Source organism: Numida meleagris, chromosome 19 (genome assembly GCF_002078875.1).
Source record: "Numida meleagris isolate 19003 breed g44 Domestic line chromosome 19, NumMel1.0, whole genome shotgun sequence".
Taxonomy (NCBI): domain Eukaryota; kingdom Metazoa; phylum Chordata; class Aves; order Galliformes; family Numididae; genus Numida; species Numida meleagris.
In genome coordinates, this window is record NC_034427.1 from 8,609,366 (window position 1) to 8,729,719 (window position 120,354).

Genomic DNA, 120,354 nt, shown 5'->3' on the forward strand with positions numbered 1-120,354 from the left:
TTGGGAAAACTGGGAGACCAACTGGGAAAACACAGGAGGGGAGAGCAAGACCAAAAAACCTCCTAAGGCAACAAAAAAGGCATCTTCAGCTGATGATAAGTGGGATGACTGGTAGAACTGTTAGCCCTGTTTTGTGCAGCTAGGAAAGGGAGACTATGCTGGCTGACTGAGAGGAGAAGGTTTTACATGCATCTTGGTTGACCTTACTGATGTGTTACTATTTGTGCTTTTTCCATTTGTTTTCCTTCTGTCCCAATTTAGGAAGAAAAAAAAAAAAAAGTAGTGTCTGAATCTTTCATGACGTGAAGATGGTTCTCTCATTTTTATGGATAGTGAGAAATGTACGTTCTCCTTGCACTATTGGAGCTGGGTACACTGACTTTAAGAGCAATCTTCGAAAGAAAAAGAAAAAAAAATCAGCGCAAGCACATTGTAATGCCACAGTCTTGCATGTGTAAAGCTCATAGGTATTCACCCAGCCTTCATATAATTTGAGATGACCAGAGATGTTTAACACAAATAAAGAACAGGCTGTATCTTGAAAAGGCAGCCTTTAAACGAGCAAGCTGCAGTTGAGTAGATCCAGCTGAAATGCCTTACGGATTGCTGTGACAATACTGGGTCTGGCAATTCAAACCGGTCTTTAAGATACTTTTTATTGGAGCTTTGTTTTTAATCTTTGTGAGATTTTTAGACTTTCCAAGTTACTTTCTCCCCTTAGAATTAATAAGGAGTCGAGAGTTAGATAATTATTTGTTCCCACTCTTCAGTTTGGCAGCCTGAGCTATCAAGGGATATTCAGAATGGCTCCGTGTGCACTGTAAATTCTTAACCCATCGAGCAAGAAGAGCAGCTCTGCTACACAGATGTGATGCAGTGCTGTGTGTCCTCCTTCCTTGCTTACACCTTTCTCCCAGTTGGAGTATTTTGTAGGGTCTGTTCTTCTTTGTCTTTTTTTTTTCCTTCTACCTATCTATGTTATCTATACTGATAAAAAATGAAATCTTCCTGCTGCTTATGGCCTTGTGGACATCTGGTTGGCAACTCAGCAGTGAAATGAGTTAGGAAAAAAAAAAAAAAAGGAAAGATTCCAGTAAGAGAAAATGCATGGAAAATATGAGTACATTGAGGAGAGAGTCTGGCAGTGAGCGTCTTTTGAGACGAGTAGATGTCTATGTTTAATAGTAAAACTTAGATGAAGCAGATGTTTTCCACATTCATCTTTAATACGTCAAACTGTATCTCTCTGTGTCATGTACTTCTCCACATTTTCTTCCTGGATCTTGTTACAGGAACACAATTTTGGAAGCTTCAGGAACTCCTTGTCAGCATTAAGGAATGGGATAGAAGATTCAGTTCCGTCTCAATTTGGCCCCAAAAAGTGCTTCTCATGACACAAACCATAACGTAGACAGAGGATCTGTGATCTTTTAACAGTCGAGGTGTTTGTATTTTTGGGGGTGGTTCATAAATGTACAAGGCCTGAAAATAATCAAACTTTAATTAATGACATCTTTACGTAGTTTGCTTTGGAAGCAGCATGGAGTTCTTTACTGTGGACCCTGTGGATCTTAATCCCTACCCAAAAAGCCTTTCACTTTTTAAAATCAGTTTATCTGAGCAATTGACTGACCCAAGTTGCTGAAGTTACCTCAAATGATGTTATTTTTTTTTCCTTATCAAGGAGGAAAAAAACTCGTCACAGAGTTTTTCCAGATTGTAGTAATAGCAGGAAGCCAAGAAATTATATTCAACAGCTAAAAAAGAAAGGGGAGAGAGGAAGGGGCCTACAGATCGCTCCCAAATGTGGCTGACATGAAAGGCTTACAATCTTTGCAAATACCATACAGGTATTTGTGGCCTGATTCTGTATTTTTCTTAGCATGACCTTTCCGATAATGGACAAAATATTTTCCTAGCCTTCTCTAGCCCTGTCCTGCAGCAGCTGGATTTCTTCTTTCTTTTTCCCCCTTCGCTTCTGCTGAGGCAATGCTCTGAAGCTCATGCAGCGTGTGGTGCTGCTCAGCACCCGTGTCCATACTGAGCCGTGCCTGCTTCCCATTGGGGAATGGTCCAAGCAGGAGAGATCCCTGTTTACAGCCCTGCTGCTGGTGCCATTGGCGGATGGTTACAGCCTTGCCTGTAGGATTTTGTTCTACTACTTCTACTTGTTCCCCTGTTCCAAATACGCCTTCGTTATCGCTTAGTTGCATGTCAAATGGAACTCTGTCTCTTCATGCATACACCTCCGTTGCCTACTTGTCAGCTGTGTGCTGCAGTACGTAGCTGTGATGCATGCCCTCGAGGGCTGCACGCTGCAGTGCATGCAAAGGAGCCCTGCCGGGTCCCCGGCTGGCGGTCAGTCCTTGTGACATCGTGCAGCAGGAAAATGCATCCGCTGGGTTGCATTGCCCGGCTGCTGGCATCTGCCTGGAGCGATGCGAAGCTGAGTCAGCCTCCTCCGGGCAAATTTAGTACGGTTTCTTTTTGTAAAGCTCCTGAAATAGCTGGTGGTGGGACAAGCTTTATTTCAGTCCATTCAGTCGGTGGCGGTGTGACGTGTTTGCATACATTCTCAGCTGTGTGCTTTGCCTTGGAGAAAACCGGTTTATTTATATCTCACTTGCAGCTGTGATTGGTATGAGCCTCTTGTTTGCTTTTCTGGTTTTACTTCTGGATTTTTGAGACTTTATCTTCTACATTAAAGTAAATAGCCAGAGGCTAAGGCTTTGGGGCATTAATTTTTCTTCCGGTTCAGGAGACAACAACGGAGCAGTGTCTTCTATGATACAGCACCCAGAAAGGTGTTACTGGAAGAAACTAAAAACCAACGTCATGGCGGAAAGTGGAACAGCAACCACGAATCTCACGTAGTGATTGGCTTCGGTTTGATGGACAGATTGGTGTTTTTTAGTGACTTGTCTGAATCTGAACGTTTCATCACGTCTTCCAAAGGAGAGGATGAAATGAGGGCACTTTCTATTGCACAGCTCCAGTTTTATTGGACTTTTTGTTTAAGAGCGTATGGTTCAGAAGCTTGTGCTGTTTGAAGTTATTGGGCGTAGAGGGAATGTTTATTAACATCTCCCCTCCTTCCCTCGATTCCTCTTTTTCTTTTCTTTTTTTCTCCTCCTGGTCATGAGCCTTTTCAGTAGGTGAACTTCGCTTTCCTTTCAATCCCACGCCAGTTATTAACAGTTCTAAGTCATGCAAGCAAATTGCCAGGAATGAGTGCAGTGGGTGAGATTGCTACTGGAACAACCAAACATTGCAATGGTGGGTAGCAGTTTCCTGAAGTTTGAAGCTGTTTTATTCCTTTGTACAGCTTTAGCTTTGGAAAACACAGAGCGGTTGGATTCCTGCAGGTAGCCTGAAATCAGAGCAACACGAAGATGTTCACACTGAGTGCTGCTTGCCAATGGGAGCGTTCCCAGGCAGTAGGGAAGGCTAATCCTAGGAGTTAGGGAGTACTTTAAAATGTTTCACTTGTGTTTTGGTGCCTCCTGATAATCACTGTGTTCTGAGAAGTGCTGGGCCTGCTCTTCCTGGTGGCTGAGACCTGAAGGACAATGCTGCTTTTGTTTTCCCAGCCAGACATGTAACATTCCGTGGGTTCATCATGTATTTATGAGTGTAACGATCTGTGCAATAATTTAACAAGTGTAGGTAAAACGTTTCTTGTTTAATTCAGGATACATTTAAAGATACAGTGGTCTTTGCAAATAGCTCTCAACCAACCAAGGTATTTCAGTTCTCACCTACTTTGGCAACTTAAATTCCAGTCATGCTCTCAAGGCAGGATTGAGCCATCAATGACTTAAACAGAAATCAAGAGACATGATGATGCACGTTATTAGAGTTTGATTGTAACGGTTCGCAGAGATCTCCAATTGTAGAGCCCTTCATTTTTCAGGCCAGCAGAAACCTGGTCAGTATGGAATGCTGTATCTTTAATTTTCCTGATGTGTTTCATGTGAAGTTCACAGGAATGGCAATTTCAGTGAACGCTATTCATTGTTCTGTAGAGTGATACCAGACTTGAACTGCAGTGTCATCTTTTAAAGAACATCATAATAAAGCCAAGAGCTATGGAGCAGAGTGGTGTTAAGCCCTTTGTCAGGAAACTTCCCTTACTTCTGAAAAGTCATCGCTTTGCATTAGTGTCACTGCGTGGCTTTTGAATGAAGCAGGTCTCAGTGTGCTTAGCAACACAGAATAAACTCAAAGCAGGGCACTTCGTAATTAACAAACGAGCAAAGTACTGTGTCAGTGCCTGTATGTAAGTGTCTTTTTGGTGGAGGATGTCTCCCATTAGCAGTGTAAGTGTATGTCCTGACGTGCTGGTGTTCTGCACGTTCTCTGCTGCGGGTGATGAAGGAGAAAGGAAGCTGCCCACGTTGGTGCCAGAGACCACAGCAGGTGTTTGCCTCTGTGTTTTGTAGGGGTTTCATAGTCTCACTGGTGCATCCTTCTGCTGGTGGCGATGCTTCACATTCAGATTCCAGTCCCCTCCATTATCCAGACAGCCACAGGAGTGCTCCCGTGCTTTGTGCCTGCCCTGAGCTTTATGTAAATAGCAGTAGGATTCAATCCTGAGCTGTGGGAGTAATTGCATTGACTTTCCCCCAGAAAAGTGGGCGCTGGGTTGGGTGGCTGTGCTAGCACCCTCCCAGTGATGTGCTGCATCTGTTCCTGCCGCGATGCTCTGTGTGTGTGGGATGCAGAGCTTCCTGCTGTGATTGCTGCAAGTAGTGGGATGTGCTGGCTCCAGAGGAGCTTGGGGGCCTCCCTTCTAGGTAACTGGCCTCCATCTGCTTTCAGAAATGTACAAAATACCCCGAAAAGCAAGAATACTTGCTCTGAGCAGGATGAGGCCCGGGAGTGAAAACCACAAGTCCTGTATAAAGAGAAGTGGAGCTGAGCTGTCCCATTTGAAAGCAGTAAAACCCAAAGCTCCAACCTAAGTGCTGCACCTTCGTCTGTTATCTGTAAGTCACTGACTCACACGCAGGGCAGCACACGTTGCTCGGCTGGTTTGGCTCCAGCTGCTCTGCAGGAGGCTGCATCTATCAGCAGTGCAGGGGAGGAAAGGTCACCTCCTCTGAGCGAGTCACTGGTGCTCTGTTTAGGTGCTGGATCGAAGCATGTATCTCAGTGTCGTGGCTGCTGCTTGAAATGGAAGGGAAATGTGGTGCTATCAGCTCCTTGCAGTTTGCAAACCCCCTCATCTTCCCCTTGAAGCGCTACCAAGTCGTGCTCCCTTGGAGAGCTGCTCGGCTCTGCTGAGGCTGCAGGATGTCACAGCAGGTAAAGAAAGAAACCAGCTCCTGCCAGGAAACGCGGGGAGGCTGGAGTGTGTCTCCAGGGAAAAAATACAGATTATATTGGTCCACTTCTGATTGAAGTGCCGCTGCTTAATAGCAGCGGGATTGCTCGAGTTACCTCCAGTAACACGTTCCGTTGTGACTGTGTGAGCCCAAATACTCTTGTGTGTACGGTATTTTCTGCACTCCTGCTATGAATGTCTGATGTATGTGTAAATCAGTGTGCCAGGCTATATAGGGGGTGTTGGGATCAATGCTGAAATAGAAATTCACTTCTTGACAGCAGCCTCTGCTTATTGCGGAGTATTGCTTGTTGTGCTTCCAAAGGGAATATTGCAATATTGCAATTGCCTGCACACTTGAATGCCAAATTTAGTCCTCCTCGCCAGGACTTCGCCACTCAATCTGGGCTCCTCAGTGCAGGCAAGAATAGAGGCTGAACCTAAAACCACTGGTGAGAATGGAACTCGTTGCCCACGCTGCAGAGCATCTCTGGGTTGGTCTCAGAGCTTGTGGCTGAGCAGAAGGGCAATGGCCTCAGCTGCTCTGACAGCACAGTGCAGGTAGGAGGGATGCTGCGGGGAGGGCTCACTTCTCCTTCCTTCCTCTAGAGGGGATTGTGTCCCTGTGCCTGGCTCTAAGGGAGCGCTGAGCAGCTGGATGCAGGGTGACGTTTGGTTCTGCTCAGGTGTCTGCTTATCCGCGCTCCCATCCTGTCTCACTTCTGACTTCCATGCTGTGCTAAGCCTTCATGGCGTGCATCCCTCTGACCCCAAGGAGAGACCGCGTGGGTTCGTGTCCCTGTCATGGGGCTCTGCAGCTCCCAGCTGAGCACAACGGTGACAGCCTCACCCATAGGTGAACCAGGGAGTCAAACCTGTCAGACCTGCTCCGAAGCCTCACACCCAGCACTGGTGCTGGAGGTTGAAAGCAAAGGGCTATGGGAAGTTTTAATGTTCCTTCTAGCAGCTGGTGAGGAATGGGGAAGCGGAGAGGACGCGGGTTCCCTGTTGTGCTGCCTAAGAGTGTTTTTTTTCCATTGTTCTTTGTTTGAATTTGTGTGTTTTTGGGGGTTTTGTTTGGGTTTGTTGTTTTTACTTTTAATGAGAACATTCATCAGTTTGCTACACAGGTCGGTGTTTGGCATTTTCATTAAAGCTGTGGATCCATGAAGCAATGCAATTGTGGGATAATTCTGTTTTTTTTTTCATTGCTTTCTTGGGTTTGGTGGTTTGTTGGTTCATTGGTTTATTGGATTTTGTTACTTGTTTTCTTTCTTGCAAGGTAGGGTTCAATTCTTTGTACTTTTTGGAGAGCCCTGAGCTGCGATTGTTCAAAATTTTAAAGGAAAGAACATCCATCCATTGGCTATTTTGAAGCCAAGCAAACTGTCTTTTCTTTCCTTAGTTTCATTGCTTGGGCTTAGCAGTCTTCCCATTGCAAAGAAGCATTATCTCCTGCCCTAACATCCTCCTTTGTTTTCTGGAAGCAAATGAAGGACACTCAATGATGTGAAAGCTCCAGCATAGATTTACAGCTGCCTAATGAGAAGCTGTTGACCAGCAGGCTCATGTTCCACCAGCAGAAAGCAATCCATCTGCCCAAACCTCTCGGCCTCTGTCGGACCTGCTGGCTGTGAACCCCCCTGTTGCTAAACTGAATCAAAATCAGTGGGGATAAATGCAGTGGGTTTAACAGCCCACTCCTCCTGAGTCGGTGACCCTTGGGGCTGTGAAATCAGAAGGATGTGACATTCCAACTGCTGTGCTGATGGGCAGCAGCTGCTCCTCCAGGCCCGGCTGTTTGCACGCTGGCAGCAGTGTGTCGGTGTGGCACCGGGCTGCGGGCTGAGCCTGCACAAGGGCAGCCTGTGTTCCCCACACATGGGAGAGGGGATGCCTGAGAGAGCCAGGATAGAAGCAGCGTTGTTGGTGCAGCTCTGGCTGCTGCTGTTTGCCTTGGACAGGAGCACTGCGGCTGGGGGTTGTTCTGCTCCTTGGTCAGTGCAGAGCTGGGGGAACACAGCTGCAGGTGCCTGCACCCCGTGTCAGATCTTCCTTCCTCGCTCTGCCTCCACCTCTATGTGCAGAAGCATCTTCCTCCGCCTTCTCCCTGTCTGCTTGGAGAGGTGGAGATCATAGAATCACAGAATCACTGAGGATGGAAAAGACCTCTAAGATCCCCAAGTCCAACCCCAGCCCACCACCTCCCTCAGTGCCACATCTCCAGGGATAGTGACCACCCCAACCCCTGGGAGCCTGTGCCAGTGCATCACTGCTCTTCAGAGAAGAAATGTTTCCTAATTTCCAACCTGACCCTCCCCTGAAATGGGCAATGTGCACACAGGGCTGGTGTAGGGGCACTGCTGGTGGTGGGACCCTCTGACAGCGCTCACATCTCGCTCAGAGGGAAGGATGCGTGCGGTGTGAGGTGGTGAAAACCTGACAGAGGGCTGTGCTGGGGGGCAGCTCACCTGCCGCCATCTGAAACCTCTCTTCATAGGACTCAGTGACCAAAGGGAAATGTCTCACGGATTTGCTCCTGGGAGAGGGGTCAGGAAAGGTAAGGAAGACACTGTGGGCACAGAGCAGGGCCAGTGTAACCAGAACACAGCCCGGTGACTGCAGACAACAAGCAGTGTTTTGTGGCACTGAGCTTATTCAGGATCATATGGTCCCACGTGTCATCTCGTTGCTGTTTCCAAGCAGGAGCCACGCAGTTCTCCCTTTGATTTCAGCCTCTGCTGCATGCTGTGCTTCCTGCAGTGCTAACCCAAGCTTGTTTGTTTCAGCAATGCTTTGGTGTGGGGAGGGATGTAAGCCTGGAAACGGCTACATGTCCTAATAGGACGTGAGCACTGCTGCAGAATAAGGATATGTATCCTTCTGGTACTACAAACAAGAGCCAGGTGGGCCCTTAAGGAAAGGGTGGTGGGCAGAGTTTACTGATGCTTTATTAAGCTTTGAGTTGGAGTGTCCTTAGCTGATACGATTTCCATCCCTTTTCACCCCTCCTTTGCATTTCTGAGTTTTGCTCTCTCTCCCAGCTAGTGGCTTGCACTCTGGGTCTAACTAATGGAAATACAATTGCACATGCATCTAATGGCAGTGATTGATAGCTGTAATTAACCACTTCCACATCCCAGTTTCTCTGCATATTTCTTTACTCAGTGTTATCAATGCAAGGCCTGCAGAAGAAAATTTGGGGTAATGGAAATGGCTGTGGGAGCTGAGGCAGAAATCATTGCCTGGGGCAGATGTAATGGCCAAAGCCAGGAGCATCACACACACAGCTTGGCCTTGGTACAGTCCCAGACTGGTCAGTGCCAGCTCTTCTGTTCATAGAATTGCAGAACGGTTGGGTTGGAAGGGACCTTAAAGACTTGTCATCCATTCCCCCTTGCCTTATCACTATCTGCCCATGTAAAAAGTCGTTCTCCTCCTGTTTATGAACTCCTTTTGAATATGAAAGGCCGCGATGAGGTCCCTCCAGCTCTCAGCCTGTCCTCATAGCAGAGCTGTTGCAGCCCTTTGAGCATCCCTATGCCCTCCTCTGGCCTCACTCCATCAGCAATGAATCCTTCTTGTGCTCAAGGCCCCAGGCCTGGGTGCAGTCCTCCCATCCAACCCCTGTGATGACTGCTACAAAGAGGAAGGAACCACGCTGCTCAGAGCCCATTTTCCAGCAGGTAAGGAGGAACAACGTAGGGAAGGGGCTGGGAGCCGGATCCCGGAGCGTGGTGTGAGATATGCTGGGGGATGCCCCATCTCGAGCCCCCTACAGGAAAGGTGCAGCGCAGGGAAGGGCCCGCTGCTGCTTGGCTTTGTCCGTCCTGCCGCAAACCGAAGCGTGCAGAGCTCCCTGCCCGCCGCACCGCGGGGCAGCAGCAAACAGGCAGCGGATTGCGGCACGCTCCTCCTCCGGCCTCGGAAGGGCGGGGATAGGGACCTGGCAGCCTCCCCGCATCCCCCCGGCATCCATCCCGGCCGCCGCACCGCGGGCAACCCCCGCCCGCACCCCATGGGCTGCGCGGTGCCCCCGGCCCGCAGCCGCCCGCAGCCCGGCATGGAGCCGCTGAGCGGAGCGCTGAAGAAGAGAGCCACGGAGCAGCACTACCGCGCCGAGGTGATGATCGCCGGAGAGCAGCTGAGGTAGGGCTGAGCCTGGGCTCGGCTTCTGGGCTCCGCGCTAGCACGGCTTCCAAGCTTGGTCCTTGAGCAAGAACTTCCCCCAAGCCCAGAGCCTGCAGCAGGGCTGGGGAATGCTTGGAGCAGGGATGGGGACGGCCCTGCAGGAGTGTCCCGTGGGTGCCACACATGCCTGAAGCGGGGCAGCACGAAGGGTCTTCATTTTGAAAGCTACCTTGGGGCACTTCTGCTGTTTTGTGCTCCTGGTTCTCAAACAACTTCTGAGTTTTCTTCTTTTGAAGGCAGAAACACATCCTGCTGTGCAACAAAACCCATGTTCCTTGTGTGTATGGGGTCAGAATACCAGCACTGCTCCCAAGTGTGTGGCTGAAGGCTTTTGCAGCTCTCGAGCTGTTTGCTTGTTTGTATCTCGAGCCATTCTGTTGTGTTATGAAATGTGGGTGGGAGCTAGGAAATACATCCTCGAGTAACATGAAGAGCCCAGAGCCCACGTTTGCTAGCACCAGATTCCCAGAGTTAGCTCAGTGTCATTATGTTGTCTGGCCTCAGGGAGTCACATCAACCTCTGCATCATATCAAGGACTGGTAATTTCCAGCTAAGTATTAGGGCTGTGTACTGAAAACACAGCCATGGCCAAAGAGGCTGGAATTTAATTGTGCTGTCGTGGTCAGCCCCATCTCTGCTGTCTTTCCCAATCGTTGCTCTCCTGGCTCCAGAAATTAGATCTGTTTGGTAGTGAATGGGAGAGCTGCTGCTGGGGGTGGGCTGCATCAAACCTTCACACCATTCACGTTGTAAGTGAGGCTTAGGAAGCTGAGCTTTCTTGCAGGGAAGAGCAGCAGCAGCTCTAAGGGTGAGTTGCTTCGTTTCAGTATCTCAGTGCAAGAGACACAAAGTTACAGCTTCTTCCATGTCGTGGGCAGGGCTGGCATATTCACATTTGTATTTTCAGTGCTGTACTCATCCAGAGTGACTGAGGTTTACGATGGGTTCTGTAGCTTGGGCCAAAGAAGGTGCCGGGTATGCAGAGGGAAAGTAAAATAACTGAGCCACGCGTTAAAACTGTAAAGAGCGAGTGTGCAAGGGCAACGACGTGGCCTCCAGTGAGGAGCTGGGGTTGGCAAACTCGTGCTGTTTTGCAAACACAGCAATGTGAGGAGCAGAGTTGAGCGGCCTCGGCTGCTTTGTGCCCCAGAGCTGCTCTCCAAGCACTTCTGCTCTGTGTTAGAGGGAAGCAGGTGGCCTTCATCCATTGCTCTTCACCTGTGCTTTGCAGCTGATGGGTTGAAATGTCAGCAAAAAGCTCCAGAATGCCCAGGGATGGAGGCATGCAATTTTTTTGCTGGTGGCGCGGCACAGAGCAGCAACATCCTTCTGCTTTGGGCTGGGGCAGGAGCTCATTCCCAGCACAGAAAGGCTGCGAATTGCTGCTGGGGAGGAAGGTGGAGAGCTGAGTTCCACCAAGTTTGGCCAACTGAAAGGGGAATGAGGGATGGCTGAGCACAGCGCTGGGTGCTCCAGTCCCTTGCCTGTGGTCTGGGGACTCTCCAGCCTGGCAGTTAGAGAGGAGGCAGTGATGTGAGCCTTCCCAAGGTCGGTTGGGTCAGTAGTGACGGGGAAACGGGGGCAGGGAGCTGGATGACCTTGCCCGAGGGAAGGATTGAACAGGACTAAGTGCATTGTGCTTCTCTGCTTGCTCAAGGATAAGGAATCAAGGTGCTGCGTAAGACAGCCTCGTAGCCTTCTCCCACACACGCTCTGTAAGCCTTGCACAGCTCTTGCATCTACAGAAAATCTCGACCATTTGTTTTCCCTGTTCTCTGCTTCCTGCCCTGCCTCCTTCTCGCTATTGTATCCAGCCAAACAAACCTTTGCTCCGTCTTTATGGTTCTTTGGCTTGCCAGCAAGTTTGCAAATCCCTCTCGGTTTGTTTTGGCCGCAGCACTGAAGCCTGTTCAGTGTCAGGACTCATTTCCCAGCCAGAAATAGCTGCGCAAGTGAGGGGCGAGGAAATGCTTCTTGGGGGCTGCCAGGAACAAACACAGCCCAAAGAAATCGGTGGGAGAGGAGTTTGGGTCTTGAGCCTCTCCCCAGAAAGATGGAAATATTAATTTCCACTATAGTCACTGCTGCGTTTGCAGGGCTGCTGCGTCAGGCATTCCTTGCATCTTCTGCTGCTGGTCTTTTTGTTTCAGTTGTAAAATCTAGCATGAAAGCTGTGCCAGTTTTACTGGGTGTTGAGTGTTCCTGGGTGGCATTCTGTAAGAGAGGCCCAATTAGTTGTTTCTAATTGCAACAAGTGGCTGATGCGCACACAAGTGTTCTGCAGCAGCTACTGCACTTTGAATTCACACTCTTCTGTAACCCGTGTTTCTCAAGTATAGACAGGTCCTTGGGCACAGTTTGGGGATTCATCACTCTCAGGTGAACCAGGTGTTTGCCAGTAACTCTGCTAAGCTGGATTATACACTCTGAGAAAGGAAATATACTCAGTAAAGCTGGCCAAAAAAAGGGAGGGAAGGAAGGTTTTCTCCTATGAAGAACAAAACTTTGCTTTCAACTGGACTTTGCAAGGTGGTGAGTGCTTTATTTGGATGCTCAGATTGTAACGCTCTTAAACAGAACGTGAATACTTTGATGCTTTGGGCTCACTTTGAGGTGCAGGGCTGAATGTGTCCTGGTTTGTACCCCTGTCTGGAACTGTGGGTACCTGATGTGGTGGTCTGCAGGGAACTTGTCTGGGCTGATGTCCAGAAGATCACACTATGTGGTCAGAATGGTCTTAGGAAGCCTGCTGCTCTGTTGTTTAGCACTGGTGAGAGAGAGGGCTGGGATGTAGAGTTGTTCACGCTGGAACTGCTTTTTGAGGTTTAAGCACTGTTTTCCTACTTGTGCTTTTTAAATAGAAAAGGGAAAATAAGGCATCTCTGTATTACTTTGGGTGGGCTGCCTTGTGCCTTCAGGGCTCTCCCCTTCCCAGCGCCTTAGTGCTCTTGTAGACATGGGAGAGCAGCGAGCTGAGTTTTGCAGCAGTTGTTTTGCATCAGTGTTCCTCTCTAGCAGCTATTTTGCAGAGGTGTTTTGTGACTGTTGCTGCCTTTCACTGAGCACTCAGCTTTTTGATTTTTTTTTTATCTTCCTCTAAAGATAGGAAAAGATCATTTGGATGATGTACCTTCAGGGTCATTCATTTGTATTTAAGGGCCATGGGAATGCAGCCTTGAGTTCACATCCTTGAGAGCTCCATCATTTTGGGAGGCTCCAAGGACTGTGGCTCCAGCTGCTGTGCAGGAAACCCAGCTCCTTTTCCAGCACGAGGAAGCTGTTGCCTTTCACCAAGGTTAAGCAGGATGAATGGGGATGTCTTCTTAGTGACCTTGACGTAGAAACAAATTGGTTCCTCAATGCAGCCTATCCAAAGCAAGAGCATGTGCAAGCAGAGAGCTGGTTTGCCAGGCGAGGAGTGTTTCACAACAGCTGATTGTCGTGTTCCAGCAAGCATTCTATATTTTTTGTCCTTTTGAAGAAGTAATATGTACATGGGAATGGTTTTGGCACATGGAGAAGTTGTAATATTGCATTACACACGCTTCCTTAATATATATATTTTTTAATTTGGAAGCATGGTTATGAAACAGTCATCATTTTACTGGCTTTGTTGTCCCAGCATGGTTACAGGCTGCATGATGGGGGTGTCAGTGAGCTGTTCAGAGACACAGTTGACGTTCTGCCCTTCTGGGGCTGCAGGACACCATTTGTCTCCTCTTAGTTAATGGCAAACAGTGAACGTGAGGCAAATGAGCACGACCTCAAGGGCACCTGAGCTGTGGAGGCAAACTGCTCAGACCTGGAGCTGCACCAAAGGTCTGAGGCACTGCTGCTCCAGAGATGGTTCAGCACCATTTAATCCCTTTCCTGACCACTGTTCACAACAGGATAATTTCAAAATAAGAACATATATGTATAAAAATCCTCCATTTTAGCAGCGCTTGTTTTCTGATTTTTATTTATTTTCTCTTCAAAATCTCTGTGTTTTCTGCAATCCAATAAAAGCATGCAGAGGAGGCAGTATTTTTCCAACCAGTTTCTTTTCATGCCTCGTGTGATTATGGCCTATGTGTCATTAAGTGTCAAGATACGTGTGTGTATATAAATATATACACATGTGGTCCTTACAGACTTCTGCAAACTCTTAACAGCAGTGGAGCACCCTTGCTTAAACATTTCCTATCTCCAACAAACATCCCTCTAAAGTAGCATCCCACTTGCTGGTTCCTAAGGAAATAAAACATATCAGAAAGGCCTGCTTGTCTCTTCTGGCACTGGGGGATGCTGTCTGGGTGGAGGGAAGGAGCCTCTCTGCTTGTGGTCGCTGCTGCCCGTGTGTGATTGCGTTGGATGGTGTACGGTAAAATAATGGAAGGAAAAATAGCTCAAAACTCTAAAAATAGCAGGCAGCTGTCTGCAGCAGGGTGGGCTGTTCTCTTCAGGTAAAATCAATACGCAGAATAACTGCTGGCTACTTGTGGGAATGAATCTTCCCGGTAAGGAGAGTAAAATACCATTATAGAGCTCGGTGTTTGGGGGAGGCCAGGCAAGGGGGAACCAGGAGCTGGCTCTGCATGGCATTTTTGGTTTGGTCATTTGCATTGCTTTCTTTGTGTCTCTGCTTTGTCATATCCTGCCACGTTTCTTGGGGAGTTACCAGGAAGGTCTGAACCTATCCCTGCTAAGAACTGTGTTGGCTTGGAGGAGTTGCAGCCATCGCTTACTATGTTTTCAGCCAACAAAGGTTTTATCTTAACGCTTTTGAGACCCTACCATTCGTTAATCCTGGAGGTTAATTAAATGGAGGATAACCCATTACTATCCAATAGATTTCAGTACATTTGTTATTTCTCATATGGTACCTAAAGCTACTGTCCAACACGCAATGCCATGTATGCTGTGCTGTATGCAGAACTTCTTCAAAAAGAACAAAAGGAGTAGAGGAATTAAAGAAATGCTGCCGTGATTAGTACCTTTGTAAAATACACCAGCCTGGGGCAAAACTATGAGCTGGAATGAATAATTGGAAACCAGAAATGTCCTGGAGTTACAGAGAAGATATTAATTAAACATCTGTCTGGGTCTGCTGCGTGCACTGGGGAATTTGCAGGGCTGGCATTCTGAGAACAGCAAAGACTACAGGGCAGGAGTTTGTCTCCTGGTCAGGTGTCCTGCCAGGCTGCGTTGGCTTTGGCCGGGACACAGAAGATCTCTGTGCTCTGTGGCTTCGTTGGCTGTGAAAGCCCTTTGAAAAGAAGCCAAAGCTGTACCCACCTGAGCAGCCTTCCTTCCTATGTATCTTTCCATCAGAGCTGTAGACGAGCCATAACATCAGGGTGCTCAGGACAGGACACTTGTAGTTCTGTCCAATTCTGTCCCAGTCTATCCCGTTTGAACCAGAAAATCCCAGGACTGCCGACAGACTGTAGGCAGTGCTGTCTCGGGGTGAGCTAGAACTAATGTGTGTGATTTGGATCAGTGTGCTCACATGTGCTGGGGGTTAGTGTGTACAGGAGCACAGCAGAGCACGAATCTGCCTGGCATTCATCCTTGTTGGAAGGGACAAGCGCTCTCATCCAGCCTTTGTCCTGGGGGCACTGATGATCCTACTTCCACAGTCATGGGGAAGGAAAACCAGGCACAGAGCCATGGTGAGACGACAGGTACACGTACAATTATTATTTCCTGTGGTTTGGCTCTTTGGTTAGCTGCTGCGTACCTTTTAGAGGCTTGTTTAGAGCACAAAGACATGTATGGTTCAAAGTGAGTGTGGTGCAGACAATTACAAAATGCACACAATGGAAGTGGGAGAAGAAGAGATGCTGAAAAGAGGCTTCTGGGGATGGACTGACGCAGTTTGTCAAAGTGAAGAGGTTTCACATAACTTTTAAGTCACGAGGTGCTTTCCAGAAATCCCAGCCCATAGGTGGGCTCTCCAGGCTGGGTTGGGCTATAAAACCTAGACCTCCCTGCCGTGCCAGCTGTGCTCTGTGTCCATTTCTCTCTCCAGGCTTCGCCTGCACGATGGGAAGCTCATTAAGGACAGGCGTTACCACCTCCGAACTTACCCCAACTGCTTTGTGGCGAAGGAGCTCACGGACTGGTTGATCGACCACAAGGAAGCCCCAGACCGAGAGACGGGCATCCGCCTGATGCAGAAGCTGATGGACCACTACATCATCCACCATGGTGTGTGGCATTCTCTGTGCATCCCCAGGGGATGACTGCTGGTCTTGTCACTGCTTGTGCCCAGCAGAGGTGCAGTCAGGTCCCTCTCCATGGCTTTCCCTTGGCTCGTGGAGGAACTGGGAGGAATGGGCGGGTTGTGTGGGGCTGGATCTGGGTGTAGCTGCAGTGATTTGGGGCACAGAGCAGGGACTAGGGCTGTGTGTTGGTAGAACAGCATTGGAGGTGGCAAGTTCAGTAATCTGCCCCACCGCTGGAGGTGCTGAAGGCCAGGTTGGACAGGGCCCTGGGCAACACGATCTGGTGCCTGACTGAGTGGTTGGAACTAGATGGTCTGAGAGGGCCCTTTCAACCCAACCATTCTGTGATTCTCTGAATTCCTGACTTGTATTCCCCTGCAGCAAACGCACCAGCAGGGTGGTGGTGATTTTTACAGAAACTAGTCAGAAGTGGAAGCTGAATAATAACACATGCTTCCCATCTGCAGGAAAATTCACTTTTTACCCTAAGAGCCCGGTGTTCCTCAACTTTCCCTTTTATACTTGGGTTGGATAAGAAGGGGTGTGGAGTTCGCTCCAGCATAAAGCCTGTTAGCCTGGGGCCAAAGCAATCCTGTGGGAATAGCTACCCTGGAAATGAGGTGTGCTGTGCCTTTTCAAAGGCTTTTTTTTTTAATTATTTTCAGGCTTTGTTTTTTTTTTTTTGCTGCAGAGCAACCCCTGAGACCCAGCTCTGGCACATGAACTGCCTGCCCCTTGGCCTTAACATTGCTCCCCAGAAATGTGTATAGCACATCCTTGCAGCTAGGCTCCACGTTCAGCCTTCAGCCAAGCACTCGGGAAGATGCACAGATGTTCAGCCACAGCTGGGGCTGCTTCTCCCTGCCCTGCCCTTGCCTTTGGCAGTGCATCTCCTACTTGGACAAGCAAGGGCAGAGGTGCTTTAATAGAGATGCTTTCAGTTGCAGTGAAGATTTCTTCAGATATGTCTAAATTAAGGTTTTGCAAAGAGATCTTAGAGCTTTGGTCCAAAATATTTTTGGGTTTGGTTTTTAGTATTTTTTTGCTGCCAAAAGAATAAAGCAATGTTTTCACATTGCCCTTGGTGGGAAGGGTTGGGGCTGAGCTGCCACCCTTGGCTGCTATCTCTTGCAAACCTGAACCCAGGTCTTTGGGACATGGAGGCAATCTGGATGGAGCCGAGGAGACAGAAGCAGGTGACAGTCACAGAATTCTGCCCCTTCTTCTGCAGAGATCAGCAGAAGCTGCCTCCAACCACAGCAGCGCACTCTGTTGCCATCTGCTCCTTGCTGGATTTCAAGCCCTTTGCATTAAGCTGCCTTGAACAAGAATCAGCTCCGCTGCTGTGATTTATCACAAAAGCATAGTACTGAAGCAACGAGTTCTCGGTTAACCATTAACACTTCAGTCTGATTATTTTTCCATCTCTCCAGCCAACAACTTCCAATCAGCCCGTTAGTTGGCTAAACCTGCATGGCCGTGGCTGCTGGTGCTGGTTGGATTGCTCATCGTGGGCACGTCCTTCCTGCTCCTGCAGAACTCACAACTGGATTTTTCAGCTTGCTGTGGGACCAGTAGTTGTTGCTGGTCCTACGGAAACAGGGCTGTCTGCTGAATGCCTTGCAGTCGGCTGCCTAAACTGTTTGCTGTCCTCTCCACTGGGATCCAGAAGGAGACCATAATTATTCCATGCAGATGCTCTGTGCTGATTTAAGGGGCTGATGTGATTTGAGCTGCTGCTCAGCTACATGCTGGAAGTGCATTGAAATTGGTCTCCATGAAGCAAAATGTTTTGATTTCTTACAGGTGCTGTCTGGCAAGGCTTTGTGCTTATTTCCCAGCTACCACCCCATACCATGCTATCTGAATTACTGCTCCTTTCAGTTAAGAGGATCCAAACTTTCTCTTCTAAAACAACCAGCCAAGTCTATCTCAAAAAAGCATCCCCAGTATTTGCCTGCTGAATGCTGCAGGCATTTAATGACCATGCCTTTATAGACTGCTCTCATCCCCAAGGTAAATATCAAGCTGGGGCTTTTCATCCCATTCCCACCTAGCTGCGGGAAAAACTCTCTCTCTTGAGGTCTGCAAAGTGAATTGGCACAAAATGGCAGGGAAAAGTTTGTTGTTACATCATTACATGTTGTAATTAACAAGTGTTTTTGGCAGGGATGGAGATGATTTGGTGGGATTCTGGGGCCGGTGGTGTAGAGTTGTTTTCCCCCTCTTCCAAGCCTGCTTACACATGGAAGTAGCTTTCTTTTAAAAAAAGAAAAAGAAAGCTTGCTGAGACAATTCTGTTTGTTTTCTTTTTGTCTAAACCTATACATCAATGTTTAAATGGAAAGACATAAAATTCCCTTTCTAATGAAGCAATTTAGAGACCGGGTCAGAGTGTAGACTTGAAGTCAAGCTGTCCCAAGGGCTCTCCCATAGGGCTGACCTCTCCCAGTAACTGCATGGGTCTCATGTGGGGACTGAGGGCTCACATACTGGTTCAGCAGCGTGGTCCGAGAGGCACAGAGAGGGACACAGCACGTTTCCCATAGCAGGACCTAAGGATACCGCGCTGCTGAGCCTGGGTGCGGTGCCGCTGCCTGTCTGTCCCGCGTACGCTGACCTCCTGCTCTCCTCATTCCAGTTTGTGACGAGCACTCGGACTACAAGGACGCCAAGCTGCTGTACCGCTTCCGCAAGGACGACGGGACCTTCCCCCTCAGCAAGGACGTGAAGGTGTTCATGCGGGGACAGAGCCTTTACGAGAAGTGCGTGAGTCCCTTCCCAAGGCCTCGGGTCTGCCAGCTGCGCTCGCTGTGCTGCTTCACGGCTGGAACCACGGCAAGCTTGTCTCTTTCTATTCTGTATTCTATAGCCCTGGGAAATGCTGTTTCCTGAGCTGTGTCACAGCGACGGGACAGCCTGGGCTTGGAGAGGAGCTGGGCTCTGAACTAATGGATGCTTTGCTGCACCTTCTCCATGCCTGCTCCCCTTCCAAGCCCACCAGTTGAGCATATCCACAGACCCCCTAATGCTCCCTGCAAGCTTCCTAACTCAAAGTTAACCCTGCAACCACAGCGTCACCTACACTGTGCTTCAGCTCAAGTGCTGATGGCTGTGGTACGTGGTGTTCTGCCTCTCCACTCTACAGCAGTGAGAAGTTGATTGGCCCTAAAACTTTCGGAACCAATTTAACATCCTCAAAGCTTTTCCCTCCCTGATAGAGGAGCAGTGGTGACTGGGGTCATCAATCACATGCACCACCCCCGCTAAGACTTGGGTCGCAGCAAAACCAGCAGGTATAGGGCCAGCAGGGCCCTTCTGCTCTGTGATCCCAAGCCATGGAATGGTTGGGTTGAAAGGGACCTCAGAGATCATCCAGTTCCAACCCCCTGCTGTGGGAGGGTTGCTAACCACCAAATCAGGCCCCAGATCAGGCTGCCCAGGGCCCTGTCCATTGTGGCCTTGAACACCTCCAGGGATGCACGGGGGTGTCGTTCAGACAGATGTGATTTCTGTCCTCCATACAGGTGTAATTTCTGCTTCCCCGTGTCCTCTGCATTGCTTTCACTTTGCTTTTGCTCAGCAGCGGATGGGAGAGCATCGAGATTCTTACAGCTGAGGCTGCTGCACCCTCTCGTGGAGGCACTGCGTTCCACCACGCCGCAGAATGAACACGGGCTTACTGCAATGCACCTTCCCCATCCATCTGGACCAGCTGGGCACGCATTTGGTAGCTTGCTTAGCTTTCCCCTGTAGCCTTTAGCTGAGGTTGCAGCTGAACTGATTTCTCTGCATCTGCTTCTACCGCTGGGATGAAGATTTACAAACCTGTAAATGCAGCTGTGCCTTTCGCCCTCCCTTCCCACCGCTCGCAGGCAGTGATGATTTGGCTTTGCCCGCTCTTCTCGTCCTTCCTTTGGGCCACACGGCGTCACGGGCGCTTGTCCCACCTCTGCCAGGCTGGTGAGCGTGGAGGGCTCCATCCTGAAGGTGAGGGAGGAGAACTCGGTGAAGTACCAGCGAGCGTTCCTGGGCTGCGAGATGGTGGAATGGTTGGTGCAGGAGGGAGAAGCCGAGAGCCGGAGGGAAGCGGTGGAGCTGGGCCGGGCGCTGCTGGAGCACGGGATCATTCAGCACGGTGAGAGGAAGGGAAGCGAGCGCTGAGCATAGCTGTCATGCCAAGAACAAATCCCCATTCACGGCATGCAACAAGTGCTGGTCAAGTGCCCACTCGGAGATAGCAACGGGGCCTTTTAGTGCTATGTTTGGAGCCGGTGACCTTTGAAGCCAGAGCAATCCGCCGCCCGCAGAGGCTTTGAGCCGCAATCTGAGCTGTTGCTCTGCGGTCCTTCAAAGCCCTGGGCTGCAGGGCTGGGCCCCACCCTGAGTTTCCAGGGCTGGTTGTGAGGGTGCAGTCCTCAGCTTGGCTGCAGATCACACCCACCTGCAGGACTTCAGCTTTCTGTCCGTGAGGAAGGGAACCCTCTGAGCTCCTGGGGCTCGGTAATGTATTGGTAGGAGATGGCATCACCAGGAGAGGTGGCCCTGCCGTTCCTCCTTCCTTGCACAGAGCATTCCCCAACAGTCAGAAAAACTGAAATATAATGCAGAAGCATTAAAAGCAATTCATCCAGGTCCCTCGGTATGTTTGCTATACATCTTTCACACTCCCTCAGCCTCTCCCTCCTCCCTTGTCCTATCCAGTCTCCAACAGGCACCACTTCCTTGACGCTGACATCCTCTATCAGTTCTGGATCAACTTCCGACGGCGGAGGCGTCTCACCGAGCTGCTCAGCGAGAACTCCTCCCGTGCACTGTCCGAGAGCCCCGACAGCCCCTTCTGCCTCCGCAAGCTCAACCCAGAGCCAGGCAACACCAGCTTTCTCTCTGGTAACCGTCTCTGTGTTTGTGAGGGGTGTAAAACCAAGGCTTATGTTGCCAGAGCATCTCAGGGCCAAGGTATAGCTGCAGCATACACCATAGGGTGCTCCTCCAGACATCCTATGAAGTGACCACACATCCCATGGGCTGGTGGATGTCACGGTGCGGTGGCAGTCTCTATCACAATTCCCCATGCCAGGAAACAGCTCATCAGCTCAGCTCCAGGTCCTTCTGTAAGGCTAGTTTTATTCTGCCTAAACTCAAATGCACTTGGTACATGCACATCCTTCAGATGTGGGTCATGCTGGTGTGGGAAGTTTACTAAACTGCTCTGTTCCTTCCTTGGGTAACTGTTATTTCTGATTTTTGCAGTCCAACCCAACAAGGAGATCAAAGTTGTCTCAGCGGTTCGGAGGAGCAGCATCACTTCCCTCGCTGGAAACTCCAACCCCTATTTCAGCGTTACTCCCACACTGGTTTTCCCTCCTGTGGCTGAGTGCAACCCCAAATCAGGTCTGGGCTCCTGCACTGTCCGTGTTGTAACACAGGACACAACTGTTCCCTTGGGCACGAACTGCCTCATTATATGCTTTAGTGTATGAAACTCTCAGTTCTGATCGAATCTGTCACCTTCTGCCCTAGTGTTAAAGAGACCTGTCACCAACGAAGAGCTCCTGTCCCCTGGGGCCCCCTACGTCAAGAAAACGCTAACTGTAAGTGACCGTGGTGAGCGGTGTCACTGCTCTGATGGCACTGAGCTCTCTGGCCGTTCTTTGATGGCTTTCTGTCTGCTGCTCTGACCTCTGTGCATTGAAACTTTGATTGCATGTCACCTCATCCCAGCTCCTTCGTGGTGTGTCTCGGTGGGTCAATGTCTTCAGATGTCCTTGTGGCTGAAAAGAGCGGTGACCGCTGTGGCCTCTGCTTTAATTTATTGTATATCAAAGGGATATTCAGGAAAGAGAATGTTTCCAGGACAGGAAAAATCCAATTTTTGTATCACCCAGCTCCACACAAACTGTAGATTCGATCAGGTCTTGTGGCAGCTGAGACTTTGACACTCATCTTGCGTGTCACAGAGATGTCACCTTTGCACTGCTTTGTTCAGCTTCTGATTTCCTGTTGCAGAAAAGATATATTAATATGCTCCATCAGCTTCTGATGGAGTAGAATTGAGGAGGGAACATTCCAGGGCTGCTCTTCCCTTATTATGATGGGCTTTCTTTCATGAATAAAATAAGCCCCTTAGTTTGGGGCTTTTGCTTTTCACATTATTTCTAGAGCTGCAGGACCAGATTAAGGCAGCTCTGCCTGGGGTGGGGGCTGTGAATGTCACAGGACAGATCTTGCCCTGAGGATCCTGTTGTGCTTGGCTATTTCTGACTCTCTTGCTATACTGGTTTGACTTAAGTGGGTTTGGATCTGGTCCCCAAGTTAACTATGCTGCACAATTTGGAGGGAAAGAATGAGAAAAAGAAAGCAGGTGGTTGGTGTGGCATGCACGAAGATGTGCCACTCGTTCTCCTCCTGAATGCTCTTGCCCTGCCCTTCAACTCTGCCAGCTGGGGCCTTTCACGGCTCATTGCCTTCTGCTTGGCTGTACACTTGCTGTTATTTATTTATATGGCTAATGTGCAAAGTCCTTCGAGAATTCCTTTTCTCCTTTAGTCACATCATATGGCCGCAGCGTTAGAGCAAGCTGCTTTGACAAGCTGAGATCAAATTGGAAAAGCTGCAGTAAGGCACAGTTTTCAGGTGATGCCTGTTCAAAACCCTTCCACAAACGCTGAGTGGAACTATGAAGTCAATCTGTACCCATGGCTGAGCATGGAGGAGGAAACAGGGAGAATGGGTGTGTCATAGCCAAGGATACTGTGAGAGTCACTGGCACAGGCAAATGAAAAAACCCTCCAGAGTAAAAGAGAGACAGAGACTGTCCTTGAATCCAATATTTGCAAGAGCAGTTGGTCCCCAGCTGCCGTGCAGGGAGCTGGCAGAAGTGTTCAACTGCTATGGAAAGTTTCCTGGTGCCCAAGGATGCTCTCTTCCCATCTGGGAGACTGAGAAAGCCACAGAGTAACAACAACTATTGCTAACGCAACTGGAAACAGAGCATGAAGTTCCTTTTGCCTTCTCTCCCACGCAAGATGGAAATTAGGATCGCGAGCAGAGTTCACGCATCAGTAGGAATTGCAGCATCTCCCCTATCCAGCCCGTTCCTTTGTTTTAAGTCTTTTTGTTCTGCTTGCAGATCGTGGGGGATGCTGTGGGCTGGGGGTTTGTGGTCCGAGGAGGCAGACCGTGCCACATCCAGGCAGTGGACCCAGGAGGACCCGCTGCTGCTGCAGGCATGAAGGTACTCTGCTCGTGGTGATGTAGCACGGGGCAGGATTTGTGTCCTGTTGGAGCTTTTCAGGCTGAACACATCCTCCATGGTAATCCCACCTCCTGCAGCGGAGGTGGAGTCAGTGCACGGAGCTCTGGGTGTGGTTGTCTGCTGTTAACAACACAGTTCTGCATGGAACTCTTTCCTTTGTTAATGAGAGCAGAATAAACTCAGACTGATGCCTTGATTTGGTTCCCCAGGTAATGCCCAATATTCCTGGCTCAGGTGAGAGGAAGGGAGGTCTTGAGCATCACTTTAGACCTGCCATCCAAGCGTGAATGGGTTTTGTGTGTAGAGCTGCAGGCCTGGAGTGAATGAAAGAAGTGGAGTTTCAGTTACCCTGTAAGAAACGCAGCAGTGAGTGAGTAATTTCCACAAGCTGACACAACCCTGCAGCCACGTGGATATCTGAAATAATGGGGTTCTTCAGAGGCAGTGTGACTCGTTTGCTTCAGGCAGGGTTGGGAGGAGATGTGTGAATTCATTTCATTTGCTCCAGAGCCCAGTTTGTTTCTCCTCACCTAATCTAATTTGCTACCAAATTGCTAAATGTTATTATTGTGCCTCATTTCCATCTGTGAAATGAACCACTGCTCATAAGTGAGTCTTTTCTCTCTCTGTTAGCTCAGTCTAAATCCCTTTGGTCTCTTTTTTTATGATACAGTGATTATAGCACAGCGATTATTAGTGTAGCTTATAGAGTGGCAATGCTTTGGGCTTTGCAGGGTTTTGCAGCACGTTATTTGCAGTGCAGCCTCTGGCTGCAGTCAGCCCTGAGCAGCAGTTGTGTGAAGGCATCAGCTGAAGGTAACCAGCCCTTCCTCTCCCTGCAGGTGTGCCAATTTGTTTTCTCAGTGAATGGCATGTATGTTTTGCATCTGGACTATCAGACCATCAGCAGCCTCATCATGACGGGACCACGGACTCTCATCATGGAGGTCATGGAAGCCATTGAATGAATGGAGGAGCCTCATCCCACCACCATGTGGAAGAGCAGGATGCTGCAAAGCAGGGATGGACTGTGGGGAGGGACCAAGCTCGACCTTTCACTCTGAAGTGTTAGGCATTTTAACATGTTTTCAAATAAACACGTTCTAATGGACAAGTCTTGGATTTTGATGATGTTGAAATCTTCTGCTCTAGCTGACCTTGAGCTCTCACCGCCCCTTTCTAACGCTGGTGGGAGAGTTCAGCACATGATGAAACCAAGTCTTGGAGCAAGCCAGCCACCCAGCCAGGCTGTGGGACAGGTGGTGCAAGCTGCTGAGCAGCAAGAAGCTTGATACCAAGCAAGTGAGCATGTCTGAGCTCCCCTGAGCTCTCTGTGCAGTCTACCAAGAGCTCAGTGTGCTTCCCAGATGGCTCCATAAGCTGTGCCATCAGCAGTGATGAATATGCTTCCTCGTAAAGAAAGACTAAGAGCCCTGCTGCTCTTTGGGCTGGTTGCTCTTCCTAACTGGGTTTCTTGAAAGGTAAGACTTCTCTGGTAGCTCTTTTTGTGCCTCCAGTTTCAAATAATGCTTAAATTAATTAGCCGGTGTCATCTCTAACATTTTCATAAATGTCTCGGATACAGGACTTGAAGGCATACTAAATAAGTTTGCAAGACAACAGGAAACTGGGAGGAGCTGTTGACTCCCTCAGGGGCAGAGAGGAGTTGCAGAGAGATCTTGACAAATTAGAGGGCTGGCAACCGCCAACCGCATGAAGTTATGCAAGAGCAACTGAGGATTCTGTAGCTGGAATTGGGCAACCATGGCTCTATGCACAGATTGGGGCACAAGAGGCTGGACAGCACTGGGACAGGCTCTGAGGGCAATGGTCACACTGCAGGCTGTGTGGGACACCCACATGCAGCCTACTTTGCAAGTGTGCTGAATGTAGAGTACATGCACTAACAAGAATGCGGGGAGCTTTCTTGCTTTCCAGTTCGCGGAGAGCCCTGCTTGTCACTTTGACACTCTGGTCACTTTGATTTGCCTTGAAACAGGAGCTGACTCCCTTGGAAGATGCGGCGCCAGCTGGGTGTGAGGCACTGCAGTGCTGCTGGGTGCTTTATTTCTCCGTGGTATAGAGAGAGATGTGCTTCCCTCGTGCTGGTGCAGAGGGGTAGCACTGCTGGAGCACAGACTTCCTAGAGCATGGTGCAAGCAAGATGTTTGCACTGATAACCCGCTGGGGTCTTTCCAGACCCTAAGTGAAAGCAGACAGCCTTCTGAACAACGCAAGCATAAGCACTGGAAGCGGCTTGTCATTTTTTTTGCTGTCATCAAACAGCACGAGCTGTGGCTCTGGGTTTGAATTTCCTAGAAAGTGAAGCACAGGAGATCCATGCTCTTTCTCACCTTCTCGTTTCGCAGTAAACTGCCGCAAATCTGAGCAACCACTGAACTCCAGTGGGCACTACAGGAGAGGCAATCTGTGGTATTTAAATGCAGGGCAGTGCCAATCCTGTCTCCACAGGTGCTCGATGCTTCATTTCAACAAGGTTCACGTGTTTTCTTTTCGTGTTACCCTTTGGTTTGTATATTCCGACGCTTTGAAGCATTTACTAGATTATAAAGAAAAACTTCAGTGAAGTACTAAATGTTTGTTTCTTGTGCAAAAATATTTAAAACCTTTGATTTTCTACCTTCCAACACTTCAAAAGTTGCCCATTTCCTGGAGAATGAGCGCTGCATGTTTCAAGGAGCTCACTTGCTGCCATGCAAGGCCGATGCCAGCAGTTGCCAGAGATCTAGCCACAAATCCAGTCTGCAGGTGGAAGGAGAAACGTCACTGGTGGTTGCTCCATTTGTGGCAGCGAGGACAAAAGCTTTCGGATGGAGCCTTGGCTCTCCTGGGGTGTGCAGCCGGAGGTCAGGGCTGCAGGCACTGCTTGCTCTCCAGCTCATGAATCAGCTCCTGGCCTCGCAGAGCCTCCAGATGTGCTTAATTCCTTCATCCAAATGCAATACAATTGGCCTTCAACGCAAGGCTGGGCTCTCAGAAATACTTAATGGGATGTGAATGTGGCTGGACTGAGTTCATCCCTGGGAGCATGACAGTGGGCGGGAGGCATGGCTCCTTGCTGCACTCTAGGAAATCAGCGAGTAGCTTCCTAGATGGAGGTTTAGCACTGAGTTAACACAAGCACTCTGCGCCGGTTGCTGAGATTTGCAGACGCAGGCTCGTGCTTTCCGTGCACGCTTTATTGAGCCACGTGTCCGGGCCACTGCTCCGCTGCGTGGTGCAGGGAGGTGGGGGAATCACTGTCCCTCTCCCCCTTCCTTCCTCCCTCCCTCCCCTCCCTTAGCTACACTGACTCCGGGACTGAGCTCTCTCTGTTGAGATCTCTCCAAGCACGCCGACACACGGCAAGGCACTGGGGGCTCCTTCCCCAACATCTGAGAATGTAGCAGGATCCGAACTGCCTCCCGGACAGCTGCTCCAACAGGTCTGTGCTTTGCTCCTTGCTGGTGCTCGGGGTGCATGGGGGGCTCGGAGGGGCTGCGTTGTTTTGTGGCATGCGTGGGTATCGGTGCAGCAGGGAGCTCTGAGAGCGTTCCCAGCTGTGGGACACTCGAGGCAGCGCTGGCTGTGCTGCAGAGGGGTGGCCTCAGGTCTCGTGTTTGCTGCAACCCAGGTGTGAATGTCACTGGGACTGCCTTACACAGAGCAATCAGGTTTTTTTTTTGCAGCGATGGCTGTCGGAGATGTGGTTTGTTTTTCCTTCCCTTTTGTGGTTCGCTGTGTAAAACTCGCAGGGAACTTTTGCCAAAGGGGATGGTGCTGGCAGTGGCAGCTCGGGGTGCATTTCTTCCACCTGTAGGCATGGTGCGGGTCTGCAGCAAGCCAAAGTTCCTAAACCTGCCTGGTCCATGCCTCAGAGCAGATCTTACCCCTTATTTTTTTTAAGACTGGTGTGGAGAGAACTGAAGATTTTTATTCGATAGTGAAAGAAACACAGAAGATTCGCAGGCAAGAACGATCAGGGGTTGATGAATGCGGGTTTTCTTCACCTGTTTTAGATTCTTTAGCTAGGAAAGTGCTCAGGGACAATGGGCTCCTGCAGCGGGCAGGTGGCACCTCGGGCAGGTCCCTGCCACCGCCCACGTGCAGGGCCACGAGGGGACATCACTCTGCCAGCGCTTCTGTGCGGGGCTGGTGACATCCTCTGGGATATCGATGGGAACATCCCCAAACTATCAGCTGGCTGCTGGGGCTGTGGAGGGCAGAAAGAATTCACACTGCTCCCGCATCCTCACCGGCTTAAAAATACAGCAGGGATATTTCTGCTTCAAATTTATTGTTTTCTCTTTAATTGAAGTGGGTGTTTTTATAATTTCCTGCACAAATAAGGGGATCTCAGACGGCCTTAACCTCCAAATCCCCTCTGAGCACACAGCTGGGACAAACGGGAAGTGGTGCGTGTCCCGCTCCCATTTTCCAGGCCCTGGAAATACTCACCACTTGCTCCATGTGTTGCTGTCTCCAAATTCTTTCCCCAAACGAGTAATGGGAGAGAGCCCTGCGCTCCGCCGGGCTGATGTCATCGTGGTCCCCTGGTGCGGGGGTCCACAGCTCAGCCTGGCCATGGTGCCACCAACAGGGGCAGAAGCGGATGGAAAGGGTGGGAGATGGATGGGAAAAGCAGAAATGGGTGGGAATGGGGTCCAGCAAGTAACCCTATGGCTCAAGGAAGCAATAGATCCTCCAGCTCTCATCTTCCGCCATTTCAAACCGGTGCATTTGTTCTTCTTGATTTATGGATGGGAGAATGAAATTTGGAGAAGAAGCAAAATGCTGATGGTTTTGCCTCTGAGGTAGGAAGAAGAGGTGAGGTGCTCGCTCCTTGCTTCAGCCACTGTGCTGTGACAGCGAGGATCTACACTGTTGTGACTTACTGTGCGCAGCCTGGGTTAATATTGAATTATTCCTTACTGGCACATCCAGGTGGAAGCTCCTTGCTGGGTCTGATTTTGCAGCTCGGCGAACTTTTGCAGGTTGCAGAAGCCCATGTGCTTATTTCATCGGACTTTGGATCCCATATAACCCTGGTTAACATAAAAGACCCTACCCAACACAGTGCTGGGGCTGGGAGCTGGCCTCCTGTTTGCCAGCAGAGCCGTAGGGAAGCAGTAAGGAAATGCAGCAGCACTGCAGAATGGGATAAATGAGACCTCGAGTCAGGGAATACTTTCAGAAATGCAAATTCTGCTCTTCCCATTGTCGCATGTGCTCCTGCAGGAAGAGCAGGCTTTGCTCGTCTTGAGAACACAGCTTTGCGAAGCCCACCTGTAATGTGCTTCTGTTTATGAGCGATGACTTCATCTTGTTAGCTGGAAAAAAAAAGGCAAGTGTTTCCCATGGCCTGGGGCTTCAGTTACACCGCAGTTGTTCAGTATAACTTGATCTTCAATCAAAAAAAAAAAATAAAAAAAAATGGCAGGCTGAGTATCATGCATGAGTGTGTGTGCGGGGGGAGAATGGTTAACATCTATCTGTTATAACTTGTAGTATATTTTTTCCATTCGTTCTTACAGCAATTTTGAACTGATTTTAAACCCAGGAGATCATGGCTAGGTCACTCCTGCATATTTATTTTTCCTTGAAATCGCTTGAAAGCTGACATATCGGAGGGGAAGCAGGCATTTGCCAGGAGCCTGTAAATACCTGTCCATCAGAATGAAGGGAAGCGAAATGTCACCGCAGAGGAGGAAACTTGCGTACAGTCTGGTTCTGCCAAAAGCAATGGTGTAGCGTAAAAAATGACAGATGCCAATGATGCAAAGAACCATCAGCATATGTTTTAAACCTGGTATGCTGAGGCTGAGGCCTGGGGGAGGCTGTGCGTCCATCTGTTAGGGGGGTTTTATGCTGACCTGATTTTCTGTCCCAAACAAATGAAACCTAAATCCAGGCCAGCAAAGATGACAATAGGTCCTCAAGGTCCGTGAGCCACAGGGTGAGTTCTGAGGGGTGGCTGTCCTTAGCCACCAGCTCTGGGGGTGTCACAGAGGTTGTTTCTAAGTCAAACTGATCTTCCGTCATTATAAAGTCCATAACTGCATTTCAGTCTCATTCAGGTGAGCAAGTCAAGACAAGACCGTCCCAACACGCCCTGGATGTAACTGCTCAGGAACTCCACCGCAGACAGCAAATGGAAATCTTGTTCTTAAGCTGATGACATATAAATTCAGTGGCACCCCTTCCGCGACAGAATTGCTTTATTGTGATCATTGGAAACCCAGCGAGATGAGAGGAGCACTGGATTGAAGCCTCCTCCCCATCAGGTGTACACACTCAGTTTGGTCCTGGTTCGAGGAGCTGAACAGCTGTATTGAAGAGACCAAGAATGTAAAATAATATCTAAGAACTACAGAAAAGTTGAACATGTGCTTCTCCACCTGCCCTCTTAGTGCTGTCAGTGATGGAAAGAGCTCTATATCTCAGCTAGTGGCCCTTAGCAGGGGGCTGGAAATGAAAATTAAACAGAAACAAAAATAATAATAATAATAAAAAACCCAAAAATAATAACAAAGTCCATTACAGCAACAGGCTTCAGTTCCCAGCACCATAGGGAAGCCCAGATGGCCACGACTGACATCCCTGTGGAGAGCAGCGGGGCTTGCAGGGCGGCAGAACTAGCCAACGCGGGTGGGTTTTGGCATGGTCAAAAGTAACCTGAGCTCCTTCCTCCTGGTGTTTGCTCTCACAGGTCCTGCTCACCATGCTGATTCGCACCTGCTTCTTTTTTGCCTGCCTGCCTGTGGCGAGCCATGTCTGGGGACGAGGAGGGCAAGGTAAGGAACTCATCTGCCTTGCTCTGGGCAGGCTCTGGGCTGGCACCTGGACTGAGCTGCCAGCCCCAGCCCTTCTGGTGGGAAAGCTCCAAGCAGCACATTCCCATATGTAAAGAGCAATAGGAGATCAGGGGCCCATGCTGGGAGAGCGTCTCCATCCCACCCCACTCTGCAATGCCTGTTCTCATCCCTGGCGGCAGCTCAGCGTGCCGCTCCCTTGCACCAGGGATGCATTTCAGCCTGTGTAAGCAGTGAAGGATGCTTATGGGGTCTGCTAACACAGCTTGAGAAACAGAAAGAAAAAGTGTTGTTGCTTCTGTTCATTGCCACATTTGTCCCGCACTGCCAAACTGTGGAGCTACGTGGTGATGTGTGGTGCAGCAGCTGGGTAAGAGAGTACATGACGTGCATCCTCCTGTAATGTGCACTGCTCCTGCAGTGTCACGTATGAACAGAAAATACCTATAGCATCTCACTGTCTCCTTTCCATCTCTATTCCCTATGAACCTTCTGTGGGAGGGATCACCACAAGGTTTTCCTGAGAGGTGACAGCACGTCAAATTCAGGACAGACTTATCTCTGTGCCATGCATCTTCTACACAGTGTGTCTGGGCTTTGCTCCCCATCAGCTGGAGAGCAAGGTTACAGCATCAGAGAGCACGCATCCAACACAGGGCAGAGAAACAGTGGGGCTTTCATGGCACCGGGCTTCATTTGCATCCAGCACATAATGGAGCTTCAGAAGATGCTGTCCTTTCTGATCTCTTTGGGGACATTCTTGCCTTTTTAACTTCTGGGCTCCTAGAGCGATGGCCAAGGAGCTGGACCACGCTTGTCCAGAAGAAGACAGCTCCATGTTTCCTCTATGAATTCCCCTCATTGTTGCATGATCTTTTATCACTTCTCTTCGGCATGATTCTGAGATTTGATTTTGCCCCTCACCCTTCTTCCCCATCTTTTCTTTCTTCCTCGTCACATTTGCATGGGGTGAGATGTGAATTTGAGCTTTGTTTCCCCAAAATAGTTGTCTGCTTGTTGGGCAGCCCGCAGGAAGTCTCTGCAAGGAGAGGTTGAGGCACAGAAGCTGGGTTGAGCCAAGCAAGTCCTTGCTGCCAGCTCCCACTGCTTTCCTGGGCTGTGGCTTCATGCAAAGATGTTGGGAGATGTCTGACTTCGTGCAAGATGAAAATAGGGCCATGCGGAGTCCTACAGAACAAGCAGTTTGCCGGTGCTGAGCATGATGCTCCAGGTCACCTTAAGCTTTTTTTTTTTTTTTTTATGAGTAATGATAAAGGGAAAGAATCATAGAATCATTAAGGTTGGAAAAGAGCTCCAAGATCCCCAAGTCCAACCCCAGCCCAGCCCACCGTGCCCACTGACCGTGTCCCTCAGTGCCACATCTCCACAGTTCCAGAATGCCTCCAGGGGCAGTGACCCCCCCCACCTCCCTGGGCAGCCTGTGCCACTGCATCACCGCTCTTTCTGGGAATAAATGTTTCCTAATATCCAGACTGACCCTCCCCTGGTGCAATGTGAGGCCATTAGCAAGAGATTGGTAACAACTGCCAGCAAGGTGAGCATTTGAGGGCATATGTTTGTACTATGCAGACAAAGGAAGCACTTGCTCATTGTACGTGAAGGAGCCTGCTGGAAAGGCAGCTGTAGGTGCAGGAGCAGGGAGGAGGGGAGGCAAATCTGCTGAGTTGCCATCCTACAGCTAGTCAAGTGGGAATGTTTCATACGGTGACACTTGTATGACAGTGTGACTGTACTTCACTGAGGGATCACTGATTCAAAGGCTGACACACGGGTTGAGACATTTAGCAGGGCTTTAAAAGATCTCTGAGAAATCTGGAGCTGATAAGAGAACGCGCTCTTTCTTCTTTTTACCTCCTTGACTGATAACTATTTTTTTCATCAGGATTTGTCATTTTAGTTCACTGCTCCCTGCAGCAAACCAATGCAAGCTGGTGCCCGTGAGTTACGGTCCTGCCAGGAGGTGTTAGTTACACTTTATCAGGTTTTCTCTCCTTCTCTCTCTTTCTTGTTTTTTTTCTTTCCTCTCTAAACCCAGCTGATCCTTGGAGCTTCCTCCTAAACAATCTTTCTGCATAAGGATGGCATCCATCTCCTGGGGAATTTCTGTATTTTTTCAGCAGCCTGAGCTCATTGCAGAGCCTCATTGACTCCCTGTATCTATTTCCTTCCCTTCTATTTCAGATATCCGTGCCAAAACCCTTGCTGAAACCACACACGTGCCATGAAGGCTCCCAGTAAAGACTTGCAGCATGTGAGGAGCGCAGAGAAACCCTCACTTCTTTGCTGTTTTCCTCATTTGCAGCAGCAGATAGTGAGGGCTAATCCCTTTGCACAGGATGGAGGGTGGATTTGCAGTCCAGGGGGCAGCAGGAGCAGCTGTGCAATGTCAGGAGATGCTGAGTACTTGTATGGGATGGTGAAGGTTCCCTTTGCACTGCAACTGTCCCCATGTCCTTAAGCAGAGGCAGCACATGGAGTGTTTCATGCATGTGTGTGTGTGTGCAGTGGGAGGAATTGCACCCACAGCAGTACGGGCACCTCTCCTCCTCCCCAGGGTCAGGCCGGCTGAAGCTCACGGTCCTTTCAGAAGACAGGCTCCAGATGAAATGGAAAGAAACCGAGGGGAACATCAACGGCTACAAAGTGCGGGTAAAGCCCATGGCAGGTACGTGCAACCCAGCAAATTGCCCTGAGCGAGGGATGGACCCTCAGCTTCTGTCTGGTGCTGAGTGTTTGCTGGATGCTCTTTCTCCCTTGTCTGCACCATTGAATATTTGCCCGAAGTGGAGCGAAAGACAGAAAACGAATTCAGGGTGCAATGGTTACAACAGGAGGCCATGTTGCTGCAGGGGTCCTGCTTGTCTCATCCTCAGGGACGGGATGTCCTTGTCCCATACATGGGGGTGCTCAGCCTGTGGCTCCCTGCCCTGGATAAGCTCCAGCTCTCCCTGACTTCTGATTCCAGACTGGGTGGTGCAGGAAGGGCACCACGTCCTCGTGGGGGAGCAGCATCCGGGTGCAACCTTAGCTTGTGCCCATCTGCCTGCTTTTAGCTCAGCTCCCAGCTGTTTTCTCAGCCAGTGCTGGAGGTTTCTCATTCCTCCCCTGCCAGGGAGCAATGGGCATCCTGGGAACGTGGGGAATCCTCACGCTGAGCACGCCTGAGGCTTTCCCCATGTGTGGGCTGGGAAGCTCCATTTCCAGCCCTAGGGGTGATGAGGTCAGAAATGCACCCGTCCCCACATTTAAAGGCTCATACACCTTTCTTACTCAGAAGATTCTAGGGAGCTGCTTTGCCTCTCTCCCTTTGCTTTGTTCCTGTGGTCCAGTTTCTCCATACCACCCCCTGTAACAGAGACATGGTGCAGTATTTGCCTGCAGCCTTGCAGAGCTGCCTTGCTCCATCTGCTCCTTGCTGTGCAGAGCACAGCTTCTCTTAGAGAGAAATGGGGCTTGCAGAGGGAACACAGCAAGAACAACTGCATTAAGCACGAAGAGTTACAAGGGACAGGATGGAACTCTGGAGATATCGGAGCGCTTCCTCACTTTGTCACATATGACCTCAAGGACATCACTTGGTTGGATGTTTCTATAAGTGGTGTTTGCCCAGCCTCCACCCTCTGGGAACCAGCTTTTCAGTCAGCAGCTCCTTGAGGAGTCAGTGGGAGTCACACTAGCGCTAGGTGGGAACTGGCTTTCCATTTGGAGCATGTATCAGGGCTTTTAAAAAGACTTTCTCAGCTCTGAAAGCAGAGATCCACAGAATTAAAAATTAAATTAGAATTGACTGAGGTCCCCAGACAGATATTCTCTGCGTTTCAGTGATACTTCTGCTATTGTCAGCTTAAATTTAAGCTCTAACAGTTTCTGAACTGTGGCTTCATCCCACCACAGGGGACTCAGAGCAAGAAGTCATGCTGAAAACAAAGACTCCCAAAGCCACAGTGGGGGGGTTGAGCCCTACCAAGGAGTACACGCTGCAGGTCTATGTGCTCAATGGCTCCCAGGAAGCCTTATTCGCCAAGAGGAAATTTGTGAGTAAGTAGAAAGATCTACATTTTACCATTCTGAGAGCTCTTGGAGATGTGAATCCTCAGAGCTCATCCTCTGGCAGATGAATCATAGAAGCATAGAATTTGTTTGAATTGGAAGAGACCTTTAAAGGCCATTTGGCCCAAGCCCCCTGCAAGGAACAGGAGCACCCAGAGCTCCATCAGGTGCTCAGAGCCCTGTCCAGCCTGACCATGAGTGTCTCCAGAGATGGAGCATGCACCACCTCTCTGGGCAACCTGTGCCAGTGCCTCACCACCCTTATTGCAAAGGGATACATTTTCTTGTATCCAGTGCCCCCATAGACTGTAGTGAAGCCCATTACTGTTTTGTTGGAAGCTTGGAGAGGGTAGATGGTGAATACCGATGGGATGAGGAGTGGACTCACAGACCCACCTGCATTGACTCCTCCTTCCTATATTTGCGATTTCTATAGTAGAGGACCTTAAAAATGCATCCCAGACTAGAAATAATCGAAGGAACTCAGGAGCTGCACCAGGAAAGAACCTCACCTCTGCGGGCAGCTCAACAACAGAGCACAGCCTGGGGATAGAGGCTGCCCCACCGCCCTTGAGCACCGTCCTGACGCATCCAGGTGGGTGCACAGAGCGACCTGCCTTGCTGTCTGCACATGTGAGCTATGGAAATGCCATTTTCAAGGGATCTACTCTGTTTGGGACATTCATTCAGTAATACGCAGGGCTCAGTCTTGTACATTATCTGTTCATAGAATCTTAGAATGGTTTAGGGTGGAAGGGATCTTCATCCAGCTCCAACCCTCTGCCATGGGCAGGATTGCCAGCCACTAGATGGTCCTCCTGAATACAGAAACACAGTAACCAGCCTAAAAATATTTGACAAATGTCAGCCAAATGAAGCACATCTATGGATGCCTGGGGCTGGCAGGTATTCAAGTTCAGCACCTACAGCCAAATCTTTCAGCTGAGCTCTGCTCCTTGGGGTTGGGACAAGCTGCTCCCTGAGCACCAGGGCTGAAGGTGCCTTATTCCCAAGGCTCTGTCCCCATGGCTGCAGTTGGTCTCCAGGAGCCCACAGGATCTCCTCTATCTAGCTGCCTGTTTTCATAGACCCTGTAGGATTTTTATAAGCTCTGAACCCTCAAATGTGGCTGAAATCAGCCAGTGGTTGGAGCAAGCGGCATGGCGATAACAAAGGAAGGGATAATGTATTTCTTTTCTGTTTGGAGCACAGCAAAGGACAGAGCTGAGAAGAAAAGGCACAAAGGGACTCAGCCCAAGGGCACAGGAGAAACCGTGAGAAGCCAGCCCAGCGCTGGTGTGACACAAACACCATCACCAACCACAAAATCATCCCAGCGTGCCACTGCAAGCATGGAGCGAGAGCCTCTAGGAAAAGAAAAACCCACAAGGGATTCACTGAGGAGAGGTGAGAGTTTCAAGCATGTCCTGCTCTCTGTCCCCTACTCTTTTCCCCAATGATCATTAAATGCAAGCCTTCCAGCCGCCTCTCTGTCACCAAGGCTTTCAGGTGCATGGGTGCTGCTGCTGCTCTTATTTGCTAGGTTGTGCTTTGGAGAGCTGCCAGGGATCACTGGAAGAGTTTGGAGTTCCGCAAAGCATTACAGATTTGAAGGAAAACTGGAGCAAAGACAAAAATTCCTTCACAAGGGAAAGAATTTTTAATGTATTGATTTCCCACTGTTCTCTCAGTTCATGTTGCCACCTCTTCCTGCTTCAGACAGGTCCATGCAAGTTAGCATTCTCCTGCATACACTGGCATCCTGGTCTTGTTCTTCACATTTCCCAGATAACTGATCCTTGCTGAAACTCCAGGTCCTTCAGCTGAATGGCTCACAGCTCTTTTGAAGTGGTGGGAGGGGGATTGGCCAGAACATCCCTGTTTGGTCCCTTGATACCAGTAGAAATTCATGGCCATGAGAAGAGATAGGAGAGTGACCCATTTGCAGCTCACTGCAGTTGGATGGTACCATCCATTTCCCTCTACCAAAGATGGAAAATTCCCCATCTGAAAAATATTCAGGGAAGATGCATTCAATCATCAACATGCCCTGTCTTATCCTCTGTTAAGCTGCGGGCCTGGGGTGGGGAGAAAGGCAGTCCTCGAGTATCTGTGATGAAGATTTTTGCAGAGAGATTGGATTTAATATAACACCAGGAAATAATTATAGCCCACAGGGGATCTCACAATGGAATGGAATTAAGCGATCACCTGCAATTCTTTTGGAGACTTAGGCTAGATAAAAGGGAAGCAAGGGCTGGGGCTGAGATGTAATGGAGCTGACAGCTTGCAGAGAGCAATGCTTGGCCTAGGCACGCACTTCCCAATGAGCTTAACACTTTCTTTGCAGAAAGGTAGCTGCTCACTACTCAGCTTCTTGATCCTGAGACATGTTGCCCTTAGCCATGTGGTTTTCCCAAGGTGCTGGGATGTGTCAGGCTGGCAGATGGTCCAAGGCTTTACACTTGTTTCTCATCTTAAAACTGAAATATTTTTCCTCCTTTACAATTGCTTCTCTCAATATCAAACCTTGCCTCCCCTCAGGTTCCCAGTTTCAGTGTGACACACCTGCAATGACCGATATCGTCCTGCTTGTGGATGGATCATGGAGCATTGGGCGCAACAATTTCAAGCTCATTAAAGAGTTCCTGAGCGCTTTAATTTCCCCATTCAATATTGCCCAAGACAAGATAAGAGTAGGTAGGACACTTCCCTGTTTCCTGAAGTTGGGAAATGCCTCCAGAAGAGACCTTGGTCTCTGTTTTTGATGTTATCGGGCTGTCCTGAGGAGTTTTGTACCTTTTGGCTGGGTTCTGTGTGCCTATCTTGACAACTTTCCTACCTGGTAGCAAGCTCTGGCCTCTAGTGGCTGCAAGAAAACTCTGCATGGTGAACAAAAGTGGTACGTGGGCAGCAGCAGATCGGGTGTTAGGGGAGCAACTGCTTGATGCTGAGATATGTTTGGGGTTTGCTGTCTCCCTCTGATGAGATGCTCAGCCTACAGAGTATGACACAAAGGTGGGGTGGCAATGCCATGACGGAGTTTCTTTGATCTCAGCTGAGAACAGAGCCACTTGCAGCTGCAAGGGATGCTGCACCCAGTTCTAAGGGATGCTGAACCCCGCAGATGGCACTGGCCAGGCTGTGTGTGAAGCAGGGAAACATAAATCCTTCCTGCTCCTTACAGCTAGCTAGTTTGTCCTAGAATAACTCTTGAGACCTTAAAATGTTTCAGAGCACCACTCAGGGACTAGCACCACCACAGGGAGAAGTGGAGCTAAGAGACAGGTCTGCTCACCCCCCATCCAATCCATTACTTTGTGTCTTCCACCCATGACAAGCCCAACACCTCCTCCCCAAAACAGGTCTCCTCTTGCAGCTTACCTTGGCTCGCACGATGTCGATAGCTCTTGCCTTCCCCAGGGCTGTCCCAGTACAGCAGCGATCCCCGCACAGAGTGGGATCTGAGCACTTATGCTACGAGGGACCAGGTGCTGGAGGCAGTGAGGAATCTGCGGTACAAGGGTGGCAACACCTTCACAGGTAACTCCATCTCTCAGATCTCAGCAAGGCTGCGCTGGGGGAAGTTGTTCCCATGGGATAGCATCTTCCTGGGGGGACAAGGTGAATGAGGGCAGAGAGAAGGATAAAGGTGAAGGCAGTCTGTTGGCTGTAGCTCACCATCCATCTGTCCTCCTCCCCAGGCCTGGCGCTGACCCATGTCCTGGAACAAAATCTGAAACCAGATGCTGGTGCCCGGCTGGAAGCCGAGAAATTGGTAATCCTCCTGACTGATGGAAAATCCCAGGATGACGCCAACCTGGCTGCTCAGACCTTGAAAAACATGGGCATAGAGATATTTGCTATTGGTAAGATCACAGACATCAGTAAGCCAACCTACTTTCACTTGTCATGCTGAAGGTTATGTTCCCTCAATGAGGACAAGAACATCCTGAAGCTGTAAATCTAAGGTACTAAATAGGACTGTATTGCATCGGGGCTGAGAAGAAAATTAACTCATTTATTCAGCACAGGTAGTGTCTTCAAATGGGATTTTGTTAGTTTAGAAAAAAAAAAAAAAAACACTCATGCACAAGGGAGATTTTACACCTTCTATCTTTTGCCAGTCTCAGCAGCCTGTGCCATGAGAGCAATATTCTCAGCTGTGGAATTAGGCAAGAGAATTTTGGAACTCCTTTGTAATTACTTTCTAATTACTGCATCTCAGAACTTCCAGTGTCTCTGAATAATAGCATTATCTGCTTTTTACTGTCTGGTAGCAATAATGAGACGCAAAATGGTTTGAGCAGCTCTGTCCTTGATGAGTAAACAAGTCTGCTAAAGAGTAACACACAGACAATAAAGTTACATGGAATAATCTCCGAAAACTGGAAAGAGGAAGGTCAGGTTGTTTGGTCCTGAGACATCAGGACCAGAGTATTAATCCCCAAGGCACCTTAGTTCTCACTGCAAGAGCAAGGGGGGAAAGAACCCTGCCTCACCTGAGCAATGGTAAGATGGCCTAAAGGCCTAGCACTGGAAAACAAAATCAGTCATCTGATGTTGATCCCCACAACCACCATCCAAGCAGGAGGCAGAAGTTGTCCTCTCCGAGGAGTTTCCTCAGCCTTGTGCTCTGCTGTCTGTAGGGGTGAAGAACGCAGATGAGGCTGAGCTGAAGCAGGTGGCCTCAGAGCCACAGGAGCTGACGGTGTACAACGTGCTGGACTTCCCCCTGCTCAGCTCCCTGGTCAGTAGGCTCACCCGGGTCCTATGCACCAGGATCAAAGAGAGGAGCAGCAAGGAGAGTGCAGGTGAGGTGAAATCTTGGTGATGATGAGCTTCCTCCTGCTTGCCATCTGCTTCCCTTGCCAACAAAAAATGTCCTTTCTCAACGTACTTTCTCATACCTTTCCCTCCATGAGCTCCACCACCTCCTCAGCACCATCTGACTCTTCCTTCCCATGCTGATCTCCTTGCTCAGTGCTACTGCTGCCTGAAAACAGTCCTTGCCAACATATTGCCCAGGTCCAGCTGTGATCTTGGTATTTACAAGACTCTCTGGATGCCGCTCTTCCACCCTCACTCCCTGGTGTTGTGAACAAGCCATGGAGTGACTTGCAGGAGTTTCCATTCTCTTGCTCTTGGTTTAAGTATCTGCTCTTGTCCTTGCCGATACAGGCAACAGCCATCCTCACCAGGGCACTGGATACCTCTTGGTGGTTGTAAATCACTTAATGGCAATAACTAACCTTGTAGGGAACAGGAGGCTTCTATTCCCATTTTCATTTTCTACTGTGTGAAAAATGCATTGCAGTCATCTTTTCCTCTGCATTTCTTTCAATCAACAGGAGGAATTCAATGCAAAAGAGCTAATTTGAGAATATATTAGTGTATGAAAGAAATCTGGAAGTGGGAAGAGGAGATAGCAAAGCACGAAAACACATTTTTTTTTCTCACGTTTAAGTAATCTCCAAGGCGTTTTCAAGTCAAAACCAAACAGTCTATTTCTTCCTTTTTTTTTTTTTTTTTTTTGCTGGAGGGCAGTTTGCATGATGTACAAGAGAGGGAGGAACTACTCCAGATGTTTGCTTAGATCCTCAGGAGAAATATCATGTACATATTTCCACCTCTCTCTTCTCTCAGATTTGCCTAGGGAGAATGGGAAAGACAAACTTCCAAGCATACATTTATTTTAATGCTCTGTGGATAGACGCAGACACAATTTGATTCATTCTTATCAATTTGTACCTGTTTGATGTAATTGGACATCTTTTTACAGGTACAGGTGAGCCTAAAGAAAGATGACTGAATAAAAAAAGAAGCCAAAATAACTTCTTCTGGTTCATTTTGACAAATCTTCATAAATGAAAAAAAAGCTGGTTCATGTTTTGGATTCAGGCAAAAACGCATATTTCTGTTGAAAATAATATTCCCAGCAACCAGAAGAATGTGCAAATTATTCTCTATGGAGTATTTATATTCTGTTTGCTCAGTTTTTAAATATTTATTTTACAACAGTTTGGAACAGTTTCTATGCTCTGTAGGGAAGGGGACTGCAACTAGATTTAAAAAATGGCAGTCATATTTATGAGCTAGAAAGTATATTTGGTATGAGGAGTCTGAATGCAAGAAAGTAACAGTGTTTTTAATTCCCAGGTAGCGCTGTGAAAGATATCTCTGCAAACACAGGTCCACAGCTGAGCCCAACTGACCTTAAAATATCAGCTGTGACTTCTAAAAGCATGCACTTGGCCTGGAGTCCTCCTCTGAGTCCACCGAAGAAATACCGGGTTGTGTATTACCCATCGAAGGGCGGCACTCCCAAGGAGGTAAGAGGCATTTGTTGGACACCTGGGGCTGCAGGGCCTTCCAGGCAGTGGCTGGGAATTCAGGCAGAATTGGGTAGGCAGAGTGATGAGGGGAGGAGTGCAGTGACCGTGGGACATCAGCTAAAGCCAGAAAGGAAACTGAACACTGACTGAGTACAAATGTGACAAGGTGATAGGATGGCAATGCAGAAGAGGAAACTGGATAAACATTATGTTGCTAGAACTACTGCAAGCCATACCGATGCAATTTTCTCTTGCACAGTGTTATCCGCTCCCTAAGGCATCTCAAAGAGCACACACAGGTACACAAAGGTGTTCAAGGATGCTCATCTCTGACAGATAGAAAGAATCAGAAAAGCAAACCCAAACGCTTCATGGATTGTTCTTAATTATGCACTTCAACTTTTGGTTAGCCCTGAAGTGGTAAGACAGTTGGGCTTGAGCATCGCGGCAGGTCCCTTCCAACTGAAATGGTCAATCACGGAATCACATTCTGTTCCGTTCACTTCAGTGAGAGCATGATGAGGGTCTTGTGCTATGTGCTCGTACAGATCCAGTCCTTCAAGGACAGGCATGCTTACAGCCTCCTATCTCCATGCTTGCCAGGGGAGACCGCTTCAGCTGTTCCTTTGCCAGAGTGTGGCTGGCACCTCCCAGACTTGACTCTCTTCCTTTGTGTTTCAGGTGCTTCTAGATGGAGCCGTCTCCTCTTTGAGGCTTTCCAACCTGACCTCGCATACAGAGTACCTGGTGTCTGTGTTTCCCATTTATGACACAGTTGTTGGGGATGGGCTGAGAGGCGTCACCTCCACATGTATGTCGTGAGTAGAGGGCATTCCTCTGACGCGTGTTTGTGAGAGGTGAACAAAGCCCTGTCTTTGCAGCCACCTCAGTCTGGAGTTTGGCACTGCATATTCCCCCCTCCCTCTGGTTCAATCAGTTTGTCTGCAACTCTCTCCATCCTTGGAGATGTTCAGAACTTGGCTGGACAAGGCTTTGAGCAACCTCCCCTAGTTTGGCTCAGCTGGGTTGGACCAGAGACCCTCAAGTGTCCCGTTCCACCTATGTCATTCTGCAAGTGGCACCACTGTGCTGAGCCCAGCCAGCCATGGGAGTAACACACCCCAACAGAAACTTCTTACAATCCCTTGTTCCTTTTCCACCCTTGGGCTGCAAATGAACTAATCCTACACCGTGACAAGCGGCCACTCCACTGTGTTAAATGCTGGTTGGGTGTCCCCCAGCTTGTTGTAAAGCCAGCTCTCCTTTTGGGGCTGGAGCTGCTGCAGACCTCGCTCTCTGAAGGTGTCTTTCTGCCACATTTCCCCCCCCCAGTGCCTCTGTCTGCCCCCCGCTCCCTGCGTGTCTCCGAGCTGAGCCACAACAGCATCAGGCTGAGCTGGAAGGCAGCCCAGGGAGCCACGCAGTACCTGGTGCTCTGCTCTGCAGCCCCCGACGGAGCAGAAGACTACACAGCAGAGGTATGGTCCATGAGAACGGTGGCAATATTGTTTTTTCTTGGTCTGGGATCTCCTCAATTAAGCAGTGCAAAATGAGTGCCTCTCTCTGCGTGGGGTTAAGTTTTGACAGTACAGTACAGGGCAGACCTGAAGCATAGAAACCTTTGGACACCAGGGGCTGAGCTCACATTTCTGCAGCCCCAGTGGTCACTTCTGCACCCCCAAGGCTGCACAGAAATATTTTTGCTTTGCTTGTCTTAAAATGTTGATTGAAAATTTGTTAGGGCAGCTTTCACTGACCTCTGAAAAGAGAACTGTGGCACTAAAACAATGTAAGAGGAGTGAAAAATCCTTACAAACTTCTAAGGTCCCTTTGTCATATGAACATTTTAATGAGTTGTGAGAAGTACCTGTAGGAGTGCATGTCACCTCTTTGACACAGATTGCCCTCCCGATGGCACAGCTATAGCAGCAGTGGCAGGATGGCTTTCAAAACAGAATCAGTAAGGCTTGCACTTTGCTGTCAATGAATAATTGCATTTAAAAAAAAAAAAAAACAAAACATTTGAATAGAAACCAATAACTAAAATTTCATTTTAGCTGGAAGTCGCTGGGGTGGGTCCCTGCAGCAAGCAGGCTGTGCAGGGTGGGTTGTGCCGTGCAGTGTTAGCGGCAGGTGGCAGCAGCCCGGCTGCTATGGCCCTGCTTGCAGCAGGCAGCTCTCATGCAAGCTTCCCAGGCCTCACAGGAAAAGAGGCTCTCAGTCTCTCACTTAAAACCTTGCTTTCTTAAGGCCCCTTCCATCCTCTCTCGCTGTGTGACATAGGGATGCTGCACCCTGCCAGTGACTCTGCTCTCCCCACTGGGCGCTGCAGGATGGCTGGAAATGGGAGAAAACTGTGCTAGCTTCCTGCTCTGTTGCCTTCCTTTTTGGGGAAATTTTCACCAAGAATATGATTTTTGGATACTGCTATCAGAAGTCAACCCCAAACTTTGTATTTTCAGTAGTGGAAGCTGCTCTGCGTTTTACATCCATACTCATCGTTGCTTTATAGTGCCTTTCCCAGGAAAATCTCAATACTTTCCTTACAAACAATGAATTGTTTGAGCTCACTGCAGGTACCCTGATCCAACCCAGAATAATAGCATCACCTCTGTATAACAGATATACCTCTGCAGGCCACAGGAGGAGGAAGTGATGTGACCCCTCAATGTACTTAGTGTCCCCTGGGAAGGGAGGGAGGCAGAGAAGCTCTGACACTGCAAAGCCCAGGTCCAAGTGGTCAGGTGGCACTTGAGCAACCAAAGGGACCTTGGGCTGTGTCTCTGCAATGCCTTGCTCTGCTGAAGGGTGTTAGTGGGTAGCCCAGAATGGAAGGGTGCCCTAGAACTGAAGTGTTCCCCAGGACTGAGGGGTACCCAGAATTGAAATGTCTCCCCAATCTTCTCCCTGTGACAGGTGAAGGTGGCTGAGCCCGAGGTCCTGCTGGACGGGCTGTCACCCAGCACCGAGTACTCCATTGTGGTGTACGCGATGTATGGGGAAGATGCCAGTGATCCAGCCAGCATCCAGGAAACCACCTGTAAGTGCTGCTGCTCATGAAGCTGTTTTTAAACACTTAAGGTGAGAGAGATTTGCTAAGTTTAGGGGTTTCTCGTATTGTGCCTGTGGCTTGTAAATCCTGCCTCTGGTCCCTAAGGATGTCTCTAATCACTTGGTGAGCTGTGAAACAGAGTGATTCTCCCCTGGTAAAAGAGGACTCGTGAAGGAGCTGTTCCCTAAGATCTTTTTGTTTGGGGGAAAATGGGAAACTGCTTGGCCGTTTCTTCACCTTAAGCACTGATAGCATTCCATGACATCCCAGAGGCACGTACACAGTGACACAAAGAGAATATTTTCAAGTCTTTTAGTTCAAGGTGGAGTCACCTGCGAGCAGCAGGAGGTGACCAGTGGTGTTGCTTTGGTGCAGCCTTTCAAACCCTGAGTGCTGTCACTCACTGTGTTGCAGTGGCCTTGAGCCCTCCCAAGTACCTGAGCTTCTCAGAACTCAGCCACGCATCCGTGCGGGTCAGCTGGGAGCCAGCATCGCTGGCAGTGAAAGGTCACCGCGTCACCTATGTGTCTGGCAGAGGGAGCAACACCGGGGAGGTGAGTCCTCAGGGGCTGCTGGAGGGAGAGCTGGGAGGTCACACGTTGCTTTGTTCTCCCTGGTGCACGGAGGGAGTGTTATCTCGGAAATGGGCACTTTTGAGGGATGTGCTGAGCCCTCTGCAGCTGTCTCCATGCTCTTCTCCCCCACCTCATCCTTTTCTGTTGCAGGTTGAGGTTCCTGGCACTGCAACGTCTGCTGTCCTGAGACCTTTGTCCTCCCTTACCCAGTACTTCATCAGCGTCCGATCTATGTACGATGAGGGTGACTCCTTTCCAATCACCGGCAATGTCACCACCTGTAAGTAGGGAATGGAAATGCCTTCAGTCCTACTGACCAAACTGTCCCGTGTGTGTCTAAACCGGGATGTTTTCAGTGCTGGTCCCAGCAGCTTATGGCCAAAATCCTTGTATAAAACCGATGACTGTTGGAACAGGCCCCACTCTGTTATGTTAATAATAGAGGTGAAGGAATAATGGAGGAAAGCAAATGAAGAAAACATGCTACATATTGCTAACCTCTGTGTCCTTGGGAGCCTTCTCCCCTTTGCAGTATCAGAGTGATACATATCTTCTCTACAAATGAAATAATCTTCCTTAATTAGGGCTTTGAAAACAGTGTACTCCTCTCTGTCCTGATGGCTGTTGCCATTTGGATCTGAAGAAGTGAAAGACAGGCTGATCTCAGACATCTGCCTGGCTGATGCTCTGCTCCCCAACCATCTGCTCCCCACCTCAGCTCTGACAAGGCACTGTCAGGGGTTCAGCTCCTTGTCCTCCTGCATCCCTCAGTGAAGGTCCCCCCGCCGCGGGCACTGAAGGTCTCCGAGCTCTCCGAGAACAGCCTCCGGCTGCAGTGGGAAGCTGTCGCCGCCTCTGATGTGGTTGTCTATCAGATCAAGTGGAGCACAGCTGGTGGAGAGAAGCCTCAGGAGGTACGGACCCACGTACAGCCGGGTTGGGTTTGTGCCTGCTTGATGGATATTGGTTGGATATTAGGAAAAGTTTGATGCAGAAAGAATGGTCAGACACTGGAACAGGCTGCCCAGGGACGTGATGCAGTCACTGTCCCTGGAGATGTTCAAGAAAAAGGTGGATGTGGCACTGAGGGACATGGTTTAATTGGCATGGTGGTGATGGGCTGATGGTCGGACTTAATGATCTTAGTGGTCTTTCCAACCTTAATGATTCTATGGTGGCTCTGTGCTCACCTGCAAGACTGGCAGAGAGCTGCAAATCAGTTTGGGTTCATGCACTCGGGAGCTTCAGCACTAAGACTGGATTTATCCCACTGGCTCTTCTGAGTGCTGTAGTCACCTTGAGTGCTGGAAACAGGAAGGATAGCAGGGCGGCAGGTTTGGAGTCCTGCAGGTTCTGGGAAGATTGCAGAAGTGTTCTGGAAAAACTCAAGGATGAAATTCAATAGGGACAAATGAAGTATTAAGCTTAGGCAGGGATAATTAAAGACAGGTATACAGGATGTAGAACAAACAGCTAAGAAGTGATTCAGTAGAAAAAGATCTGGGGTTGAGAGAATCACCAGCCCACAATGTCAAGTCGTTGTGGAAAAGACAAGTACAATAGTCAGGTATCTGTAGTGGTGGTAAGCCCTGGCTGCTTTGGGGATAGTACTCCTCGGGAAGGATGAGGTCTTACTGATGAGAGCACAGAGAAGAGTGATCAGAATCAGAGCTGATGCAGTAGAGGTAGGGATGGACCAGGTGACCTCTTTCATCCCAAGGCCCTGTATTCACAATGAGTACTTGCGTACCCCCTACAGTGCTTCACATTTAGGCTGGAATAGGGGTGTATTGGGGCTTCTATGTGCAATATATCTAAAAGATGGGAACTGACCAGAAATATTTCATGCTCATAGCATGCTGACTGACTTGTACCAGAGATTCTATGTTGTGGTACAGAAGTAGCTGTTAAATATAACTGGCTAGCAATGCATGGGCATCTATTCTGCATTCATTAGGGCTGGAAATTTGCCTTTGCTTGGATTTGTGCAACCCACAGGAACAGACTTTGTCCTCAAAGCCCTGTGCTAACTCATTTGTGCCTGCAGGCAGTCTGTGAGCCAGACACTCGGATGGCATGAACAAACTTAGGGTAGCCTGGGAATTCAACTGACTCATTTCTTGCCCTGCTGCAGCTCTCTATCGCTGGAAATGTGGCAACTGCCATCCTGCCAGGCTTGCAGAAGAACACAGACTACAAAATATCCATCTGGGCCTACTACAAAGATGGTGCTCGAAGTGACACAGTTTCCATTCAGCACAGAACCAGTAAGTGATCAGTGCTCGGTATCCATAGCCTAGAGATAACAAAGAAGGCACAGGATGCCTCAGACCCAGGCACAAGGCAGGAGCTCAGATCTGGTCATCTGCAGCTCTGGAAACCCAAACCTGGATATCTAGATGTGGCTGGAGACATTTAGGCTCCCATATTAATTTCTCTTTATAACAATACGCTGAGCAAGCACAAGCTGGCTGATACATTTCTTCCCCCTTCCACAGCTTGTATCGATGCTAGTGCATTGTCTTCTTGTTGGGTGTTCAGCTGAATATGTCACTGTGCTGCCTAATGAATGTTTCCTGCTAGTAAAATATTGTCTGCTAAGGAGGGTGCAGGATTCTCCAGCTACATCATTGCTGAGCGGTGCTTCATCTGAGGGCACTTGCAAAAATGAGAGAGAATCCTTCAGGCAGACTCTGCATGGAGGCATTATCTAAATCTTGCTTTGTACAGGCAGGATATGAGGTTAAAAAGCGGTACTCCCAGAGGTCCTCTTAATTAATATTGCCTGTATAATGGCTTTGTTGGCAGCGAATGGAATACAATTCATTCAGCTGTGGCAATCCTCTCCTCCTTCTCTCAGCTCTCAACTTCCTTTGCAGAATAAAGTCTTTTAGGCTGGTGTTGAGCTGATGAAGCTCAGAGTAAATGGCAATCCTGGAACGAGAAGCTCGGGTTTTATTAATAATGAATAATAACAACTTTTGTTTATAGAAAGCTACCTCAGGCAAGTACCTAGGAGATGCATGCCAACAAGAACAAATAAAAAATGAAAGCATCCTGCAGCTCTGTGAGAAAAATGAGAGCTGTTTAGAGGTTTCAGAAAAATGAATAGCTGTTTTAAAGCATAAAGTACAAAATGTCAAAGCCACTCCTTCAACCCACTGCCAATGGCATGTGATGGTGCTCTTCTGAGCTTATTCAAGCAAGCCATGCCTCGCTGGCATTGGCACCCTGATGGAACAAGGAAGACAGTTTGGCTTCTGCTTGTCAGCTGCTGTTCTTGTTCAGGTACAGGGATGCATTAGGGACATCAACCTTCGCATCCCTGGGATGCATGGGCATCCCTCCTCTGGGCTGTGTAACACAGGAGGGCTGACAATGGTCGATCCTCTTCCATGAGTCCAGTCCCTCACTGGGACTCACCTTCTTGTCTCTGATATATTTAGATTAAAGGCTCTCCTTTCATTGTGTTCCTATAAATGATCTAGCATAACAAAGTCTTTGTCCTTGAGTAAAGGATCATCTGTCATATTAATAAACAAGTCTCGTGGTACTTCAGATGGACACAAACCTCGCACCCAAGATAGTGGGAGTGTGGAGGATGCTCTCTGGGAGAGGAAGCTGCTGGGAAATAGGGTGGTGCTGACCAGAGACCCTTGGGTGACACTGGAAAGTGGTTGCTTTTGTTCTCACTGAGAAGCAGGTAGGGACTTCTCTGTTATAGTAAGGAGAAGAAAGAAAATCCAGGCTGAGGAAAAAGAGCTCGAACAAAAGCAATTTTTTCTCACCAGTTTTGTTCTGGAGGACCAAGGATGTGGGGGTCTCTGTCCATGGTGTCTGCTATGTAGCATCATTTAGTTGAAACTTTCTGCCCCTGGATTGGAGCAGAGCGCATGAGTGCATCTGATCCTCTGCAGCGCAAAGAACAGGAGGGCAGACTGGTGGGAGTGCTGTTAATGCTGGGCTGAGCCACCTGGGCTGACTTTGCGCTGCAGTGGATTACAGAGTGCTTATGTGTCCCATCCCTCCTGCAGAGCTGTGCCACAAGTGTCTGCACGTTCTTCCTCCTGCTCCTCAGTGAGGACACGCTGTAAACAAAAGGGGTTGAAATATAGGGAAGAAACTTCAACCCATGGCGCTGAGGGAACAAAGTATGACCTATACAGTCACTGCAGATGGGTATTGTGACGGAGCAGACTCCAGAGCTTTACTCTTACTTGAAATTATGTCTGTGATTCTGGCTAGACCTGAGAACCAGTAGCCCCTGCAGAGAAGCAGGAGGTAATGGAGGCACAGATGGTGCCCTGGGTGTCAGAGATGTTCCTCCCCCCGGGCAGCTCTGGGAGGTGACCTTTCCCCTGGCTGTCACATCCATGCTGTCAGACTGTGCCCAGCCCGGGGGCTTTCCAGAACAAGCTCGACTTGGAAGACTTCACTTAACTTTCCTTTTGTTCATTTAAACAGTCACCACTTACATCAGCTTAATGAAGTAGCCAGTGCAGACAGCAAAGATGCAGAGGTATGGCACAGCACTAAGAATAGCAATGTTGAAATGACTTTTCCTCCCACACTTGTTTTCTTCTCCACTTTACCTTGCGGTGATGCACAGCAACAGCCTCCAGCCTGATTCAGCTCTGGGAAAACTTGTTTCGGCTTCAGTAAAAGTAGACTTGTTTTGTCCAGAAAAGGGAAGGAGGATCAATGAAGATGCAAATAATCTTCATTCAACATGTGCTCTAAGGTCACCTCACTCTTTGCTGGGTGGGCAGAAGAGCTTGTTTGCTTGCAGGTAAAACTGCAGAATAGAAACTTCATAGCCTGGGTGTGTGTCCTTGGCTGTCTTTGGGACTCACTCATCATTTTCAGCATCTTCTGAAGAAAAAAAAACAAAAAAACTTCTCACTTTCCAGACCGCTTTGTCTTCACCCCAGTGAGGGTTCAAGACCAGATACAGAGCAAGAAACTGCTTGGAAATAAGCTCCTGGAGTAGGTGACCCCATACTTGCGACTCACAGAAGTGACTCCTGTAACACTCCATCACAATACCCATCTGCAGTGAATATAGGGGTCATATTTTTTTTTCCTCATTGCCATGAGTTGAAGTTTCTTCCCTAGTTTTCAACCTCTTTTGTTTGAACAGTGGGTAGATTCAGCTCCCTCTGCCTTTCTCTTAATAACTCCCAGCCCCTGCTCAGAGAAATCACTCCATAACTGTCTCTGTTGCCAGGTCCAGCTTGCTGCATAGCGGCACTCCAGGGAAAGAAATGCATTTATATAATTAAAATCTGCTCAGATTTGGTCTCTGGCAAACCCCGTTCTCGCTGACCACAGCTTAGGCCATCATCCATTTGGGATCCCTCCATCCACTGTGGTGCAGGTCCAGGAACACGACAGCAGCTCTGGCTTTGTACACAGTCCTTCCCTGGGGCTGTGGGTGTTGAGTGAGAAGTGCTAGACAAACTGCTGTGTGCTGGCTGCTCCGTGTGATTTATTTTTTTTAAGGATAATTTTAAAACAAAGGCCAAGCTGAGAAGTAGTAGAAATGACGATGCATTAACTTTGATTCAGACTTAACCAACAATTGAGCTTTTTTCCAGTGCATCTCCAGGCCTTTGATGAAATACGAGAACAATTCGGCCTTTCTGAAGGGTATCTTGTGTTTGTCCACGATGCGTCCAAAGGATCTCATGCCTCCAGGACTCTTCTCCACACAAAGCATTCTTTTTTTCCCTTGGGTTCTAGGCTTTGAATTACTGAATGCTTCAGTTGTACCATGTTGTCTCAGGTGGCTGCTTCTGCTCCTAGCCCTGGTTACAGCAGAGTAATGAAGCACTGGGGAAGGGACCTGGAAGCAAGTATCGCTGGCCCTGATTTCTGACTTCACTACCTGCCTTTAATGCTATTCCCCTTTAATCCCTGCACAGCTTCTCGGAGCCCACCCACCAACCTCTTCATAGACTCCGAGAGCCCCACCAGCCTCCAGATCCATTGGAAGCCCCCCGAGGGTCGCATACAGCACTACAGAATCACCTACAGTCCTGTTTCTGACCCCAGCACCCAGCAAACAGTAAGTTCAGCTCCTTGGCAGGAGGGACAGAGAGATGTTTTCATGGCTAACAGAGTGCTGCTCACTCCAGCAGGGCTTTCCCGAAGAACTAGTTTGCATGAGAATGAAACCAAATTTCTTCCTTTGACTTGCTGTCAAGCTGCTTTGTGAAGAAGACTTCCTTCTGATTCATTTATTGGTGTCCATCAAAGCTGCTAATAACACAGCTTTCTCCTCTCCCTGAAACAGAGTGGGGAATTCCAAGAGGCAGAGTGGTAGAACATAACTCTGCTGCCTGCCTGATTTGACAGGTTAACAATTAACCTTTTACAATGAACATTTACCATGGCAACCCAAACTAGCGGCCATATTTTAAGGATCTTTTGACCCATCTACAAGGGGAATATTGAGGTCTTTACTTAGGAAAACACTCTTCCCCTGGGACACAATTGTTCTGATGGCAATGCATCGCCAGGCTTCCTCAGTTTGCTTTTACCATTTCCTAACAAAGTGAGTATGCTGCCCTGAGCCCTGCTGCTCTGCAACTCACTGCTGGAAATCCTCAGAGAAGCCCCAGGGTGTGGGTAAAAGAGATGAATGGAAGTCTGCCCAAACTCTAGGCTCTTTTTCCCACCCTGCTGTAGATCATGGCTTCTGGGAAAAGCAGCAGTGTGACCTTGCAGCCGCTGCTGCCTGATCGAGCCTACAAGGTGACGGTTTCTGCTGTCCACTACGCGGGAGAGAGCGAGAGCACAACTGCAACGGGTCGGACAGGTGAGTGCATCCATCAGCACGTGCATCTTCATGAGCTGTCGTCTGTCAGGCTTGATGTAACCTCTCCAGGGGCAGCATTGTCCTTCTTGCAGCGAGCTGTGGCTGTGGCCAAGGTTTTCCTCAGCAAATAGCACTACTAGCATGGAAAAGGGAAAATCCTGCCCCAGTTTCTGCCCATCCCGTGTATTATTGGCAATTCCAGGATGAATGAGAAGGGCTGGTGACCATCCAGCTCTTGAGCTAAGTGTCACTGTTCTGAACAGCAGAGCTCACGCATGCACTGCTTTCTCTTTCAGCTCCTGTGATGTCTAAACTGCCTTCAATACGAGGATTTGTTCCATCTAAGACAGAAGGTAAATCACCTCCCATAACGTCTGGCCTTGGTATTTTTTTCCCAGTAATGAATCGCACAGGATCCCCCAGGACAGGCAGCAGTGGGTATGTCTCTCCTTGACAGATGCCTCTGGGTTCTGTGAGTCTGTCCAGGGACAGTCTGGAACCACATAGCCTTAAAAGCAGACTCGCTCAGTAGAGAGTCTGGTAGGATATTTAAAGGGTTTCTGCACAACTTGACCAAAATGGAGCAAAGAGAATGATGACATGTTTTAAATTAAAGTTCCTTGTAAAGTCCCTTATTAAATTTAATGAGCATATGTTCTCCTAGCTGATACAAAGCGAAATATGAAGTGGATTAGGGAGAAATGTTGAATTAGCAGGGTTATAAAAAGCTGTTAAGAAGCAAATATTAGAATACTCATATTGTGGCATTAATGCCTTTTCCTGTCTATGTGAAATGATTCCAAGCAAAACCTCAGCTTTAAAGGTTTGTTGAGAGAAACCAAGAGGGGAGAACAAAGCAGATTAGATGAGAATATTTTGGATTGTACCCAGGAAAGAAAATATCAGACTCAATTTTCAGTGGCTTGTTGAGGAAATGTACAGGTGTGCAGATCACAGAGAAAAAGTCCAGTGAACCTTGAGCAGGAAAACAATCATCCCACAAGGCTGATGGAAAATGTAGCATGTATGGCTATGAGAGCTGCAAAGACAACAGGAGAAATATTAAATTCTGTATGTTTCATTAAATGAATTATTTGAAGAAGTGGAGATGATACGTAGTGATACTGGGAAAACTGTTGCAGTAAAAGAATCTAATTTTGATATGCAACCACGTTACTGGGAGAAGTGGTCTGAGAAGTGGGTGGGAAAAACAAAAAGCAAAGAGAACAACAAGACAGCAGGCATCCTGCACTGGGAGGTCTAGGAAAAATCCTCAAAGCAAAATGCAAACTGTCACCGTCAGGGATCCTTCAGCCTGACTCCGTTGTGCTCTGTGTAAGCTGAGCATTGCCAGATGAAAGAGCTGCGAGCGGTGCGAGTGCTGGGAGGGAGGTGAGAAGGGGCTCCCCGACCCCCAGCAAGGAAGCTGGATACCTGGCAAACAGGCAGGACTGCAGCCTGCTGGTGTGATTTTGGGGGGAATTATGTTTCCTTCATCGTTCTTCAATTCTAAGCAACACTTTGCATTTGGAAAGCTGCTCTGTTTCTGTAAGGGGAAGGCAAAGAGCAGAGGCATGGCTTGTAGACAAAGGCTTCAGCAGTCCCATGACCATCATTGCTTTGGGTGCCCTTTTGTTTTGCATATGACTAGATTATGAATAACTGCTTTCAACGACTTATGAAGCTCAGCTGCCATGCAGAGGATGGCACCCCTCTTTAAATGTTTACACTGTTGTTACAAAAGTTAGACAATTGGAAGCCCTGCCTTTCTCATGAGGTGTGAACTGACACTGATGTAAGAATAGCAGTATAAAAGTTATAATGAAGCTGCAGTAATGATCTGCTGGATTCTATTTTACTGGTGACCTAGAAAATCACTTATGAAATAGCCCATCTTCTCAAGTGTCCTTGATTTTCAGGTACACATCTCATTTTGCACCAAGCATCCCCTTCATCCTAGCTCCATCTGGCAGCCATGGCCTGGCATTTAAATGGCAGTAGATAATAGAAAGTAGCATTCGTGTGCTGTTTTCTAAAACACCCCCTTACCTGAACCATTTCAATGGGAGTGCTCATAACCACGGCGCCCCACACTACATACTGCATGAAAAAATGTATTTGGAATGTTGCAATAAGACAAACTACATCATATGCCATACAAAAGCCACGTCACAGCACATGCGCAGTACTGCATCTTTCCTCCTTTTCTGGCTATTTTTAAAAAAATAATCAGGTTAATGCTTGAATTTTTGTTGTCTTTTGAGTTTTAGGTGCAATATTTAGAACGAAGATATGTTTATTTATTTTCCAACCCAAGGTGCATGTTTCAGTAAAAGCACCATTTAAAAAAATAGTGTTTTGATGTCTGTTTCAAAAAAGAAGCTTGCAGAAAATGATGTTCCCTTGTATTTCATATCACAAGGTGACAGGTGATTCAGTGGAATGCAAGTGATCACGAGGATGTTTGATGATGAAAGACAGTATTTTTTTTTTTTTTGTGATGAATAAGACAAGGAAGAACTTTTATGTTAGCATAAGCATAAATTCTCTCCCTCTCTCCATATATCTAAACAAGGCTCAAGCCAGACTCTGACTTAAGCCATTATAATATTCACCGTGTTTTGCTGTGTCTTCCATTGCTCAGCCCAGAGGAACTGCACCCATTTTGCTTTACTCATTCCCTACTCCCTTTCTTCCCTAATTTTTTCCCCTTCTGTTCCATTCCCACAGCCTGTCCCCCCATCAGCTCTGCTGCCGGCTCCGTACGAGGTACAGTATCACACCTAAACCTTTGCTGGGAATGTGCAAACAGCGTCTCATCTTGGTTTTTTTGAGAAATATGCAACAGCTGAGCAAGGTGAAATTCTTTCCCTGCCCTGGGGGAGAGGGGAGAAGTCTGAGAATGAGATAGGAAAACAGTCTTTATCAGGTAAGGCCTGAGATCCTTCAAATGCTGACACTGAAGACCACTTCTCAGGCTGAGGGAGAGGAAAAGAGGCAGCTATGGCCTGAATCCAAAATGGCCAAGGTGTATTTATAGAGTATGGAAGACATAGGTTCAAGGGCTGCTCAGCCAGGGGCTTGACCCTTGTCCTTGTCTGCACCCAGACTAATTGCTCTTCTCATCAGGGTTTGGGCTGTTATTGTGTGAGTCTGACTCTGCTGCTTGAGCAATCTGCCTTTATGTGAATAATTCTTCACTAGTTGCAAGACAGAGGATGAATGTGTTGCTTAGAGCACTTACTTGAGGCATGGGACAGCCTGCTTGCTTCCTTGCTCCAGTGAATGTACAAAGATAAATGTAGACAATGGGATGGGACCAAGTGGGGTAGGCAGGAAAAAGAGCACTGGGGGATTGAGCTGCAGTGGGTTGCATCTGACACACGTGTTACTTAGGAGAATAATATTGTTAGGTTACAATATGGTTATAATTGTGAATTGAGCTTCGTTGTCAGTCTTTACACCGTTGTGTTTTATGCATGTTTTAATGAAATTCCAGTGCCAGGAGCCCCATGTTGCAGATAAATGTCTCACAAGTGGGTCACTGCTTTTGGAAAATGCCCTAGTATGTTGGGCAATGAAAAAAAGTGCTCTCTGGACCATCCTCTATGCAAAATAACAACTCAAGCCAAGCAACTACAGATTACAGTAAATGGTGAAGGGGTGGGGGAATCCAGACTGAAAGGACCACGTTGCAGTGAAGCTGTATCCCTTCCATTTACTGAAGCATGAGCTATCTCCTTCATCCTGGGCTGCTGCAAACTGAGATAAAGTAAAAAAAAAAAAAGAATCCAATTTCAAGATCTTGTCTTACTGAATAGAAAACTGAAATGAGAAAATGACTCAGAGCTTTAATGATGAGACATGAAAGTGAGATGAAGCTGCATGAGCTGGACAGGCAATGTCAGAGATGTCAGGGAAGAACCTCTGTACGCCACATAAGGCGAGTCACCTCTGAGTGCCTCATGAAAACAGAGAGAAATGGAAATGCTCATATTTTAAAGCCCTTCCCCAATTTTTCTGGCTCTTACATATAAGGCATTTCAGAGCAGAAATGATTCCTCCTGCCGGCAATCACTGGACAGATTCCATGTCTTTTAAAGATAATGTTTTTGCATCTATTTGAAATGAACTTTTTTTTTTTTTGAGTAATTACAGAATCACAGAATTTCTCACTCGTTTTTTATTCTGGAGATTTGAAAACAAAATTATGGAAGTCTTCATCTTCAGTATCTCTCTCTCCAAGAGGCGACTGCAGCAATGGATGGTACAGACACAAACTGTTGCCCTTGGCTGCCACTTGTGGAATATAATCCAGGTTTATAGAGAGTCTGGACAGCCTTGCTGATGTCTGTGCTCCTATGCTTTTTTCTCTTGTTGAGGTCTCTGTGCTAGCTAGAAGCTCATCCTACCTGCTCTGCCGTCTCACTTTTTGGGGAGCAGTCTTTCCTAACTGCTTATTTTTCTGCTTTTCTTTGTTCCAGGATTCGATATGATGGAAGCGTTTGGCTTGGTAGAGAAGGAATACGCCTCCATTAAAGGAGTAGCTATGGAGCCGTTCGTATTTAGTGGCTCCCGCACCTTCACCCTGTTCAGAGACATTCAGCTCACCCTGAGAACCAGGTGGGAGCAGAACTGGGAGCTCATCACTGATCCCTGTGCTCACACTGCTCACTGATTTGTGTATGAATGATGAAGCCCCTCTGGCAACTTCAATATTAAATTGCAAAGATGATGAGCTAAACTGAATCGCAGATAGACTGAGAAGAACGCCAGTTTTCCTTAATATATTAAGAAATTAACCTCGGGTTAATTTTAAGATGGGTGAGGAGTGTATCTCAGAAGTCAAGAGGACACAGTGGGGGCATTCATTATTCATTTGTGTGAAATATTTTCATACGGTGAGGGTTTTCCATTTTGCAGAATCCCTTTTTGCAGCAGTGTTGGTTGCTGTGATGGGCGTAAGGATTATATCACGTACAGACACTGCATGATTCTTCAGGCATTCTGCCCACAACCACGTACCCTTAGGTTATGGCAGTTTGAGGTCATGTCTTCATCTTCAATCCCACCTCCCAGCATCTCTAGTTTGGAGACAGAGCTTTGCTTTAGAAAACATTTGTCCCCTAGCTGCTCTCGGCAGCTTGGGCTTTACTGGTGAGAAGGAATAACCACTGAGGGCTGTGGCCTGACCCTTTGTGCTGCGTACGAGGCTTCTCCATGGGTCCCAGGGGCCAGGCTGCTCCCATGACCTCACTCATTTTATACAATAATAAATCAGGAACGATCTGACTCCTGACATTTGGAGCTACTTTGTTTAAAGCCTAATTACTGAGGTGCTGGCTCAGTTTAATCTTAGTTAAAGAAGCAAAGCTTCTTAGAGTACACAGAGTGGGAGAGATTCAGAGAATTCTTTGGTCTACTACTCCAAAAATTCTGGGCAAGTCCTTTCGTTCAGCTGGTATGTATTCCTTTCCAAGGACATCAATCCACCTCAAGCAGAAAGAGAAATAAGAAGCCGGTATTACTTATGAATCAGTCCTGAAATGATGCCTGATGAATCGTGTACATGCCCATGCAAATGTCTCGTTTCAGATTGCAGATGTATTCCAGGCATAACCAATTTGACTTTCCTTGTTGCCTCGCTGCCTCCTCTCACTGTGCTCCCAGTGCTTTCTGAGGGGTTTGGCTGTGGCTGCAGAGGAAGCTGTGCCATGCCAGGAGCTGCTGATGGGCTTTGCTGCATGCCCATGAGTTCTAGAGCTGAACTCAAATTTTGCAGCTGGGCTGTGGGGGCTTTCTGGGGGCTCTGTGCTTATCCCTGAAGGGCAGTTCTATTGATTTCTGCCAAGACTTGCTCCGGGGTATATGATCACCATTCCTCTTCCTTTAGGAGAGGTTGCATGGGAAGAGTTTTGGAGCCTGGCAGGATGTCTGATATTTTGTAAGCTCTGTTGCAAAGAGTGTGAGGGTGTGCCTGGGGTGCTCCCTGGGGCACCTCTGGCAGTGATGGGCCGACACTGCCTCCTCCACCACAACACAGGGCTCAGCTCAGGCACTAACAGCCTGAGAGGGGTGCACAGCATAAAGCTGGGCTCTCTTGTGGCGTATCATATTCAAACCCCATGGGTGAAGTTTTCTAGGCTCTTCTGCCCAAGAAACACAAGTGAGCCCTTTCCGTAGCATGTTGTCTGCTGGCATTTGCTGCTTTAAGCCACCAGTGCTTCCTTGGCTTGTCTCGTTCCAGCGACGTCCACCTCTTTGCCATCCCACCCGAGCACACCATCAGCATCCTCCTGCGCCTCCTGCCCGACACCCCCAAGGAGCCCTTTGCAGTCTGGCAAATAACCGACGAGGACTTCCAGCCCCTCCTTGGTGTTAACCTTGACCGTAAGGTTTCATGTTGAATGCGTTAAATCCAGGTATCTGCTAACGTTTCTGCAGGCAGCAGACCCCATTTTGGGATTCGCTTGGAAAGTTTGGTGGGTTTACCGGCTTTGTTGTGCAGCTGCAGTTTTTGGCCAGCATCACGTTTTTAAAGGCTTCCTAATGCAATTAAAAGCTGTATTTTCATTTTTATTCTACTTGTAGCATACACTTAATTTCTAGCTGTTATTTTTGTTTTCCATTGTTTAGAAGTATTTGATTGTAATACATGAGATTTTTCACAATGCTTAAGCCTATTTATTTTCTATTGCTCAGTATGTGGGTGAAATCAAATTCTCTTTAAATTCTAAAAGCTGTTATTTGTCCTATTTTCCCTGTAGCCAGTAAGAAAACCTTGACCTATTTCAATCATGACTACAAGGCTGATTTGCAGGAAGTCTCCTTTGACCAGCAGGAAGTGAAGAAGATATTCTATGGGAGCTTTCATAAGGTCCTTATCAATAGAGGGAGAAATGTAGCTCACGATCTCATCCGCTCTGAGGCTATTATGCCATCAATGGGTATTGTTCAAAGCGAGGAGTGATTATAAGAGCTTTGCATCCAGATTGCTAGGGAGCCAGTGAACCTGTTTCATATGCTGAACATTTTAATTGTAGAGTTCGCAATTATATAGGTTCATCTTATAAGTAAGGCACGTTTTCCACATATTGATTGCTTCTTGGAATGCACTGCACGTTTATGCATTTTTAAAGTACTAATGACGATGGGTAAATTATAGTCACACACGGTGGCCATTATTTTTACATATAATATGTAGTAGCAGCATGAAATGGCATCAAAATAAAATACACATAAAGTATACTAAATTTTATGAGGTTTTATTTTCATTTGCCATTTCAGTACTTAATTGTATCACACGTGTGTTCAGATATTTGCTTTGCTAAAGTTACAGCATGCACAAATCTTGTGATTTATCAGATGGGAGCATTTTATGATTTGTACACATCCAACTCCTTCCCCTTTATTATTTTCATCCCCAGCCAGTTTATTTATGGGCATGTGCTCTTGTTCCTTTCTGGCATGGCGTGCTTGTCCCCATGACACATGGTTATAGAGAAAAGCTTGGACTTGTCGTCTGCAGAACCACCATCTGGGAACTTAGTTCAACTCACCCAAACCCCTCAAAACTGAACAAAATCTGTGAAATGTAATTGTTTTGTGTTAAATTTGCGAGAGAAAAGTACCCTTTTCCCCCAGACATCATTACTGTTAGTGCCAAAGATATTTGCTTCAGTCATGATATAGTAATGCTGAGTCTGGAGAACTGTACTAGAAAGAGGAAAGCCTTCATACCCCTCAAGCCTTGGAGTCTCTTCTTTAGTGGGGGAAAAAAACAGGGTTATTTTTATTACAGTGTAGTTTGTTTTGGCTTCCCACAAAGCAAGATGGAGACTGCTAGTTAGTTGTTAACAGGAATGGACTGAGATGGAGAGGGTTGTAGGAGAGATCTCCTAGCAGCCTCCTTCCCTTTCCCCATAGGAACTCTTTTTTCAGGTCTTGAAAACAGCAAAAATTTTGAAACATCAGATATTTTTTATGCTTTAGGGTTTTGGTGACGGGAAGGAAAAGAAAAGATTAAGCCTCATGAGAAATCCATCTGATCTCTTATAACTTTTTGGGTATTTTTGGCCGTCTGTATCCTCAGAGCAAAGGTATTCCACCCAAACGAGCAATGAGCTCTTTCTATCAGTATTTACATTATTCAGCTGGTTCTGAGAACTGGATTACTCAAAACTGGGACTCCAGAAATTTTTTGCCCAAGGAGAGCTGAGCTACAGCAGGGAACCACCAGGAAAGAGCATGGTGCTGCTCACTCAGTCCATTTGCTCACAAAAACCACATCATGTGTAGTAATACCAGCACCAATCTGGGAATGGGGCAGAAGCTGCTTTAAAGCTCCCTGCCCCATTGCAGAGGTCCAACCTTGGTCTTCCCACCCAGGTGCACCTTGCAGTGAGCCTCTTCAAGATCAAGCTCTATCTGGACTGTAAGAAAATAGCAGAGAGACCCATCAGCACCGTTGGCAGCATCTCCACGGCCGGCTTCATCATGCTGGGAAAAGTGACACGGACCAGAGGGCCCAGGAGTGGGTCAGCATCGGTGAGTGCTGGGAGGTGCCTGCTTTGGAAATTGGGGGGTTAAATGTGGAGATAGTTGGGCAGAATGGGGGTTGTTCCATCCTCACTGCCCTCGCTCTGACAGCCTCCAGCAGCGGTTGTGACACAGGGCTGTGTGCTGATCCCACTGATCTCTGTGAGTTAATGAGCTTTCCTGGATTCTCCTCCTCGCCTCCTACCTGGGTTTGAGGTCTGGGCTCAGGGCTCCAGACTCCATGCTGGAAGCACAGACTCTGCCCTAACAGGCAGCAGCAAGCAGCAGGGTTAGGAACTTGCTTTGAAAGAGAAGGTTGTGCCATCAGCCCCATTGAGCGGCACTGCAAAATGCCAGGTCTGGAGGTGCCTCAGTCTCCAGTGTGCTTGGGCTTGCTAAATACTCTTCAATATGGAGGCTCCTTGTCAGATGCTATGTGAATTAAAGCAGCCCAGCGCTCAGTGCCTGCCTGCAGGTACGTCCCTGCTGCGCTGCACAGTGCCCTGCAAGAGGACGGAGCAAGGGGAAGTGTGGGCTCGGCACTGTGCCCTGCAACAGCCCCATGCATCATCCAAAAGCCAAAACCACCCCTGCATGGCATTGCCCGGGAGCCTGCTGCCGTGTTTACTCTACAAAACAGGAATGTTAAATATGTGCAGAATGAGGAGGAATTGCTCAGTGAGACTGTAGGAAATCATTCGTGACTGTGAAGCTTTTACTCCTGGGTTCTGCTTTTAGCTCTAAAGGTCTAGGGGAAAACAGCCCAAGCACTGATTTGCAGCTTCCCTTGCCTCAAAGCAGCGCAGTGAGAACAGTTTGTCCCATCCCCGACTGCCTGGTCCTGCAAAGAGCGATGCAAAAGTCTGGGGTGCACCAGGGAAAAGTGGACACTGGAATCACCTGTGAGCAATGGTGACATATGACAAACCAGGGCACAGTGGGATTCAAGCAGTATTTTCTAAATAAGTGCTGTGGCATTTTGGATGGATCACAAGCCTGTCAGAAAGGAGCCTGAGCTCTCCCTCTCCCTCCCCCTTCCAAACTCTCCTTGCTCACAGCTCAGCCAGACAGATGCAGCTGACTAATGAGCAGCTTCGTGCTGCCTCTGCTCCCATTGCTTTTCAAGCCCAGCATAAGCCTCACGTCCTCCACAGCTCTGCTGCCCTTGAGAAGATGGAGTGTCTCATTATTGCTTATCATGGAACCTCATTTAATTTGAGGTATCTTTAAATGCTGCTTGATCGAGGGGGCTCACCTGTATCTGTGTGCTGTGTGATGCGCTCCTCAGCTGTGCAGCTTAAAGGCACGGAGCGGAATTAAAAGCAGAGGAGAAATGGTGTTAAGGAAATTAAAAAAAAAAATCCGCTCTGTCTCATCTTCTGTTTTTGGTTTGCTTTGTGCAGTGTGTGCTCCTGTGTTCATCACAGAGGTGGCAGTTAGGAGGGATGTGGTGCAGGCAGGAGGGGTTCCTGCGAGGGATCGCAGCTCTCCTGGGATCTGCTGCCACTTTTCCTCTTAGGTACATTCCTCTGAAGGGAGAGATACAGACAGCGAAGTTTGTTTTCACATTTTGGCAGTGCTGAAGCCCAATTACTTGAGGACCCACCCGCTGCTGTGGGATGGAGTGAAAAATCAGAGAGGTGGCTTTTGCAGGGGTGAGGGTGCAGGGTGGCTTAGCAGTGCAGAGAGCTGCGGCTGCTTTGTGTCTCGTGGCTTTTTTGGCACAATTACAGTTGGGACCACATGTGGAGTCCGTCAAACCACCACTAGACATTACTCTTAGCACGTGGCGAGGTTTGGCGATGGAGCCTGTGTGCCAGTGCCACCTTCTCATCAAACCCTCTTCTCTTCCCCACAGTTCCAGCTGCAGTCATTGCAGGTTGTGTGCAACAGCCTAGGGGCGGAGGAGGACCGATGCTGCGATCTTCCCGCCCTGGTAAGACGACGTGAGGTGCTCTGCTGGCTGGGACAAAGCTGGGCATGATGGCACAGGAGTGACACTGCAAGTCATTTTAGTAGACAAGAAGGAAACCACTTTCTTCTCACTTCTTGGGAATGTCAGCAGGGTGTATCTCGGTGAAGGGAACCAAAGAGCATGTCTTGTCCCACCGTGTCTGCTTCAAAAGGCAAAATCTCAACACAACATGTATCACCCCTGCCCTGAGCTTGCCTGAGCCCTCTGACAGCCCCATGGCTCTGCTGCCAGCTCCCACCCCCAGGGCACAACATCCCTGCTCTTCCCTTCAAGCACAGAAAGTTGCTTTGGGAGCATCTACGAATATTCGGCAAAGAGCAAATCATTTTCCTGCATGGCATGCAAACTTCAGGAAGCGTGGGTACATTTTATTTTTTTTTACCAAAACATTTTGACACAAAAAAAAAAAAAAAAAAAAAAAAAAAAAAAAAAACCCACGCTCCATTTTTCACAAAAATCTTTCATTGGGCTAGAGGAAAATTCTGCATTTTTTTTCCCCGAGATTGAATTCTGAAGCACTGCGGTCGCTGCCTGTCACCCATCCCACTCTTGCTGCTCACGTGTCTTGCTGTCATTTCAGAGGGATGAGGAGAGCTGCCCCACCATAGCTCCTGCCTGCTCCTGCACTTCTGGCCGCCCAGGCTTGCCAGGGCCCCCAGGTCCCCCTGTAAGTTCACCCTTTGTGCATATTGCATGTCTTATTTCGTGCTGTTTGCACACCTCAGCTCCATGGGATTCTGTGACCCACCTCCTGCTTTCATCCCACGCTAAAGCAGCTTTTCCCTGCCCAGCACAGACCCCAGAGCTTTGTTTCTCTGTACACGTTGTGGCATTTTGGGAGTGCAACAGCTGCAGCTGGGAGCAGGCCGAGCGTGCCCGAGTGCTGCGTTAATCCTCTTAGGAGGGGAGGACGGGCTACCTCGGTGTGTGTGCACGCAGAGATTTCATGGATCAGTGGCTCTGAAACTCTTTGTAAATGACATAAAAAAAAAAAACTCCAAACATAGAAAATCTGGATTCTCTGTTAAGCAGGAGGGCTGAGAAGTGCTTGCAAAAGTGGGTGATGTATAGAGAAAGGGGAGATTTGGGGAAGTGGTAACAGCCAGTAAGTATGCAGCGTGCTCCGGGTAGGATTCCAGATAGACTGCTATGAAGCAGTTATCAAAAAAACCCCACATTTCAGAAATGTTGGGAAAAAAAGCATTACGTGCACATAGCAGCCAAAACTGACAGCCTGTCCAGAGCACCCCACTTTGGCCACTCCTGGTGCTTTACTCCTGGAAATCATAGAGTCATGGAATCATAGAATGGTTTGTGTTGGAAGGGACACTTAAAGGCCATCTGGTCCAACTCCCCTGCAGTGAGCACGGACACCCACAGCTCCATCCGTGCTCAGAGCCCCTCCAGCCTGACCTTGGGTGTCTCCGTGATTGGAGGCAGCATCCACCACCACCTCTCTGGGCATCCTGTGCCAGTGCATCACTGCCATCGTTGTAAAAGCCTTTTTTCCATACATCCAATCTAAATCTCCTCTCTTTTAGCTTGGAACCATTTCCCCTTGTCCTATCACACAGACCTTGCTCAAGAGCCTGTCCACTTCTTTCTTGTAGCCCCATTGTAGATACTGAACCATGGAACACCACGGGCCTCCTTCCCCAAGTGCTGAGGCTTCAGCTAACCGCTCACATTGCTGTGCTTTCCCTGTGACTTCAGTGCCACGATTTGCAAGCTCCTCATTGCAGAGTAATTACGCGCTCGTTCCAGTGGAAGTTTAATTACACAGCGCACTCCACTATCGCAGTGTGCTTCAATATCCTAAGTGCATAATTAGCAGCTTGCATTGCCCTGTGGTTTAAACATCTCTGCAGTACTACTATTTAAAAAGCAGGATTCTTTCAAGCATTAGAGAAAATACAGCTTTGACACACAGCCGTATCCTCACGCCATCAAACCCTTGCTAATTTGCTGCCTTTATAAGAGCACTCGCTCCTACTTGTAAAAGTCCATTTACTGAAGGCTGGCAAAGCTGTGTCACTGTCCTTAATGGGTGTTTTTGACCAGACTCAAATGAAATGATCTTCTGGGTGCTTCTGGAAGCGCCTTTTCCAAAGCTCCCTGTACTTCTTAATCCAAACCCACTGTTTTTTTACCATCAAGAATAGAGACTTTCAGATTAAGTTCACGTGATATTTTAAGTTCACAAGTTCACACAGCATTGGTTTGTGCCAGAAGATTACTCCTCTCTCCGATCCAGTGGTTCTGCAGATGCAGAGCTGAGCTGGGTCTCCTCAGCACTGCTTGCTGGCCCTGATCTCAGAGCCTGTGCCTTCTCTTGGGTATTGGACAGCAGGCAGGGGCCCCTCCTTATTTCTTCCCTATGTTCATATGTGAACCCTTCCCCACCGGTTGCCCCAGCATGGATTTTCTGGGAAGTTGGAGGGCGGAGGTTGAAGATGTTGAACTTCATCTCTCCTCGCTGGAGGTGACATGGTGTCATGGAAGGGCTGTGCTGTCCTTTTCCCTTCCTCATCCCCCATCTGCTGGATGACTCAATTTATTTTCTCCTTGCCCTCCTTTCCTGCTAGCTCTCTGGGGTAGAGGACATCTTCCGTTGTGTGTATAGCAAAATGCACCAGTGTTCCTCAGGCTCCTGTTTGCACTGCTGTAAGGATTACGATGTTAATAACAGCAGCTCTGTGTCTCGCTGGCAGGGCAGCCCTGGGAGGAGAGGACCACAAGGCGAGCAGGGGGAGCCGGGCCCCAAGGTGAGTCCTGGTGCTCTTTGAGAAGTGGTGCACTGAGGAGGATGGGATCACGTTATTAATTAAACGCTCAATTGGACTCTGGAAATTGAGGTGATGGGCTTGATGGAGCTGAGTTAATGCAAATTTTGTGTCAGCAATGTTCTTGAAAGCAGCCTTGATGGAAAATGGTCGGTCTTTGTGCTGTGCTTGGTGCAGCTTTGTCATTTTCTCCCATCGAAGATGCATCTAAACCTTACACCTAAAAGGCTGCTGAGGTTGCTGGAGACTCCTGGTGTCCTGACTTCATCTTGAATCCCATAGACAGTTCATGCTGACCCAGGCCATGCAGTGCAGCCCATGTGCTCTAATTGCTTTCTTTCTTTGATTTCGTATCTTTGCCTTTAGGGTGAACCAGGCCCGCCTGGAAAAGTGGGACCAGCGGGTCCTAGTGGCCAGCAAGGCTCCCCAGGTTCCCAAGGAATCACGATTCAGGGCCCTGTGGTATGTCATCTCTTCCATTACCTTTGTTCGTCTCATGCTCTTTGCAGTTGGAGCACGTCTCAGAAATCGGTGTCTCAACAAAACTCCCAAACCTGGTCTGTGTATTGACATCATCCTCATTAACAGCTAGACAGCTGCACCAGAGAGATGATAATACTTTTTTCATGGTGATGAGTCCCTACATTCAGTCATTCTGGCAAAGGACTGCTTTTGTCCAGACTGTCCCTTGTGTGCCTTTAATGGAAACAAGCCCAGTGCAGTATTCAGGCACGTCTCTTTACAGTGATCATCATTACTTGGCAAGGAGTGGAGCTGGAGGCTGCTGCACGCGTGTCTGGGATGACAGAATCCCCTTGAATGGGCTGTTGCTGCAAAGCTCCCTGCATAGCATCACAGAGAGCAGCAGCAGTGTGGGGTGTGAGTGTGCAGCAGCAGGACTCTCTTTCCCTTAAAAGATGCTGCAGTGTTTGACTGTGTGCTTCTGTTTTAATTCAAGGGACCACCAGGTATTAAAGGAGAGAAAGGAGACACTGGAAGTCCTGGCATGCAGGTAATGGTAGACACCTTCCTTTTAATCATATCAAAGATTTGCCCATTTCTCCAAGTAATTAATTAAAGCAAGACTGAAAAGCCATGGTGTTTTGTCACTACTGGCTTCTTGGAAAGCGTATTTCATTGTGGAGCATCACCATCACTTTCCCCAGGGAAGCTGAGTCAGCTGGTGGGAGAAGGGTAGACCTACCTGGAAGCTGGAGATAATGCAGCCTGCAGTGTGGCAACAGTGGTTGCTCCGTTTCATGAATAGCTGTTTCTTCTTCCATCTTTTTCTCATTTCCCTTGCTACAAGATGAAGTAGGGCAATGCTAAGCAGATGCCAACTTTACCAGCAATTCTGATTTACAGGGCATTCCTGGTGTGCAGGGAGCTCCAGGCAGAGATGGTCTTCAAGGTGCAAAGGTAAAATGATACATCAATCACCTCCCAGTTTTCACACAGTGCTGCCTAAAATCCAACTTGGATCCAAACATCCAGCTCTCCAAATGCACTCAGTGCATTAGTGAATGATATTTTCTCAAATTCAGAAGAATCGGAGGAAAAAAAGCAACTATTGGATCATCTCAAATTTGGCCAAATTTGCATGGCTGACCAGGTGCCAACCTTCTTGCCGGCTTGGCAGATGTATTTTTACCCATTTCTGGCAAGCTCCCATTAAAAGCAGCACAGGGAGAAACCACCTCACTGCTTACCTTTGAGTCCTCTTGTTAATGCTGGATTGGATTTGGTTTTGCAGGGGGTGAGGGGACTGGAAGGCACAGCCGGGCCCCCAGGACCTCCTGGACCAAGGGTGAGTACAGGAGCAATGCAGATCTGTTTGAAATCCCTTCCTCAGAAGGAGCTTGGGGTTACTGCTGACCTACTGCCATCCAGAGGTGTCTGGGCAAACCCTCTTCTTGGGTTTTCACAAGGGAATATCCTGACACTAGTTGCAGAAATCCACCTTCTCCGCCACTGTCTTACAGTTTCTTAAGAAATCAAAAGAAAAGCCTTTGGCTTGTCTCTTGGAGGCAACTTCTGCTTTGACCCCGCGTGGAGATGCGTGTTTTGCTACTCTTCCTTTCCTGCAGCTAGCATTTTGCAAATACTGTCTGGGTTTGGGGTGTATGGGCTCATCAGAGTGAAGTCAGCTGGAGCTGGAGGATGTGGGCAGGTATGAAAAATGTCCCCACACTGGTTCCTATATGTGCTACCAGGGCCATAAGCTGGGTGCATTTGCACTCTCTTGTGCCCAGGACAGCACAAACAGAACTTGAAGATGTGTTGGTTTACATCCATCTGCCACTTCACAGGCACAGCCTTACCAGTTCCGTGTAACCATGGAATTTGGCTTTAGATGATGGATAGAAGACCTGATAGTTGCTGGTTCTCACTGCTGAGTTATATGGAGTTTAGCAGTCCTAAATAACATAAAATGGAAACTGTTTACTGCTGTATTTGCATTAAATCCCATAGCAGCTGTGGTGAGGTATGGTATCTATAGTCAGCTCATGACTTGGACTTACCCTGGGAGGACGTGGAGCCAGCACTGAACCTCAGCTTTTTAAATGTGAGGAAAGCACTGCAGCCTTTGGACCACGCTCTGAAAGATGGCCTGGTGCTGCCTTTAAGTCTTCTTTCTTTCATTTTCCACTGATCAAAAGAATTGTTAGTCTCCATTGAGCTTAAACATAACAGCTGAAAAAAAAAACCCACAAAAAAAAGCATTTTTAGTGCTTTTTTGCCTTATTTTTTTCTTCTCTTTCTGGCTCCAAAGGGCACGGAAACTTCTCAAAGAAGTGATAACCAAAGAAGGCACTTTCCACTCTCTAATCTACAATTGCTATTGTAAAGTCTTAGCAGCAAAACATAGGTCTTAAAGGGGAAAAAATAAGCAGTGGCATGGTATTAGCAGGCTGAAGGAAAGGGTTATGCTGTAGGCTGTGCCTAAATCTGAATGTGTAACGAAGGATCTAAAGCCAGAAGGCTAAAAATCACATTGCAGTTCGTTGGCAAAACTCAGCTTTGCTGGCTTGACGGTAGCTGGGACAGTAATAGGAAATGATGTGGAGATGACTCATACGTGATACGCTCTTAACATTGTGCTCATGGCTGGATGAGGTACTGACATAAACCTTAAGGCTGCATTGCTCTTGCTGGAGTCCTCCAAGCTCAAACTGCTGGTGCCCCTGGAGCTGCAAGGAGATGTCAAACAGAAAAAGAACAACAGTGGGAAGTATCTGGACTTTCATCTGTGTCTTGTAATTCATGTCTGCAGGGTTTCCAAGGAGTGACAGGCTCCCGGGGCAGCAGTGGAGAGAAGGGACCTCCGGGTGACGTTGGGCCAACAGTAAGTGTCTGAGCATGGGTCTCAGAGAAGGCCAAGGCATGAAATCATTGCGTGCAAGCAAGCTGCTCCCATGGTAGTTCTTCCTCAGCATCTGAAGGAGAGTTTTATTTCACACTCATCCTTCATATGGACATGCAAATCCTGACCTTGTATCTGTGGAATGTCTGCATCCTCGTTGATGGTGCTCCAGCTGCCGCTTTGTTATTCTTTTACTTAAGCAAGAACAGAAAACATTCCCATGAGCTCGAAGTACCTTTAGCCATTTTCATAAGGTCAAGGGAAGTACAAGCGTGTGGGAAACAAACCTTGTGCTCCACGTCCTGCTGATGCAACCTGCATCCCCATTCACCTTTTGCTTTCTTCTCCTCTCCCTAGACCATGACTTTTCCTTTTGTTTTCCTCCCAGGGACTACCAGGTCCAAAAGGAGAAAGAGGAGAGAAAGTGAGTTTTTCTGTACTGTACATCAAGCACTCCAAAAAGAGGATGTGGTAATCTGCTTGGCAAGCTATGCTTACATGTGAAGACATTTTCAGAACGGAATAACATAATGTACTGAGAGCTCGTTGCTTTCCGTTCACCTGCGCTGCCTGTTCTGGCAGGTCTGAATAATGAGCTGCTTAGTACCAATTGTAGTAGCAAAGAAGAAAAGCCAATTGAAAACCCAGTCTTTGCTGAGAAGTCGAAACCAAAAGCACTCGGCTTCACTGAGGGTTTGTTTTGTTTTGTTTTGTTTAAAATGTGTGGCATAAGGCAGGGGCTCACTTCGAACAAACCTGTGCCATGCTCAGGTGCAGAGTCCCCGAGGTCAGGAGAGCCATGCCGTCTGTGAAGGTTGTTTTATTGTCAGAGGAGGTTTTTCTCATCTTGACTTACACTTGAAAAGAAATCCTATCTTCTTCCAGGAGTCCAAGTCTCCTTGCCAAGGTTGAGTTAAGTGAATTAAGCTTCCGACAGGAGCAAGCTGCTTTTCACAGACTGCTTTTGTTCCTTTGTTTCAAGTGAATGCCCCAGCATTATAATTTTTAACGCCGTCCTCCTTCCCTTTCCAACAGCTTTTCCTTTTCTATGCTTTTTTTTTCTCTTTTCAGTGGAACTTTCCCTTTTGCCTCCCTTGGGTGTTGTGCCAAGCTTTTGTTTAAGCTTGGGTAATCCGCACGGTGGTCCACACAGAGATGTGCAATTCAGAAATGGTTCTGGAGGCATCCAGTGTTTTAGTTAAGAATTTTCATGGAGAGACTCAGCCTTCATTTTTTAAGCAGCTTTTTGCATTTTTGTTCCTGTGTTACTAAAACTTTCTAAAGAAAACCTCGGATGTCATTTATTTAGAGTTTAATAATAATTAGAATTAATATTCATAAAAGATTGAGACAGAGATAGGGCATTGTAATATCTGATTGTGCTAAATGTTTTATGTATTGCAGAATATTGAGTTATACACTGTCTATCTGTTTTGATGAAATTTGAGAGGGAAATTTACTCTCCTTTTTTTTTGGTAGCTCCAGTAGCTACATCAATTCAATCTAGGCTTTTTGATGTGTGGGAGAAAAGCAATTATTGATGCTTCCCAATTACAATTTTATGGCTTTGGAGCTTTGTAATAAATAAATCAAGAAAATGCATTTCATAGTAATTAACGTCTTGGTAACACAAGCTGACATAAAGAAAGGGCAGAAAGCTATCCTGCGCTGTGATATTGATCCTTTCTAAAATATATTAATAAAGACACAAATGCTTCCTTTTCTAAAAAAGAATTGTAATGCTTCACTTTAGGGGGAACCACAGTCCTTGGCCACAATTTACCAGCTTGTTAGCCAGGCTTGTGAGCGGATGATCCAGAGTGAGTATAATCACCCCGAGCTTGTTTTGATGCTTCTCCAGCAGTGGTGGACAAAGCCACAGGGGAAGATGGCGTGAAGCTGGAGTGAGCCAGGGATCCCCTCTGTGCTGTGCCATGCTGAGCACTGTGTGCTGCGCGTGTCCCACCACATTGTCCTATTCATTGGTTTTATTGGGTGGTTTTGGCACAAAGACCTTTGTGCCCATGCAAAGGTTCTTTTCTGTCTTGCCTTCTCAGGTCACGTGTTGAAATTTGACTCATTCATTCATGAACACGCAAGGAAGCCGGTTCCTGTTTGGGAAGAAAGATTGAAGCCAGGAGAACCGGGATCACCGGGTCCTCCAGGTCCTCCTGGAAGCAATGGAGAAAGAGGAGAAAATGGCATCCCTGGTCAGACAGGAAAAGATGGGTATCCTGGAGAAAGAGGTATGGGCAGAAGTGCTTATAAGCATGTTCACCTCAGCACCTAGGAAGAGCCTGGTGGGGAGACTGCAGTGAAGAGCCACTTCTCTGTGTTCTGTGATTAGGAGCCCCAGGACCCAAGGGAGAAAAAGGAATGTCTGGAGTCAATGAGGAAGGGATCCAAGGACCCAGAGGCAGAACAGGTAAATACTCTCTCTCTGTATTGACCATGTGGGTCTGCCAGATTCAAAGCACCTTCAGACTTAGGACCACTGTGCTGGGACTGAGTGACCTTCCCAGCACAGCACTTCAGATAGTTCCCCTCTGCTCAGTTACAAGACTGTTCCTCTTCTCTTTGGTACCCATTCCTAGGTAATGATGCATTTTAAAGACCTGAGGCACATCCAGCGAGTTTTATTGAGTTTTTGCATGCAAGACCAGATGCTCAGGAGATAGAAACTCTTCAAAAATTCTGCTCATGGCACACAAGAATTTTTGAGTAATCTGTTAGGATTTGGTGTGCTCCTCTATTGTGATCCTTTTAACTTGAAGTCAAGGGGAAGTTTACCACTGACTGTGAAGTCACAAAAACAGTGACTCCGAGGTGGATCCCAGAATTAAGGTGATTTTCTATATTGACACGTAGGTGGGCTTTCTTGTAACTAGCTAGGCAAAACAGGCCAAATGGAAGACCTCTAGTTACCGAGATTCAGAAGAGTTCCATATTTTTTTCCCCAAAATAAAGAAACAATATGCAGAAAATGAATTGCCATGTAGGATGAGGAAAGTATAGAAGTGTTACCTGGAAGCTGTAGATGTGCTATGGCTTACAGTGCTTCTCCTTCTTTAGGCCCCCCAGGAGAAGTTGTGCTGGGGAAACCAGGCCCAAAGGGCTACCCTGGGAACACTGGTCCTCAAGGTTTTCCTGGTGTCAGAGGACAGCCTGGGCAGCCTGGATACTCAGGGGGTTGTGATGTCTCTGGATGTTACGGGCCAGGTAGAAGAGGTAAGTCCTGATGATTTAAGTACAAAAGTTATGGTTTTAGAGCTCTTCTCTCTGGTTACTTCTCTTAAACTAGGCAGGGACCTTTGTTCATCCTTCAGGCATTGTCAGTCCTGCAAGAGCCTCCTTTGCAAAGCAATCAGGATGATTCATCTGTAATTAGCCTATTAATGTGGAAAACAGCCAGCTGAATTGGCTACTCCTCAGCCATCCATCATAGATTAACACGTAATTGCAGTAGTAGTGGAGCAGGTGGAGCGATCTTGGTTATCTTCAGTTCTTAATGCCCCTGACAATGTTTCCACAGTGGATAGAGAGGAATAATATCTCAGTTCCTACATATGTATTCCATGGAGGCTCAAAAAGTCTTGGAAAATGAATTAACTTGCTGGCACTGGACAAAAGACTTTAAGGGGGAAAGAATTCATTCTGCAGCATTCCTTCTCAGTACTGGTTTATTCTGGTTTATTCTTTTGCTCAGTGGCCTCACCTCATTTCCATGCACAGATTTCATCCCCTGATGGCCGATGCGGAGGCAGCTGAGGACAGTTCTCTGCCCTGGAAGTCTCTGGGTAAAAGCTCCAAGAGAAGCAGCAACCCGAACAACAAATGTGTTTTTGCTTTTCTTATTTCCCACCATTTCTATATGGACACATCAATCAAACAAAGCCAATATCAAAGCTGCCAAACCAGCCTGATGAGTCTCAGCCATGCGCTGTTTTTCAGTGCCGGACACCTGCAGTATTCAAACTGGCATTGCATGTCCCACAGCAAGGCACACAGCCAGAGCGACAGGCCGACAGACTCGTAAGAAAAAGAAATAATGTATGGAAATGCTCAGAAATTACAGATTTTTGCCCGTTTGTCTGCTTGTGGTTTATTTTTGTCACTTGTTATTCTGGATCCCCAGCACAGAGAAAAACAGCACCTCATGCCCAAAGATGCGAAAATCCACTGGAGCAAAATAGCATTTTCTGTTGGTTGACAAGGTAACAAAATCCGGCGCCATTTGGGCTGTTTCTACTTTTGGCAAATGGCTGGTGGCTTTCTTGCAGCGGTGCTCTGTGCAGAAGCACTGCAGTCAGCGCAGTCATCTTCCCGTGATGTGACAACCCCTCCCTGCAGCCTCCCTCTCTGGGGCGTGATAAGTGCCCTAGGTCAGGCAGGGTACAGCCATGCACTGCGAGGAGCTGGAGATGAACCCACTGGCCTTTCCCACCTTCGCCTCCTGCGATCTGATCAGCCACTTTGCATTTTATCAGGTAGAATATCGAATTGCTCCGAGCCTTTCTTTTATCCATCTGACATGGAGGGAATTGGGATGTTACGCCCTTTTCCTTTCATGGATGTGGATCCAAACTGCAGATACTGATAATTTTGCAGTCGGTACTTTGGGCTGCCTTTCTGCTTCTATCCTCCACTCCTTCCATCACAATCAATTTGAATCTTTATCCCTTAGCTTAATGCATTATGTGGCATGCATTAATTTGCATGCAGGGAGTTTCTGCATTCACAGCTGGGTATCAAACCTAATACCTGTAGAGACTGGCAGATGCAAAGCAATGGGCAGGAAAAGCAAGGAGACAAAAGGGGTACCCTGCACAATGGAACCTAAAATCGACCCCATCAAACAGAGAAAGGAAGTAGTTCAAAGTGCAGTGTCTGCATTTTGCAGGTAATTCTGCAAATGCAAATCAGGGCAGCCAGATTCCCCGCTCTGAGCTTGCGGTTCTGTCTGTTCAAACCTAGTGGCTGCGGGTGGTTTGGCACAGAGCTCCTTTGTTTTTCTCTATCGATTAGTTTTGAAAGTGACTAACATCATCTCACTGCTCTCACTGGGGTTTAATCCATGCAGTAGAATTTCAAGTGACATTTGCTTTTTCTGGTTATTTCAGATACAGCAGGAAAGGACAGGTTTTAACAAAACCAGGTCCTGGGAGGGCTATTGATTAGGAGAAGGAAAACCTTCACAGACAACTTGTTCATTAACGGTCCCAAACTGTGTCCCACAAGTGGTTCTATTTACTTGAAATCATGGGGATTTTGCCCACTCGGTATCACAGGATGTACGTGCCATTGCTTTGTCACTCACTTCCTTCAGAGAATGGCTTAGGTTGGAAGGGACCTTCAAGACCACTTAGTTCCAACTGCCTGCCATGGAGAGGGTTGCCCACACCAGATCAGGCTGCCCAGGGCCCATCCAGCCTGGTCTAAAACAGCTCCATGGATGGAGCATCCACAGCTGGATCCTCAAAGCCAAGTTCCTTGAAACCACCCATTGTGGGTATTAATATCCCACAGTCTTTGCTGGATGCAACCTGTTGTTTCCTCTGTTGTGTTTTTCCAGCCTTATTTATCAGTTTTAATGCAAACTGTATTTAAGAGCAGTGGCATGTATTAGCAATGCAGATTCTTTTCTTAGCAAGGACTTCGTTCTCAAAGCATTTATCTCTACAAATAGAAGTGTGGATATTAGTTTTTCTGGATTTAATCCTGTTTTTCAGATAACTCCGAATTAATCTCAGTACATAAATTTAGCATGTCCCTGTGAAATCCCACTGGTTCCTATTCTTTCCCCACTTTGCAAAGGAATACCTGTTTACTTCCCCTTCTGCTCAGTCCTTAAGGTTTTCTCATTATTGCTTCTGCCCTAAGCAGTCATTACAGAAACGTTCTATTCCACACAGTGTGTAATGTGATGTCATATTTTCAGACTTTCTTATATCTTTAGGTGCCTTTAAATTACGACAAGATTGGGTTTCTATCCCTGCGGCAGAGGTTGGCCCACCTGGTGCAGCTGCATGCTGGCAGAGGCTGAGGACCTTTCAGAGACAGATTTTTTGGCTACAAGCGTCATTAAATCAGCCTCAGGGGTAAGATACGACAAGCACGGAGGACTAACTAGCAGCACTGCTAACAAGCAGCTCTGAGAAGGCTCTCTCCAGGGCTCAGCAGCTTGGTTTTCCCAAATTTAAAGGTCTGGAGACCAAAAAGACGTTTTGAGTGGGGACAGGAGGTTTTATAAAAACGCATCACTGCAGTGAGGCAGAGCCCAGAGGGGCTGTCAAGGTCGGTGGGGCTGTTACAAGGGATGTTCCTTAGCACCAGATGTCTCTGCCATCTCACATACATCTTTCTGCTTTTCTGTCCCTGTGCAAGTGGATTTGTTTGAGTCTAGTTTCTAGATAAACATTTAGGGAGAAATTTAAGCAAAAGGCAGGTGATAGAGGTAATGTGGATTAGCTCACAGGAGGAGATGGTATTGTGGACAGTAGCCCTGAAAACAGCTGGGGAAATACAGATTATACAGCTCACCCTACCAGCCAGCTGCAGATAAAATACCCCCAGAGCCCTGTGGCTGGGAGGATGACCAAGACAAAGTGAGCATGCATACATGTTCTCTGGAGTCTTTCATATGTTAAAATCTCTCTTTGCTTTTCATGGGTTTGGAATAGCAAAATTATTCATTTTTTCCACAGTTACAGTCTGGTTCATATCTCAGTTTTATTCCAGTTTCTGATCATTGAATCCTATGGAGGAATACCATCCTCTTTAGCAATCTCCAGGGTGAAGTAATCTGTCCAAGAGTGATGGGGCATGATTCCTGTTTTCTCCCCTTGGATTTTACCAGGAGGCACATCAGAAGCAGAAAGCAAGACATTATTTGAACTTTAAACTGGGGAAATATTAATGCCATGTGAGAAGAAATGGAGCTGCCACTGTATGAGAAATGTTATGATGTTAGCAACACCAGAGGAAACCAGTGACCTGCATTATCCGAGCTTCTTCCCAAATGCCATCTCTGTAACCGGTTTCAGCTGTCACTTCTCATCTTGCTCTGCCAAACCCCGTGATCCCGCAGTGTCACTGAGTCTTCAGGGACACAGCCACATCCTCAGCACTCCCCATCACACCTGGCATTTCGATGTGCTAATGGAGCAGATGTGTGTGGGCAGCCCGGGGTGGCAGGGCAGCTATGCTGGGACTGGATTGCATGGCTGTGCCTTTACCAGGCTCCTGTGCTGCCACAGCGCAGTGCTCCCCTGGAGATGCTACTGTGTGCACTGATAATCACTTTTTTGCAGAGAAGGTGGTGATCTGAGGAGGCACCTTTGCAGTGAGCAAAGTGGAACCTACGCTTGCCCCTACAGAATTTCACAAGAAGTCACTCTACTGTTTAGATCTGTCCTTAAACCTTTCTCTGTCCTACCACTGCACCCAAACTGTTCCCTGTGCTAGGCAGGGCTCTGACTGTGGTAGGTCAGGCCAGCTGGGGATAGTTTTATGGCTGCAGATGCACACAGCCAAGCCCCCACCTGCTCCACTGCCCCGATGTTCATGGGCTCTGAGGCTGCAGCCCTGGGCACTCCGCAGGACCCAGCTATACCCCAGGGTCAGAATTCCTCCCACCTTCTTGTATTTTGCACTGGAAATTTGAGCTCAGCTTGTCTGCAGCACAGCCCATAACCTCCATGCAAGCTGCAGCTGCGTTCATGCAATTATGCACTAGACCTTGAAGATGTTTCACTGTTTGTTTTCTTTTTGTTGCCATAAGCAAGCTCACCGACTGCGAAAAAGGATGAATTAGCATCTCTAAAGAGTGAGTCTCTATTCTGAAAACAAGCAAAGAGCCAGCAGCTCCCTGGCTGCAGCACCACGCCAGGGCTGGGCTGCGTTTCTGCCAGCTGCAAGGATGGTGGGCACACGGCCGAGGCTGTGACAAGAGGAAAAGCAGGTGGGATTGGTGCGACTGGCCAACCAGGGTGATCACTGCTTTGATTTTGTCTTGTCCTCCTATTTTGATGTACTGTTTTTGAAATGGTCCAGCTCCAGTCCTTCCAAGATGGGCAAAATGTGAAAATTCTTTATTTTCAGTCTTTAGACGGTATACTGCTTCTGCCAACAGATATGTCGATTCTTTCAATTGTAAGTAGAATGCACATAAATCTCTCTAGTATAACTGATGTCCATACATTAGGTATGAATGGTGCACATAACATTGGGGCCCTCATCTTTTGTATAAAACTGCGCAAAGATTGAATTATAATTAGTAGGCATTATGAACTGGGTCTGGTATACATAACCAGTTCATAGGCCTAGTTGTCCTTGAACTGAGTGCAGTATCACTGAGCCACAGAATGGTTGAGTTGGAAGGGACCTTAAAGCCCATCCAGTTCCAACCTGTGCTGTTGGCTGATTGCCACCCACCAGGTCAGGGCCCCAGCCCACCATTGGTGTCTTGAGCAAGGAGACAGCATTCTGGATGTTAGTAAGCCTCACAAGCTTATGCAGCTCTCTGGGTGTGAGCAGTGCATCCACTAAAGCTGGGGCTGCCAGAGCTGCTGAGCAGCAAATTCCCTATGGCCCAAAGCATCTGTGTGCACTGATTGCAGCGTGGGCTGCAGAGGGACACCTGGGTTCTGAGTCACACAGCCACGCGGGTCCCATGGGAAGCCTGTGTTTTTAAGCTGTATCTGCTGTTCCTCGTGCAGTTTGGTAAGCTGTTTGTAAGCCCTTCTGCCTGTGGAAGCAAACAAGGAGACGTGGTGCTGAGTGCTGCTGTGCTGTTCCCAGCTGGCAGCCAGCAGTGGGGATGGGAGCAGTGCATTTCTAAGTGCCAAGCAGAGAAGATGCTGGGCTGGATGGGCTCACAGTCTGCGGGCAAGCTGGGAGAAACAAGGCTGCTGAAGCACCAGTGAACAAGGTGATCTCTTTGAGTGAGTTCAGCACCTGATGCTGATGAAGTAACTCCTTCCAGCCCATCAGGGAAATGGCAGGCAGGGAGGGGAGACTTGCTGCATGGGAAGGAGCTGCAGGGGAGAGTGCAAATCCTGAGCCTCACTGAGCAATGATGGCCCTCATCCCCATGAATTCTGAAAGGTCTTGGCCAAAGAAACCTCTGTCAATATGAACACTGCAACCACTGTGTTTTGGTGGGCTAATGACCTCTGTTGTTCCAAGAGGGACTGAGCTGCCTTGAGCGATGCCCTCAGCCCCTCCATCTCGTACAGACCACATCCAGCACAGGTATCCCAAAGCTGGAACTTTATTTATAAAATGACTCACACAGGGACAAGCAACCCTGATCCACTTCAGCTGGACAGGGCAAGGTTACACAGGCACACGGAAACCTCTGACGACGAGCGGAGCTAATTTGCTGGTTTGTATACGCAAAGCCTCTGCATGTGCTGCTTTAGGAGGCAAGCTCGTGGCCTTACGCTGTTGAGTATATGCCAGTGAATGGCACCATGCTATGTACAAACTTTAATGAGAACTTTTCCCCTAAAATAGATGAAGGACATGAAAATGGCTTGGCAAAATGATGTGACTCCGGAACATGTTCCCAGAGTGCTGTGGAACAACTCATGCGCGGACACGCAGTAAATAATTCAAAGGGCTGGCTCCACTTCTCTGCTCATCTCCTTCCAGGTGAACTAAGATCCACAGGGCGGGATGCATTTCCTCATTCTGTGGCTGTGCTTAGATCATTCCTGCCAGCCACGGTGGGAGGAAGAGCCCAACAGTCCCCAGCAAACACACAATGATGAACATCCAGAGAAAGATCCGGTCGATGACCATCGCTACGTACTTCCAGTCTTCCTTCACCTGGCAACACAGAGATGAAAGGCCAGTTATTAACACTTAATTGAGACTAAAATGTATGAAGACTATTTGTGCTTTATTTATACAGTATTTTAAGTCCTGAGGTAGGGAGAAAGGGAAGGGTCTCGCTTACAAACAGTGGTGGAGTATGATGGCAATTTTTACTCTTATCACTTGCATGGGAGACATCCCTAATCACAGCTCCCCAGGGATGATACGCCTGTGGATGTGTGTATGCACACTCATGATCCCAGTTTCCACGAGCAACAGCTGTAACAGGGTGTGTTAATAAGGCCGAGATTCAAACTGAAGGGGGAAAGAAATTGCTTGTTTCTTTGTGCTGGTAAACAGATTTGTTTACAGATTAATGAAGCCAAATGCATTCTGTGAAGGGAATTACAGCCTTGGCTGAGTGAGCGGTGAAAACGAACCAGCAAATAAAAGAAGTGGTTTTCCTCATCCTGCTTTTTCTCCACTTTTGTCTTGCTGCAGGATGATTTTCCAGCAATTCCTCTCTGGGGAAGTCTAGTTCTTATTAGTACCATCAGGCAAGACCTGTTGTAAATGGCTATTTCATCAAGTAAGAAACCACATACATATGAAAACCTCTTTTATTACATTGCTGTTATTAATTTCTTTCCCAGGAAGAGGACTGATCAGATGGTGAGGCTTTATTTGATACGGCTGCGCCCATTATAATTCCCCACCATATACTGCTTGATGATTAATAGCCCTGATGCCGCCTCGCGGTTCGGGCTGAAATCTGGCAGGCTGCCCTGATCCCTAGGGAAAACATCTCAGCGGGAGCTTACTCCTGCTTCTTCTATGGTCGTGACTGCAGCAAATCAGGAGTGTGATGCAAGAAGCAGCAGGCAGCAAAGCCAAGGGTGCACTTTGCTGGATGTGCTTTCCTGCACCCACCAGTGGCTGCAAACAGAGGTTTTTACTATTCAACAGCCAGGTTAAAAAAAATAAATTAAATGTTGGCTTGTGCTGAAGCTGCTTATTTTCTTGGAGGAAATATCGATCTATCACTGGGGAGTAAAAGAAATAATAACCCTTGAAAACAAAAGCAATCCTCTCGTCCCAAGGATAAAGTAGCTTTGGATGGCTCCTTTTTGCTGTACAGGTTTTCTGATCTATTCATTGCTGCTGAGAGTTGGAATGAGACTCCGAAGCTTAGAATTCCTGGTGAGAAGGACACTAAGCAAGTTTGGGATGACTGTATTTAAAGGTTTAGCATCTCATGAAAAGGCAGTGTGTAAAGAAAATCTGAAATTCTCCATCTGATGTCCATCTGGAAAGGTCAATTGAGATGATTATTTCCCCATTATGGCAAAATAAGGTTTTTTTTTGAGTCTTTATGCTAGGAGAAGTAAGTGGTGGAACACCTGAATGCAAGAAATGAATGAGTTTCTTTGGGAGAAAAGAAAGGGAGAATGGAAGAAGAGGAACAGCTTGAAAAGTTCAGCTGAAATTTGCCTTCAGACAAAATGGTTTATACATAAATAGTCGGCCCAACTTGAAAATGATGGCTGGGTGCACACTGGATGTTTGCAAAATCAATATCCAGCTTCAGAGCAAGAGCACAGAAGGGTGAAATTGGAAAACATTGACAGAGAAGAGGAAAAAAAAAGGGGGGGAGGGGGAGGAAAAAGCAAATGATCTGAGGTTTTGTTTTGTTTTCTGACAGCTCTGTAGCATTTCCCCATGATGGAAACTCTCCAACATCTCACGTAGAGTGTGATCCGCAGAGGCCTCTCTGACAGCATCCATGCAGCTGTCAGCATCTGCTGCCCCAACTCCTGAGCTCCATCCTGATTAGTTTTTAAGAGGCTCACTCAAAACTCTTTCTGGGAAAGGATCGGGGGCTGCAACCAGCTGACTTGTCCACCCCATAATTCCTGAAAGGTCAGGGGCTCTCTGGCTCTTCCCTGGTCCATCCCAGCAGCAGAACAGGGCATCAGCCCCAGGGCCGGGGTGGAGGTGCCTTGGGGACCTCCAGGTGCCATCTGATGCCCAGGAGCTGGAGCCTGTAACACAGATTAGAGGAGTCCCGAGTGGTTTTATTGTACTTTGTTAAAAATAAACCAGTGAGATTATCCCGGGTTCCCTCCCCCTCAGCTATTTTCTCTCCCGTTTTATTTTTTAAGCTGTCTTCATGGACTTCTTATTAGAGTAGCCCTGAGATGCACGCAGTCACGAGGACAATGAGGCTTTCCAGACGGTGCTGTCGGTGTCTGGTTATTTTGACTGGTGTGTGACATGCTGCTCGTTTTACTTCTCAGCCTGTAATTAATTTCTAATGGCATTTCTATCACACGCTGGGACAATTCAGTCTTGCATTTTCCCTGGTGTATTGTTGTGCTGGTTTGGTTGCAGATAAGTTTTTGTAGCAACCAACTGCCCTCTTGCATTTCCCATTTTCACTTTGCTGAAGCACTTAATTAAATTAGCTGTTTACTTTTAATTTAGAAACACTGCCCCTGTGGCAATGGTGCTTTAGAAAAAAAATAAGTTTAAAAGAAGCTTTGTTCCCATCCTGCAGAGGTCCATGGCTCAGGAAACATGACCTGAGAGGCGGCGAGCTGTGTCCCAAGGGCTGCTGCTGCACAGAGCTGTCTGCTGATGGGTTTTGGGGAGACTTCCATCCCTCGTAGAAATGCCACAATTTGATTTTAAGATGAAAGCAAATTTCTGAGTACCAATATCTTTTCTTTTTCCGTAGTAAATTCTCGTTTTATTAGATCAGCTCTGCTCCTTACAGTAATTTTCAATACCAGGGAGCCTGGTGCATTGACGGTCTCCTCTCACTGCTGAATGGGCACATGGTTCCTTTGCTCACCATGGAGGTCTGCTTAGAGCCCACAGAATTTTTCATTTTCTTCTGCTTTTGATGTTCAGTGCTCTAAATACCTTTCTCCTTGGGATTATTGTTTCATTTCAAGATGGAAGTAGGGAGAGGGAAGAGTAGCAGAGGGTGTAAGAAGAAAGCTCATTCTGAAGAAAGATGCAATGATGGATTAAGAGGAAAGAACTGAGGTACTCATTGACTCAGTTCTTGTAGACATCAACAGGCTTAGCAGGGAGATAATCAGCTGAAGTGAGAACTATTACTGATGCAATATTTTTTCATTTGCACCATGGGGAAATAGGTGAGTTAAAATCAATTGACTTCCATGGACTTATTCATGATTATTACTAGCTGGAGAGTGCAGAGTTTAATTCCCACAGTCTTAATGTGATGGTGAAACGTTTTAGCCCAGGAAGGTGGGGGTTCACAGCCTTCTTTGCCACAGATTTGCTCTGCGACCTTGTGCAGGTCAGCTCATCTCTGTGCTTTGGCTGTCACTCCTCAAAATGAAGAATAAACAGCTGCTTCCTCAAAGGGATGTTGTGAAGTGAAATACATTAAAGAACAGAGGCCTCTAAAACTGTGGTACCAAAGAGCACATAAATGGACAGTAGCACTTAATCCTTTGTTGCTGCTGCTAAGTGCTCTGTGCTATGAAAAATGCAAATATAAAGACACTCTTCAAGCCCAGGAAGTCTTGCCTAAAAGCACTATGACTTCCTTTGACTGTAAATCTGGTGACAATCAAACTGTAAGAACTGTCAGAAAGGTATCTTTGCTGACTGATACCTCTAAGAAAAGCTAGATCCCGTTTCCTTTAGCAAGAAGCTTGTGTCTATGACCATAATTAGCTAGCATGCCGTAACCATAGTATTGTAAGGGAAGAGCTATGAGACATAAAAGGATATGGCATTTGTATGTGCATCACCATCTCCATAAAAAAAAATTCTTTCAGCCTCTCCTTTCTCTCCCTGTTTGTAGCCATATTTACCCCTTCAGAGTAAGCACAAAGTCTGTCTGTCCACCCACCTTCCCGCAGACTAAGCCAAGCGGAGCTCCACTGAAAGTCCACTAAAGAGGAATGGCGTCACACACGGCTAAACATACCCTGCAGCATCCCCACGCTACGGCACACTTCCCACAGCCGCAGCCTATTTCGGGAACTTGACTTCCCATGCTCAGTAACCACAGTGCTGAAGAGAAATCAGAGTGCAAATTCCCTGTCTGTCAGAAGCTTGGCTATAAAGAAGTCTGCTGTGCTCCCAAAAAGATGACTGCTTTTCTATTTTTTTCCATAATCTTAGTCCAGGAAGGGTCAAGATGCTTCCTGGCAGGATTCTGTTTCTATGCTATCTCATCATAAAACAGTTTTTGGCTTTTATCTGGAGAAAATTGAAGGCACAATTCAGAGCCGTGATGTGATCCCTTGTGCAAAGAGCAGTGCAGTAAACTGCTGAACTACCAAAGCAGGGATGTCAGGGCAATACTGGGGCAACCAACGTCAAAGTGCACTGGCTGCTACTGCTCTCAGGAATGGGACAACAAAAAATCACGCTGGCTTCTTCCCTGGCTGTTTCCTATAGCAGGCAAAGGCAGAATTGCTCCTGCAAGGTGTCCTCTAGCCTCAATTAAAATCACATCCCTAGCTGCAATTAAAGGCGTTTTGAAATGGTTCAGGTTTGAAATACCAAAGGACTTTCCTTTTTTTCTAGCTACATTTTGATCCCTTAAGAAGCAAAATAAATTAAATACCCTTCTACCCACTCCAAAATTTCAAAAGGGTTTGGGGGAAAGATGACTGTTCTCTTCTGCAACTGGTCCTACTTGACAAACAACATCACTTTTCTGCTGGAGAGCCCTAGTGTTTGAGAGCAGCCCTGAACATGCCCTGGTTGTGCCAAACCCTTGGCCTGACAAGGCCCCAGGGACAAGCTCTCTAGCTGTTTCCAGGGTACGTGGAGTAGTGGGCATGGTGGGGATGGGCTGACAGTTGGATTAGATGATCCAAGTGGGCTTTTCCAACCTTAATAATTCTATAATTCTATGACTACCTATAGTGCCAGTGTGTCCAGGAACCATGATGATGAGTACGCTCTGATAGCTCCCATGTTTGGTGAGGTTTCCTTCATATTATTTTCAGCTTACCCACTGAGGCCAAGTTAACATACTTACTGAGAAATCTGCATCTTCTGCTCGCAGGTGGTCTGCAATGTAGTGGACCCCTTCCACTGCCAGCTTCAGGGCTGGGGACATCAGCACGAGGTGTTCTCCTTTGTTGCTGTGACTCTTGCTTCCTTGAGTTGGTGTGCTAGCTGCCTCTCCCTTTTTGCATTTACACTTGCACTGGTGGGGCTTGTGCTGGGGCTGCTCTTCATTGAGGTGGCAGCGCTGCGAGGCTGGAGAGGCACTGGAGTGGCCATTGGTCTGGGAAGAGTCCTCTTGCAGGTAACAGTACTGGATGCTTCGGGACCTACAGCGGATGTTCCCTTCCTCTGTCTTATTGGGGCTGTACATCTGCTGAACACTGAGAGACCTGGCTTTCGAGATGGACGTGGTCTGGGTGTCACTCAGGGGGTGGCAGGAGGGCTGCGGGGAGGAGCACGTCACCTGTGGGGGCTCAGGGTGCAACATTGAGTACTGTCCAGAAGGGGATTTGCACATAGGCTGGTGCTTGGCCGGATCCTCCAGGTGGGCACAGAAGGAAGATGTGGGTGAAGGTTCATTACTCTGGGGGCTGGGGGAAGATGAGGTAGTGAAGTTGGGCTCCATGTCGGTCTCGGACCAAAGTCTTGGCGAGTTGGTTATTTTGTGCATAGATTCGATAAGCTTCTTGCAATTGTCTTTCACTGTGGAGGGCCGCTTCATGAAGAGGAGACGTGGGACTATGTCAAGGAAGACCCTCCTCACCCAGTCAGGCATCGTGTGGGTGCGTGGGGAACGGTGGTGCACGTTGAGCACAAAGACTGTGATGATGATAGACAAGGTGACAAATATCATGGTGAAGAGCAGATACTCTCCTATCAGGGGGATGACCAGGGAGGTAGAAGGGATGATCTCCGTGATGAGCAGCAGGAACACCGTGAGGGACAGCAGCACAGAGATGCACAAGGTTATCTTCTCTCCACACTCAGAAGGTAGGTAGAAGACCAGGACGGTCAGGCAGGAGATAAGCAAGCAGGGAATGATCAAATTGATTGTGTAGAACAATGGCAGCCTCCGGATAATGAAGGAGTAAGTTATATCAGGGTAAATCTCTGTGCAGCATTCATATTTCTTGCTGTTGTAATTGCCCACAGCATTAATGATAACCCACTCCCCGCTTTCCCAGTAGTCCAGTTGGTCCACATGGCTGTGCATGCTCACCAAGTCTATCTTTGCTTTGTCATATGTCCAAGAGCCAAATTTCATTTTACAGTTTTGCTGATCAAAGGGGAAGAAGGTAACATCGATGCTGCAGGAGCTTTTGTAGATGGCAGGTGGCATCCATTTAATTCTCCCATCATAGAAGAGGTGGGCTTTGGTCAGATGGGTGACTGCAAAGTCACCATCAGCACTGGGGAGGAAGAGAAGATAAAAGAGATTGAAGTTCTTTGGGACTTCTCAGATGATCTACTAAAGAAATAGGATATTTAGTGCTTGGCTTCCAAAGGTGCACTCAGAGCACCTGGGAGATGCAAGATGTACATCATGCACCCTACTCAAATTTTGAACTCTGTTGGCTTATGCAAGCACTGGATTTGAATGCAAATGTCAGACCTCTACTTGTGTAAGCCATGCCCTGCAGGTGAATGCACACAAGCTCCCCTTGAAGAGGAAAATGCCCCGGAAAGAGTTGCTTTTCCTCTGCTTTAGAGAGGTAGGAAGAACCAGCTAGTGTGGAAGCTCTGTAGATGTTGTGACAGCCACTGTAAGTGAACAGTGTTGGGTAATCATTCAGTCTCTTACATGGAAAACAATGAGAACATCCAACTAATAGGAGTAATAACAGTTAAGAGTCTTGATTTCCCAGTATGGGAATTATGAAGTGTCTTTTTACAGGGACTCTCAGTTGGTGACTGTGTGCTAATATCAGATACTTACATAACAACTCAGGATTTTCAATCAGAAAGCCTTATAAAGCTAGTGTCTTTGGATAGTCACAACCTGAACACCCAGTAATTATTCTGTGGTAGTGAACTGGGCTTTTCAACTATATTCTTGCTCCAATAATGAAAAGTCTTCACTGTTTGTGGCAAATTTGGGAAAAACTAAAGTTTTTTTCTAAGACAAGAAAGCTAAAAATATGTACAAACCCAGACTGCTGTCCCAAAGGGATCAAGGCAAAAACACCCATACCTTTCTCTCTAACGCAAACAAATAAGAGCATTACCATTGTACCATGCATTTCCTTTCTTGAGTTTTCTTTTTCATGTCTAATTTACACTCATGAACTTCTCTCTCTGGATGAAAACCATTTGTTTTCTCCTGGGTTTTGTCTGCCCTGTAAAGCCAGATTGAGACAGGAAACATGCACAGCAAGAGACGCTCCAGCATTTGCTCCTCTTGACATTCTTCTTTCTAAACTCCAATAAGAATTTGGAATCCAATTCTGCATTTAATGAGACTTTAGAGGCCTGATTAAATTGTTCATTAATGGAACAATATGTTTATAATTGGACTGATATTGCAGCAAAGAGATAATGAACATCCACCAGTGTTTCCTTTCACAGGTAGAACAACGTGTAAGTGGCTGGGCAAACAACACAGCTGTGTGTTTTTGCTTTTTAATGCTGCTGCTAAAGGGCATGAAACTCTTGATAAAAATGCACTAAGGGACAACAGTTCTCACAGGTATTATTTCTGCAGACATTGTGTTTCCTACAGCAAACTATCCTGTCTGGCAGCTTTGCCAACTTCCCATGCCTCCCTGCATGCCTCTCTTCTGTACGCATAGATGTAACCAGCGTGATGCTGCATACCTTATACGTCCATTATTTCAGTAACTGACCTGCTTCTTTGATGAGAAAGACACGTTTGAATTGCATGCCCAACAAAGCCAGCCTCAGCCCCGATCCTCTCCAGCTCACACACTTACAGATAGCTGCAGCTTTATCTTCCATGGCAGATGTTGATGCAGTGCCACGGCAGGCATGAATCCAAGAGCAGAGTTGTTTCTTGCACGTGGGGGTTAGCTAACAACCCTGAGAAGCCTTAAAACATCCTGGCATCTTCCTGCTTTTCCCTTAGCAGCCTAACAAGGCTATAAAGTAATTCTCGACCTTGGATGGGTTTTACTGAGTGTTTGAATTTCTCACTGCGGTTCAGCATAGAGATACCTGAGCAATTTTTAAGCAGGGTAAATTAACCTCGATACTATACACAGACAGAATCCAGGCCAGTTATGTTGTGCAAAGATAGCGTTAGCTGTTGCCTTAGCCCATTGTGCATATGTATATATATATATATATATATATTTGCCTATTTTCCCAGGCTTCCACCCACACTGGACCCTCAAGCATATGCTCACTGGCTTGGAAACCACGCTTGCTGGCATGCTGCTGATGCAGGGTGAAGCTGGAGAAAGGCTTTCATTCTGGGTGAGGCTTTCATTCTGCTCATCTTGACATGAGAAAAGAAGCACACAAGATCACCAGGCTGTTGACAGTCTTCAAAAAAGCCTGTCTCCTGTCTTCTCCACGGCGTCAAGCTGAGAAAACTATCTGTAAATGAAGTCTGCAGTTATGAGACTGGGGAAACCCTCTTTTCTCATGGAAAGCTTTGCTATAGGAAAATCCATTCTCAGCCAGGTTGTGCCAACTTTCACTGCGTAACATGAATGATTCCTCAGGCAGACAGGTGGGAAATCTGCAGGGAAAATCGGCAGTCATTCCCTCATAGTGGTAGCACAATTTCATCTCATTGAGCCTCGACCACTGTGTTGTGACAGTTGCGTTGAAAAACCATTTGGAAGCAGGAGCGAGTGAAAGGTAAATATCACAACAAGAGCTTGAGAATTAGGACAGACAGGCTCTCCTGATTGCCCCAACCTGACAGCTCTGAAAAATCTGTCAGTAATAAAGTGCCAGAGCTTTTATATTTTCATGTCAAACACAACCGTGCACGCTAATAAAGGGAGAAGAGAGTTTCTTACTCCTTTTCTGATGGAAATAGTGCTGCTGTGTTCTGCAGCCTTTGATTCCTCAGTTCTAGAATGCAGGCAGTTCTAAAATTTTCCAAGTTTCTAAAGGTTCAAGGGCGGCATTGTTTCGCTGGCAGCCATCAACCATGTTTCATTAAAAAGCTCTGCTGATGGAGATTTTTTTGCCCATTTCTGTTTTGCCTGCAGTTAGAGATAGATCATCTCACAAAATTGAATGTTTTCAGAATGCATGTAAATGAGGCGCACACTTATTTTAATTTCTGATGATACAATTTAAATCCAAACAGAGCTTTAAAAGCTTGAAAATTAGCTTTACACGTGTATAGATGTAGTTAGAATGCCCTCATTTAAAGCATTTGTCACCCAGCAACAGGAACCAAGGGAAAATGGGGTTTCAAGACCCCATTAAACAACCTACCCTGTGCCCTTTTGGTAGATATTAAAAAGCTGCAACTGTATTGTTCAGATTAAAGCACTCTCCAAGGGCAAATCAAGTCATCTTTTGTTCGGTAATTGTTTTGTACTGCCGAAATGATCGCTAGGAATTCACAGGTTGAAAAGGACCTCTGGAGATGATCTAGTGCACATTCCCTGCTCCAAGCAGTCAGCTACAAGAGGGCGGTCAGGACCTTCTCCTGCTGGGTTTTGAGTATCTCTGGGTTATTGGCAACTTGGGTACAAAACAGTTGTGTCGGTGTAGATTTGGGGTGTTGATTTCAGGTCCCATCCCAGCATTTGTTTGCTTCAGATGTTGAGAAGTTATTGGTAACAGAAATCTCTAGAATTCCTCAGTAAAAGAAGCATCTGCCTCAGACGTGGCTGTGCTGCAGTGATGAAATAAGCACAGCTTTCTCAGAAGGCTGTCGCAATATTGAGAATTTGGGCATTTTACTTCCACTCTTCGCTTTGCCAAGAATCCTCATCAACACTATGGAGGTAAAACTCAGGCTCTGTCCTGGACATAATGGTACAAGAAGGCCTCGGATGCTAACTCAGCAACAGCCCAGGAGACTGATCCCTCTTAGAGGTTTCTGTCAGTTCTTGTAATACTCGTGGCAAATCTCAAGAGCATCTGAAGAGACAATTCCTCTCTAAAAATATTTTACATTCCCAGAAGAATCAGAAAGTGTAAGTGTGAAGCAGCAATTATGGGTCTATTAAAACTACAATCTGGTGCAAAATGACGAGATCTATGTGAGTATGCACACAAATGAAGAAAAATATCAGGAATGTTTCCTACATTTTTAAGGTTAGACTGAGGCATCTTTTGGCATTTCGCTTCCAAACATGTTTGGAACGACTCAGAAAACCAGTGTTATTCCATAAGCTTCACTGGTTGCAAATATTATTGTACAGTTCAAAAGAACAAGCCACTATAATATAGTTCAAAGAACTCTCTGCTTTCTCAAGATTTTCAAAAGCTGCCCGCCAGATGAACTTCTAATCCAGTCCAGCAATCCTCTGTGTCCAAATTATCACTGGGTGAATTTTCTCAAGATATGTCCTCCTCTTAATTAATGAAATAGTATTATTTGAATTCCCCTCGTGCATGATCTTGTCTTTCATTCACTTTTTGTTACTATGGAGGATAAAGCAGGGATTTCCTTTTGAAAGAGCTAACTCCCAAAAGTATTGAGAAGAAGTAAATTATGAAATCACAGTGTTTCCAATAGCCTTTTCCCAGGTTTCACAGTCATCAGGGATGAGAAAAGAAATGCTGCAATCCTGTCTCAAATATCTAGTTGAAAGTTAGCCAGCAAAGCTTGCATTTCAAGTTCCTTGCTCAACCATTAGGCTCGAGGTTCTTCCATTCCTCATTAGCAACTGGACCAACTGGCTGCAAATTTACTGTTCCAAAACTCCTGTGGAGTTTCAGTGATGCACTGGGTCTAAATCACACAACACAGCGGTGGAGCAGCGAAAAAGATCAAAATGCAGTCCTAAGGGCTTATTCCTTGATAAGACTGACAAAAATATTTTTTTCCACTCTAAATATGCACCAGAAAAGTAAAACGCACATAAAGTCTATTCATGAATGGAGAAATAAGTCAGTGCAGAGAATTAGATAATTCGTTTACAAATGATTTGGTGGCATCTGAAGAGCCTTTGGAGCCTCAGATACAGAACAGCTGGTCTTCTTGGCAGAGAAGAGAGGCTTTGACAATTCCCTATTAACTCATATTCCTCTGTTATGCATATGTTTTGTCGTGCCTAGTAGAAACTATTTACAGAGTCTTAGAATTTATCTCATCGAGCCTGAAAACCCAACAGCATACTCATTTCCCTGTAGCACATTAATTTGTTTTTAGATTCCTTATGAATGTTGACAACTACATACGCCCTTTAGGCCAAACCATCCAAGTTTACTCATTTAATTTGGGCCTCTAGGGTGGATAAATGGAAGTTCTGTAAAATAATGAGTTTAGGTATGAGAATAACTCGCAACAAAGCATTATGTTTCCTTAATGATGTAAACTTCAAATCAATTTAAGTGTTAGCATTTCTATACATTCCTCAGGATGGAAACAGGAAAAGCCCTGTGTAATCTGCTGTCAAGAAAGTCTCTTTTCCAAAGGATATCATCCCAAACAGAAACACCGTAGTTCTGCCAGACCATGTGCTATCCATTAAACAACTCACATTAAAAAGCTCCAACAGCGCAAGAGGCCAACGTGGCCACTCACCCTCTTCCATTAAAGTCCCTGCACACAATTCTCTTGGTGTTAGAGACCCAGAATTACCTGTATGTACTTTAAGTTCCCTCTAAACAATATATATAAAATATGAGAGGGAATCCTTATTTGTATCACCCATGAGTATTCACAATCTTTGTTAAACCTTCCTGAAACGTTTCTAGCTGGAACGAGAAACACACACAAGAAAAGAAGCGTGGTGGAATTCAACAGCTGCTGAGGAGAGATTCCTGCTGATGTACCCTCATGCTACATGTTTTGCCTTGCCTTGTCCTGCAATCCCTAAAAAATTGTGAAACTCCATTGTTAGAATAGTGCAACTAAGACAATGGCTGCAGCTACAAATGGATTTAGTAAGAAATCAGATAGATGAGGTAAGTGCAATCAGGACAGACAGCAGTTTACACAAGACATGTCTGACACTATATGAAAAAGCTTGGGCAAGTATAGCAATAAAGAGAAAGAATTAATAGAAAGCAACTGCTGACTGGCTAATGGTTGGCGCCTACAGCCATGTTTAATTCATGGATAAAGTAACCAATTAAAAATGGATGATGGACTCATGACAACCAGCAGGAGAACACATGATTATTAACGATAAGTACAGATAAAGGGAGAGCTGTAGCTTGGGTCTGGTGTCTGGGGCATCAGACCTCACTATGTGGGAGCAGGTCAGTAGTGCAGATGGACTTGCTGTCTACCATGCCTCCCTACAGACTAGCCTGAGCCAAGCACTGAGGTGGGAAAAGCTCAACATGTTGCAGCCCAGGACAGGAAGGACATTTTGGAATAGCTGCTGTGGCCAGATTGGGGTTGCAGAGGAGCAGTGGTCACTGGGATGACAGAAACACACCATGCCACTGAGGACTGGGGACAAGCTAATGGAAAAGGTGACAATTTTGATAGTCTCCAAAGCTCACAATCCCCCAGAGAGATTTCTCCATCAGTCTTTTTTTTCTTTTTTAAAAAAAACAAACCTCAAAATTGTATCAAGCCAGAACCAGACAACTCTTCTGTAGAAATGAGCCTGACTTCTATTTGGAGCGTTTTCTCTGAGTGCTAGCCACATACAAAGATGGATTTGTTTGATGCTTGCAGCAGTATTTTCTCTGGAGCCTGCACGGGGAGGGAGCCTGGGATATTCTGCATCCAAAGCAACCACAGAGCCCTGGTGCGATAAGCAAAGGAGAAAGCAGCCTTGACACTTGGGTGCTCTTTCTATAAGTATCAGCAGTCTCCAAAGAAAAGAAAGAAAAACACCTCCTACTCCCTGCAAGGTGTCCAAATGAGAGAAAGATTACAAGCCCTCGGGATCAGGAACAAATACCTACTTAGGAATAATTCTAGAATTGCATTGGGCTGGCCTGAAACTTGTATTTGCAGCAAGTCTGACATTTTTTTTGTTTTGTATATTTGCCTTATTTAAGTCCATCCTTGGTAATTAGCTTCACCAGTTGATGGTGATGAATGAGAGGAGAGCTCCCTTGTAAAATGATGCTGACAAGGGCTGAAAGCTCCAGTCCAGATTAATTTTCTCTCCAACATGTGGCATCCCCCACATTACTCACTGCTAGAGAGCAATCATTAGGAGAAAAAAACCCTCGTGATGAGTGTTAGTCATGTTATTTAAGGCATGTCTGGGACAGACATTGTGAGAATCTAGGACAGATATTACAAGAATCTACAAAGACCTCAAGGAAAGAGAACAAAATAAGGAGGGACAACTGCAAGAAGCTCCTCGATGCTGTAGGAAGGGAAAATTTGCAAGGATCGGTTTGCCTTCTGGACTCGGTGCTCACACTCACTTGTTATAGAGGACAATGTCCGGCCTCCAGATGAGCTCCGAGGGGATTCGGATGGATGTGACATTTTCATACTCCTGGGGGTCCCAGCGCAGCTTGTAGTCATGCCACTCCTGCCAAAAAGTAGGTGGTTACAGAACTGGGAGAGTTCGGGCTGCAAAACTGAAATGCAATGGGGAAAAGCACATCTTCTGGTGCACCCACCTGCTTCACCCACACGTTCGTGGTCATCATTTGGTTCTTCTCATCCTGAAAGGCAAGATCAGATGTTGATTACAGGAGCAGATGAAGTGGCCCAAGGATTAAATTAAATTAAATGTAACTTCATTGTACTTGATTTCTGTAATTATAAACCAATTCTGCAATAAATAAAAGTTTCATCTTGGAAATAAAAAGCAGATGTTTCCTTCATTCAGCATGGGACAGGGCACAGCTGTCTGATATCGCACAACAGCTGAGCCTGCACCAAAGCAATCCTGCCAGCAGACTGGCTTGAATTTACTGGGATTTTCCTGGGAACGGATGGGTTCAGCCTCAGATGGTGGGGACAGGTGGAGGGAAGCGCTCCTCAGCTCAGCTTGGTGCCAAGCACTGAGGGAAGGGACCGCTGGATGTGTATGCTCAGTCACGCGTGCATGGCTTGCAGTGCTCAGCTTCACAGCAAACAGTGTTTAGTATTTCTATGCAACATTGTCAGTGGGCACAGTCCTGGAAGCATGAAGCTCAGTGGTATTTTTCTTCCTATAAAATATATGAACTTTGAGCACCATGGAGCGACTTACGTGGACAAAATCAAGCTACTCTGCTGACACATAGCCTTCAGGTGGCCTATTGTATACCCATGATGTCAACTGTCAGGCTTTCTCCCACCTCTAAGCAGAAATAGCATGGGATGGCAGAACTACACATATACCTTGAAATAGTGTTGAATTAATAGCATAGTAGTATTACTAGGGGAAATAATTACAATTCGCCACTTGCCTTGCATACAAGTTACCAGCCCTGTGTAAATTGCCAGGATGAATTACAGAGAGCTCAGAGTTTATTGGTGCGTTTGTTTCTTTTCTCTCTCTTTGGTCTGGAATCAAACCCAGCTCGGATGACAGGGCTCACTGGGAAACAAACTGCTCATCATTAACTTTGCACTTGTGCCAGTTCAGGATTAATTCTGAGCATTAAAAGCCAGAATGCTTCACAGGGCTGTGCCCCCCCATCTCCGTGGCCGTGGCACCAAGCGTAACAACAGAGCAGAGAGACCTTCATCCAGGAGATGGGCACCAGCAGCACATGGAGGAAGGAGGAACACAAAAAACATTCAGATGAGTGGCAAAGGAAAGACATAATCCAGCTGTTTCCTGGGGTGCAACTAGAACACCAGCATCACCACTGGACGGGCAATGAACTGGACCAATCTGCCTCTTTGTAAGTCTGGTATTTGAAGGTCTCTACCACATCCCTTGCACTGGGGATTGCAGTCTCACACGTGCCACCAGTTCCTGAACATTTTCCCGTGGAAATTACTGCCTACTTTCTACCTCCAGACTACACCTGAAGGCTCTGCTGTCCTCCTGGCCCAAGAAAAGGATGGCTCTTGTCCAACAGGTTCCTCAGGGTGGCAATGTGATCCTGCCTGCCTGCACGGCTCACTTCTTCCACACAGAGCACAGCGGGGGATGCTGCAGCTATGGTGCAGCTGCTCTGCCTGGTCTCTTTTCTCAAGGTGAACGCAGCATGCAACATCATGCAGAGACACAGGTTTGGACTCCAAGCGTGTCTCTCGGTGGCTGTTCCTGGACACATGCCTGATCCCCTGCCATCTTCTTCTGGCCTCTGAAACACCCGGGTGAGCTGAGGACACGTGCCGATGTCAAGTTTCCCATTGATTTTTATTTCCTTCCCAGCTTTTGTCAGCGGGAGCCAGGATTTGAATACAGCTCTGATTTCTCTTTCAGACTTCTTGTCGTTGGGGGCTGAACAACAATTGCACAGGGCCCTGCACAAGAAATGTTGCTGCTGGGGAGAGGCAGTTGAAGTACTGCGGTGATGGCAGAGGTGTTACTCATGTCCCCTGACCCCAGCAGTGTGGGAAGGGATGAGACCCTTCCTCTAGCCTTCCCCAGCACAGGGCTACCAGCCAGTTGCACTTCAGACCACTAACATGATTTTAAAAAGATTAATTCTTCTTCAGGAACCTGGGAAAAGCTCTGCGAGGCAGGTGTATCGATCCCACCCCTCCGCGGTTCTGCAGCTGCATAATGGAAATCTCTATCATGCCTCCACAGGCACTAATGTCTCATCTTTACTCTTATCAATTATTCAGATGAGAACTGAACAACTTCAACATGAGCAACTGCGAACAGCCCTGGATTGCTCATGCTGACATGAGAGAGAGGAGGAATGGAGGACTGCTGCTGTGGTGCAGAGCTGATGTCTCGTGCAGCCTTCCTGCAACTGGTGACTTCCACTTCCTCCTCCTGCCCCACCTTGGCTGCATTCCCTTTGCATCTAAGGTCGGAAGCTCTGCAGTCAGGGCTTGTTGTGTTTTCCATTCATCTCTCTCCCCGGCACTTGGCTGCCTGTTGTGTTTGGGCTGGTTCTCACAGCAAAGTAACGGCTTCCAGTGTTCTTCCTTCCCTGTAAAAATCTGTCTATTTTTCCCCATGAAGCGACAACACCATGAGGCCCTATGAACCAATGGAAACATTCAGCCTGAATACTCTGGGATTCATTGAGGATGAAGGTCACAACACCACACCATTGTGAAAGATGCTTTGACCACACCAGTAGGAGTCCAGGCGGAGTCCAAGTGGCCTTCAGTTGCACCAGGGGAGGGTCAGAGTGGTTGTTAGGAAAAATTTCTTCTCAGAATGTGTGGTGACACAGTGGCACAGGCTGCCCAGGGGGGTGCTGGGGTCACCATCCCTGGAGGTGTTCCAGAGCTGTGGAGCTGTGGCACTGAGGGTCAGTGGGCATGGTGACATGGGTTGGAGTTGGACTTGGGGATCTTGGAGGATTTTTCAAACCTTAATGACTCAACAATCATTTGGAAAGAGGCCTTGATCACCTCAGGAGGAGTCTAAGTGGAGGGAATGAGCAGGCTCCAGCAGCACTGCATATGGCAAAGGCATCAAGGATGATTTAAGACTTCTGCTTATTGCCTCTGTTATTTCAGTCATTCATGGATGAGATCTTGATAATAAGAAATCTCATCTTCTTTAAGAGAAGTTCCAAAAGTATTTTTCTCCAATTTTATACCCCTTATCTCAAAGCACAAGATGTAGGGAGTCATCTGCTATGATCGTCCTACACCAGCAATGTCTTTAATTTGCATCGTACTCAGAATTATCACCCCCCTTTTTCTTTGCCATGGAATACAGCAAAAATTGATGGAGAGAGCCTCTGAAAGCATGGCCAGTGCTTGTTCAAGAGATGTGCCTCAACATCAACAGTGTCCTGAGAAGCACTGTGTGCAAACATGGACTGAGAGCAGCACACAAGAGCAAGGTGTGCACAAGCTAGAGTGCGTGTATGTGTGTGTGCGTGTGGGTGGGTGGGTGTGTACTTGCATGTGCATGCTTCCCATCACCCTGTGGGAATCTCCTGTGTTTGTGACTGGAAGAAACACGCTGCAAGAGGATAAGCCTTTAAATACCATTTCAATGCGGATCAGCCCAGAGTACAAATCACTCTGTTCCATACACGCAGTTTGAACATGTAACTCCTATCTACACAAACATGCAGGAATAATTTTCTTGTTAGTATCTGCCTGAACAGCTAACATCCCTCAGAACTTTCATTTACAGAGAGCTCCTTAGGCCAGCTGTCTCCCAGAGATGTACAAACTGCCGGTCTGATCAGCTTGTGCAAATTAGTGTTAACAATTATGATTCCAATTATAAATCAGCTGCTTGTTTTTCCCTTAGCCAGGACCCTATGGCACTCAAACCAGTTGCTCCGCTACTCTGCTGTGATCAGTCCCACTGGCTGTTGGCTACAGTCAGTGAAGAATAAAGGATATGGTTTGATGACCAGCTACTCACAGAAGTCACAGCAGAGCTGTGTGATGACTCTTTCCTACTGAGAGCGAAGGCTTCCCACCCTGGCACTGAATCAGCCTGCAAACCCCCCCCACGCACCAGGAGCATCCCCCCAGCCTGGTTCATCTCAGCTACTTGCTGCATGGGAGGGAGGGGGAAGGGTGCACTTACAACATCGATGAGCTGGGCAATGGACAAGCCGAAGCGGACCAGGACCACATCCGAAATGTTGGCGACGGGACGGGACCACTTGTTGTAACCGGAGAAGAGTTTCTTCAGGAGACGCTCCTCCGCATGGGCTCGCGTTTCCACGTGGCCGAAAGCTGCGGGCAGGGCAGGGTGAATTCGCTTCGCTGTGCACTGCAGCCCCGAACCATAGGGGGGAGCAGAAACCCTCCTGGGGGCACCCCCGGGCTGATCCCAAGCCGGGACACAGCGGGGCAATGCCCCCCTGGTGGCGTTCCTCCCTACTACCCCAGGCACTGATTTCTGTGGATTTCTTGCTCAATTCACCCGTGTGGAGGCCGTAGGGTTTCTACTGAAGAACGGGATCAGTCTGCAGAAATTGGAGGCATTGCTAAAACAGTTTTAAAACCACTGCACAGGCCATTTTCACTCGAATCTTTGGTTTTTCTGGCCACTCTGTGGCAAGCTTCTAGCACTAGAGTCCGTGGGCAGGAAAGGGGGATGCTAGAAGGGCAAGACGAAAGGAAAAGCAGCATTTTTAATAAAAAAAAACTGCGGGGAGATAGGGGTCTTGTGTTGGATTTACACAGGAAAACTGGCATCAAATGCATCAGTACAAAAAGAAAGACAAATTCAGCTCTTCAAATTAAGCTTCATAGCTGGCCCTTCTCAAAAACGATGGCAGAAGGAAGAGAAAGGGGGAGAGCTCAGACTGGATAACGAGAGTGAGGTTTCTCTCGATAACGGCTTCCAAAGTTGGATGCTGCAAGGAGCAGCCCCGACCCTGCACGTTCGCTGACGGAGCTGTCAGCGGTGCCGCTTGGTTTAATTAAAAATTAAATCCTCCGTTCTTTGGAGACTGCCGCGGGGGGGGTTGCGTCCCTATGCAGGATGCACACAGCTACATCCTCCGCCAAGGGCAGTGGGAAGAGGGAGCGGGGGGCTCTCCCCACGTCCCCCGTGGAATATGGCTCCTACTTAGCCGCAGCCTGCCCTGGATTATACAAAGGGAAGCATTAGCTGAGCGCTCCCTGCGCTCTCCCCAGCCACAGCCATCGCCCGGAGACACATTAACACACTTCACCCAGGGAGAAAAACGCAGCAAGAGGCTGAGCCCTGTGTGTGTTCTCCCCCCATGCCCCTTTCCCTGCTGTGCTTTAACCCTTTTCCCAACTGTTCGGGCAAGGAGGAGAAAATAGAAGCAAAGCACTTATTTATAGAGGACCTGCAACAACGAGGCAGGGGGATGCGGGAGTGGGGGAAATCCCTCGAAGAAAGAGATCGGTGTTTGCAGCATGGCTAAGGGAGAAAAGAGAGAAAGAGCAGAGCAGGGGGAGAAGAGCCTTCTCAAACTTACCGGGGAAGATGCTGGCACACAGCAGCAGGAGGAGGTTTCCCTTAGACACGAGAAATCCCATTGTGGAGCACAGCTCAGGCTCTAGTACGCAGCGTCTCCCGTCGGGGCAACTTTTCCTCTCCGAGTCTCTGGATCCTCCGGCTTCATTCCCCTCAGCTCCTTTCTCTCTCTCTTTTCAGGAGGGTATAACAACTGACTTATATTCTTCCCATTCTTTGCCTGCTTCCCAGCTCTCCCCGCTAGGAAGATGCTCTTCCCCGGGATACAGATGGACACTTGTGCTCGCTCACGAGAGACACAGGAGGGCTGCGGAGCGCTCCCGTAAGGATGCACAGAGCACCCAGGCTGCCCTGCTCGCTCCTCTCTGCTCCGGGGCGCTTTGGCTGCTCGGTTTGCTCGCTGCTGCTGCCACCCTTCCCCCCGCCCTTTGGGCAGCCTTCGCTGAGCTTTTGCTGCTGGTAGACCACCAATGCCGAGGGCAGCACTTGGTAAAGCAGAGAAGGAGCACGGTGCGTTTGGGTATTTGGTGTAGTTAGACCTGCCCACCTCCAGCTGAGGAGGAGGAGGGAATCAGTGCTCTCCAGCAAACAGGCTGCAGGGGAGGAAAACTTTGAGCATGAGAAATAAAAGGGGAGGTCCAGAATCAGGCTGCGTGCATCTATAAGTGTTGGGGTTGGGGCCATCTGGGATCTTTATATAGCACCTGAACCCCAAATAGTTTTTAATTAACAGTAGTTGTTCATTTAATCTTGCCTGAATGCTTTTCAAAATTGTTCCTGTAGACTAACGAGGTAATTAGCCTGATAGGTATTTCTGGTCCAGGCACGTAACTCTGCCATCAAAGGTTATTGAGGGCAATGAACCTCCTCATGAGAACAGGGCTCAGCTGTGCCTGGTGGTGTACAAATGCATGGCAAAAACACAAATGTTAGGCTGCTCTGAGGCAACATGCAAATCAAAGGTGAGGCAGAGGCAGGAGCTTACCTGAATTTATCTATGTCTGTGGATGCACCTTAGATACACCACAAATAGCCCTGCTGAAGTCTTGATGATTGTCTGTGAAGGAAAACTGTCAGCAATGAATTAGTGCTCAGCCCTTCAGTGTGCAGCCCCAGTTCCTTGCACAGGAGGCACGGAGCGGAGCCCTCTCTGTTTCATTCTAAAACCAGCTTTGATATTGACACAATTACTTCCATAAGGACAGTAAATGGATTCCGTTTTCAGGCAAGAGTAATTTTGCCAGCTGCAAAATTAATCAAAGTCTGTTCTAATAATACTAGCTACATATTTAATGTGTAATAATTTCCCTACTCCTTAAGCATCTCAACTGTCTTCCAATATAATAGATTGCTAGCTGAAAGTGGGAGGGATTAAAGCAATGAGAGCCTTCTAGGATGACAAAACCCCACTATTTTTTTCTGCTGGGTGCACAGACTCCTGTACAGTTTGCTTTCCTTCCTTTTGGTGACCTGAGCACCTCTTTACCACAGCCAGCAGAGGGGTGGCAATGGGCAGCTGCTCCTCACCGGGATGAGGACAGCACTGCCAGATGCTGCACGTTGCCTACAGCATGGTGTGTCAGTACAGCAGGATTGCCAGGTGGCTGCAGGAGATCCCCAGGGCTACAGCTGGAATGAGCCAGGAGCCCTTCTGCAGAGGGTTCAGCGTGCAGATTCCCACATGCCTATGTAGCAGCCAGGTAAACCCATTCCCTTAAATCCTCCATGAAATCTCTTAACAGCTCTATGAAATCTGGAGGGAAAGGGATGTCACCTGAGCTTCCATACTCTGCTTCTCACTGGGTCGAGCACCGTGCAGTTTGTACCCAGCAGTATTAAATGGTGAAATAAGTCATGGAACAGTAGAACCATCCAAGTGGAAGAGACATTCAAGATCATCAAACTCAACCAGCAACAGGACCTACCCAGCCCCGTCACTAAACCATATCCCATGTCCTCATCTTCGGCCCCAAACAATCACTGGAAATGACAAATCTTAAAAATACCCAAAGAGCTGTGGTGGGAAGTAAGATTCACAAAGGCCATTTTTCAAGCTGCTGCTAAGGTCACGCATTGGACAACCATGCCCAAGGGATCCAAGATCAGTTATTCCCTTTTGAAACTCTTGGCCATAAATAACACAGGTATCCTTGACTACAGACCCTCCTGCACAGAGCTGATTCAAATCCCTTGGACATACCCCATCCATCTTCTCCTTGCCTTATTTTCTGTGCTAGTGAACAAGGGAACTGGCCAGCAAATACTGCCTTTGGATTAACTCTATAAATAATTTTGATTAAAAAACGATTTCCTTCATTTGGAAATTAATAATAAATCATCATTTCTGATAAATGAAAGGTTTATCCCTCACTTCCCTGGCCCTTCTTTTATGTGCTGTGGGCAGTGAGCATATTTTACAGGGGTTTCTGTGCCTTGAAGTGACCTTGTTAAATCTCACTGCCGGTTTCTTTCTGCATCATTGGGCCATGACAAAATTTCCATCAGCTCCTGTGTGTAGTTGGAGGACGATGTTTTCCACTGGTACATGTGCAAGGGACTCGGGCTGACTGGGACAAAAAATACCATTTAAGGGTTTTAATGATTTTTTATTGTGGAAGAAAACTGCAACTCCAGCCTGATTCCCAGTCACCCGGCTCTGAGCCTCCTCATTATTATCATCTTCCTTTGTTTGAAAAAAAGAGGGGTAATTTGGGCAATCCAGATGTTCATAAAAACTGCATGCAAACATCCCAGCCACTGAAGACTGCAGATTTCACTAAACATAATTAAGGCAGTGCTTCCCCAAGGTTCCCAATGAAATCTCAGACTTGTCCTTGGAATAAGGACAAGGCAGTAATGCACACTCGAGCTCAAGTGTTTGGGGTCACTTAGTAGAATTCCATGAATTTGCAAAGAGCTGGTAACTCTTGAATCCACTGTCTTGCAATCTACACTCCCGCAAATATCTCCCACCTTTTAGCTCTTTCTGAATTCTATTTTTTATCCCATTAAATGAGGGCTGAGATTCCCTGTGAGTTGGATACCTGACGAGAAACTGTGCCTGAGATCCCTCTCCCACCATCACTGCTTTAACATGGAAAAAATTCAACTGGCCAAGGAACAGAGGCATGAAGAAGGAATCCTAGGACCAGATGCTTGCTTTAAATTTGCCCTCTCTCTCCATGATCTTGTCTTAGATGTCACTGTCTGTCCCCAGGGCAAAAAACCTCGGCCTCTGTTTATTTCGTAAAATGTCATCTGCATGTTTGAATGTTCAGAAGTGGGATATATTATTGTATCTCCTTATGCCTTCCATCTTTGGGTTTCACACCGGGGGCACAGCTAGTTACTAGGATGCTCGAGAAACAACACCTTAGCATTCAAAGCTGTTACACATTTTTTTCTCATCTCTATTCCTGCAGTGAAGAAGATTTCTCTCTCCCTTCCCTAACTGGTTGGTCTTCAAACAGAGACTTCAAGTGGAGAAAAGCAGTGAAAGAAAACCAACACTAAAAGGGTGAGAGATCTTTTTTCAGCAAAATGCACGCTGAAATGAGCAGAGCAGAGAGACGTGCAAGGCTGTTTCTCAGAAGAACAGGCTCAGTCTGCCTCTGGGGAAATCTGCCAGGTACTGCTTGTCTCACAAGAGTGACTCTGATTTATTCAGATTTATTTCAGACGCTCTATGAGGTGCCAGAAGACTTTGAAAGACATTTTGGTCTAAATCAAACATGTTTACTGCGTAGGAGACTTTTGGCCATGGGGGAAGCTGAGGCACCTGCATGGGAGTAAAAGTAACAGAGAAAAAGCAAGCGTAGTAATGATCACTTCCAAAGCAGTAAATATGGTTATGAAACCCAGGCTTCCCCCAGGTTTCTTCCTTTCTTGGAAGCTGGTGGTGGAGTGGACTGGTTTCCACCCATGTGATACCACAGCCTCTCATTTCGGGGAGCATCCTTATGGTAATGCTCAGACTCTAGGAACAAAGGCAGTGTCACAGCTGTACGACAGCTTTCTCTGCAAGAACTCACCTTTCACAGGTGATAAGTAATGCATCCCACATGAGATACTCCAAAGCTGCACCACCCACGTGATTCCTTTCTAGACTCGTTTCCATCACAAAATGCATGCAGTGAGCAAGCCAATCTGGTAGCTCCCTGCCTCAGAGCCCAGCCCTGGGGTCTGGGAGCCTGCTCTGGTCCTCCCACCATGGCACCAAGATCCTGACCCAGGGCAGCACCCAGGCTGCTAGCTGTGCAGAATGCAGATAATACACACACTTCACAGTAGGGCATGGTTTTAATGCAAGCTCTTTCCCTCTGGAGCCCTAATGCAGTAACGTATTGTGTGGCCTTGAAATCTTGATGCATTCCTGAGGTGGGAATTACAGGAGCTCGGCGCCTTGCATGATTAGCTGCATAATGAAGCTCTGGGCAGCCTCCAGTTGGATTTACCTCTAGACCTCAGGGAGCATCCAGTTGGACTTACCCTTAAACACGCAATGCCATGGAGAGCAGGGACAATTCTGCCACCACCTTTGTCTCCGGGCTGCTCTCTTTCCTCCACAGCTGCATATCATGCTGATATCTTTGGCCAATGAGTAACACTGACAACAAAATGTGCTAATCTAGACATAGATACCTTTTTGCCTCCATTTTTCTCCCCCAGTCATCCAGATATATCTTGGGAATTTCTGAGCAAAGCTCATTGTTACTAAAGCAATAAAGGGATTTGTGATTCTGTCTCTGCTAAAACAAATCAACAAGTAAAGTGGCCCAACCACTGAGAGAGGAAAGGCAGAAAAGCATCAGATCATGGCCTCATACTAGTTTGCAGTGCTACAGCTATTAGAGAACTCTTGTTACAAACCAGATGAACCTCAACATCTTATTTGTAAATGCAACATTTCAATGTAAAGAGCCTACACAGAGCAAGAGGGCTCTTTAGCTTCTCTTGAGATCTAAGAAGATGGATTTTTAAATTGGAGAACAAAAGCATGTTTCTCCAGACAAGTTTGTTATCCAAGGATAGCTTTGGTTTCGCTGCTCAGCTTTGTAGATCTAAATTAAGCTCTTGTCCTTCCTCACCAAAGGGCAAAAGCTACCCAACTTATTCACTAAAGAAATCTGGAGTTGAATGGCTGACAAATTATTTCCCTTTTCTCCCCATAATCATCACCAGATACAGATCAGTTTCATGCCCACATCAGTGTGGATGTGATCTGTGTCCTCTGTGCAAAAATCAGCACTAAAAAATGCTAAAAACTTGGTCATAAATATTGTGCTTGGCACCAGGCTTTGGCCATAAATATTTCCTTGGTTAACCAATAGGAAATGACAGCTCTTAAATCTCAATTATAGTTGAGTAGCAACTGGCTCACACTCATTGGCACTGGGGTCCTGCCTTGCTTGTGTGGGAAATAAGGGCAGCTTTCCTGCAGCTTCTTTGCCTCTTACAAGCAACCCTGAAATGCTGATTTCTGGTGATTCCTGGAGTTCAACAACGTTTTGTCCTTCTTGTGCTTGGGAGGGATAGGATGAAATATTTATATGAATATATTTCAGCATCTTTTTATAGCTGCCAGATGAGCTGTGGCCATGCACTTCGTACAGACACTGGGTATGGGAGCTGCAGTCCAAGAGCTCATCACTCAGAAAAAGAGGCCACAGTGGGCATCTTCCTTCCACAGACCAATCTCCCCTTCACAGACCCCAGCACATCTGTGCGAGCAACAGATAAGGAAGTCTGTCAATAACCAGGGAGGACACCTGGTTCGTTTGCATCCATCTCCCACGTTACCAGTTCCCTCAGACCCACATCTTCTTCCTGCTAATTAAAACACAGGCTCATATTATTCTCCTGCTGATTGGCCTCCATGAAAAGAAACATCAGTCATCTGTTACTTCCCCCTTTTTTTTTTTTTTTTGGATCACAAGAGTATTGTTGATTACAGAGGAAGTTTTTTTTTAAAAGGCACCCAGCACCCACTGATTTCCAAAAACTATGTTCTCTTTCCCTAAATTACAGCTTCTTTTCCTGCGTTCAAAGCTTAAAGCCTGCATATGAATAACACACAGACCTTCTCTAGGGTCCAGATTCATGTACAGCATGTGTTTTTGCACAGCAGTTACTTGCAGCACTACTCACTGCTCAGTCTGAGTAAAGGAGCACAAATACTTGACTTCAAGTGCCAGAGTATCTTCAGAGATCTGGGCTGTGCCCATTGAAGCATTGTCAGTAAACCACAGAAATCTCTTTCTACATAAGAACTCAGCCTTTTTTGGACTTTTATGTAAAAAAAAACCCTCAAACAAAAAAGATCTTCGTGTCTTTAGGTCTTATCCTGCCATTCTAAAAAGAAAAAAGTGTGGGTGAATTTATACCTGAGCTGCTTCTGATTTTGCCAACAAAGCTGTTGAGGCTGGAAAGGCTACAATAAGTCCCCTCCCATCATATTGACTGTAGAGCTTGAAAATAGCCTAAAGATACGCTGATGTATTTCGTTCCTGATTCAATTCTTCTTCATTTGGCGTGGACTAACATCCCATATGGCCTATTGTTGGACCCTGAACCAGCTGAAGGGAAAGCATGTTTGATTGACACTTGAAAATACCAAGTTGCGCTTTTGGGATGGCTCAGACTGAAAATGCTCTTGGCAAATGGAAATAGGCATGTCATTTTTATCCCACTGTTCAACAGGAAGGAGACATTTTCTACATTGAGCAACGGACATAAAAGTTTGTTCTCTAAGGGGATAAAATAGTCCTCTTTTGATCTCCTCTAGTACACTTCCAACTGGAAAAAGGTTTCAAAGCAGACATTCATCTCTGAACAGGACGTAGGGGAATGGAAATCCATTCCCACTGCTAGCCTCCAGAGGTAAAAATCAAATGGCTCCTTTACGGAATAAAACCCTTGGCCTCAACATGGGATGGGAGCCCTGGCATGGAATACCCACACCCAAGGAACACAAGATCTAGCACCTTCTCTCATCATAGATGATGGAAATTCAACCAAATTCTTGCTAATGAGCTGATAACAGAGATTTGGAGGAAAGGACACTGGCATATCCTTTTTTTTCTATACCATCTCAAAAATCACAGTGACATCTCCCTGCTTACTTTCTTTGACATCCTTGGTGCTATCCAGACAATCAGGAGAAAACTTCATCTACTCTTTCAGATTTCGTCATTCTGGACAAAGAGAAAAATGGAAAAGGACTCCTCAGCTTTTTCCACACACACAAAAAATTGTGGATAAACAAGCTGTAAATAACAGCCTTGTTAGGTGCAAGGCTTGTGTTGACTTATTCTTTTCTTGTAACCCTAATGAAAGCATTTCAGTGCAGTCAGAGAGTAGCTGATTCATTTGTGGTTTACTTTAAGAAACACCATTTGTGTAAAGGAAGAAAAGATGAGCTTGGGCAAATTACCCTCACTGCCTGTCCAGAAAGTGCACACAACAGAGAATTTGCAATCCTTGGATTTTCTTGTTCATCATCATCTTATTGGCAGGGAAACCAAATCAGGCACTTGGATGAAAATTTTGGTGGATGCAGGGTTGTTCCCATGCGGGAATAGTTGAGCTGGCTCCTATAGGCTAGATATATATCTAACACACACAAGCTCCGTGAGCAACAAAGCTTTTAAGTGGAAAGCAAGCAGACATCTCCATGCAGCATAGAGTGAAAAATCAATCAGTCATCTATCATAGGAAATACAAAAGGCCATGCTGCCATGAGTGAGAGCCAAAAACCCAGACATCACCAGCAGAAGAGGTTTCTGCCGTGCCTTCTCTCTGCCACACTGACATTTCTCAACTTTGTCCATCATGAAGGCTCAAATCATGGAGCCAAGCTTTGCTTTCTGCAAAGAAGAATGTCCTGACTGCTGACATAGAAATCAAAGTGCATCATACTCCAGAAAGCAGGAGGAAAAGACACCAGCTGCTTCTTTGACTCCTGTTATGCAGGAAGGGGCCGGGGGCTGGCAGTGCTTTGCTCCGATGTGTTCATCCTCCCTGCTCACCAGGCTGCAAGGTCTTTTCAGGGGACAAGTTTAGAAAGTCAAATTGCACATCTCAGTGTGTCTTGTTCCAGCCTGGAGATTGCTGTTTGCTGGAACAGAGGAAATCTTTTTTAGATTCTGGAACTCACGTAGCATTGTTCTGTTGCTGGGATTTGCAATCTTTTTTTTATCCCCCTCCCCTGGTGAAGAAGCTTTGCAGTTCATGAAACTGTTTCATCAAGGGATATTTGCTTGAAAGGGCCATCTCTGTGAGTAGACCTAACCATTATTTACTCCCTTATCAGAGAAAGCAGAAACAAATGTATAAATTATGAAGGCAAAAAATCAATGAGGTTTCTAAGAGGGGATTCACTGCAAGTGGCTCGAAGGCAGAGAGCTGCTCAGCTCTGCTACAGCCAGTGACTCATACACACCTATCGTACCAGCCCTGGAGTTTATTACAAATCAAGTCAGGTCCCATGCAGAACTGATGTTACTCTAACACCACAATCATTGCTGCAAGGTGCAAATTGTGAGGTTGCAAAGAATGATGTTGCCTGAGGCAAGCTATCAGTTTTGCAGGAGGGGTGGGAGATCACGTTTTTGAGAGATGGCAGGAGAGCAGGCAAGGGGCTGGTGGTCTGAGCATTGCCACCAGGAGCTGGCTGTTCCACACAGAGCTTCACTCAAACACAATCATTGCTAGGATACAGGAATATCTGTCCACAGCCATAGCAACTACTTATTAGGAGCAATTCCCCAAACATTTGAGGGGATGTTCACTCCAGATCAGAGCCTCAACTCCTCAGTATTTACCCAAGAACTAAACATCTCTGCTCAAACAATCCAGCTGGCAGCTGTGAAATCAATTAACTGGGCAAGCGTGTGCCTGCATAAATGGTCCTGTGCAGATCAAGTGAGATTCAAGTAGAGACTGTAATCAAGACATCCATTTGGCTTGCAAGATCGGCAGCCCATAAACGCCAATACCTTGGTGCAGTGAAACTACAGCAGAGGCAGAGGCAGAAGAAATCAACTGCAGAAAAAGACTTCTTAGAAATTCTTCCCTTTTGCCACCTAAAGAGATGCGGACAAGTCTTACAAACAGCTGCTGGGGAAGAAAGGTGGGAAGAAGCAGCAGCTTTCCTAGTCTTGGCACTTGTCCCCCACCTTCACAAGACAGCTCCTGTCCCTCAGGTCCCCATTTCCATTTCCCTCCTCCCTCCCTGGATCAGATCTGGTGGAGGATGCTGTATGTGAACAGAGCAGAGAGCTGGCCTTGAGGGGGGCAAAATATATCAGCCAGAAAAGTCTGAGTTGGATAAGTGGGCACAAGGGAGGCTCAGTAAGCCTCATTAATGGTAATCAGAAACACTCCAAAGCCTTCCACCAAAGCCCTGCTGATACTTATTGCTTTTTCATGGGGTGTCCACAGGTATTCCCCAAGACAAGGGGAAGATAGTGATATATATATCAAAGCAATTCTCTTCCTGAACTGTAGCATATTGTGGCATTTCTATGATGTTCTTATTTAATTCCTTTTTTTTTCCCCCATGGGCAGAGACGCTGCTATTCCTTGGGAGATGCACAAGGGGTGACCTGAGCTTAACAGACATCATGTGTCACCAACTATTTCTACAATGGTTTAGAGACACATTGAGGAATCAAGGTGCTATCTGTAACCCAGGCTGCACATGCCCCTCCGTGCAGGCTCAGGGAAGCCACGGGTCATCCCAGCAGAAAGGAGCTGGAGCGTGCCAGGCAGAGCAGCTGCATGCATGGCACAGTCACAGCAGCTGCAGATTTAATGATGCTCAAATGTTTGGGATATGGGCTGTGAAACTGTTAGAAGAGAGAGGGCCAGGATGAGTTACTGGCATTCAGTCTGGGTTATCAAGACCAGGTTTTTTGTTGTTTTTTTTTTTTTTTGAAGGTCTTCAGTGATCATTGCATGAAAAAACAGGAGATTTAGATGGGATATAAGAAAAAAATATTTTTACAGTAAGGGAAGTGAGGCACTGGCAGAGGCTGACAAGAGAGGTGGTGGGTGCCCTCTTCCTGCAGACACACATGGTGAGGCTGGAGAGGCTCTGAGCACCTGAAGGAGCTGTGGGTCCCTCTGTTCATTGCAGTGGTATTGGAATAGATGGCTTTTAAATCTCTCTTCCAATTCAAATGATTCTATGTTCCTGGGAAAATACTAAATTAGTGCATAAAACTTCCTGAGCTCAACATTAGATTCAGCCAGTTCTCACGGTCTCATCACGAGGCTTACTTGTGAATTCCTTTTCCTTTAAAATTACAGGTTGTGAAGCCAGAAAAAATGTCCTATTCTTTTTCTTTTTTTTGTGCAAATTTGTAAATCTGCAGAGAAAATCCTGCAGCTACAGGCAAAAGAAACAGCAAGGAAATCAAGTACGAAAACATATCTGAGCATTTTAAGCTTTTCTCAGGGCACACGGGTCTGGTGATAAGGCACAAAGCACAGCTCCTTTGTCCCTCTGCCACGTTGCTCCCAGTGATGCTGGCACCTGCCCTGCACTGGAAACCCACATTGCTACTGAACAACAAACCCAGGCAAGGAGGAGAGGGAGGCAGGGAGAAAGCCAACAGCATGAAATCCAGGCAAGAATGGAAGTTGCTGCAGGGCGTGTGCTACGCAGAGAGGTGGGGTGGGATTTCAGTGGCTTTTTGGACTTGATTTTCAACAGAATGGACGTGATTTGGAAGTAAAGAGCATTTACCGAAGTTGTTATTCACGGTCTCAATCCAAACAGCAGCAGAGCTGACAGATGAGGCTGTCTGCACGTGCAACAGCTTTGCTCCTGTCACTTCAGCACTGAAAGCTTATTTGACACATCTCACTGTGCCACCGCAGCTAAAATTATGAGACTCACCTCTCCAAAACCATGCAGGTATTTTGGACATCCAGACTCCAAGCAGAGAAACCCACCCACCGACCCCTGCACAGCAGCTGTCCTTGCATGGAGATGAGCTGAAAAGCTCCTGCACACCTGTGCATGCACAGCCTGCAATCCAGACTTCCTCTCTGCACACGTCTCAGGAAGACACATGAGATAAATATAGAGAAGGCAGTATCTCAGCTAATTAAGCTCCGGCAAAGGTGAACGGCTGCAAGTTTAATCAGCCGAAGCACAGCTCCCTGATGTTCCTCCTGCAAGGGTGTCTAAATGAGAGCCAGCTTCATCTGGACGCAATTTGCAACGTGCAGGAATCTGGAGGGGTGACTGCGTTTCACCTTTTCTTGGAAATGGCATAACACTGCAAGCATGGGGAAGATGTGACAACAACATCAGGCTTCCTCAAGGCAAGGTGTTACATTTTTCTTTAGAAATTATTCACTTGTTCTGTAGCTCAACGTTGCAGATATTTTACCGAGGATGTTCAGCTCAGAACTCCTATTGCTTGGTTCACTTCGAATTTCAGTGTTGGTTTGCCAGGAAAATGTTTGTGGAGGAGCAGCACGGGGCAGGGGAGACTCTTTGCTGGTGGAGCAGAACACGATATCGGACCCAACCGAAGGTCGCACGAGCTCCTGATTTGCTTCCAGGTCTCAGCTGAGGATTTTCCAGTAATGAATGCACAACAAAACACACAAAAAAAGCATGCTGCAACTATGAAAACCAGCAAATCACGTTCTTCGCTTGCTGTGTCAAAGGCTCCTTTTCTCAACAGCTTAACTGTTGTGATGGGAACACAGCTGGGATGTTCCCCTTCTGGCATCACGCTGCTCTCCGTCTCTGTCACTCATCCCAACGGCAAAGGGAGGCTCAGAGGGAGCACCCAAGCAGGAAGGAAGGTCGGAGAGCATCACCACGCTTCTTCAGCCCAAAGCTGCTAAACTGGGTATCTCCTGCTTAAACATCAGCAATGCATTTCCATGAGCAGAAAAGCAGCACTTTGTTGTTTCTCCATGAGCTAACAGAGTCCCTAGCTGGGCAGGCAGTGGCTAAATGGATGGACAAAAAGCAGCAGTAAGAAAGAAAATAAAATAATCTCCCTTCCTCCTTAGGCTTGACATCAAAAAGTTATCTTACTTCTGCCCCTCCCTGTCCAAACACATCAGCTGTTCTTGTTTACCCATATGCAAATTCTCATTCCACGTTAAGTGAGAGTTAATTGAAAATGGTTTTGAATCATCTGTGGCAAAATATTTTTTCCCAAAGCAAACCTTGTGAGTAGGAGGTTGTCCTGGGCTTGAGTAATTATAATAACATTTCTCCCCCTCTAATTTCATATCTTATCCACAGCCCTTTGATTCGATAAGAGCATTTTCCCGCCAGTAGTGGGAAATTAGTATTTCTCCTGAGACTTTTAAATGCTTGTTTTACTTTAAAGTGAGCAAAGGATTCTAGAAAAAAAAAAAAAAGAAAAGAAAAAAAAAGAGAGAGAGATGAACAGAATACGCTGGTTGAGGGGAATTGCACAGTGCCTGGAAGAGAAAAATTAATATCCCCCATGAAGCTGATCGAGAGCCCCAAAACTCAGACCCTTTGTATCCTAACAGGATTTTCCTTTGTAAAGCAAAGCATCGAGCATAAATCAGTGAGTGATGCTTCTCCTTGGGGAGCACGAGCAGAAGAGTGACATATGACAGATGGCAGAAAAGTGACTGCAGAGATGCTCGTATCATTTGTTGATGAGGAGAGTTTAAAAGCTTGAACAAAATGGAATGTTTCTGCTCCCGCGTTTAGTCAGCCAGTGCCTGGCTGCTCTGGTGATGAAGGCAGAAAAATGCTATTTAAAGTTTATGAAGATTTAAAGAAAATAGCGCACGGATGATCGGTTTTTTTGAAGTCCAAGTTGTGAAAAAATGATAACGCGCTGGCATAACATTTTCTGAGGATAAGGCTTGAAAGCCAGCTCAGTAAATAGGTTAAATAAACAGAACTTTACTGTCATAAGAAATTATAGGTTTCCACTTCCCCTAAAATGTTTTTTTTGGGGGGTTATTACATTTGATTTTCAAAGCAAGCAGTGGAAACTCTTTAAATCTCATCTACAGCAAGAAGTTTCCCCAGGACTCAATCAGATTCAGGGGACACCCATGAAAAGTCTAGGCTGCCATTTCCTTAACAAGGAAACAATCCAACTGCTGCCTTCTCTTTGTTATCCAGAAAGGGAAAAAATGACCATGAACTTGCTGCTCACTCACCAAGCAGGAAGATCCGGGGTGGGGGAAGCAGCCATCTCTAGGAGGGTCCTATGGAACCAGGTGAGCCCGATCCTGCAGAGCTGCACTGGGCCCCGAGCACCTGCAGAAAGGCACCAATCAAGCACAAGTGGATAGAGCCTGACAACAGGACAAGGGAAAGGCAACTACCAGGGAAAACCTGTCTTTATAAGCAGCAGTGAATGCTGACTGAGAAATCTTTCATAGACTCCTTTTTTTTTTACTCAATCTGTTAAGAATCAGGTGGGTCATGCTGAGCTTCCTGCTGTGTTTAGGTTTATTGTCTTATTTTTTGTGTTAAGGAAAGAGGAGGAGGAAAAAAAAAGGAAGGGCAAGACTGGAAAACAAAAATTCCACGGGGAACAACAGCTTCAAGGGCACGAAGTAAAGACAAAAATCTGGAAAGCTGAAGTCTAATCTGGAGTTGGATTCAGCAATCCTTACGAGTCCCTCTCAACTCAGGATGTTCTATAGTTAACACTGTAGAACTTTACTGTCCCTTTCTGAATCCTCATTGATATTCCCTGCTCAGAAGGCTGTCTTTTCCTTTCAACAAAATTTCTCCCCAAAACCTCTTTTCCCAAGCATTTTCCCTCTGTTACAAATGGAAGAAGAGGAGCTGATTCACAGAGACAGTCTCAGGTGCCTCCTGTCTGCTGTGCCTGGGAGCAGCACGGAGCCCTCTGGAAAGAGTAAAGGAATGTCAGGATGAGGAGGACCTTTCTGTTGTCCCTCTCTGCTCAGTGTGATGAGTGCTGGGAGGAAAGGGTAAAGGGGCTGGGGGCTGGAGGAGGGACAGGCACCAAGGAGAGAGCACTTAGTTACTAGCGATGGGCTGCACTGAGGAAAATAGGTCATACTCGAAAGCAGTGGGTGAATTTATGGCAGCAAAGAACAGACCCTCAGTCCCTGTGCTTGTGGCTCAGCGTGAAACTGCAATGGGAGTTGCTAACATCGATGGAAAATTACCATGGCTTTCACTGTACCTCATCAAGGCAACAAACATCAGCTTGCTTCTGAGCAGCCCCATCAAAGGAAAGAAGTTGGGAGCCTCTCCCAGCCCCAGCAGCCTGCTGCACGCTCTGCCTGTGTTTGCTGCAGGGATAATGACTCCTTGTCAAGACTCATGCTGTACGTGCAGTGACAGCCATTTAGGGGCCGAGCGGTGTCATTAGATGTGGCTTGCGCTCTCCCCAAGCTGCTTTTGCTTCCAATTTATGCCATGCTGGCTTTCAAAATGGGCAGGAGAGGATGGGAGCTGAGGGGGGAAGGAGGGAGTGCTTGGGTTATCTATTCCCAAAGCCTTACAACAGTGTTTGGGCAGTGGATTCACATGTGAAAGCGTGGAGAAGAGAAGCATGCACACAAAGAGTGAGAAAGCAACCCAAACGATGCTCTTCAATGCATAGATCCCTGAGCTCCCCCAGTGTCTCTGATTTCCCAGGGCATTGCAGCACCTCCTTGGAGGCATGCAGTTTGCTTGCACAGATAAGGGAGTTTCTTTCCAAGTTGTTTCAGGCTCTGAAGGCATTGCTTGCCTTGGAGGATGGGATCCAGTCGGCCTGCCTTGCAATGCAACAGAACCCCATGGAATTGCCTGGCCACTCTGGCAGGGGTTGCTGAGAAATCTTTACACCACGTTGCACTGTGAGGTCTCATAAGAGGAACTGCGCTGTGCTTTACACAGAGGAATGACAGAGGGGCATTGGTAAGCCCGTCTCAAACACACTTATTGACTGACAGCTTAAAAAATGGATCTTCCAAAGTAAATTGCCCCTGATCAAGTGTTCTTGACTTATCATTATTCACCTCACAAAATAAAGTCTGTGCTAGTTCTCAGGTACTCGTGTCTCAATGATCGGCAGGAGTTTTTCTTAAAAATATATTGACTTTGATCAAGAGCAAATAAAATGGGGAAGCAGAGCAAGCTAGAAAAACTGGAAATGCAGCTACAGTTTTCATTTTCCGGGCCCATTTTCTGGCTCCTGCTCTGCAGCAGCGTATCAGCATGGCATTTGCTGGAACAAGAGCCTTCCTATGTCATCTGGACTGGCACAAGCTTTGCACATGTCATCTTGTCAGCGGGATAACAAGGTTTGCTTTGCTCTTCCTTCAGGCAGAAAGAAACCAAATTAATGGAAGAAGTGGAAATGGTGAAGCCCACGCCCCCGCTGAGGGGCGGCAGGGGGCCCTTGGCTTTGTTCCAAGAAGGTCGGCATTGCCCTCAAAAAATCCACTTGGTCTCAGCAGTCGGAGAGCTGGCCATGTGCTGGCCACAGGTGTCAGACAGTGTTAATGCCCAGTTGAGTCTTCGCCATCTACTGGGCAGCTAATTTGTTCCAACAGCAAATGAAGACGTTTCCTTCTCTTCCCCCCACAGTTAGCCAGTCCTTAAATTAAGTTGGTTTTTTTTTTTTTCTCCCCAACCATCATTCTGAAAAGCGACTAAAATGGAATGACTGAGGTTGATGTGGGGAAGCTGGTTAATCATATTTAATTGTATAACATGCTTAAGCCTTGATGTAGCGACATGGTCTTATGAATCACGTTCCCCTGGGATGTGAAGGAGATGCATCAATTTTACACAGCAACATGCATTTGGATAGTAAATCCCCCATTGTCCTTTACCTGGCTGGCTTTAGAAATCCTTGTAAACACCATAACTGCTGATTACTTATTTATTTATTTATTTGGATATCTGGATTCCTTCGCACTTAGCGTGGCTGATGTCAGCGGGAGCTATTCTTAGCAGAGGGCAAGGAGGCTGGTATTTTAAATAAACACACATATGTTAGACAGAATTCACGTCAATCACATGCTTCGGCTCTAGTCTTGGCAAAAACAACAGGCAGCAGCAGATTGCGATATTTTTCCTGTTGTCAGACGAAAGTTGAAGTTGTACAGTGCTGAAGATAAGTGGTGGAAGACAGACTTGGGCTGCCTGAGCAGCCCCAGGTTTTCCCTTCGCAGTAATAATTCATGGTGCTGACAGGCTGCGGACAGAAACCCGAGGGCGAGTCTGCCCTGCGAGGGGAAGGACACATCCGAGGGGCATGAAATGTGAGGTCTGCAACACTCCGAGTGCTGACATGTTTGATGGATGGGCGAGAGGTTCGAGTAGGTGTAATGATGGATTAGGAAAGCTGACTCCGCCGCGGGAAGAAGAATTGCCCGGGTGCTGAAAGGAGAAACATCCAAGGTGCAGTGGGGAATGAAACCCTTTATTGGTGCCGCTGGAGCCGCGCCAAAGGGCTGTGCTTAGGATGGACGTGTCAGAGAGACTCTGCGTTGCCCAATTGCTTCTCTGTCTCCTGGCTGGTGATTGATTTACTGACCTTGAGCCTAACTCCTCGCCTCGTGAGTGCCGCACGTCCCTCCTCGTTCCCTTGCTCTTGGAGCATGTTCCTCCCTTTCAGATCTCTTTTCATGCATAAACCAGGAATTTCATTTTTATTCAGTACAAAATAACAGTTTTATGCTACTGCATAATGCAGGAGGGACTGAGGCAGGTGGTAAGTCTGTTGCAGAGTACTGGGGAAAATACAGGCAGGGGAAAATCACCTCTATTCATTTATTTATGTCTCAAGAGCTGAAAGAAAAGGCATCGCGATCCTAGGCACTCTGGGAACACAGATGGAGAAGCCTCTGGTGTCAAACAAGCCTGCTGCACCTCACTGTACCCATGCTTTGGGCAGAGGTGGCTTTGGATGATAAAGGGGCCGTGGATTTCCCTAGGGAAAAGGAAGCAGTGGGAATCAAACTCTGGTCCCATATGCCCACGCAGGTGGTCAGAAGATGGCTGTTGCCCTGGCTCTACCTATGAGAGTCCATCCCCATCCCCATCCCCACTCGCTGGGCTCAGCTGAAGGGCTGTGTGCTCTCATCTCCAAACACAGCCTTCCTCCTGGCTGCTCTGAATCGCTCAGCAATTTCACTTTTCTTTGCCTGCCCTCCCCCGCTCCTCCCTTCCCTTTCCTTTTTTTCCCTCTTCCCCCCACTTTCCCTCCTCTCTACACCTCCCCTTCCTCTGCTCATCTCCGATTGCCCTTCCTTTCATTTCCCAGTCGCCCAAAATTCTTTCTGATGTCTGAGCTTTTGTTCTTCTCCCTCCTCACCCCTGCTGGGACCGACGCTGCCTTTTCTGTATACATGCATGTCTATACAAATTCCGTGTCTGACAAAGCGTAGAAAAGTGCCCCTCCGAGACCCATTTTCCTTTTGCAGAACAGACTGTCCTTTATGGCAAAATAATGACTCAGCACTGCCGGGGGAGCGGGGCTGTATTTACTCCTCAGCGAAGGAGGGATGCAGAAGAGCCGCCCATGCTTCAGGCTGGATCCCTGCCTAGGAAAAAGCCTGGTCTGAGCAAGCAGAACCAGCAACGAGTCAGGGAGAGGAGCAGGAGGAGGGGAAGTGATCCAGCTATGTAAAATGAACTTTTTCCTTTGCTTCCCTCTGCCTGGATGTACACGGGGTCTGGATGGCGCAGTCCCTCCATTGCTCTGCCCACAGCGTGCAGGCAAAGAGGTTCCCAGGGGCTGGCCCATCCCCTGGCATTTTGAGCTTTCATCCAAATGTTATTGCATGGTCAGTCGTCAGCTGGACTCCAGCATCCTTAGTCAGGCACTTTAGCCCATGGCATTTTACCTTGAAGAAAGCCACGGCTGCATCTTTCAGTAATGCCCACTTGAACTTGCTGCCAATTTCCCTCTGACTCACAGCTTTTTATTTTAGGCAAACACAGTCATGAAATATGCATTTATTTTTTTTTTAATTAGGAATCTAGAACTTGGAAGTAAACAGTAAAGTGTCCACATTTCTCATCCAAATCTCTGAATTTCACTCTTCTCCTCCCTGGGAGGAGAGCACTCAGGAGTAACCAGTAGTGGTAGATGCAGCCTCATTTATAGAATCATAGAGTCATTATGGTTGGAAAAGTCCTCCAAGATCCCCAAGTCCAATCCCAGCCCAGCCCACCATGCCCACTGACCATGTCCCTCAGTGCCACATCTCCACGGCTTTGGAATACCTACGGGGCAGTGACCCCACCACCTTGCTGGGCAGACTTCCCAGACATGGGGACTTCTGTGTGTGAGAAGAAGGAGGGTTATCCCCTAATGATGTCCTGGTGACATGAAAGCCCTCTTACCCTCTTCCTGTCCTCAAACATTCACCCTGTCTCTGCTGGGGTTCCCCAACACTAGCTGGGGAGCTGGGAATTGCACACTTTCTTGATGGATTTCTTCTCTTATGCTAAAAAAAGTAGCGGGACAGCCCATTGTTATGGATTTGGAAGGCATGAAGCCATCCACTCATCTTTAGTGCAACTTTTGAGCTCCTGGCCTTTTTTATAGATGGATTTCCCTAATCCGCAGCAGGTGGGAAAAACCCTACGGGAGTTTCTTGGTAGCCCTATATGGATATTCTGGGAACAAGCTGATTTTACCCACACATGATAATAATAAGCCTGTGGGAGGAGGCGATTAGAGGAACAGATTCACAGGGCGCCCTGCTGATCTAAGCTGGCTGTTGTCATTCTGCTGCTGTTGGCCCAAGCAGCCAGGCAGCGAGCTAGCTGCGAATGGCCGTCATTTGGCGGGGTTTATGTCAATCTTCCGACTTCTCATTTTAATAGATTTTTATTTATTTATTTATTTAATGCATAGCGTCGGGCCTGGCTTGGGCTGTGGATAATCTCCGCTTAGGGCTTTTGTGATCCATTTTCCAAAAAGATTATTTTAATCTCGGCCTCCCTTCCCCCAGCACGTCTCGCCACAACGCGGGATAATTATTTGTTCCCTAGGTTCACCTCGCTAACACAAGGCCACAGTTTAATACCGGCCAGATGCTGGAAGCAGAGGAGTCAGGGTCAGGTTTTGTACGAGGGATGCGCTATGGCACAGTAGAGATGATTTGAGACAGCAGGGCAAAAGGATGAAAGCCCTACTTAAATAACGATCGCAAACCCCAGTTTTCTTCCTTTTCTGCACCCCAGGTTGAACATGGAACTGCTTAGAGCATCCCTAGGCTGCTCGGGTTCGCTGTGTCAAACTGTTCTGCCAAGAAAGCAGAGGGCAAGCAAGCATCCAGCTGGGTTGGCAGCACCCAGCATTGCCTCTGCCCCTTGAAGGATGAGGCAGCAGCAAAGGTCTTCGGCCTCTTCAGCTGCTCAGTTCTCACAGCTCCCAGTTTGTTCTAGAAGATCGTATTCCTGCACAAAACAGCCTTAATAGGAAACTTCATGCTATTTCTTTCATAGCCTGCTCTAGTGCCACACACTGGAAATGCTGCGTTGAGTGTTCAGGCTGAAATTTAGGGTGAATATCACCAATTTCAGGCCAAGTAGAGCTAGAAAGTTTGTATGGATGGTACAAGTGACTTGGAAATTTCCCACCAGAAATATCCCTCAGAATATTTTCTTTTCACTTTCTCCCTCTCCTACTTTCGTCTTTAGAGATCTCCCTCATCCAACTCATCCAGAGTGTAATTTGTCTCTTGGTGGCCTGTGGAGGCTACTTGAAAAGCTTCAATTAGCAAAGAAATGTTCTCGCCCTGTATTTGCAGCACTTCCATTGCTTGGTTTTGCTGAACCTCGCTCTTCATGCAGATTACACACTAATCTTAATTAGGAAGTGGAAGAGGAAAAGAGGGGCTTTTTAGCTTGCATTATTCAACTTTGATGTGACTCATTCCCTTTCACTGTGGGAGAAAAACTTTTCAAAGACTTCCAGGAGCTGTAGTCTAATGGCATTGACCAGAGGCACTGTCACTCTTTCTGGAGAAGAGAAAATTCATGGTTACATTGACAGTTTCTTAAATAGGGTAATAAAGGCCTTCTTAGCAGTTCACTCTGATTAGACATATTTTTTAATTTAACATCATATGCTTTTCCCTAGGTGGTTTTCATTTAAGTTTCTGCAATACATCTCATCCTATATTTTGGTGAATGTTTTAGCCAGTGGAAGAGAAAGATTTCTGGTCTCTTAAATTAGATTTCAAAAGTAGTTATTAAGCGCTTAAATACCCTGAATATTTTTAATAAATCGCAGGCATTTTATCCTCAAAAAAGGAGTAGGGACTTTGTATCCAAACTCCCTTCCATTTGGCATAGCACTGACATGCTGAATGTATGTATTGGTGAGATGAGCTGGGTGGCCCCAGCCTGCTCACTGATACCAGTTTAACAACTATCACAAACACAACCAGCCTAAAAAGAAAGGGTTGTTTTGTTGTTTTGTTTTGTTCTTTTGCCATCTTTTCTGCTGACTGATGTTTTTGTTAGATAAGTCAATATAGCAGTGCATTGCTTGGTATCCCTGGAAAGGAAATAACGTATGTAATGGAACAGGTCATCACATCGATATCAAGTTCTACTAGGTACCTTCACATTTATTTTGTTTCTAAGCATAAGAGGTACAATGGAAACTTACTGGTGGATGTCTGTGGTGCTCACTTCCGTGCCTTGCTGCTTTATTTGTCATACTGTGTCCTCCCCTCCAAGCTGAGTACAGCTTTCAGCAATAATACATTATTAATATCCTCTTTCTGGGCACCAGCAATCAAACATTAATAGACTCATACAAAGTGTTTCAGTTCACATTACTCCTTTCTTCCTCCTTTTTCTTTTTTTTTTTTTTTTTTTTGTTGTTGTTGTTGTTGTTAAGAGTTGTCAGTACAAAGCATGCACCGGTGAAATCTCAGTCTGCCTACTCCAATTTAAAATACCCGGTTGCTGCAATATGGAGGTTTAAAACATACAGCTCCACCCCAAAATCTGCTCACCTTTGTCATGCTCCTCTTGTTGAATAGCCTAAATAGTTTCTCACTCGGATCTCTCACCACTTTTATTTAAGAGAATAACAAAAATGGATGGACTTTGAGCAACCTAGAGGGAGGAACCCCTGCCTATAGCAGGGAGTTGGAACTAGATGGTCCTAAAGGTCCCTTCCAACCCAAACCATTCTATGGTTCTATGAAAAAAAAAGTGCACAGAATTTTCAAAAGTGAGCAATCCTTCCAAGCAAAGCTGCCCTTAACAACAAACCATCCCTCTCCATTTCAACAGAGGAAGCCCTGGGGTGGCTGTAAGTGTGCATGAAGCCTTTACTCTGTCTCCAAGAAAGTAAAAAGCTTCACAAGGGTTGGACTTCCTCATTCTCTCTGTTATCTTCCCCCTTGCTCAGGAGATTCCCAGAAGTCTCCTTCCTTCAACTGCTGAAGAGCTGTTAATTTTTTTGAAAAACAACCCAAAGCATCATGGCAATGATCTCTGCCAGTATAAAGGACTGCGGGAAATCAAATAGGAGAAAGGAAGCCACTTTGCCACCTAGCTGTCCTTAATTACAAGCAGCCCAATCTTATAAATATGTAACACGTGCGTATATGATGAGCAGATTAGTGAGGAAGCCATTTTTCTGAGCTGTCCAAAATGTGGAAGATCTCATAGCTCTCACCCTAAATTTTCTGCCCATGCAGAACAGCTCCACATCACCCTTCAGGGTCTTGCTATGACCCATTTCTGATCTGGAGCTGCTTGGGCAGAGTTACAGAGGCTGGGAAGGAGGCCAGGATCAGCAGTCTGGAGGGTCAGCCTAGGATCCTATTTAAAGGATTGTTCTGGTAGCAAGTGAAATGCGAAGCCCTCAGCTCAGGGCTGAGGGCAGAGCCCAGATGGGGCTGTGCAGATGTCTGAGCCCTCCAGGATGCTTTCAGAGGGACCCAAAGCAGTGTCACCTCCTGTGCCTTCAGCTGAGCAATGCCATATTATCAATGCTGTATTTACATATGAATAAAATATCGTATCAATACACTCATTCTACCTGTAGAGGCAGATCTGATTCGTCTGACATCCTGAGAAACCATTAGGCTGTGTATAATGAAGAATTTCTGCTGGTGCTTCAAAGGACCTAGGTTACATGAATCCATTGTCTCTGTCGAAAGTACCCTGAGATTTGACATCCTTGCTTCTTGTTATCTCAGCGCAGCCCAGCAGAAGGAGAGATAGGCAGGATCCTCAGATCGTGCTGAATTTCTGATTAGTTCCTGTAAAACAGGAAAATTAGCTGCATTTCTAACTATAGCAGGAGAGATTCCCTATTTAGGAAACGGCAGCAGTGAGTGATTCTCAGTGTAGCCTGTCTGAAGATGGACAGTCTGGCAATAAAAGGATTTCCAAGTTGTAATGAGGAGGAAATAATTGGTGCCAGGAAGTGAGTGAGCTGCCACCCAAAGGTTCTCTGGGGCCGAGGAGAAAGGATAACCCATTATGAAAAAAAGCAGCCAGATCATCCAAGGGACACAAATCAGCATCACTGCAGTGAAAATGAGGAAATCCAGCTGCTTTTTGGCAACCTGTGGATGTGGCTGAGAGATCTTGCTGGAGCTGAAGTAGGTTTTGACATACCTCAGGTTGTGCATGTCTGAGTGACTCCAAGCGTGGGAGGGCTGGAATAGTGCCTGGGCGCAAAGAATTTTTTACTCTTGTTTAATTTTATTTGTTTAAGGTGAAGGAATGAACTTAAACCCTTGTCAAGATTTTCCCCCTTGGATTGTAACTCCTCTTTTCATAATGAATTTTTTCCCAAGGTGTCCATAGGGGTATCCTTCACTATAAAATGTTAATCTGAAGGATTCTGTTCGATTGCCTCATGCAGACCTTTATGGCCCAGATGAGTCAATCAGCTGATTGCTTTTTTTCTTCCCTTTTGCTTTTCCTTACCATGGGGCTGTCAGTATTTAGGGGCAGTGTTTATAAGCTAATAGCTGATTAGGACTCCAATCACGTGCCATCTGGAATGAAAGGAAAATGCCAGGGAGAAGCAAAATGCAGATTTAACATTCCTGAAGGAGGGAGCTGTGCTGTGCTTGCGGTGCAGAGCTGGGATGGGGACAGGAAGGGAACAGGGATAGGGACAAGCCAATTTGCTTCCCCTCCCAAAGTGCTCCTACCACCCCGCTGCATGTGCAGGAAAGGCAGAGCCAGTTCTGCTGCATGAAATTGCTGCCTCTTGCCTTTGAAGTGCTCAGTGTATATAATCTTGTTTTTACAGACTCTTATCTACCTTATATAAACTAAGAACTGGCAAACATTTCAACCCTGCTCGGGAAGGTGTGAGAAAAAGATTAATATATTTGTCTTTCAGCCCTAAGATGGGTCCCATCTTTTCTGAGATGGGGTTTAGCTCTCGGTGCTACAAAACACTTCCTGATTCCAGGAGCGACAGCAACCCATGGGCACCTGAAGGTCAGACTGCCCAGCTCACACAGGCTCCCCTCGGCCCAGATGGATCAGTCAGGACCTACTCCTTGAATACAAGAAGCACACCGTGCTCCTCTTTCCCTTTGGCTTGGGAGCCCCACGTTGGGAGCCACCACTGATAGGAGCCATCAGTGACCAGGGTCTTGATCAGGGAAATCAGCATCATTCCCTCCAAACAGAGGGAGAAATGGGTGCTAAGAGCTGGGAGCTGCCTGCCTGCAGCGAATAACTGCTGTGCTAAGTTGCTCTGCATGGTCAGAGATGGCTTAAAGGATAAATGCAGAGACTTTTATTCAGGTAATATAATGCACATTCAGAAACACAGAAATCCAGGATCTCAGCCGCTGCCTTTGCCACAAGTGCAGGCAGGTTTTCCCTTCCGTAAAGTTGCATTTTAAGGAGTGAAGGAGGGGATCTGTCCTTTAAGTGGGATCTTTGTACTTTCCACTGAAGTTCCTGGTATTTGGAGAGCTTATCCAAGCAACTCTGCTGTCTACTCCCCTTTTACTCTCCCACCCAGCTTTCAGCACCTCACTGCCTTTTGAATGGACGGAGAAAAATTGCCATTTTTATTTTACACTGAACTGAGTAGCACAGCAATAAAGCAATTGATCAAAATTAATTTGCAGCAAAGAAGATTCCCCCGGACTCCAATTCGAAATCCTACGTTGTGGGTTATTTTTGCTCTCTA

At 47.1% G+C, this 120,354-nt stretch overlaps 4 protein-coding genes across 9 annotated transcripts in view; 3 read left to right on the plus strand and 1 right to left on the minus strand.

The window, feature by feature from the left end:
- Positions 1-4,096, plus strand: part of ARFGAP1 (ADP ribosylation factor GTPase activating protein 1) — an 18,535-nt gene extending 14,439 nt beyond the window's left edge. For all 3 annotated transcript variants that reach the window (XM_021416371.1, XM_021416374.1, XM_021416372.1), the window contains one exon: positions 1-4,096. This exon is cut by the window's left edge and continues 240 nt beyond it. In XM_021416371.1, the coding sequence (XP_021272046.1) occupies positions 1-115 (115 nt within the window). In that variant the 3' untranslated portion in view covers positions 116-4,096.
- LOC110408033 (DEP domain-containing mTOR-interacting protein-like) lies at positions 9,204-24,099 on the plus strand. Of its 3 annotated transcripts, XR_002444132.1 has the most exons (10): positions 9,204-9,475; positions 15,532-15,710; positions 18,369-18,492; positions 19,687-19,865; positions 20,432-20,617; positions 20,981-21,121; positions 21,251-21,321; positions 22,860-22,964; positions 23,195-23,355; positions 23,828-23,965. XR_002444132.1 is itself a non-coding variant. In XM_021416376.1 (9 exons), the coding sequence occupies exons 1-9, from the start codon at positions 9,345-9,347 to the stop codon at positions 23,270-23,272; spliced, it is 1,194 nt and encodes a 397-aa protein (XP_021272051.1). In that variant the 5' UTR covers positions 9,204-9,344; the 3' UTR covers positions 23,273-24,099. The 3 variants fall into 3 exon arrangements, 2 of the variants coding, with proteins under 2 accessions (XP_021272051.1, XP_021272050.1); XM_021416376.1 differs by having other exon boundaries at positions 23,195-24,099; XM_021416375.1 differs by lacking the exon at positions 23,195-23,355 and having other exon boundaries at positions 9,213-9,475; positions 23,828-24,099.
- COL20A1 (collagen type XX alpha 1 chain) lies at positions 26,025-71,390 on the plus strand. Of its 2 annotated transcripts, XM_021416915.1 has the most exons (40): positions 26,026-26,430; positions 29,695-29,779; positions 32,373-32,483; positions 33,713-33,856; positions 34,305-34,463; positions 35,081-35,275; positions 36,413-36,568; positions 37,292-37,411; positions 37,573-37,737; positions 38,518-38,682; positions 40,028-40,200; positions 40,885-41,014; positions 41,536-41,681; positions 43,120-43,243; positions 43,670-43,809; positions 43,981-44,110; positions 44,602-44,744; positions 45,965-46,097; positions 49,755-49,897; positions 50,521-50,650; positions 50,947-51,003; positions 53,381-53,419; positions 55,135-55,273; positions 56,898-57,040; positions 57,418-57,527; positions 59,039-59,197; positions 61,047-61,124; positions 61,744-61,830; positions 63,875-63,928; positions 64,313-64,408; positions 64,905-64,958; positions 65,312-65,365; positions 65,700-65,753; positions 67,221-67,292; positions 67,699-67,734; positions 69,064-69,130; positions 69,368-69,556; positions 69,658-69,735; positions 70,383-70,538; positions 71,043-71,390. In XM_021416915.1, exons 2-40 carry the CDS (start codon positions 29,707-29,709, stop codon positions 71,054-71,056), a joined length of 4,416 nt encoding a protein of 1,471 aa, XP_021272590.1. In that variant the 5' UTR covers positions 26,026-26,430; positions 29,695-29,706; the 3' UTR covers positions 71,057-71,390. The 2 variants fall into 2 exon arrangements, with proteins under 2 accessions (XP_021272591.1, XP_021272590.1); XM_021416916.1 differs by lacking the exon at positions 61,744-61,830 and having other exon boundaries at positions 26,025-26,430.
- Positions 76,550-96,855, minus strand: CHRNA4 (cholinergic receptor nicotinic alpha 4 subunit). Its single transcript, XM_021416973.1, has 6 exons — positions 96,207-96,855; positions 94,835-94,986; positions 90,831-90,875; positions 90,630-90,739; positions 82,165-83,545; positions 76,550-77,141 (listed from the first exon to the last, which is right to left on the minus strand). Exons 1-6 carry the CDS (start codon positions 96,265-96,267, stop codon positions 77,016-77,018), a joined length of 1,875 nt encoding a protein of 624 aa, XP_021272648.1. The 5' UTR covers positions 96,268-96,855; the 3' UTR covers positions 76,550-77,015.

Coding starts and splice junctions, on each gene's coding strand:
- LOC110408033 (XM_021416375.1), top strand. CDS start 9,345: ATGGGCTGCGCGGTGCCCCCGGCCCGCAGCCGCCCGCAGCCCGGCATG. Junction 9,476..15,531: donor ATCGCCGGAGAGCAGCTGAG/GTAGGGCTGAGC, acceptor TTCTCTCTCCAG/GCTTCGCCTGCACGATGGGA. Junction 15,711..18,368: donor CCACTACATCATCCACCATG/GTGTGTGGCATT, acceptor TCCTCATTCCAG/TTTGTGACGAGCACTCGGAC.
- COL20A1 (XM_021416915.1), top strand. CDS start 29,707: ATGCTGATTCGCACCTGCTTCTTTTTTGCCTGCCTGCCTGTGGCGAGC. Junction 38,683..40,027: donor GAGCAGCAAGGAGAGTGCAG/GTGAGGTGAAAT, acceptor TTTAATTCCCAG/GTAGCGCTGTGAAAGATATC. Junction 61,831..63,874: donor CAGGGCCCCCAGGTCCCCCT/GTAAGTTCACCC, acceptor TCTCGCTGGCAG/GGCAGCCCTGGGAGGAGAGG.
- CHRNA4 (XM_021416973.1), bottom strand. CDS start 96,267: ATGGGATTTCTCGTGTCTAAGGGAAACCTCCTCCTGCTGCTGTGTGCC. Junction 94,987..96,206: donor GTGTGCCAGCATCTTCCCCG/GTAAGTTTGAGA, acceptor CCCTGCCCGCAG/CTTTCGGCCACGTGGAAACG. Junction 90,876..94,834: donor TTGCCCAGCTCATCGATGTT/GTAAGTGCACCC, acceptor CTTGCCTTTCAG/GATGAGAAGAACCAAATGAT.